The sequence below is a fragment of the Seriola dumerili genome, unplaced genomic scaffold (assembly GCF_002260705.1).
Source record: "Seriola dumerili isolate Sdu_G_001 unplaced genomic scaffold, Sdu_1.0 BDQW01000149.1, whole genome shotgun sequence".
Taxonomy (NCBI): Eukaryota; Metazoa; Chordata; class Actinopteri; order Carangiformes; family Carangidae; genus Seriola; species Seriola dumerili.
In genome coordinates this window covers 8,609,308-8,729,260 of record NW_019174404.1, presented here as the reverse complement: position 1 = coordinate 8,729,260, position 119,953 = coordinate 8,609,308, and the positions used below count along the sequence as shown (strand labels likewise).

General features: G+C 40.6%; 11 protein-coding genes across 18 annotated transcripts; 5 read left to right on the top strand and 6 right to left on the bottom strand.

Annotated features, from left to right (window-relative positions):
* Positions 1 to 8,573: 8,573 nt before the first annotated feature.
* On the bottom strand, positions 8,574 to 22,234 carry kdm1a (lysine demethylase 1A). Of its 4 annotated transcripts, none has more exons than XM_022751263.1 (22): positions 22,175 to 22,227; positions 21,407 to 21,443; positions 20,561 to 20,854; positions 20,001 to 20,169; positions 19,629 to 19,762; positions 19,447 to 19,525; positions 19,233 to 19,325; positions 18,913 to 19,019; positions 18,564 to 18,645; positions 18,098 to 18,192; positions 17,041 to 17,058; positions 16,015 to 16,157; positions 15,783 to 15,873; positions 15,244 to 15,378; positions 13,560 to 13,633; positions 13,114 to 13,225; positions 12,785 to 12,917; positions 12,486 to 12,673; positions 11,274 to 11,388; positions 10,910 to 11,037; positions 10,259 to 10,405; positions 8,574 to 9,652 (listed from the first exon to the last, which is right to left on the bottom strand). In XM_022751263.1, exons 2-22 carry the CDS (start codon positions 21,434 to 21,436, stop codon positions 9,452 to 9,454), a joined length of 2,568 nt encoding a protein of 855 aa, XP_022606984.1. In that variant the 5' UTR covers positions 21,437 to 21,443; positions 22,175 to 22,227; the 3' UTR covers positions 8,574 to 9,451. The 4 variants fall into 4 exon arrangements, with proteins under 4 accessions (XP_022606984.1, XP_022606982.1, XP_022606983.1 ...); XM_022751261.1 differs by having other exon boundaries at positions 21,392 to 21,443; positions 22,175 to 22,189; XM_022751262.1 differs by having other exon boundaries at positions 20,001 to 20,166; positions 21,392 to 21,443; positions 22,175 to 22,189.
* A 402-nt stretch (positions 22,235 to 22,636) lies between these two features.
* On the top strand, positions 22,637 to 27,096 carry LOC111225460 (cell cycle control protein 50A-like). Its single transcript, XM_022750347.1, has 8 exons — positions 22,637 to 22,723; positions 23,146 to 23,344; positions 23,617 to 23,724; positions 23,845 to 23,952; positions 24,233 to 24,320; positions 24,414 to 24,551; positions 24,817 to 25,023; positions 26,025 to 27,096. The coding sequence occupies exons 2-8, from the start codon at positions 23,156 to 23,158 to the stop codon at positions 26,201 to 26,203; spliced, it is 1,017 nt and encodes a 338-aa protein (XP_022606068.1). The 5' UTR covers positions 22,637 to 22,723; positions 23,146 to 23,155; the 3' UTR covers positions 26,204 to 27,096.
* A 799-nt stretch (positions 27,097 to 27,895) lies between these two features.
* dync1h1 (dynein cytoplasmic 1 heavy chain 1) lies at positions 27,896 to 55,851 on the top strand. Its single transcript, XM_022750346.1, has 78 exons — positions 27,896 to 28,226; positions 29,528 to 29,615; positions 29,831 to 30,004; positions 30,148 to 30,403; positions 30,545 to 30,731; positions 30,837 to 31,108; positions 31,241 to 31,468; positions 31,671 to 32,324; positions 32,500 to 32,922; positions 33,064 to 33,243; positions 33,402 to 33,551; positions 33,694 to 33,840; positions 33,970 to 34,110; positions 34,304 to 34,480; positions 34,761 to 34,871; positions 35,027 to 35,146; positions 35,254 to 35,493; positions 35,663 to 35,818; positions 35,978 to 36,091; positions 36,194 to 36,304; positions 36,399 to 36,608; positions 36,765 to 36,911; positions 37,012 to 37,178; positions 37,316 to 37,489; positions 37,600 to 37,954; positions 38,049 to 38,243; positions 38,335 to 38,617; positions 38,738 to 38,838; positions 39,003 to 39,162; positions 39,343 to 39,583; positions 39,670 to 39,853; positions 40,011 to 40,223; positions 40,364 to 40,602; positions 40,731 to 40,887; positions 40,975 to 41,199; positions 41,324 to 41,554; positions 41,680 to 41,820; positions 41,916 to 42,149; positions 42,375 to 42,581; positions 42,718 to 42,839; positions 42,966 to 43,131; positions 43,306 to 43,469; positions 43,568 to 43,697; positions 43,809 to 43,942; positions 44,059 to 44,173; positions 44,261 to 44,422; positions 44,531 to 44,745; positions 44,857 to 45,061; positions 45,168 to 45,341; positions 45,494 to 45,613; positions 45,737 to 45,857; positions 46,204 to 46,399; positions 47,172 to 47,289; positions 47,381 to 47,596; positions 47,713 to 47,925; positions 48,238 to 48,365; positions 48,471 to 48,624; positions 48,749 to 48,895; positions 49,037 to 49,187; positions 49,346 to 49,599; positions 49,693 to 49,827; positions 49,915 to 50,009; positions 50,147 to 50,321; positions 50,451 to 50,526; positions 50,647 to 50,807; positions 50,892 to 51,003; positions 51,113 to 51,173; positions 51,254 to 51,377; positions 51,527 to 51,640; positions 51,745 to 51,915; positions 52,104 to 52,321; positions 52,433 to 52,536; positions 53,597 to 53,805; positions 54,085 to 54,238; positions 54,435 to 54,577; positions 54,717 to 54,885; positions 55,175 to 55,299; positions 55,386 to 55,851. The coding sequence occupies exons 1-78, from the start codon at positions 27,977 to 27,979 to the stop codon at positions 55,512 to 55,514; spliced, it is 13,923 nt and encodes a 4,640-aa protein (XP_022606067.1). The 5' UTR covers positions 27,896 to 27,976; the 3' UTR covers positions 55,515 to 55,851.
* Positions 55,852 to 57,214: 1,363 nt separating this feature from the next.
* On the bottom strand, positions 57,215 to 59,017 carry LOC111226094. The gene is made up of 5 exons (XM_022751185.1): positions 58,926 to 59,017; positions 58,641 to 58,696; positions 58,420 to 58,494; positions 58,027 to 58,113; positions 57,215 to 57,926 (listed from the first exon to the last, which is right to left on the bottom strand). Exons 1-5 carry the CDS (start codon positions 58,960 to 58,962, stop codon positions 57,288 to 57,290), a joined length of 894 nt encoding a protein of 297 aa, XP_022606906.1. The 5' UTR covers positions 58,963 to 59,017; the 3' UTR covers positions 57,215 to 57,287.
* A 620-nt stretch (positions 59,018 to 59,637) lies between these two features.
* wdr20 (WD repeat domain 20) lies at positions 59,638 to 66,459 on the top strand. The gene is made up of 4 exons (XM_022750229.1): positions 59,638 to 59,901; positions 62,002 to 62,184; positions 62,573 to 63,913; positions 65,296 to 66,459. The coding sequence occupies exons 1-4, from the start codon at positions 59,638 to 59,640 to the stop codon at positions 65,347 to 65,349; spliced, it is 1,842 nt and encodes a 613-aa protein (XP_022605950.1). The 3' UTR covers positions 65,350 to 66,459.
* A 1,593-nt stretch (positions 66,460 to 68,052) lies between these two features.
* On the bottom strand, positions 68,053 to 72,831 carry mok (MOK protein kinase). The gene is made up of 12 exons (XM_022750228.1): positions 72,727 to 72,831; positions 71,157 to 71,271; positions 70,628 to 70,717; positions 70,464 to 70,534; positions 70,291 to 70,369; positions 70,124 to 70,172; positions 69,838 to 70,016; positions 69,494 to 69,595; positions 69,184 to 69,357; positions 68,881 to 69,040; positions 68,558 to 68,752; positions 68,053 to 68,281 (listed from the first exon to the last, which is right to left on the bottom strand). The coding sequence occupies exons 1-12, from the start codon at positions 72,755 to 72,757 to the stop codon at positions 68,204 to 68,206; spliced, it is 1,323 nt and encodes a 440-aa protein (XP_022605949.1). The 5' UTR covers positions 72,758 to 72,831; the 3' UTR covers positions 68,053 to 68,203.
* Positions 72,832 to 73,580: 749 nt separating this feature from the next.
* On the top strand, positions 73,581 to 87,182 carry nemf (nuclear export mediator factor). Of its 3 annotated transcripts, none has more exons than XM_022750073.1 (33): positions 73,581 to 73,746; positions 73,882 to 73,950; positions 74,516 to 74,618; positions 74,889 to 75,014; positions 75,099 to 75,247; positions 75,373 to 75,440; positions 75,542 to 75,631; positions 75,773 to 75,846; positions 75,936 to 76,006; positions 76,102 to 76,177; positions 76,304 to 76,444; positions 76,643 to 76,851; positions 76,942 to 77,115; positions 77,225 to 77,288; positions 77,513 to 77,601; positions 77,706 to 77,809; positions 77,898 to 77,960; positions 78,098 to 78,210; positions 78,883 to 78,940; positions 79,071 to 79,129; positions 79,213 to 79,333; positions 79,421 to 79,691; positions 79,792 to 79,834; positions 79,946 to 79,995; positions 80,505 to 80,646; positions 81,070 to 81,147; positions 81,313 to 81,531; positions 81,840 to 81,875; positions 81,998 to 82,104; positions 82,183 to 82,226; positions 82,321 to 82,400; positions 82,805 to 82,889; positions 87,102 to 87,182. In XM_022750073.1, exons 1-32 carry the CDS (start codon positions 73,688 to 73,690, stop codon positions 82,880 to 82,882), a joined length of 3,228 nt encoding a protein of 1,075 aa, XP_022605794.1. In that variant the 5' UTR covers positions 73,581 to 73,687; the 3' UTR covers positions 82,883 to 82,889; positions 87,102 to 87,182. The 3 variants fall into 3 exon arrangements, with proteins under 3 accessions (XP_022605794.1, XP_022605792.1, XP_022605791.1); XM_022750071.1 differs by lacking the exon at positions 87,102 to 87,182 and adding an exon at positions 85,413 to 85,722; XM_022750070.1 differs by lacking the exon at positions 87,102 to 87,182 and having other exon boundaries at positions 82,805 to 82,898.
* On the bottom strand, positions 84,572 to 88,800 carry klhdc2 (kelch domain containing 2). 2 transcript variants are annotated; one of them, XM_022750075.1, is made up of 14 exons: positions 88,737 to 88,800; positions 87,775 to 88,074; positions 87,596 to 87,675; positions 87,385 to 87,502; positions 87,136 to 87,248; positions 86,732 to 86,816; positions 86,393 to 86,476; positions 86,091 to 86,171; positions 85,912 to 85,970; positions 85,376 to 85,485; positions 85,220 to 85,292; positions 84,974 to 85,061; positions 84,822 to 84,874; positions 84,572 to 84,713 (listed from the first exon to the last, which is right to left on the bottom strand). In XM_022750075.1, exons 2-14 carry the CDS (start codon positions 88,054 to 88,056, stop codon positions 84,590 to 84,592), a joined length of 1,350 nt encoding a protein of 449 aa, XP_022605796.1. In that variant the 5' UTR covers positions 88,057 to 88,074; positions 88,737 to 88,800; the 3' UTR covers positions 84,572 to 84,589. The 2 variants fall into 2 exon arrangements, with proteins under 2 accessions (XP_022605796.1, XP_022605797.1); XM_022750076.1 differs by lacking the exon at positions 88,737 to 88,800 and adding an exon at positions 88,191 to 88,285.
* Positions 88,801 to 89,493: 693 nt separating this feature from the next.
* On the bottom strand, positions 89,494 to 94,779 carry pole2 (DNA polymerase epsilon 2, accessory subunit). The gene is made up of 19 exons (XM_022750074.1): positions 94,685 to 94,779; positions 93,814 to 93,914; positions 93,634 to 93,709; positions 93,174 to 93,251; positions 92,902 to 92,995; positions 92,735 to 92,809; positions 92,551 to 92,634; positions 92,324 to 92,380; positions 92,171 to 92,219; positions 91,979 to 92,051; positions 91,371 to 91,543; positions 91,190 to 91,279; positions 91,021 to 91,075; positions 90,858 to 90,917; positions 90,692 to 90,769; positions 90,412 to 90,520; positions 89,953 to 90,129; positions 89,709 to 89,776; positions 89,494 to 89,609 (listed from the first exon to the last, which is right to left on the bottom strand). Exons 1-19 carry the CDS (start codon positions 94,753 to 94,755, stop codon positions 89,591 to 89,593), a joined length of 1,587 nt encoding a protein of 528 aa, XP_022605795.1. The 5' UTR covers positions 94,756 to 94,779; the 3' UTR covers positions 89,494 to 89,590.
* Positions 94,780 to 96,944: 2,165 nt separating this feature from the next.
* On the top strand, positions 96,945 to 103,187 carry klhdc1 (kelch domain containing 1). 2 transcript variants are annotated; one of them, XM_022750649.1, is made up of 14 exons: positions 96,945 to 96,996; positions 98,361 to 98,474; positions 99,628 to 99,698; positions 99,970 to 100,087; positions 100,204 to 100,316; positions 100,623 to 100,710; positions 100,906 to 100,989; positions 101,137 to 101,217; positions 101,336 to 101,394; positions 101,621 to 101,730; positions 101,843 to 101,915; positions 102,068 to 102,152; positions 102,409 to 102,461; positions 102,787 to 103,187. In XM_022750649.1, exons 1-14 carry the CDS (start codon positions 96,994 to 96,996, stop codon positions 102,926 to 102,928), a joined length of 1,194 nt encoding a protein of 397 aa, XP_022606370.1. In that variant the 5' UTR covers positions 96,945 to 96,993; the 3' UTR covers positions 102,929 to 103,187. The 2 variants fall into 2 exon arrangements, with proteins under 2 accessions (XP_022606370.1, XP_022606371.1); XM_022750650.1 differs by lacking the exon at positions 96,945 to 96,996 and adding an exon at positions 97,903 to 98,023 and having other exon boundaries at positions 102,787 to 103,185.
* Positions 103,188 to 103,299: 112 nt separating this feature from the next.
* LOC111225648 lies at positions 103,300 to 105,911 on the bottom strand. The gene is made up of 3 exons (XM_022750651.1): positions 105,100 to 105,911; positions 104,842 to 104,909; positions 103,300 to 104,402 (listed from the first exon to the last, which is right to left on the bottom strand). The coding sequence occupies exons 1-3, from the start codon at positions 105,604 to 105,606 to the stop codon at positions 104,300 to 104,302; spliced, it is 678 nt and encodes a 225-aa protein (XP_022606372.1). The 5' UTR covers positions 105,607 to 105,911; the 3' UTR covers positions 103,300 to 104,299.
* Positions 105,912 to 119,953: the final 14,042 nt, after the last annotated feature.

Sequence of the window (119,953 nt, the reverse complement as noted above, 5' to 3'; positions counted from 1 at the left end):
GCATCTTCCTCGCATTCTCATTTCCGAAAGGGAAAGCCATGGTCCCAAACAGCGGTGACCAAGTGTTGTTGGTTCAGAGAGTTGTTTTATTGAAGGCCAGCGGCCTGTCACCAAATAGTGATGGGCAGCTCCTTGGGTAGCTGAAAGGTCAGAGGTCAGGACTGCATCTAATCCTGTCTCTACATCTTGGCTCAGGGCTTCTAAATACAGGGTAGAGGAAGACGGACAGGCTGGCAGTGATGTCCACTTTAGGGATAATTAAAACAGCCGAGGGTATCGAATGTCCAGTTCTGCCAGCGCTCATGCTGCCAGAGTTACACGTGATCATCCATCGGTGTGTACGTGTTGTCATTAATATGTCAGTGAGGGCTCTTGTTCAAAGCTGGACATGTAAACTGGTGGGTTGTAAGCTGCTGCACATCCCAGAGTAAGAGGGTGCTGAGTGACTTATGTGCGCGTGTTTGCCAGAATTGACAGCAAGGCCGGGGATTGTTTTTATTTATCTTTAAGGCTGACATCACTGCGGGTCAGGATTACTATATATAGCAACTTGGTGATGCAAATGTTAACACCAACCCTCAACCATCATCCTGCCTTATGGCCTCCATAAATTTTCTCTTGTCACTTCCTTCCCTCCACCCAATAAATGCTACTCTACCATGCAGACAATCTAACACTTTCACTTGTCCTTACTACTAAACTAAACGGTGTGACCTCTACCATTTGTGTCTGTTTCACTTTCCTTTCTTGCCTTCTCCTCTTAAACCTTTCACCCCCCCCCACCCCAACACACCCTGAAGAGAGTACTCGAGTCGGGGGTCCCAGGAAAGGCCCAGCTGTTGGAACCTATAGGTTTTATGACATGTTGGAGGGTTTTCCTCCTGGAGGCCGGCTTCAAAGAAAGCAGGGCTTTTTAAAGGGCAAAGTTGAAACTCCATCCTCCGCTACGCACGCTGCGTTTCTTCCTTATAAGGCCCTAAAGTACACTAACACCACCGCTAACCCGACTGTACATCCACTCCGTCCATTGAAACCCTAGTTGGACCCTTCAGAATAAAGACCAGTTGTGACTTTCGGGCATCATGCCACCACTCACATGTTACAGGTCTTATTGGTTGCTTCCAGTGGTGAGAGCCTGCGTAGTGTTGAAACGGTGGAATGTACTGACTGGTCATCTGGGACTCGAGTGAGGACTTTACAGGTTTCAAGACTTCTATGGCTTTTGTGGCGCTATAAAGAAACAGCTGGGTGCTGTTTCAGAGTATGTCGGTTCCTCTGATCCGTGAACGATGGCAGCTTTGCAAACCATTTTGTGGAATCAGAGAGTCAGTATGATAGCTTCTGCTAGAGCAGAATATTTTGGACATGGGTTTGGATGCAACGATTGAAAATTCCTACAAGGAAAAGAGGTGGTTAAGCAGTGGAGAGACAAGAGGCTGCTTCTGCTTTCCTGCTCAAATACCAGCTATAGACTTAACAGAAATCCTCTAAAGCTCTGCTGGTGTATGTATAAACATCCGTTATTTACAAGTCATTGTTTTTCCCTTTTATAAAGTAGACTAGAATGTACTTTGTGGAGATTGGAGTGGCAATGCAGGAATGGCTCATGGGCAGTGAGCAGGCCCTTTTCCTCAAAGGCCTTCATTGTAAAACCAGGGTCATGGTGTCATTGGGTGGCGTAGGCTGTAATCTGCACTTAACCAGCACTTAACTTTAAGACCTCAAACGACTAATGCCCCCTTTAGTCCCCTTTGTCAAAAAGTTTCCTTTTCCTTTTGTGTCCCAGAATTGTACTTTTAAGTCTGATTTCAGTAGCCGTTTGCTGAATGTACCACAGTCAGGTATGTGTTTTTTGCACCAGCCAGATTAGAGTATTTAAGAATCATGTCACCAGTTAAAGAAAGGAAATTGGCGCGCACTCAGTGAATGAATCATGTTTGAACATATTTCTCGAGGCATGGCGCCCTGTTATGCCTGCATCTCAGCCTTCTAACGTAGTGCCAAAATCATTCCACAGTATTTCCAGTTTACAGTGAGAGACAGTGCCAATTTTTCCCCAAGATTGATACCCTGTCTCTACGATACTGAAATAAAGGGGAAATAATCAATTTGAGGGGTTTTTCTTTTTTTGTTTTCTGCTTATGTATGTTTTTATTTCTTTGTTAAACAAAAGATGTCTTATTTTGGAAGCTATATCGGATAGATTTTATTTAAGGAAAATCTTGTACTTTTGTAAAGTGGGCCTTATTATTGAAATATATTAAGTATTTGTCCATCTTGATTTTAAAAATGATATTTTTTGCAAGATAATGTATCTTCCTCATTGTTATTACACTCCTGGAGAGTACTTCTTCCTGTATTTTGTGTTTGTTATTTTAATGCGAGACATTTCTCATGACCTGGAGACATGATGACACACCATGGATGAGAGAGAGAGACAGTTTAAAGGAGAGAGAGAAAGAGAGAGAGAGAGAGAAGCCAGGGTTGTGTCATAGTCATTCAAGAAAGAGAGCTATGTGCATTTTATCAGAGCTGAGCAGGTCAGCAGTGCTGAGTGGTTCACCATGTGTCGTCCCGTGTTTTTTTTTGTTTTTTTTTATCGGGGCCCATTCAGTGCTCCGGCCTCCTCGCTGCTCTGTTCTCCCTCGCTCATAAATTCAGGGTTTGTACATCTTCTGTGCTGTATGTTTGTAAGTGCTGCCAAAGAAAGAAGCATGCAGGCCCCAGACACACACGTGTATATATAAACACACACACATAATCTAATAGGCGTAATCTAATAGGAATTAAAAGACGATATGTATAACTGGATCTCATCTCTCTTACTTACATACATACATACATACATACATACACAGACACAAGAATTTCAGGCCTGTACAATCAACTGTTTTTAACGCTCTGTGTTTATAAATTCATGTGCAGAAGAAGGAGACTGACAGACAGAGGTGTCAAACACAAAAATGTGTGTAATGAAATCAGATCAAAAGGGTTTTATGATTTACCATTGCTTCTCAGTGTCAGTAATACCAGGTGGACTGTGTCGGGAGGCTGTTCCTTTTTTTTTTCTGTTTTAGACTTAATACATTGTGCATGTTTTAACCTTACTGTGGCTGGCGCACTCTGCATGTAGGTCTCTTGAAGCTGCCAACTGTACAGCAGACCATATGTATTCCAATAAAAATAAAAACCAACCTGTTTTTAACACGTCTCTGTGTTGGAACCTGTGTGTGTGTGTGTGTGTGTGTGTGTGTGTATGTGTGTATGTGTGTGTGCGCGCACGCGTGCAAACCTGATCATGTGTAAAAACCCAAACCACGTATGTTAATCTCTTTTATACATTTTGCAGAACAAGCTCAGCAAGTTTTGATTTCATAGTGGTACACCCTGTGTGTGTGTGTGTGTGTGTGTGTGTGTGTGTGTGTGTGTGTGTGTGTGTGTGTGTGTGTGTGTGTGTGTGTGTGTGTGTGTGTGTGTGTGTGTGTGTGTGTCCAATCCCCTGGTTTGTACAGAGGAAAGAGGGTGAATAGCAGCTGACGTTATGCAAAATAAGCAGGCAGACAAATGAGGCAAATTGGTCAGGTACAAAGAGGAAAACCACAAGCTGTTGTGGAATGCAAAGTCAGCACGCACAGCTTTCTCTTAAACAGCTACGCCTTGCTTTGTGAAAGCCAGCACTTCTATTCTTGCGACAGCAGGTTTCTTTAAGTAATCATCTATCTACACAATCTAGTCTTATGAACCTGACTTTTCATATGAAAATAACCAGCCCCTGGTTCTCAGTTATTTTATTAGCAGTCATTATTACTCAGTGCATCTCAGGAAGGATTTTTCTGGTGAAGCCTTTTCATTTTGCTCACTTTATCGCATGCTGCCTGGTAATTTACTACGTTTCCCAGAACAGTTTTGGGCAAATAAACAGAACAAGCCTGAACGTGTTGAATTGAGCTTCATGGCTTTTATGTGTAGATGCATAGTTGTAGAGCAAAAGATCATCATGGTCTGGTTGAGAACAAACGAGGTCCCTGCCTGCATTGCATTCAGCTGTATTGAAGCTACTATTATTGGACAATACTTACTATTGTTTGTATTATCCCAATGTTATCAAACTGTATTTTACACATTTTTATAGGCAGTTGTGTATGAAAGTAAACATTAAGACAACTATACAGATGAAAAAAAGAGTTGAATTCCCAATATATGACCCCACTGACACAGCTGAAATGTTCTGCCAACAACATGAGTACTCATTTGTCCAAAATTAACAGGGAAAATATGTTTGTATGTCTTGTAAATGTTTTTGTTCTTCTCAGTTTAACCCCTTTTACACACATTAAAAGTTAGGATTTTAAGGAGCTGCAATAATGTGTGTCACCCAAGGGTGTAGGTTTGCATATGGAAGGTAGGGACATGTCCCTACCAATATTTTGGAAGACAGAATTGTCCCTACCAATATTTGAGTGAACTCGTTCGCACTATGTTTGGAGTGTCATATTAGATTATACAAAGTTAGTTCCGACCAAGTAATTTGATTGGACGACAAGCATTCCATGAGTGCTGAAATAGAGTACAACAGCACTGGGACTTTTACTTACATGTATCACTCCGCTTTGCAGGTGTTCTAATAACCGTTAATTAGCGATACATTAACGACCGCTATCTATCTTAAATTGTAACAAACTTTGCACCCCAAAGATGAATACATTTCCAGAAATAACATTTGAATTTGAATTAAATTATGTATGGTCGTCAAAAGAGGATAAAGGGAAACGAGCCTGAATACTTCAGCGAACACCTGAGGTAAGTGTAGCCAAAGTAGCAAGCTAGTGTGCACTGTGTAGGAAAACATTTTTGTGTTGCTTAGTCCAGTACCAGTCCAGTTGCGGAACTATTTGTGTTGGCGTGGCAATATAAATTATGAAATAAACAAACAAATCTGTTGTTGCTTATTTACTAATATGGCGCTCATAGAACTGTGTAATTGTCTTCGGTATGACCGAATCACAGCCGTGCTGATGTTCAGTACATCAGTTCCTCTCGTGCGATATTGCTTAATCATTCCGATGCGGGCTCGAGTCTAGGCATGGGCACAGTATCGTTATTTATTTATTTTATTTTTTATTTTTTTTACCGACAATCGATAGAATAAATTGATTTTTAAAATGCACTACTTTGGTTCTGATGCAGCTGCCTGTCTTTGATCTGTAGTTTCTACTCTGTGGCCTGGAGCAATGTTCCACCCTCAGCACCATCTGATTGGTTTACGTCACGAGTAATAGCCAATCATGCTGAAGGCTGCTGTGTTCACAGACGGACACAGACGAGGGTTCCGGCTAACATGTTGAGCTGTGTGTCAAAGGTAAGACAGCAGACACCACTGAAGCTGTAATAAACATGACAATCCTCTAAACTTAAGTTACAACAAAACCACACTCTGACGAACAAGTTCATGTGTTGATCCAAGACACACCGAGAAAGAGAGAAAGAAGCTAGCGCTAACTGCTAAGCTAAAGTAACTAGCATCTGTATAGCATGTAAACAACTGCTGAATTAGTGAAAGTCGCTAAAAGGAGCAGAGAGCTCTGGGTGCTGGAGCAGAACTAGTTTAAGTTTAAATGTACAGTAGGTAGTTGGACACTGTGATGAAGAAAACAGCAACATTAAATGTGTTCAGACAGAGCAGCAATAAACTCTATCAGTAACAGAAACTGCAAATACTGGAGATGAGACACTACACGGACAGCAGCACATCAGTAGCTGAACGGCCACTAACTTCTGTTGCTGAAAAGACATATTACTACAGTAGAAGTAAAATTACTGTGTGAAAATGTTCTGAGATAGAAGTAAGTCAGATAAAATGTCTCTGCGTCAATGTGTTAAGTTACATTTTAAGGGGAGAGGTAAAACATGTTGCATGGTGATAATAATATGTGATGAAACTATTAAATTAAAGATCATCTTTAGGCTGCCAGGTGTATCAGTGCACGGGTGAGAACAGTACTGAAATCAACCAATGAATTCCTCTCAGGCATTTTACAGTCTGTGCATACAACTGACAGTTACTAATATACACTCAGTTGGCTATTTATTAGAAACATCCAGCTAAAACTGATGTAATCTAATACAACAGTCCTGCAGTAAATCCTCCTTCATGAAGATTATAATGTTCAGTTTTTATTAAAATTGTTTTAGACAGTTGTTGATTCAACTGTATGATCATTTTTGAGGAATTATTTTGTATGCCGGAACAGCAGCAGACCAGAGAATTAGAGGAGGCTGATGAGGAAACAGTTGCATCTTCAGGGTTTTAGGTGAGGTTTTGAAATGATAGTGTGATTAAATATACACTATTATGGATTAGTTGTAAGTTATTAAGTTATATTTAACGTAACCATAGTCCACCTATTCTGATGTTAACTTGTTAATTATTATAAACACATAATAATATCCTATAGTTTTATTTAAATATAAATACATTTGTGAATATAAATTCAGATCTGATATGCTAATAAACCATTTGGTTGACAGCATATAAAGGTCTTAGTTTTGGAGGGGCAGGGTTGTTGTGTCCCTACCAATTTTGAGACCAAACCTACGCCCTTGGTGTCACGCCAGCAATAGCCACAGCTGGAGGGGTTAGGGTTAGGGTCAGTCCATCCCATTCTCCTGAAGTCCTGAATATCTCATAATTTCTTCAAATTTGGCACAAACATTCACTTGGAATCAATGATGAACTGAATAGATTTTGGTGGTCAAAGGTCAAGGTCATGGTCACGGTGACCTCACAAAACATGTTTTTGGCCTCTTGAATGTGATATCTCAACTTCTCAAGACCACCTTAAGGGAATTTCTTTGGATTTAGCACAAACATTTACTTGGAAGATGAACTCTCTGGAATTTGGTTGTCAAAGGTCACAGATCAATGCCATTCTTACGCTATTTACGACACAATTTAAAACAAATGTCTAATAGGATGTGTCTAACATAGGCCTTTGACCTTGTCAGGGACCTTGACCATGCCTTTGTTTTTTTACATTTCAAAGTAGGAAAAGCACAGTAAATAATAATCAATATAATGAATACATGAATGTATAAATATGAACAATACAATCTATTTGCATGCTTGAATACAAGACAGCCATCGTTAATCTGATTAGTAAAACCTGTTCTTTTCCTGCTATAAGTCAAAGTGTCTGTTGTGTAAAAGGCCTATTGTGCATCATGAATACTTGCTGTCTCAAGACAGTTTTAAAGTAATTAATCAAAGGAAGAGTAAAAGGACAGTAAGAATATCACCTATTGTCAAATTCAATATCTTTCAAACTTCACAAACAGAATCGAGAGCAGGCCTTGGTTTGTTTGTGGGATGTCATGAGTCAAAATGGTTGAGAGTCATGGGTTAACACCGTCTCCTGCTTGTGTGGTTTAATCTGTCCTAAGTTCAGATGCAGGGAGGTGCTACCCTAACACACTGGTGCCTGTTTGGACCCTGGTACTCCTGAGCCTCAGCACTGATGCCTGACCTGAATTAGTGCTGTGAAGTCAACCATAGAAATGACTCAGTGGCACTCCATGCTGGAAGAGGAGGAGTAGGAGGAGTGAGAGTGAGAAAGAGGTCTCACTGCCCACATCAGGTGTCATAGGGAAAAGACTGAGGGGGATGCTGAACGTGTTAGTACATCCAGAGTTGTCGATGTCAAGCGTGCAGCTTTAAATAACTTAAGTGGCACCTGCTTGGCAATTGTACATGCACTGTGGGGTTTTATGTAATTTAGAGAACTGATTCACATTGTCAACATTGTACAATTGTGATTGTACACTGATTGTATAGTTTCTGGATTTAATGCAAATTTAATTTATACCAAAATACATGTAACAGCATGTGGGAGGTGTTTGTACCTGTGAAAGTGCACATTCCAACTCATACCCATAAATTACATGAAATGTGCTCAGGCACGCTGCCGTCTCTCATCGAAAAGACCTACAGCTCTCCCTATCTGATGTTCTATGTCTCTGCCTCTCTATCAAGTAATCAGTTAATGTGGGCTTGAGGCTATTATGAAAAATAACCTCACCAGTCAACAGTTACACACTGCTCTGAGCCTATGGTTTACCAGGGAGGTGAAAATACCCGAGTACTGCAGTCCAAAACCCCAGCTCAAATTACTGTTGTTACATCAAACATCTCCTTTGGTCACGATAATAATAACCACAGCTCTCGGGGAAAACAAGGCCTGTGACGCTCGAGAGTGCATGGAAACAGGGGTACAGAGCCCTGAAATATAACTCCCCTGAAAAACTCATAGCTCATGGTTGACCATTTTAATCTCCCCCCTCATTCATCAGATCCCCCACTATGTGGAGCTGCTGCCAGGGACCCTCATCTGCCCCCCCCCCTTCACACAGTACCACAGACCCTGGGAAGCAGCCAGACCTGCAATGAAGCAGGGTCACTGGAGGGTCAAAGCAGAAGCAACCATGTTACTTTTGTACATGCATGCATAAATATAAAAAGTACACATCTGCAGGTGATGCAGTAGCAGGGCAGGAAGTAGTTGGTTTTTTTAAAAACAAACACACTGATTTCGAGATGCAGTTTCTGTCTTTTAATAACAAAAAAATTGACAATATAAAAAAGTATGTGATGACAACCATAATAAAATACTTAAACTGCTATGGCAACAAAAACATTCACACATCTTTCGACATATCTGTCTTTTTATCTTTTAAACTATTTTCACTACACTCTGCAACCTAAATGAGAGAAATTAAGTTTACGAGGCATCGAGCTACAGTACATAGCAATGTTTTAAACCTTAAGACAACCAAAACGAGGCCTCTGGAATGACAACAGAGGGAAATGTCTTCTGCCCAGATGAGCAAAAACGGTTTTAGTGGATTGACACTGTGCTACTGAATTGGTCGTCTGCCTTGTATAATATCTGGTTTTAGGTTGTGTGTACATTTAGTAAAGAAATTTCCAGCCATTCCTTAACGTTCAGACAGGGGCACATAAATAGATATTGGGTTCTGAAAGCAAACTCCACATGGGATCAAATACACTGAATCACTCCAAGTACCAAAAGTAAATGCCATGCCTCTCTTTTAAGACTGGAGTATCACACATTTATAAAGTTTCAGATGGATTATTACATTAGTATGTAATAACAGATTTATTCCCAGCTCAGTCTTTGTAGTAGGTTCTACCTGTCTGTTAGTGAAATGTAGGTGTTCTGTATGTATATGCTAACATCCCAAACTAAAAGTCTGAGTCTGCTCCGATGAAATAATCTTAATTCCACATTATACATACAACCAGGAAATAAACTCTAAAGGTGTATTTTAGTGAAAAGGCAAAGTCTGGGATTTCCGAGATGTTTCACCGAGAGAAATATCAACAGTTTATGGGTGACGTAAGTAGTCTGACAGTCCTGGGTTGGCAGGAACCATCTCAGACGCTGGGGGTGGGCTGAGCCTGCTGAGGGTTGCTGGCGGCTGTAGGAGTGGCCTGTCGGGGAAGCGTGTACATGGCACCGAGGAACTGATCTGCGATGCGTCCGGCCTCGCGGAGCCCGCTGAGCAGGGCGCCATGAACTGTGGCTGGGTAATTCCTGATGGTATGCTCACCAGCGAAGAATAAACGAGGGACAGGCTGAGATGAATAGAAAAAAAAAACACATTTAGATCGATGTTGGATTGTCCCAGCATAATAAAGCACTAAAAGAAAATAGGGGACTGGTGAGGGAGGGAGGTTCGAGGAACGTGTGCCGAAATAGAAGGCGGAGGAGGATAGTGGGTAGACATGGATATGAGTTGGGGGGGGGGGGTTGGGGGGGGGGGGGGGGGGGGGGGGGGGGGGGGGGGGGGGGGGGGGGGGAGGGGGGGGGAGGGGATGGGGGGTGGGGGGGGGGGGGGGGGAGGGTGGGGGGGGGGGTGGGGGGGGGGGGGGGGGGGGGGGGGGGGGGGGGGGGGGGGGGGGGGGTTGGGGGGGGGTTAGTTAACTGCCAGAAGTCATCAGCCAACACATAAATATGACTTGTTCGCATCAATCAGCATGCCAACATCAAAAGAGCCAAAAAAACATCTGTGTTGGGAATAAACTGCTCTGCTTTGGTTTGGTCGAATATTGTGGGCAGGCTGGGATGCATTTTTCTTCCTCAGTTTCTCACACACATATACACTCTCATTCTCACCCAAACACAACCTTGTGTGGTGTGATCAGCATCAACACTTTTCTCCCATCTCTGTGTGTGTTTACCTGTGAGGCCCCTGGTATAGCAGGGCCAGGTGTGATGGGTTGTGCCATGAGGTCATAGTCGTTACCCGAAGAACCTGCTGCGACGTAAGAGTAGGAGCCCCGCGCCCAGGGGTCGGCACGCCAACGAGTGACCACAGTTTCTTTAGGCTGCCATGACAACAAACAACAACACATACTTTTTAGGAGTTTCCATGATGACATTAGAGGGGACCTGTAAACAGCTGGATGGCAAACAGTTCCAACGCTGGCTTTCATGCATATGATTTTATCCCATTTGAAACCATAAGCAAATGATTTATAATGACGGGTGGTTTGGATACGACTCCACTTGCGAGTGCCTTTCACATATGCTCGCTGTGTAAAGTCATGCTGGTTATGGGGGTCAATTCAGGAACGAGTTTGACATTCCACTTAAAGTACTGGAAAAACCAGAGAAAGCCCTAATGATTGAGCTTAAAAAAAATAGAAAAATATAATTCAGCAGTACTTTTCTGCAAACAAACATAATGAAGTTGTCCTTGAACAAAACTGCCAGCTTGGTCAACTTATGTCACAATCTGGTATGTGGACTGGAGGTAACTGAAAGAAGAAATCAAAAAGAAAGGTAAAGGAGGAAGGTCTTTATCATACGTGATGTACAAACATTCGTACCTGTGGTACAGAGCTGCTTCCAAATATTCCTTTGAGAATGGCCAGGCAGCGTCCGACAATAACATCATCACTGATGTTCTCCATGATGCCAGCTGCCTCACCAGCCATCAGAGCGAGTAGGATCGGGGCTGACAAGGGAAATGTCACACTTCGTTACAGACTTTTTTTTTTTTTTTTTTTTTTTTTTTAGAGAAACAAAAGGTATTTAGGGATATATATGACCAGGAAATTCATATCAATATCAGGTGATCAATAAGTCTTAAGGGAAGGTAGTGCCATGTAAGTGCACAGTTGAGAATCATGAAATATACAAATGATATCAAAACCAACAGAGTGACTGAAATAACAAGTGATCTCTTGTCACCTTTGTAGAGGTTCCAGAAGAGGAAGAGTTCGCCTCGACTTGCTGTGGTGGAGCCGACGTGACCAAACAGGTTGACACTTGGATCCCAGAACACACGGTCAAAGCACAACACCACCTTTAGGCAGGGAGGAAAACAAAGTTAAAAAACAGGCATGACAACCAAAGTACCTATTTTAGTCAAAAGCTCAATTGCCTGTGAAGTACATCTCATGTTCAGCACATTTGGTGCCAACACTAGTCGTTGCTGTGTGAATGGTAGAGCTCCCTCTGCTGGAGACAAAGCATTAGTAGCAGCTCAGATTGCATAATCATGCAGTACTCTGCTTTGTGCTGCAGCAGAATTAGGAGATAAACTACACTGCTGCAGATGATGCTCGGCAACAGAGAGGGAGAGTGAAAGAGCTGGTGGGTCAGGAGTGACGCAGAATGAGCGCGCTGATCGGATTACCGACACGCTGGCAAAAAGCATCCGTCTTTCGCACGCAACAGGCACCGACTCCCTCTCCCCGTAAACTGCCCATGTCACCCTCTCTGTCCCACCCTCCATGTTGCATCTGAGCAAAAAAGACCTAGGATGGAGGAACAAAACCTAATCTATTTATAGGACAGAGGGGAATCCTTGATCTCTGAGCTGCATTCTAACACCTAGACTGTTTTAAGGGGAAGGAGGGAATCAGTTGAATACAGAAGGGATGCTGACTTAGGGAAGCTTAAAAGAAAATGATGTGTAAACCTGCAAGAAAAAACACCCAACAAATTCTGAATACTATTTGTCTTTTGGCTGCAGGAGCCTCTGCAGAAGCTGAAGGTCAAAGTGCCAGCATTAGGACACTGCAGTAGAGACAGCAGCAGGAGATCTCCCTGAGGAACCAATCCTTAGTACTGTTGGAAACCCTCTGACAGGACATACTGGATGATTTAAAAACCTGATTCTGGTCTTGACATAATGACTCATGTCAAAACCAGGGAGTGACTAAGGAGACAGTTGGCATGTTATTATCCTGTAGTGAACATGGTTTTATGATTCAAATCTGCCCTCCAACTTGAATGTCGGACAAAGATTATAACTCAGAATAAAATTTGGACAAATATGAATGTGATCCACTAGTTTGATCTGGCTAAGGAAGGAGGAAGGAAGGGATGAATGAAGGGAGCTTGTTCTGATAAAGCTTAAGCACCATATGGCAGTGTAAGCTTATTGAAAAGTCAAACCTTGTTGAGGTTGCCAAAGCCCATCCTCTGTATGGCAGATGTTTTCCACTCAGGCAGCGGGGGAACAAACTGCACAGCAGGGGGCTGCTGCTTCAACACACCGAGGGGCAGGGTGCACAGTACAGCGTCGCACTTGTAAATGAAGGTCTGGGTTGTGGATCGAGTGTTGACTGCTATCACCTCACAGCCTGGAGATCAAATAGATAAATAACTGTTTAACACACAAAGTACATCCAAATGAAGACATCAAGTATGAAATCCACAATAGAAGACACACAAACACAGTAGTGAGCACGTACCAGATGCTGTGTATCGGACCTGCCGCACTGCTGTGTTTAGTTTGATGTCCAAGCCTTCAGCCAGGGCCACAGGAACACAAGAGTAACCGTTCCTTACTGTCAGGTGGCTGCCAGTAAACTCAAAATCATCATCCTGTGGATAAATTAACAACCCGTCATCTCAGTAGCACAATGAACTTGGTAATATATTAAAACAGAACGACAGGAGTATCTCATAGTCAAGCCAGCAGCAGCACACAGGACTGTAAGAGGCTTGAAGGTTGTTGCTATGCAAGACCATTGTCAGGACTACACAGTTATGACATTTCAAAATGGGTACATGTGTGTACCTGATCCCAGTGCTTGAGAGAAAGGGTGGAGAGGGGCGTAGCGTTGGCAAACTCCAAGTTGGCAAAGTGCCAGTCCAGGATCTGCCGATCCCTGGATGACAGGTAAACATCACTGTGGGAAAAAAGAGATGGAAAGAGACATGGTAATGTCAGCTATTTAGACATCAGAGAGACAGGTTTGCTCGTGCACAGTCAAAAAAACCAAACAAAAAAAAACCCACTACTAACACATAATAATAACACAATAACACCGATAATAACACTTAAAAATGCATACCTTTAATTGCAAACTAACAAACTGGTATTACAAAGTTGTACATATCTTTTACAGTGCCACATGCAGTGAGTTTTCATGGTGCAGTTTAACTAATATGTTACCAAATAAAAAGGGAAGGAGTAGCAGCAGTTGAAGGAGATTATTCTGAAACTTCCTAGGGATAAGTTACCTGGGAGGATTGGCCTCCAGCTCCTGCAGCTTCTCCTCCAGTTTAACCTGCATCTCCACCAACTCATCATACTCCTGCACAAAGACAAGGACCACAAGGAGATGTAGACTGCACTGTATACACATCACACATACATCCATGTAAGTGTCACTGTTTTCTTACAATGAAAAATCTGTTGTTTTTCTAGAAATGACAATCAAAAATATTGATAGTGATTACATATTAACAATTTGAAAACAAAAATATTATATTCCTGGTGAATTACCGCAACATGTTTACAATTTTTAACTACAGCTGAAATTTAAAATGGATTTCATTGTCCCAGTATTATTAATGTGCCAATACTAATGCTTTGTAATTTAAGTTAATTACCAAAAATGCTCTCAAAAAGTGAATCCGAGTCTTAAAGTGACATCTTTAACTAGGTGAGAGTGTATGGAATGTACATGCATGTGTGCGTGTGTGTACAAGGTACACACCCAGAGGGTTTCAGGTCATGTAGAAAGGACAAGCCATCTTGACAGAAAGGGCTGACTCAACCTGTTCATCAGTTCACCACAACAAAATCAACTATGACAGCAACGCAAAGTCTGGCAGCACCACCTACCATGCCAGGCCCCATGACACAGCTACTCTGAGACAAGTTTCCAACATTTAATCTATACATCTATATTAATCTATAAATCCCTGCGACAGTCATCGCTTCACCGCCCATAAAATCTTGTTATATGGTGTAGTCATGTGTATCATCTGTGCACACATCCACAAACTCTCTTAAATTTTTATTCTGCCTTGCTGAAAATATGTGTGTGAGTGTGTGTGTGTGCGCGCGCGTGTGTGTGTGTGAGTGAGTGTGTGCATCTGCAGACATAAAGACAGTCAGACCATGATTCAAGGTCTTGAAGTGGTTTCTCAGGCAGCGGATGGGTCGCAGACAAATCTAGTTCAGACACCAGCTGTGTTTAAACCAACGAAAACCTCCCTCTAAAATACACACACAGCAGTAGTGGAGGTGATTTGTCCGCACCAAAAATAAAACAGCAGTACTCACTCTAATAATACATCCCACCGGGGCATTAAACCACTTAAACATAGCCTGTCTTGTTTACTTAGATATCACGGCATTAAAATTCTGCAAGGCACCCTGACCTAGCAGTCCATAAAATATCCCTTTTACATGCTAGTACTTCTTCAGCATAGTAATACTCTTATACGTGACTTGATCTTTGCTTATGACAAATGTTATTTTTCAAAGCAAAGACAAAGACTCTGTCCTAGAAATTGTGGTGGTTGACCCTCTGACCTTTCGATTCACTTAATAATCAACCCAGGAAATCTAATACTGCTTCAAAGTAGCTCAAACTACAGTAACTGAAAACACAGACACTATGTATTACCCACAATACCACAAAACACACTTGGAAATAGTTAGCTCTAAAACTTAACTGCTGTGACTAGATTATTTTAAGTCATGCAGTCTGAGATCTGAGGAAGTAATGACAGTGTCACACAGGAATCTGTTCTGGACAACAACCAGTCTAGATAACGGCCCGCAGCTTGGAAACATCAGTAGGAAGTGTAAGGAGATGCCAGAGCTCTCTTGTAACTTTTATTCTGTGTCACTCTGTGTCAGCTTTTTGATCATCACAGTTCTTTCTTTTTCTGAAATAGTGTTTGAGCTCACTTTGCAGAGCGCGGTGAGGTCACGGTGCTTGCTCTTCACCAGGAACTCTGCTGTGATGTCTCTTGGTGGTTTGACTTCGCTGGCCTCTTTATACTGCTGATGGAGCTCCTTAACCCGTTCCTTAGAGGTTACCATCTGAACGGAAAAGAAAAGGAAAGGAGGGGTAAAGGTAGTCATGAGATGATGTTGGATGGCAGAATTTGTACATTTAACAATGGGTTTATCGTAATCAGAAAAGGGTTAATTGGTTAAAATTTAACGTGACATGTTTTTCCACTTAAAACTGCCATGTTGCAGGATTTCCTTATGCAATGTAATGTATTACATCTGACTTCATGAATATAAGACTGCATTGTTGTCAGTGGTCTCCATTCTTAGTACTTATGGTAAGTTGTGGCATTTTTTTCTTGACCACTCGGTTTGCAAGTTAAATCTTAGTTGTTGTACTCACAACTAAGTGAATTCAAAAGTGACAATTGTTAATGGTAGTCTGAAAGTTGTTTAGGGCTCCCGCTGCCACAAAGAAAACATCTTCTCACCTTGTTGAGAAGATCCCTGAGATCTTCCTGAGTCTTTACAATCTTCTTCCAGTGTTCTATCTGCTCATCTTTGACATGCTTCTCCTGCAGCCTGTGCACACACACGCACACACACACACACACAGACGCAAGATTAGAACTAGTGTTTGTGTGTATCTGTTTACATCTCTTCTTTGCTTCCACATGTGCAGGATACATCCGTCACTATCTCCTGTGTATAAGCCAGACTCACTGTATGACCACCTCCAGGGCCTGTCCCAGAGAAACAGGTTTGTTGTTGAGGAAGTTGAAGTCCAGCTGGTGGCTGAGGTAGGAGGTGGCCTCCAGCAGTCTGTTGAACTCTTGCTCCACCATTTCATCTTTTTCTTTTGGCACCTGGACACACACACAATCACAAGAAAAGGGCAGAGGGCTGTCAGTAACACTAAAGAAAGAGATTGAATCTATAGAAAATAAAATACATAGTCTGAAAAGTAAATAGTCTTAACTACAACTAAAGGCACATTTTAACTAAGTACTATCACTTGTTCAGTAAGTAGAATTTCACAAAAACATTGTCATGTTTTGTCTTGTGGAATTCATATATTAGACATAGATATTTATATTTACATCAGTCCACATTTCACCTTGTGTATACTTGCATTTACATCATTGCTTGACCTACTGTATATTATCAGAAGAAGCATAGATGATACAGTTATTGCACCTAAAAGACACTTTCCCACTATTCTATGTCTGGATAAACATGCAGGAACAGATTTAAAACATGCTTCCAAAATCAGCTGATATGGACACCATGCAACAGTTTCCACACTTGACATTCTTGGTTGATTTGAATAGAGAAATATATATTCTCCTCTCTAAAAACTATAATTTAGGCGCAGTCTAGCCAGTGGTGTAGCCAGTACAGTATTTCTATTAGTACGAGATAGGGTGTTATTTAGAATGGAAATGTCTTGTTTGTATTTTCTTAGAAGACTCACATCATTTTAAAAATGAAACCAAGTCTTCTTTTTGTGTAGATATAATGAATAATCAATAGTAAATCACATGTTATTTTAATTGTCCTACTCTTGATTTCTAGGAAGATGAAAGTTTAAGATGAACTGCTCATTTGTGTCTCTTTTTATCTCCTACATGGATGAAATGATGGGTTACATGGAGTAAGATGAAAATAAGTGGAGATGGAATGGTGCCTTTTAAAAGTGATTCAATATAAAAGGTAAGAAATGTATTATGTAAATAAACCAATACATACACTTGTGCACCGTTCACCCTTTAGTAGTTCACCGAAAGATGAACATGGAAGGGGTTGAGAGAACAGGAGGGGAAGGGGGAGAGAGAGAGAGAAATATTAAGTAAATACAACTTTAACCTCAAACAGGTTTGCACAAAAGTAAAACATGTACATTTAATCTGCCTTTTCCTGCAGAGGAGGAAACTAGTTAAACATGATGTAAATGTTTTAAGAGCCCTGCTGGTTAGTCTCTACTTCAGTGGCAGTGTCCTGAGCGTGAACCTAAACATCCTACTACTGTTGCTGCCACTTGACAGAGAGAACAAAAAAAAGAGAGGGGAAAAACACTGTTTATTTCTAACTTAATAATGACATTGGGCTATATCTGTTTTATGTTCTGCTCTGCAAGGAACAGGAGCTGTTGTTGATGACACACTATGGGAAGCAGTTAAATGCATCCACCATTCAGTGTGTTTTTGTGGCTCATGGAAAGCCAGATCCCCGCCTCAGGACAACAACAGGCTTGGAGAACAGCTATAAACCCAAACACAGAGCATTTCAGTACCAAGAAGGGTACTGTTAAAATACATAAACATCTTCTGTTGATGGACGTAAACAACACAAGTTCGTAGGTTGAGAAATGCAGTTGGGATATATCTAATGCAGATGTAGCTGTGCTGCCCTGATGCGTGTTTATTTTTGAGGTTAGCTGTTTGTTAGAGAAATTCACCTAATGTAGAGCTGAAAACATCAGTAAGACTAAAGCAAGCACTTATTTTTTCAAGCATCAGCTGGCTAGATTAAATCACATGCATGCCTCTGCAGCCATTAGCCTCTTGCCATCTTTCAAGCTGTGAAGTAATTTCTTGGCTTTACGAGAAAACCTGGGAATTAAACAAAAAACAATCAACAGAAAATGAAGCCTTTTTACAACTACGTTAAATGTTTTAATCACCCGTAAGGTATCTCAGGATTCTACTTGTTAAAACATGAGAATACACTGAGTGGCTGGGTTATGGCAGGATAATGGATGAGAGGCAATTCAGTTCACTTCAATATGATTTTTCATTATACTCACAGCCTGGCCATTGGCTTCATACAGTGGACACTTCTGTTTGATCTTGGCCAGCTCCATGTTAACCTGCTTACTGATCACTGCCATGGGATTCCCTCCTGAACAAGCAAAACACACAAAACTGACAGTGAAACAGAATCTACATGGACAATATCACCCTCTACAGGTGGATCTACATCACTGCAGAATCTCTGAGAAAAAGAGCATTATCTGACTCTGTTAAAGGAATGACCTCAAATCATGTGCTACTGAGAACAAAGTACATGTTTCTATTCCAAACTAACATAACACAGATTCATCACTGAACTTCTGAGAACAACTGATGTATTATTCATGTGGAATGAAAATGTAAAAACACTTGCTCCTCCGAAGCATGCAACTGGAGACTTCAGATTTAAATGCTGTTTTGACAGAATATTGTGATTGGCTTCAGTATTCTTTTTTTTTTTTTAAATAATCTGATTCATACCCAGGCCTGTCACCACCATGGCTCCCAGATCAGCAACATAGTTGCCCTTCCTAAATGTTGCCACTCTGCCTCCAACGCGGTCCTGTGGGGAAAAAGTACAAATTTATAATATATAATAAAAACTTGTGTTATAAAATTATACAAAGTAAGGTATGTTTAAGTCACTTGGTTGGTTATCGACTAAACTCTTAGAAAACTTATCTATGCCGTACAAATCTGTCAATTATAAAAATACATAAATGTGTTATAGTCATAAAAATATTTATGTTAACAGCTGGTTAAGAAAATGTGACAAAATACCAAATATACCTGCAATAACAAATGAATAAAAACCATGCTGGTGACCTACCCTGGCCTCTAATACTGTAACATCCATTCCAAAACTCTGCAGCTGCCTGGCTGCAGCAAGGCCAGACACACCTCCACCAATAACTATAACCTTCCCAGTCTTCTTAGCTGCAATGACAAGCAAGCATTAATTAGGTGTCATTACAAAGCATTATAGTCTCTGAATGCTTTGTCACAGTATATAGTAAATCTTAATGTACGGCAACAACTTTTGTAAACCTGTTTTTTTTTTGAGGGGAAAAAAAATCCAAGATGTTTTTGCTTTCCAACATGTGAATGACTAGTGTTATTTTATCAGTGCAATGAATGAAGTGAACTCACTGGGTAAAGGCTTGACCCTCTTGTAAATGCCAAAGTTAATGAGCCCGTGCCTTTCTAAGTAGCTGTGTATCCTGTGGACCAGCACAGCATCACCTAAAAAAGAGAACAAAAGTACCTTTAATCTCAACTTCTGTATGGCTACAATATTCTTTTAAAAATATAAACAAAGAATAGACAGTAAAAAGTAAAAATTATATTAAATTTAATGTCTCACTGTTGTATGGAGCTTCAAGTTGCTGTGCTGTGGCCTCAAAGGTCAGTTGGATCTTAGGGTTGTCCAGCCACAGTTGGAGCTGGATGAGATAAATATGAATAAAGGTACTGCGGTAGATATGCATAAAAACTATTGTCCCATAGTCATTGAACACATATTAATGTGTTTAGATTGGTACTTACTGTACGGTTGCGGATGTAGAGGAAGACCTTCTGAGTTTGCTGGGCACCACTGATGATGTCAGGGAAGCAGGCAGCCTCCTGGGATGTCATACGGTCATGAGGAAGACGACTCTGGAAAGCAGCTCCTTCTACACCTAAAAACAAATATGCACATCTCAAATCTGTTAACACTAGCATTAATGTGCAATGAAATCTGAATTAAAATTGAACATAGGATAAATTTTCAGGAACTGCCTTCATGTCAGTAGAGAACAATCTCTGTAAAGATAATTTAGAAAAAAAAATTAATTACACATTTTAAGTTTCTATTTTCAGCAAAGACATCAGTTTCATTTCAATGCTTTGACATTTTGCCTCAAGTTTCAGACTCACCAGATGGTTCCTCTGGTTCACTGTCATTCTCTTCCTCTGGTGGTGGAGCTGGAGGGGGGATGACCTGCTTCCTCTCTTTCTCTGCCTTGGCATTCCTCTCCTCCTCAGAGTAGTATTCGTCCTCCGACAGATTGGCCAGGCTCTCGTCCATCTCGCGGTACTCCACCTGCAACAGTAGGCACAATAAAAGCATCATTAAAACCAGCATTTTAGGTTCTGATAGGTTGGTGTGCTCCCCCTTCATTTAAAAGGGACAAAACCTTGCCGGGAGTAAGAAACAAACATCATGACCATCACGCTGCAAAGACAAAGAGTAATTAATTGTGTTTCTAACTTCTACTATTTTGACTCATTTCGAATGCATGCAAGTGAGAACCTGTGACTAAATATACAGTGCAATATTGCACCTAAAGTTTAAATGATGATATGTGTATTGATCCTTTAATTAATCAAATAAATTGTCCTAGAATATAGAGGATTCTGCCAGTGCCAAATGAAGCTTATTTCTTTTTTGGCAAAATCTTTTCCTCCCAAAGCGTGCAGAAACCTAAAATGTTTACTTTTGCTCGCTTTCGTCGACTCGTTCTGCGAACTTCAGCTGAGTCCTGGTCCACCCCACCAGGGCCTGCCTGGTGAGGCAAAGGGGCTCCTCCAGGTTCCCCACTAGGGGATGACCTTTCTTTCTTCTTTGCCTCCATAGCTCCTGCAGCTGAGGCTGAGGGCCCAGTCTGGGCATCAGACATCGGGGCCCTATCACCTCCTGCTGCACCAGCAGAGGATGAAGAGGAGGAGGAAGAGGAGCCAGCATCTGACTTCTTGCTAGACAGCATTATGGAAGATGTTGGAGGCCTCTCCTGAACAAATGGGAAACAGGAAAAAGGTGAAACCCTTAAAAATGAAACATACAGCAGCCCAATTTACAATTTTTTTTTTAAGTGAAATGGCTGAAAGTTCAATGTTTAAAAGGAATATTGCAAAATATTAGATGAAAATGGGTTGTGTGTGCTGAGAAAAACAAACAAAACAAAAGTGTCTACCCTTTGTGGCATTCCCAATTAAAAATACAAATTAGAATGAAAATTATAGGCCAAATCAGTTATAAAAAAAACAAAAAATCCTTGCCAGATTGTTTATTCATTTACTAGAGCTTTGATTAACAAATACAAATTAATAATTATCAGAAACTTCAGATTAAAACCCCTATGTCAACTGGTCACTTTGCTGTTGGGGGCAGTGAATGCACCTGCTACAACAGGCTAACAACCACCAAATAGTGCCCGACATTGGCATCACCCAAAAATGTCATATCTGTATCACTGAATGATTTGAATAATGTTAACTGTGCATGAATGTCATGGTTTTATGAAATGAGGGTTCCATGGTACAGTAACCTTGTCTTGTTTTACCCATTTCTCCGTGCACCTGGTAATATCCATTCAAACACTGAGAAATGAAGACAGAACCAGAAATATTGTTACGAACAGGACCAACTGAACAAAACTTTGGCCTTTTACATTGCAGCGAATGAAATTTAAAGTTTAGAAAACGAGGTAACAAATTTCCACTGAATAACATATAGGATCTGATAAATGTGCTCAATAGTTAAATAATAATTTGTTAAGTGAGGATGCTCACTTGAGAAAACCTGAAATGGCTGAATGTGTGCACTCAAAAACCTTTGTTGTGCCCTAACTGTAAGTATTCCTTTGATTGATTTGACCAAATGGACTAACGTTAGCTAGCAAATTAAATGCAAAGCTAGCAGCAGAATGCTGTAGCTATCAACGTTAGCTTGCTTTAGCTAACGGTTGCTTTGTTCTCAACAGCGACGTCCACATAGCACATCTGATAACAATAGTACTGCAATTTAAAATCGTTGCAACACAAGCTGCACTGCAAACATAGATCTGAATCCATTCTACATGTATCTCCTTTCAAATTTATGTTACGTGACCATGCTACGTTAGCTAACACCGCTAACAATAGACCATGGCTAGCACCAACAGTGGCACAGTAGCAGGTGCGACCGAGTGAAAAAGAAGGCGCAGACTTCGCTTGCAAATCGATCTGTTCTCATAAACTGACACTGGAAACCTTGGTTAAGTTTTCTACATTGAGGACAACTGCTTTGGACAATAATAGTGAGAATAAAATATTGAAAATACTAATATTACCTCTCAATCCTCCGAAGATGTCAACACAAAGATGGCACAGTAGCAGGTCCCCCCTTCTCAATGAACTCTTTTGTGATTGGTAGATCGAAAATGTTACTCAACACCATGCAACAAAACGATTGGTCAACATAACTGTCAATCCAAGAAGAAGTTGGGGATTTATTACTCACTATCATTGCAATGGGTCGATTTTTAAAAATTTCTGGTCTAGCGAGGCACAATGTTATACAAAAGCATATCTGCATTTTTTATCAATGAAAATTGGAAAATAATCTGTTTTGAATTGGCCTTTAGTGGCTGACTGGGGTTCAGCATTTCCGCCCCAATTGTCTTTCATTCGCTGTTTGAAAAACGGCAAGACTGATCCCAGATCGGGGGGTTTGTGCCCTACAGACAAACTGACGTCAGCCTGGAAGAAGAACAGGACAGGTAGGAAGGGAAGGTGGGGGTAGACAGGTATAGGTGATCTGTTCCGCCGCGCCTACGACTCAGGGAAGCATACCGATGTTTTGTTGATTCCTTAGTTTTTCCATTTTGAGACGATTTTGTGTAAGTAACGCCTTAAATTCTGATTTTTTTTTATCGAGAATATATATGTTTGTGCCTCAATTGAACAATTTCTCTCAACCAGCGAATTTAAAAGTGGGCAAAAGTCAATCATTTGATCTGTGTTTTGGTCTTGGCTAATCTGGGTGTTGCTGTTATTTAAGATTCATGATTTTTGCATGTTGCCTTTAGGGTAGTTGGGTTGTGTTTGGTTTTAAGTAAGATATAGCTGTGTTAATCACCCTACATTTAACCAAAATGAGAGGAAGGCACCAAAGAAGTCGGGAAGTCTTCAGTGTTCATCTAGGTTTTATTAGGGAGTGTTTCACATGTTTTCCATGAGTATAATAGCCTATAAAAAACTTGAAGTAAGGCACCATACATACTGCAAACAAGTTCACACTGCTTAACATTCTTTACAACAGAAACAGGAAAATGGTGAAACAAGAGCAGGGATCAACCAACCGGCCTGACAACACCGCCTTCACTCAGCAGAGGCTTCCTGCATGGCAGCCCATGCTCTCCGCTGGCATTGTCATCCCAGGGTTTGTCCTCATTGGTCTGGCATTCATCGGCATTGGCGTCGCTCTCTTTGTCACTTCACGGAGCATCCAAGTGCTGGAGGTATGAATGATGACTGGCAGTATAATTCAGTCTAGTGTCATGCAGAGAATTAAGGGTCAAATGTCACCAGCAAAAAAGAGAGGAAGGAGAGAACTTTGACTGGATGTGTGTTCAGTGTTGAGATTACATTTTTGGTCTACTCACAGACTTGTTGCTCGTAAGTGATGTGTACTTGTGAGTTTAGAGAGGTGTGGTGCCTATAACAGAGAATGGAGATGGGTGTTGTAGCCATCAATAATTAATGATAACCTTTCTTGTTCTTTGCCACACAGATAGACTACACTGGGTTTGAGAATGACTCACCATGCTTCAAGTGCTCTGACCCAGATGTAAAGAACTGTATGTGCAAAGTGGACTTCACCATTGACAGTCTCTTTAAGGTTACAGTGGAGCTTTGCACACTTTAATACATAAACAGTAATTTTATGATTTGTCAAGTTGAACTATACTCCTGCCTCTGACCCTTGGCTGTGTTTTTGTGATTCTATTTTCCTTCACAGGGGCCCTTGTTCTTTTATTATGGTTTGTCCAACTACTTCCAGAACTACAGAAGGTATGGTGTGTCTAAAGATGCTAACCAGCTGTCTGGAGACCTGAAGTACTTTAAGGTGAGTTAACAACATGGGATATTGAAAAGCACACACACATCCACCATTTTAATTTCAAAAGCGAAAGCAAAATCCATAAAGTTGAGCACAAATATGCAAAGTTGTCACCTTGGTCAAACATATGGGTGCAGTTAAAATTTTCAGTGTACATTTGTTTGGAACTGTACAGGACCTAAAGCTGCATTGGTGGTACTCCATGTCAATGTCCATCTGCGATACAAACAAAGATTTCAAACTATTTATTTGAGCAACCAAAGCGCTGTTTTCTGTCTCCTTGCAGGAACCCGGTGATACCTGTGCTCCCTATGAGTATGCCAACGGCAAACCAATTGTACCATGTGGATCCATTGCAAACAGCATGTTCAATGGTACACAAAGCCATTTAAAATGACTCCCACGAATTTGGAATTAAGTTTATTTTCTTTGTTATGGAAGTATTATTTGTGTTTGTTGTTTTAAAGACACCTTCAAGCTGTATCAGATTGTCAATGGGTCAAAGAAGCAGGTGCCCTTGGATGGAAAAGGGATTGCTTGGTGGACAGACTACAACGTCAAATACAGAAACCCCACTGTCACACCTCTGAAGGACGCCTTTAACGGTAGTAACTTGTTCACTTTACTGTAACATGTATCTGTTCTGTTGGCGCTATGATGCAGGTTAATTGTGTTTAATGAGGGGAGAGATGCGTGTGTACAAGGCATTAGTAAAGTGGAATAGGTATAGTATAGTAAATAGTGGGCTACAGAGCTGTTAAGAGGTCCTTTTGGAAACATTCCATGAAAACTTACATTGTGGTTAATAAAACAGTTAGAAATCATTAAATCATAAACCATTAATCATTAAAAAAAACGTTTGACTTTCAGGCACTGTGAAACCCATATTTTGGCCCAGGCCGGCTTATGAGTTAGACCCCTCAGACTCTGCCAACAACGGCTTCATCAACCAAGATTTCCTGGTGTGGATGAGGAGGGCAGCCCTGCCAAATTTCAGAAAGCTGTATCGACGAATCACTGAGGGTGATTTTGCACTGGGGCTGCCAGCTGGAAACTACGCCCTTGAAATTGCCTACAGTATCCTTATACATGTTACAGATGCAGTGGTGAGTTAAAGGATGGGGCTTGAGGATATGAGCAGATATGTTTCTTTAGTTTGAATCCTGTGCTTAAAGAATTTGACACACATTCTTTGATTTATGATGAAAGAAGGGGGAAACAATCCTGTTTAAAATTAATCTTATTGTATTAAGAGAGAAAGTATGCTCATGGTTGTATGCCATTAGCTATAGAGAGTGTGTGGAAGAGTACGATTTGTCTGGATAATAATCCAATCCTCAGATGATAATTTTACACAAGTAAAGTAGTGTGGTTTAATGGTTTTAATAGTTTCATCCACATGGGAAGATTTACAGACCTCCATATCAATCTAAAGGGGTCAGGCATTGAAATGACATGTTACTTTACACCCACAGCAGCTTAGTCAAACTTGTTTTACCGGTTGGGTGGGGTTCTGTTTTTACCTGACTGGAGTGAACACAATGACTCAGGAGTGACTCTTGAGGTGAGAAAAGATAGGCAAATCTTCTGACATAAGTAAATGAGTTAGGCAAATCATGTTTCGCATGACTGATTGGCGTCTACTTGGGCAAAGCCTATATAAACTCCTCAAAGGCATCTTTCATTTTACTTAAAGGACCATACAACTATGTGCCCAGGTTCCAATCTTTTAACTACACATCATGTATGTGTTTTTGATGATCTTTTCCAATGCAAGAAACACAGTTGTAGATTTTTATACAACTTGAGACTACTGATAGTCAAAAAGCACTGAGATGAATGTACATCAGTGGATACCTAGAAAAACATTAGAATTTCTTAAACAGCATGATTTGCCTCAGATGGTAAGTGTACATGAGTTATAGTAAATGTAAAAATCAGATGTGTGGCTCTTGATATTTTTTCATGTATGTAATGCTCTTAAATGAAAGTATTAGCATGAAGGTAATAATATTTTGTTTTCTATAAATCTCTGCATTTCCCCTCTTGGTGTATATCCTTAACATTTTGTCCCCCAGACTATCCTGTTCTGAGCTTTGATGGCAGAAAGACGGTGGTGTTCAGCAATGTGTCCTGGATGGGGGGCAAGAATGAGTTCCTGGGTATTGCCTATCTCGTGATGGGTTCTTTGTGTGTCTTCATGTCCATAGTCATGCTCATTGTCTATGCTAAATTCAAGTTCCCTGAGGAGGAATGATCAACTGGTCATGGAATGTAGTTGAGTGGGGGTTTATATACTCCATCAACAATTTTATTTTTCCTTTTTGCTCTGTGATGAAAGCACAGTACCGTGCACCTATAAACTGAAATCACATGTTACTCTTGACATGAATATGTCCCCTAAGGTGCGGAGGAAGCCTGGTGTCATTTTGTGAGGCAGGACTTGAGTTTTTCCATTGACTGCAAAATAGGAATTGGCTTTGTGAACGTGTCTGTATTTAGCAGAACAGCTGTATAAGAATTGTTTCTTGCTGGTATCTCAGATTCATTAGAGACAAGTCCAAAATCATGTTACCTATGGTTGTCAAGTCTATTTTAATGACATTTATACTTTCTCATCTCTACCAACATGACTGAATCCTCAGGATGAAGGCAGAATTGGTATGCACTGTGAACTAGCTCATAATAAGCTGGCAAATAGTGACATACATATGCTCATTTGTAAATAAAAGCAGCTCAGTTTATGCAACTTTAGTTTGTTATTTTGCCAAACCTGTGAATGGCAGGGTGTTTTTTCTCAGGCTTAAGGAAGTCTCATACTGTATCTTTTAAACTTCTTTCATAGCACAAAAAGAGCCGCCTCTTCATTTTAGGCCAGTAATCATATTTAAGCCATAAATCATTTGATAAGCTATTGATACTGGACAAGAAGTTACATTTTACTGTATGTGTGTGGGATGTGTAATGTAACTTGCAAATTTAATGCTCTAAAATTGAAAATATATTGCTCTCAGGGATATGGTGTACAGGCTGTCCAGCTCATGTTGTTTTTGAAATGCTTTTATCTGTTTTAAGAGTGATTATTCTTTGTAACTGAGTTTTAACTCTTCATGCTGATATTTATTTAATAAAACCACACCAAAACCATTATGTCACATTCCTCCTGGTCTCATTAGGACACTTCAATGGGCAACGGTGCCATGCTTTGTTTTGATAATTTTAATAGCCTGTGTTGGATTCAATGGAAATGCAGGCTTTCCCCTGTCGATGAGTAAAGTTTTTACCCCTCAACCACTCTATTATGGCTACAGAGGTTCAAATTTTTTAAAACATAGGATGGTATTCTAGATTGACCTTCCCCAAAAGCTAATTTCCATGCACCACATCCAATATTTATTATCAAATCCATCAAGTCCAAGCTCTAACAACACTTTTAATTTTGATGGATCTGGATGATTAGGTTTATAAATATATGTAGAAGTAATAAACATAATTTATAAGATGCATAACAAATTTATGCAATTCATTAATTCTTGACAGGATGAGTCAGCAAAAAGTGCACTTGTTATGCTAATACCAGTCAAAATGTAACAAAGGTTGTCATTGGCTTATAGCAACTGTAATTTCTTAACATTACATTATTAGTGAAACAGTAACACCGTGTATATCACTTTGTACTTTGTTGTAAAAGCAATAGTTGAGGAGGATTTATAGCCACATCATTGGAGACAACTCCCTTTCTCCCCCTGTCTGTGATACAGTGTTAAAAACAAAGAGAGAAAAAAAGATCTACTGCATTGTGGGAAGTGTAGTTTTATGCGGCTATAGTTAATTGAAATACTCCTCTTAAAAACGACAAGTACCACAATCCATTGCGCAAATAAATCAGACTTCCACGGTTGCGGCGTTTTGACAGCGACAGTCAGCGTCTGACCCACTCAGTAGATACTGCAGTCGGCCAACACAACGTCAGTCTTGTTTCTTTGATCACTTTCGCTCCGCGTTAGGTCGTCGTTGACCGCTTCAAAGAATGTCCGACGGCGGGGGGACGGAGGAGAACTCCGGCACCATGGAGGTGTCTGCCGTTCAGACGGTCGCTGATACCTCGGTGCTGCAGAAGCACATTCGGAAACTGGTACCGCTGCTCCTGGAAGATGGCGGCGAGGCCCCGGCCTCCCTGGAAACCGCCCTAGAGGAGAAGAGCGCCGTGGAGCAGATGAGGAAATTTCTGGCCGATCCCCAAATTCACACTGTCCTGGTCGAAAGAAGTGCACTTAAAGGTACATTTAGCAAGGGGTGGTTAGCTAGCTAAACTGAAGAGAATACCAGGACTTTTTATTCAGTGTTTCATTATTATGAACACAACGTGTCTGTAGCTATGAAATTCATCACCAGAATGGCTTTAAACTAAACAGTGTTTGCTAAATTAAAGGTTTATGTGGGTCAGTATTATTTGACAGCCGGGTAGATAACGATACCAATCTAGCTTGCTCCATCACATCGTTTGTAAGGTTACTACGCCACACGGGTGGGGAGCAATAACACAAAGAAGGTGCTCAGTGTTAGCTATCTAATGATATGTTTAAGGTGTGATACATACAACTAAAGCCCCAGCTGAATTAACTGCTTCAATGCTATGTTGGTGTAGAATTTTATGTAAGTTAGCATTACCAATGCGTTTATGCCCAAATCAGGTTAGTAAATGAATGGTGCTGTTCAAAAGAGAAAATGGCACAGTGCTCATGAAAGACAAAGCTCCCATTTAGAGATTAAAAAACGCCATAAGCGTCAAAATCATAGAAATTCAAAGAGAATGAATCCTTTGTCATAATTACAAGTCATGTTGTATCCACCTTCCTGGGGTGTTATCATGCGAACCAGCTTGCGTCAATGAACACATTGTCTTCAGTTTCCTCCAGGAAAATCCAGGCCCGTTTGCCCTTACTCGTGTTTTTATGAGTCCTAAACCTTGATCTCTTGATATAGCACATGACCAGGCAGCCACAGAGGCTGAGCCTGTAGGTTTTGGTTTTCCAGCCCCAGCCTATTCATGTTGTTGCACTAAGAATACTAATGCTGCAATGCAGAGAGTGCAGTATCTGCAGATATCTATCTTTTCCTGCAAGCCATGACCTCACTTGCAAAGGATGGTAGGGACATAGATGGATGGAAACAGACCAGGCAGTCTAATTGCACTTGTCATCCTGCAACAACACGGCCCAGAAATACATACAAGAACTACACCCTTGTCTAGTTTCCAATTCTAATTTTTGTTTACCATTAGCAGCAGAGTAATTTTGTTGACCTTAACTAACTAAATACATGGTGAATAAGTTAAGAACAGAGCATATCTTAGTGCTCGGCCCGAGTGATATGGTGATAATTAAATGTAAACACTGATAAAGTAGTAATAGTTTTCCATCCAATAGACAGTTTTTAATTGTAATAACTGGATATTGGAATTTTGCAAACACAAACATTCAATGATCATTATTTAATTTGACTGTGCACAGAATATGGTTTTATGAATTTTCTGTTGACTCATTCAGACATTGATTTTTTTTGTTTGTTCTTCACGCAGAGGATGTTGGAGATGAAGGAGAGGAAGAAAAAGAGTGCATCACTTATAACGTCAGCATTGACATACACTATGGGATCAAGTCCAACAGGTAAATTATGCATCCTAAGTGCTGAAGGGAGGTCTTACTTTCAGCCTTGCCATAGCATGCAATTGCATTTGTAAAATAAAAAAATGTTTATATGGAGTAAAGGAGGTTGCCTTTTCTCTATATTTAAGACATTTGTTTAATTTACCACAGGGCACTCAGCTTCCACTTCTCTTAATTCTGAACTGTGAATGTATTTATCCTCTCCTTCCCTCCAGCTTGGCTTTGATCAAGAGGACAGGAGTCATCGATGCAGACAAGCCCATATCAACCCAAGTTCGAGTTCTGACCTTGAGTGAGGATTCTCCCTACGAGACACTCCACTCTTTCATCAGCAATGCTGTCGCACCTTTCTTCAAGTCCTATATCCGCGAATCGGGCAAAGCAGACAGGTAATTGTCAGAATGTGTCTTACATTTTTGATGGTTTCAAAACCTGTGAAATGAACTTAATCACAAACTCGGCATTCAGAAGTAAAAGTGACATTGATGGAAAATTCCTCCAAAGCACTTAAATCTCTGTCATCACCCTCTAGAGATGGGGATAAGATGGCTCCCTCCGTAGAGAAAAAGATTGCTGAGCTGGAGATGGGACTTCTCCACCTGCAGCAGAACATTGAGATCCCTGAGATCAGCCTGCTCATCCACCCCATCATCACAAACATTGCCAAGCAGTGCTATGAGCGTGGGGAGAAGCCCAAGGTCACTGACTTTGGCGACAAAGTGGAGGACCCAACTTTCCTTAACCAGCTGCAGTCTGGAGTCAACCGCTGGATCAGGGAGATCCAAAAGGTGAGAGCCAATTCATATTTCTGTCTCAATTTTAAAACAAAACAGTGCTCTGGTATTTCATATAATGGGCGTATTAGAAAATATTTTTCTCTCATACTCACCACTGGGTTTATTTTTCTATGACACCCATCCTTTCATCAGGTGACAAAGCTTGATCGTGACCCAGCTTCAGGCACAGCCTTGCAGGAGATCAGTTTCTGGTTGAATCTGGAAAGAGCCCTTAATAGGATCCAAGAGAAGAGAGAGAGCCCTGAGGTTCTGCTCACACTGGACATTCTCAAACATGGCAAACGTTTCCATGCTACTGTCAGCTTTGACACTGACACTGGTGAGTAACAGCCAGTCAAAACTTACTTAGTTTTTGTAACTTTGTACTCTATTTGCTCACAGTAGTTTCAACAATGAACATGTTTGCTTCCTCTACTTCTCACAGGTCTGAAACAGGCTGTGGAGACTGTCAATGACTACAATCCTCTGATGAAGGACTTCCCTCTCAATGACCTGCTCTCTGCCTCAGAGCTTGATAAGATTCGCCAGGCTCTGATGGCCATATTCACTCACCTGAAAAAGATTAGGAACACCAAGTACCCTATCCAGAGAGCACTGCGTCTAGTTGAGGCCATCTCCAGGGACTTGAGCTCCCAGCTTCTCAAGGTGTTGGGCACCAGGAAGCTCATGCACGTTGCCTATGAGGAATTTGAAAAGGTTGGTGTGGTTTGGCCTCTATTCATAAATTACCTTTTGTGCCTTTTCCCCCCAGAAGTACACGTTTACATTTAGCTGCTCAAAACATTATACATCCTCCTAAATTACTTTTGAACTTCTGTGTGTGCACAGGTAATGGTGGCTTGCTTCGAGGTGTTCCAGACTTGGGAGGATGAGTATGAGAAACTCCAGGTGCTTCTGAGGGACATTGTAAAGAGAAAGAGAGAGGAGAACCTGAAGATGGTGTGGCGTCTGAGCCCTGCCCACAGGAAGCTCCAATCCCGCCTGGACCACATGAGACGTTTCAGAAGGCAGCACGAGCAGTTGAGGGCTGTCATTGTCCGTGTGCTGAGGCCTCAGGTAGATATACTTTATTTTTATTTATTTATTTTTTTTATAGACAAGAAAGGTTTTTACAAGCTGCAGTCAGCGGCCTCACTTTAACTGACAAACACATCTTGCCATTATTATAACATGAGCATTTAAATGTTCTATTATTGTAGAGATGTCTTATTTTATATGCGCACACACATAAAAATTGTTCCTAACTTTTTGTATTCAGGTTTCCGCTGTGCCGCAGCATGCCCCTGGAGAGACAGTTGAGCCTCAAGATATGAAGGTAGCCGGAGTTCTCTTTGATGCGGCCGATGCCAACGCCATTGAGGAAGTCAACCTTGCATACGAGAATGTCAAAGAGGTTGATGGTCTGGATGTGTCAAAGGAAGGCATGGAAGCCTGGGAAGCTGCCATGAAGCGCTACGATGAGCGCATCGACCGGGTGGAGACCCGTATCACTGCCCGCCTGCGTGATCAGCTGGGAACCGCCAAGAATGCCAATGAGATGTTCCGCATCTTCTCCCGCTTCAATGCCCTTTTTGTGCGCCCACACATCCGCGGTGCCATCCGGGAGTACCAGACACAGCTCATCCAGCGTGTGAAAGATGACATTGAGTCACTGCACGACAAGTTCAAAGTGCAGTATCCTCAGAGCCAGGCCTGTAAGATGAGCCACGTCCGGGACCTGCCACCTGTGTCTGGATCCATCATCTGGGCCAAACAGATTGACCGTCAGCTGACTGCATACATGAAGAGGGTGGAGGACGTTCTGGGAAAAGGCTGGGAGAACCATGTGGAGGGGCTTAAGCTGAAGCAGGATGGAGATAGCTTCAGGGCTAAACTCAACACTCAAGAGATATTTGATGATTGGGCCCGCAAGGTATGGAGTTGTACAAAGACATAAATATAGTACATTGTATTAATTTGCCATTTTCTCATAAATTTTAAAATTGATCTTATTTCTGCATGTTTGATACTGCATGTTTTTATTTATTTTTTTGCTAACTGTTCCTCAGTTTTTTAAACATTTGTCACCCCTCTCTGTTGTAAATCAGGTGCAGCAGCGTAACCTTGGTGTGTCTGGCCGCATCTTCACCATTGAGAGCACTCGTGCCCGCGGACGCACAGGAAACATGCTCAAGCTTAAAGTCAACTTCCTGCCAGAGATCATCACCTTATCCAAAGAGGTCCGCAACCTCAAGTGGCTGAGCTTCCGCGTTCCTTTGGCCATCGTCAACAAAGCCCACCAAGCTAACCAGCTCTACCCATTTGCCATCTCTTTGATCGAGAGTGTTCGCACCTACGAGCGCACTTGTGAGAAGGTGGAGGAGAGGATATCTATCTCCCTGCTGGTGGCTGGGCTTAAGAAAGAAGTTCAGGCTCTCATTACTGAAGGCATCACTCTAGTCTGGGAGTCCTACAAGCTCGATCCATATGTTCAGAGGTTGGCTGAGACCGTCTTCAACTTCCAAGAGAAGGTTGGTGTGGAGATGTCACCATTCAGTAGCATACATCTAGAATAAATATAGATTTGCTTCAAGCTGTCACTTTGGAGTTAAACGACAAATGTTTAATCATTCCAAACAAGTTCATTTTGTTCTTTTGTATGTTGTTCCCAGGTGGATGACCTCTTACTGATTGAGGAGAAAATAGATCTGGAGGTTCGCTCTTTGGAGACTTGCATGTTTGACCACAAGACCTTCTCTGACATCCTCAACCGAGTACAAAAGGCAGTGGATGACCTCAATCTGCACTCCTATTCCAACCTGCCCATCTGGGTCAACAAGCTTGACATTGAGGTTGGTACCGCAAATTAGCCACAAGACAAGAATTAACTTTTGTTCTCATTCAGTTACATATTGAATGTAGTGAGTCAGAATGGAAATGCACTGAATATTTGAACCATTGTTTCTACTCACATGGATGGTTTTTAAACGGCACTGTTTTGTTACCTTAGATTGAACGCATCCTGGGAGTGCGTTTGCAGGCTGGCCTCAAGGCCTGGACCCAGGTGCTCCGAGGCCAGGTGGAGGACAAGGCTGATGTGGACATGGACACAGAAGCTCCACAAGTGAGCCACAAACCTGGAGGCGAGCCTAAGATCAAGGTAAGCATTGTGAATAGTGACCTTGTATTGCTTTATGGCATGTTTTTTTTTTTTTTTTAAATGTTAATACATTACCTCTAAAACCTGAGGTACTTTTGCATACCTCGACAGAGCTGACCATTTTATTACTTTTTATCCCCAGAATGTTGTCCATGAGCTGAGGATCACTAACCAGGTCATCTACCTGAACCCACCAATTGAGGACTGTCGTTACAAGCTCTACCAGGAGATGTTTGCCTGGAAGATGGTCATCCTTTCCCTTCCCAGAATCCAGAGCCAGAGATACCAGGTAGAGACCATTTAAGTAGTAGGGATCAGATTCACACTCCACAAAACCAGTATAAAAACATATGGATGTGACGTCCTGTTGCACTTGTGCTGTTGCTTTTATTTAAAAACGATTGTTCTTCCTCACTAGGTGGGCGTCCACTACGAGTTGTCAGAGGAGGAGAAATTCTACAGAAATGCTCTGACCAGAATGCCGGATGGCCCTGCAGCCTTAGAGGAAGCCTATAATGCTGTCGAAGACATTGTCAATGAGGTGGAGCAGTACGTCAAGGTAAAAACCTCATCAGTTTAAGAGCACATGAGCAATGTGTTATTATACATTCATTACGCTGCTGATTGGACAGCTTGATGACTGTGAAACATTTTCTTTTTGTGCTTGCATTTTCTGGTTTCTTTCTATATGTGCATAAGTTTTAAAATATTCCTCTTTCAGTGATTGACTTCTCTTTGTTGGCTCTGTCCAGGTGTGGCTGCAGTACCAGTGCTTGTGGGACATGCAAGCAGAGAACATCTACAACCGTTTGGGTGAAGATCTCACCAAGTGGCAGGCTCTGCTGGTCCAGATCCGGAAAGCACGAGGAACATTTGACAACGCAGAGACACGGAAAGAGTTTGGACCTGTGGTCATTGACTATGGCAAGGTAATGATGACTTAGTTCCCGGCTTTGTATTTGAAAGCTGTTTCTCACAAGAGAATCTTTATTACAAAAATGACAGTCCCAGATAAAATCTTATATTTTTGTATTTCTAACCATTTTTAAGGGAATAGGGAAGTCTCCTCTACATAAGCCCATTGTTGATGCAAATTAATTGTATTAATTGTGTTGCAATGTAATTAAATTACAATGCAATGTTATGTTAAAAAATGTTTTTATGCACAAATGGAATTTTTACTAAATGTTTATTTGTCCCTGACAACAGGTCCAGTCCAAGGTTAACTTGAAGTACGACTCCTGGCACAAAGAAGTCCTCAGCAAGTTTGGACAGATGCTTGGCCAGAACATGCAGGACTTCCATGCCCAGATCTCCAAGGTAACACGTGATATTATTGAGAAATTACTGTGTATCTTTTAACCAGCTTTGGTAACATTAATTTCAGACACTGATTTGAAGATTATTCTGTGAACTATATATTTTTTTTTAATCAACTTTCAACAACTTAAGAACTTTTTCTGTTCCCTCACTAGTCCCGTCAAGATCTGGAGCAACACTCTGTGGACACAGCCAGCACCTCAGATGCTGTTAACTTCATAACATATGTCCAGACCTTGAAGCGCAAGATCAAACAGTTTGAGAAAAATGTGGATGTAAGTGCTCTGAAACATTCAGTATCCTTTCCTTCAGGCCTTTGTATAACGGCATGCTTTAAGGACAGTTTTGAGTTGTAATCCGATTCTCTCTCCTTTATCTCTAGTTGTTCCGTAATGGGCAGCGTTTGCTGGAGAAGCAGAGATTCCAGTTCCCTCCTTCTTGGCTCTACATTGACAACATTGAAGGTGAATGGGGGGCCTTCAGTGACATCATGAAGCGCAAGGATACTGCTATCCAGCAGCAGGTGGCCAACCTACAGATGAAGATTGTCCAGGAGGACAAAGCTGTGGAAAACCGCACCACTGACTTGCTCAATGACTGGGAGAAGACCAAACCAGTTGCTGTAAGAGAAATTGAGTCATCTTATTATATTTAGAATACAGCGTAATAAAGTCACACCTGGAGTTTTTTGGTTACTGCTCATTTTTAAAGTAGAATTAAGTGGACACATATCTTAATGTGACTTTCAATCACCTGAGATAATTCAAATCAAATGTCTTCTGGTCCATCAGGGTAGCCTGCGTCCGGAGGAGGCTCTTCAGTCTCTGACCATCTATGAAGGCAACTTTGGCCGTCTGAAGGTTGAAAGAGAGAAGTGTGCCCGTGCCAAAGAGGCTCTGGAGCTCACTGATACTGGCCTGCTCAGCGGCAGTGAAGAGAGGGTCCAGGTAATGCATGCACACATTCACATAAAAGTTTAAGTCATTATTTGAAGATCAAATTATGCATGGGTTTCTAGCTCTAACTGTTATACCTCTTCCAAGACAAGAGAGATGACTAAGTAAATACTTTTTGGGCTCCTTTTCTTTCTTTGTGGTGATTTATAGGTGGCACTGGAGGAGTTGCATGACCTGAAGGAGGTGTGGTCAGAGCTGTCTAAGGTTTGGGAGCAAATCGACCAGATGAAAGAGCAGCCATGGGTGTCCGTACAGCCTCGCAAGGTAGGAAACTACAGTAATCATTCAGATTACTCAACCTCTTTTGTATATTTGTGAAATGATCTTGTATATACCTGTCCTTGTGTTTCTGTTATGTGATTGTAGCTTCGTCAGACCCTGGATGGTCTTCTGAACCAGCTGAAGAACTTCCAAGCAAGACTGAGACAGTATGCTTCCTATGAGTATGTCCAGAAGCTGCTTAAAGGATACCTGAAGGTCAGGCATCAAGTTTTTCCCACGGAGCACAAATTTAACCTAAAAATACAATAATGGCTTATTAAATTCTTTGCCTATTCCTTTCTCTCACCAGGTCAACATGTTGGTGATTGAGCTGAAATCAGAAGCTCTCAAGGATCGCCACTGGAAGCAGCTGATGAAGCGTCTGCATGTGAACTGGGTCCTGTCGGAGCTGACTCTGGGACAGATCTGGGATGTGGATCTGCAGAAGAATGAGATGGTGGTGAAGGATGTTCTCCTGGTAGCCCAGGGAGAAATGGCTTTGGAGGAATTCTTAAAACAGGTGAAGAGGGAGGGTCCTCAAGAGATTATGCAGTGTAACTGTAATGCTTATAGGGGGCAGTTTACATTTTTTATCTACAGCTTCCAATCCAGATAATTACAAATGACTCAAATGTTTGTAGAACTTTATTATAATTCTGTGTTTGCTGGTTCTCAGATCCGTGAAGTGTGGAACTCGTATGAGCTCGACCTGGTGAACTACCAGAACAAGTGTCGTCTGATTAGAGGCTGGGATGACCTCTTCAACAAGGTCAAAGAACACATCAACAGCGTGTCTGCCATGAAGTTGTCTCCATACTACAAGGTAAACAGTTGGTGTTCTCTTCATTGACACAACAGTTTGAGACTGTACAAATATTTCATTTTTTCTGAGCTCCGTCATCACCGTACTCTTTTTCTCCCAGGTGTTTGAGGAAGACGCTCTGAGCTGGGAGGATAAGCTCAATCGCATCATGGCTCTCTTTGACGTTTGGATTGATGTCCAGCGTCGCTGGGTGTACCTGGAAGGCATCTTCACAGGCAGCGCTGACATCAAACATCTGCTGCCAGTAGAAACCCAGAGATTCCAGAGGTAAGTGAAGGACCCTTATTTAAAAAAAAAAAAAAAAAAGAGACAACCTTGAGGAAACATATTGGTACTCCCCTCCATTTACTTCTGTAAATTTTCTTCTATAAAATTAACATAATTTGTCTGTTTTTATTCCACAGTATCAGCACAGAGTTCTTGGCACTGATGAAGAAGGTGACAAAGTCTCCTTTAGTGATGGATGTGCTGAACATACAGGGAGTACAGAGGTCCCTGGAGCGTCTGGCTGACCTTCTCGGAAAAATCCAGAAAGCTCTTGGAGAATACCTGGAGAGGGAGAGATCCTCATTCCCCAGGTATGAAGATGACACTGGGGAAGAGCCAGCTGAAGGAGGGAATATGTATTGTATTCTAATTGTGCAGTATGTTGATTCATGCATTAATTTATGGTTCTTTTTGTTGACAGGTTCTACTTCGTAGGAGATGAGGACCTGCTTGAGATCATAGGTAACAGCAAGAATGTGGCCAAACTGCAGAAGCACTTCAAAAAAATGTTTGCTGGTGTCTCCAGCATCCTGCTCAACGAGGACAACACTGAGGTGTTGGGAATCTCCTCCCGGGAGGGTGAAGAAATTTTCTACAAGACACCAGTGTCCATCACAGAGCACCCCAAGATCAACGAGTGGCTGACGTTGGTGGAGAAGGAGATGAGGGTGACGCTGGCCAAGCTGCTAGCTGAGTCTGTCACAGAGGTCACAGCCTTCAACAAGGGCACAGCCATTGACTTGAGCCAATACATCAGCTGGATTGACCGTTACCAGGTCGGCATTGAGAGCATTCCCTATATATTTTATAGATATGTAAATCTGGCAACATGTTTGCAAAATTTCATATATCTGTTTCCTCCGTCCACAGGCCCAGCTGGTGGTCCTGTCCACCCAGATTGCCTGGTCTGAGAACATCGAATCTGCATTGACCACCATCGCTGGTGGTGGGGACATGTCGCCTATGCAGGGAGTGCTGTCAAATGTGGAGGCCACCCTCAATGTATTGGCTGACACTGTGCTGATGGAGCAGCCCCCACTCCGAAGGAGGAAACTGGAGCACCTGGTCAGTGGGATTTTTTGAAAAGTATCCTTTCTTTTACAATAGTATTTGTATAATGAAAACTCTCTAAAGTCAATCTTCTGTTCCCTGTTAGATCACTGAGCTGGTGCACCAACGTGATGTGACCAGGACTCTCATCAAGAACAAGATCGACAACCCCAAGTCCTTCGAGTGGCTCAGTCAGATGCGCTTCTACTTTGACCCCAAGCAGACAGATGTCCTGCAACAGCTCTCCATTCAGATGGCCAATGCCAAGTTTAACTATGGCTTTGAGTACCTGGGTGTCCAGGACAAGCTTGTCCAGACCCCTCTGACAGACCGTTGCTATCTGACAATGACTCAGGCTCTGGAGGCCCGCCTTGGAGGATCACCATTTGGTATGAAAGTTGAATGTGGCATATTTTCTTGCACACAAGAAATGGGGAATTAACTGTTAAGAAAAGTACAGTTTTACATAGAAAAACACTGAACTTCACTGAGTTTGTCTTGTCATCTAGGTCCTGCTGGCACAGGAAAGACAGAGTCTGTGAAAGCCCTTGGTCACCAGCTCGGCCGCTTTGTCCTGGTCTTTAACTGTGATGAGACATTCGACTTCCAGGTACATGACTCTTCTCAGATTCTTCATTCTTTGGCTAGTTTATTGCTAAGACACCAATAGACCACCACAAAAGATCAGTATAGCACTGTTGTTTTTACAGGATTTAGTTCTCATATTAATGATTTAACACACTTATCTCTTTTGTTGATTTCCTCTTTTTGTAGGCCATGGGTCGTATCTTCGTGGGTCTGTGTCAGGTGGGAGCTTGGGGCTGCTTCGACGAGTTCAATCGTTTGGAGGAGAGAATGCTGTCTGCCGTCTCCCAGCAGGTCCAGTACATCCAGGTGGCCTTGAGAGAGCACAGCAACCCAAACAGAGACAGGAGTAAGTATTATATGAATGGGAACTGGGATGTCATAATCAGTAAGGAGACTGTACACTACAGAGGAAAACATTTTAAAGCATAAAATTCAGATGAGAGGCAGCAAATAAGTGTCTCACCAGCAGTTATAATTCTGCATGAGAGCTACAGTGTAAATAAGATATCATCTGTCCCCCTCTCAGGTGTGCCCGTCACCACAGAACTCCTGAACAAGCAGGTGAAGGTGAGCCCAGACATGGCCATCTTCATCACCATGAACCCTGGCTACGCTGGTCGTTCCAACCTGCCTGATAATCTGAAGAAGCTGTTCCGCAGCTTGGCCATGACCAAGCCTGACCGCCAGCTGATCGCACAGGTCATGCTCTACTCTCAAGGTTTCCGCACTGCTGAGATCCTCGCTAAGAAGATTGTGCCCTTTTTCAAGTAAGTACTAACAAAAGTCAAAATACCTTTCAGAGGATATTCAGGGGTCTTGCTTCTGTGAATGAATCCCTTGCCTCTTATTTCAGGCTGTGCGACGAACAGCTGTCATCTCAGAGTCACTACGATTTCGGCCTGCGAGCTCTCAAGAGCGTGCTGATTAGTGCTGGCAATGTCAAGCGTGAGCGCATCCAGAGGATCAAAAGGGAGAAGCTTGAGCGAGGAGAGGTCGTTGATGAAAATGATATCGCTGAGAACCTTCCTGAACAGGAGGTATAAAAAATGACATATTGTTGGACCTGCAAATTAAGTTTCTGTGTTGTTTTTATTATTGAAGTTTTGCGCCTCTGACCGTTTTTCTTTTATAATCCAGCTAGAAATTTTCAGAGCATGAATGGTTATTTCACTTACTGTGTCCTGTTTGCTTTAGATTCTGATCCAGAGTGTGTGTGAGACCATGGTTCCCAAGCTGGTGGCGGAGGACATCCCTCTGCTGTTCAGCCTGCTGTCAGATGTCTTCCCTGGAGTCCAGTACCTTCGAGGAGAGATGACTGCTCTGAGAGAGGAGTTGAAGAAGGTCTGCTCGGAGATGTACCTTACCTACGGGGATGGTGATGATGTAGGCAGCATGTGGGTGGAGAAGGTATGTAGCTAAATCAACTTAATTTATGTCTATTTAGAGCTTCTAGAAATTGTTGAAGTTCCCCTATAGATTAAGGATCAAATTCCACAATGTTCAAGTGACTTTAATTTTCTGAAACTTGGTTATTCAACCTCTCCCAGGTGCTCCAGCTGTACCAGATCACACAGATCAACCACGGTCTGATGATGGTGGGACCTTCAGGTAGTGGAAAGACCATGGCATGGAGGGTGCTGCTCAAAGCCTTGGAGAGGCTGGAAGGTGTTGAGGGTGTGGCCCACATCATCGACCCCAAGGCCATCAGCAAGGATCACCTGTACGGAACCCTGGACCCCAACACTCGTGAATGGACTGATGGCTTGTTCACACACGTCCTCAGGAAGTGAGTCTGTTAACAGTTTGTTATTAAGGGTATAATTCTGCTTGGCTAGTCTTGATCTTTCAAAACAAGTTAAACAGTTGTTTTCTAACTGATAACTGAACTGAAAATGCTTTTTCTTTCAATTCCAGGATCATTGACAATGTTAGAGGTGAACTGCAGAAGCGCCAGTGGATCATCTTTGATGGTGATGTTGACCCTGAGTGGGTTGAAAATCTCAACTCGGTCCTGGATGACAACAAGCTGCTCACCCTGCCCAACGGAGAGCGTCTCAGCTTACCACCAAATGTAAAAGCACAGCACTTCAAGCACAGGTACCTAATTTTAATCTGGTCTGGTGGGAGCATGTTTATTTATTTCTCTCTCTCTTCACAGGTGCGTGTAATGTTTGAGGTACAGGACCTGAAGTACGCCACCCTGGCCACTGTGTCTCGCTGTGGTATGGTCTGGTTCAGTGAGGATGTCCTCAGCACCGACATGATCTTCAACAACTTCCTGGCTCGCATTCGTAGCATCCCACTGGATGAGGGAGAGGATGAAGCTCAGCGCAAGAGGAAGGGCACAGAGGACGAGGAGGAGACTGCATCACCAATGCTGCAGGTAAAATGAAGAAAATACAGAAAAACACTGAAAAGATATAAAAAAATAAATAAATTAAAAAAAAAACATAAGAAGAGATGTCAAACATTTCTTAACTGATGTCCTGCTGTCTGTTTTACACTAGATCCAGCGTGATGTTGCAGCTATCCTGCAGCCTTACTTCACCTCCACAGGCCTGGTGATCAAGGCCATAGAGCATGCCTCCAAGATGGAGCACATCATGGACTTCACCCGCCTGCGCTGCTTAGGTTCCCTTTTCTCAATGCTGCACCAGGCCTGCCGTAATGTGGCTCTCTACAACAACAACCATCCTGACTTCCCCATGCCCATTGATCAGCTGGAGAGATACATGCAGGTAACGTTCTGTGTTCAGCTGTCAGTGAAAGAAGCATAGATCTCTCATCATGCGTACCTGACGAACACCTTTGAACTATGTACATTTTCTTACAACTGAAATTTTGTGGCATTATCTTTCTACAGAGATATCTAATCTACGCCGTGCTGTGGTCCTTCTCCGGTGACGGACGGCTGAAAATGAGGGCGGAGCTTGGAGAATACATCCGTCGCATCACCACTGTGCCCCTCCCCTCTGCTCCCAATGTCCCCATCATCGACTACGAGGTAACTATTGATTGTTCTCTGTGAGGTAAAGAAAAACAAGCATTTTCTTGTAAATGTACTCAGAGGCAAACTAAATGTATTTCTTTTGCACTCAGGTGTGCATCTCAGGGGAATGGCAGTCCTGGCAGGGCAAGGTGCCACAGATTGAAGTGGAGACCCACAAGGTGGCATCCCCTGATGTCGTGGTTCCCACCCTGGACACTGTTCGCCACGAGGCTTTGCTTTACACATGGCTGGCAGAGCACAAACCACTGGTGCTGTGTGGACCTCCTGGCTCTGGAAAGACTATGACCCTGTTCAGCGCCCTCAGGGCCTTGCCTGATATGGAGGTGAGACACTGGACCAAAGAGTTGTAAGATTGATCATAAATCAGTAACAGTTGTTGTAACTCGTTAACTTGTTTTTTTCATGAGCATTTGAGAAATTTCAGAAATCTCTTGAACTTTTTACGTACGGCTCATTGAATACAAATGAACTGGGTAAAATTCAGGTGAAATTATATTTTGTAATTGTCAACATTTGTAAGCGCCAAATTTCCTCCTATTGTCTACCAGGTTGTAGGTCTGAACTTCTCCAGCGCCACCACCCCAGAGCTGCTGCTGAAGACCTTTGACCACTATTGTGAATACCGCCGTACCCCCAACGGTGTAGTCCTCGCTCCCGTCCAGCTGGGCAAATGGCTGGTGTTGTTCTGTGATGAAATCAATCTGCCGGACATGGACAAATACGGCACACAGAGAGTCATCTCTTTCATCAGACAGGTATGATACGTTGTTGGGAGATAGTCATAACTGTCGCTGCAGGATTATTGCAAAAATAATTTCCCAAATAACTTTGCCATATATTATGATGTGTTGTCCTTGTTTGAAATGGTTCCCTTGTTTTGTTTCTTTGCAGATGGTGGAACATGGAGGTTTCTATCGCACCTCAGACCAGACTTGGGTCAAACTGGAGAGGATCCAGTTTGTTGGAGCCTGTAATCCTCCCACTGACCCTGGCAGAAAGCCTCTTACACACAGGTACAGTGATCAGACTTAACATCTCAGTAGAAAATATAATTAAAATATATAGATATTTTAAAATGACAGTGACAAATAAACTATTTATGACAAGTCCTAAGAGTGGCCATGCGGTATTATTTCTAGGTTCCTGCGTCATGTTCCTGTGGTCTATGTGGACTATCCTGGCCCAGCCTCTCTCACCCAGATTTATGGAACCTTTAACCGTGCCATGCTGCGCCTCATCCCCTCTCTACGTACATATGCCGATCCTCTTACTGCTGCTATGGTTGAGTTCTACACCATGTCTCAGGTAATGGCAATGATGGTGTAATGAAAATATCAAGTTTACTACATACTGTCACAGAAAATGCAAATAGGAGTATGTTTTATTGGTAACTTTTCATAGTCTGAATAATTTAATTTAAAGGAAACGTAATCATAAATTGCTTGCATATATTATGTAATCCCTTTTTCCCGCCCTCAGGAGCGGTTCACCCAGGACACCCAACCCCATTACATCTACTCTCCCAGAGAGATGACCCGCTGGGTGAGGGGTATCTTTGAGGCCCTGCGGCCACTTGAGACTCTACCTGTTGAGGGGCTCATCCGCATCTGGGCCCATGAGGCCCTCCGCCTCTTCCAGGATAGGTGAGTGTTAGTTACTAGTCTGTATTTTTTTTTTTTACAAATGACATTGAAAAGTGACCAAATGTGGTGACTATGTGGTTGGCCTTGCACTTTTCCAGGCTGGTTGGTGATGAAGAGAGAAGGTGGACAGATGAAAACATCGACATGGTCGCTCTCAAACACTTCCCCAACATTGATAAGGAGAAGGCTCTCAACAGGCCTATCCTCTACAGCAACTGGCTCTCCAAGGTAAATTAGAGCTTTTTTGACTATCCTATGATTTCTGCCTTGTTAATGTTTTCTTCTAGTCATTAGCATTTTAATTTCAATTTTCACTGATTGTCCTGTATGTGGCTGCAGGACTACATCCCAGTGGAACAGGAGGAGCTGAGGGACTATGTGAAGGCCCGTCTGAAGGTCTTCTATGAAGAGGAGTTGGATGTCCCTCTGGTGCTCTTCAACGAGGTGCTGGACCATGTCCTCAGAATTGACCGGTGAGTTAAAGCCTCAGAGATTTGGTACATCAGTGCTGCTCATTGACTTCTGAGAATTTCAGAATTGGTATATTTGTTTTGAGAGCAAGTTTTTAAAAGAGTCTCTCCTTCTCTAGAATCTTCCGTCAGCCTCAGGGCCATCTGCTGCTGATTGGTGTGAGTGGTGCAGGAAAGACCACTCTGTCTCGATTCGTAGCCTGGATGAACGGACTTAGTGTCTACCAGATCAAGGTTGGTAAAACACAAATAAAAGGTATTTGAAGTCATATGTGTTCATTCACCTGTGTGTATTCATTGACTTTTGTGTGTGTGTTTTAGGTCCACAGGAAATATACTGGAGAGGACTTTGATGAGGACCTGCGTACAGTGCTGCGCCGCTCAGGCTGCAAGAATGAGAAGATCGCCTTTATCATGGATGAGTCCAATGTGCTGGATTCTGGTTTCCTTGAGAGAATGAACACACTGCTGGCCAACGGAGAGGTAACTTGCCGGCATCGTAGTCTGTTATACAGCGTCAATTGTTAGATCTTATTAGAGCTGTCTGGATTGTCAGGTTCTTGATATGTTAATGTTATCTGTTGTTTGTAGGTTCCTGGCCTGTTCGAGGGAGATGAGTATGCCACACTGATGACTCAGTGTAAGGAGGGGGCCCAGAAAGAGGGCCTGATGCTCGACACACACGAAGAGCTGTACAAGTGGTTCACAAGCCAAGTCATCAGAAACCTCCATGTGGTCTTCACCATGAACCCCTCATCAGAGGGCCTGAAGGACAGGGCTGCGACGTCTCCTGCTCTCTTCAACAGGTACAGAGACATTATAAACACTGAGAGTGAATTTATCCATTGCGTAAGAGGGAAATGCAGAGAATTATGTAGTTTCTGTTGTGTAATGAAAACCCTCCTCCTCTCTGCCAGATGTGTGCTGAACTGGTTTGGAGACTGGTCCACAGAGGCCCTTTACCAGGTGGGTAAGGAGTTCACCAGCAAGATGGATCTGGAGAAACCAAACTACAAGGTGCCAGACTACATGCCCATCGTCTATGACAAACTGCCCCAGCCACCGTCTCATCGCGAGGCTATCGTCAATGGCTGTGTGTTTGTACACCAGACACTTCACCAGGTGAGGATGCAAATTTGGAAGCACTGTTAAATAAAATGTATACTTTTAACATTTGCTAATGCATACTTCATTTGTGTACTTAATGCATGATATCTATTCTTCACAGGCCAACAACCGTCTGGCCAAGCGAGGTGGTCATACCATGGCTATCACTCCTCGCCACTACCTGGACTTTATCAACCAGTATGCCAACCTGTTCAATGAGAAACGCAGCGAGTTAGAGGAGCAGCAGATGCACCTCAACGTTGGTCTCCGCAAGATCAAGGAGACTGTGGATCAGGTAAAATCATTTTGTATTTTATTTCATTTAATGTTTAATTTTTCATACATTTAGTGCCAAGTTATTCTATATATTTCTCCAACGCTGTGAAGAGTCATTTTGTTAGCGCTTGCTCTACAATTCCCTAATTGTACTTACGCCTCCTCATCAAGGTGGAGGAGCTTCGTCGTGACCTGAGAATCAAGAGCCAAGAGCTGGAGACAAAGAATGCTGCTGCCAACGACAAGCTGAAGAAGATGGTCAAAGATCAGCAGGAGGCTGAGAAGAAAAAGGTACACAAAAAGAATTTGTTTTCTCCTGAGAAAAGAATTAAGGATGTTAACATTATCCCTTTAGCTCTGTATTGCAAAGACTTAGATTTATTAACTCATATATTGTTACTGTTGTGATTCCAGGTGATGAGCCAGGAGATCCAGGAATCTGTGTACAAGCAACAGGAGAAGATCAAGGACAAACAGCTGAGTGTCAAAGAGGACTTGGACCAGGTGGAGCCTGCTGTTATTGAGGCTCAGAATGGTACAGTGGCTTGTTTACTCACATCTGTCTTAATAGTGCATTTCATTGATTTCTTGTCATGTAAGGATGGTTTATTATACACTTTGCTTAACAGTATAACTATATAATTGTATTCTATAGCACTGTTAAGGTAGAAGATTATTTTCCCGGCTGTTTTTGTCCAATAGATTTATTAATCCTTCCATCTTCCATTCTTCAGTAGTTTTTCCCTTTTTTATTACAATGTTATCTCTTACTCAAGTCTTTTCCAAGGGATTTTTGTTAACAACTTGATCTCTGCTTACATCCTCCCATCACTGCCTCTTCCTTTTCATAATCACCATCCTTGTTCACCTGATGTTAATAGCTGTTAAGTCCATTAAGAAGCAGCACCTGGTGGAGGTGCGTTCCATGGCCAATCCACCCGCAGCTGTGAAGCTGGCTCTGGAGTCCATCTGCTTGCTCCTGGGAGAGAGCACGACTGACTGGAAGCAGATCCGATCCATCATCATGAGGGAGAACTTCATCCCCACCATTGTTAACTTCTCTGCGGAGGAGATCAGGTGAAATAAAAGAGAATGCATTGTGCAATTGTTCACTAAAGAGCTCCCTCTCCCTCTTTGTCTCTGTCTTTCCCCCTGCGTCTGTTTCAAATTCCTCCCCTCTTCTTGCCCTAAATGCTCCCCTTCTCCCCTTCCTCTTACTACTTCTTTCTTTCAAACACATTCCTCCTTCCACCTAACTAGCGGTGAGTTCTATTAAGAGGCAGCACCTAGTAGAAGTGCGGGCTATGACCAATCCCCCAGCTGCAGTCAAACTGGCCCTGGAGTCTATCTGCCTTATGCTGGGCGAGGAGACCAATGACTGGAAAAAAATCAGACAAGTTATTATCAGGGACAATTTCATCAGCAGCATAGTCAACTTTTCCTCTGAGGAAATGAGGTACCAGTGTCAAAATATGTGTTTAGTGTTTATCTAATGGAAGATCAAATGGTACTCAATCAATATATTAATCAAACGGCACCTTTGATTATTACTTGATTTTAGGTTCCTGGAACGCAGTCTCATTGGTTGATTTTTCTTGAATCAGAATTGATGGTAACTTGTTGTTGACTTATTAAAATCGATCCTGGCTAGAGGTCCTTTTCATGATTTTGCATTCCTCACAGTAAAGATGGTAGAAATTGCACTCCTTCCCCAAGCCAAACAAAATTGAAATCATCCTGTGCATTACTCTATAAAGTCATATTTAATTTCTGGTGATTTATGATCATTTTCCCACACTACACATAGAATTATTTAACTAACTTCTTGGACTGTTTCTACTTTATCCAGTGACTCCATCCGTGAGAAGATGAAGAAGAACTATCTCTCCAACCCAAGCTACAACTACGACCAAGTCAACAGGGCCTCTCTGGCCTGTGGGCCTATGGTGAAATGGGCAATTGCCCAGGTAAGAAACCCCAAACAATATAAAAATGAAGATGAAACATGGGTAAAAAGAGTACCCCAATTAATGTAACCATGTTCTTCCACAAACCTAGCTCAATTATGCTGACATGCTGAAGCGTGTGGAGCCTCTGCGTAACGAACTGCAGAAGCTTGAGGATGATGCCACAGACAACAAGACAAAGGCAGAAGAGGTGGAGCAGATGATCAGAGACCTTGAGGCTAGCATCGCTCGCTACAAGGAGGAGTATGCCGTCCTCATCTCAGAGGCCCAGGCCATTAAGGCCGACTTGGCTGCAGTCGAGGCGAAGGTAACTGGTCCTCAAATAAATGCTTTGCTCCCTCTTTATTGTTTTTTTGTTTTTTTTTTCCACTTTGAACTGAAGTGTCTTGCAGCATTTTCCTGAACTCTTGGTTTTCCTCTTAGGTGAACCGCAGCACAGCCCTACTGAAGAGTCTGTCAGCTGAAAGGGAACGCTGGGAGAAGACCAGTGAGACCTTCAAGAACCAGATGTCCACCATTGCTGGTGACTGTTTGCTCTCTGCAGCATTCATTACCTATGCTGGCTACTTTGAACAACAGATGAGACAGAACCTGTTCACTACCTGGTCTCACCACCTGCAGCAGGCCAACATTCAGGTACTTGAAGCTCTGATACACATGGCAGAAGTCACTTTTGATCATCATGGTTAATAAGCTTGTTAACACAAGACATTGAAAGGTCATCAAAGTACACCTATTTGTTGATTGCTCAGGAAGTACAAAGGCTGTTATAATCATAAGAAGATGTGCCAAAGTTTAGTTTATAGCCATATTATATTGTGACCAACCAAAGATTTTGAGCACTTTACAACCTACCACATAAACTACCATTGCACAACAACATATTTTCCATTTCCTGTAATCGAATGTCAGGTTCATTACTCAATTTGGCCTAAATTTCTCCCTCAGTTCCGTACGGATATTGCCAGAACTGAGTATCTGTCCAATGCTGACGAGAGGCTGCGCTGGCAAGCCAACTCCCTCCCAGCTGATGACCTCTGTACTGAGAATGCCATCATGCTCAACAGGTTCAACAGGTCAGTATCTGTCTTTTCTGGCATTGCAAATTTTTTTAGTTTTTATAACTTATATATAAAATACTAAGCACTAATTGATTTATTCTATACCATTGCACTTTCTAGGTACCCGCTCATCATTGATCCATCAGGCCAAGCCACAGAGTTCATAATGAATGAGTACAAAGACCGCAAGATCACCAGAACCAGTTTCCTGGATGATGCCTTCAGAAAGAACCTGGAGAGTGCTTTGCGTTTCGGTAACCCACTGCTGGTCCAGGTAAGAGCACTTGCTTATCACTGCCGTCATTTATTGTGCACTTGCTATGTGATCACTTTCCACTGCCCTTGGAGTTATCATGGATTTGTTTATTTACCTTATTTATTTATTTTTTGCCTTTAAGGATGTAGAGAGTTACGACCCCATCCTAAACCCAGTGCTGAACAGAGAGGTCCGCAGGACTGGAGGACGTGTTCTCATCACCCTTGGAGACCAAGACATCGATCTGTCACCTTCATTTGTCATCTTCCTCTCCACACGAGACCCAACGGTGAGTAGATTATCTTCCAGGTGTTTAAGTAATTTTAATAGCTATATATCTGAGTCTAGTCTCAGGCTGGAATAGAGCATTTCCTTCCTTAAAATGATTACACAAAGTTAACTTTTTATATGGTGCCTCTTGTGTTTACAGGTCGAGTTCCCACCAGACTTGTGTTCTCGTGTGACATTTGTCAACTTCACTGTGACGCGCAGCAGCCTGCAGAGCCAGTGTCTCAACGAGGTCCTAAAGGCTGAGAGGCCTGATGTGGATGAGAAACGCTCTGACCTCCTCAAACTGCAAGGTGAGACACAAAGTGACGGATGTACTAACACACTGACAGGGCACAGCTGGGGATGAACACTGACAGAGATACAAGATAATTCAGACTCAAGTCTCGGAGGTAAAAGAGTTCAGTGAAATGAGAAATCCCATCAATGACTCTCCCCCTCTCTCTTTTAGGTGAGTTCCAGCTGCGTCTGCGTCAGCTGGAAAAATCCCTGCTGCAGGCCCTCAATGAGGTCAAGGGCCGTATCCTTGATGACGACACCATCATCACCACACTGGAGAACTTGAAGAAGGAGGCAGCCGAGGTCACAAGAAAGGTGGAAGAGACGGATATCGTCATGGCTGAGGTGGAGGCTGTGTCACAGCAGTACCTGTCTCTGTCTTCTGCCTGCAGCAGCATCTACTTTACCATGGAGGCTCTCAACCAGGTCTGGATACATCTTGTTCATTCACTCAATCCTTTTAAAGCTCTCACTGTGTATCAGTAACATTGATGGATTTTTTTTTAAATCTTGTTCCAGATGCACTTCCTGTACCAGTACTCTCTTCACTTTTTCCTGGACACCTACCACACTGTGCTGTATGAGAACGCCAACCTCAAGAACATAAGTGATCATTCACAGAGACTCGCTGTCATCACCAAGGACCTCTTCCAGGTTTGAACACATTTTGAAAACAAGAGGCTTATTATCTTTGGTGATATGAACAAAACAGATATAACATATTTATTTTCTTGACTGTAGGTGGCATTCAACCGAGTAGCTAAAGGTATGCTGCACCAGGACCACATTACCTTTTCCATGCTGCTGGCTAAGATTAGTCTGAAGGGCATGACCAGGTAGGATGCCGATATTAAACCAAAACTACTGCAAAATCTGTTATCTAGTTCAAGCTGTAGTTCTACATAAAACAGTATTTCCAGTTAGCATCAACCTGTACAACCATTTGAACCATTTTGAATCTGTCTCTTTCCAGTGAGCCCTCATATGATGCGGAGTTCCAGCACTTCCTGCGTGGTAAAGAGATTGTTCTGAAGGGCATGTCACTGCCCAAGGTGAAGGGTCTGACCACTGAACAGAGTGAGGCCATGGTCCGTCTCAGCTGCCTGCCAGCATTCAAAGACCTGGTGGCCAAAGTTGAAGCTGATGAGGTGAGTACTGTTAGTTTATTAACAGGTACTCTCAGATTCTTAGAGTACTCAGATTCTGTAAGTGCTAACAGACCGTCTTTGAATATGAACTTTATCAGTGATCATTATCGCTTTGTTTTGTTGCTTCAGCAATTCTTCATGTGGATTGAGAGCAACACTCCAGATCTGGCTGTTCCTTACCTGTGGTCAGAGGAGAAGCAGTCCAGTGAGTGTATATATATACTCATCATATTTTGAAAATGATGCAGGAGGCAAGTGTGAAATGTAATATTTTAATGAATATATATATATAACTAACCAACTTCCTTCATCACTTCCTGCTCAGCTCCTATTGGCCAGGCAGTGCATCAGCTGTTGCTGATTCAGGCCTTCCGTCCCGACCGTCTGTTGGCCATGTCGCACATTTTCGTCTCAAAGGTGCTGGGAGAGAGCTTCATGAACATTGTCGAGCAGCCTCTTGACCTGGCTAATATTGTGGACAGTGAGGTAGTGTCAAATATTTCTTGGATAATTTTCACTCAAGAGGCCTTTGCTTTTGTGTTGCTGACATATTTCTCCTTGTGTTTGTAGGTGAAGCCCAGCACCCCAGTGTTGATGTGCTCTGTACCAGGTTATGATGCCAGCGGGCTGGTCAGAGATCTGGCTGCTGAGGAGAACAAACAAATCACTTCAATCTCTATTGGTAAGGAAGGAATCGTCTCATAACTCTTGACTTTTGATTTTTGTTGTTACCCAAGTCAAAGGCTTTAGTCAGGATGTTGTAACGGCGTGTTTTCTTCCACTGTCCACAGGTTCAGCTGAGGGCTTCAATAAGGCTGACAGAGATATCAACACTGCTGTCAAGTCTGGCAGGTGAGTAATGTTGTTTGTGTTTTTGTGAGAATGAAGACTTTGTGTTGTTGTACTTTATCCGGACTGTTTTCATCCTGCAGGTGGGTGATGTTGGAGAACGTCCACCTGGCCCCTGGGTGGCTGATGCAGCTGGAGAAGAAGCTCCACTCCATGCAGCCTCATGCCAGCTTCAGGCTTTTCCTGACAATGGAGATCAACCCCAAGGTAAACAACATCACTTATAAAAAAAATTAATAATCTTGAAATTGAAGAGTTCAGTGACAGCACAGCTATGAAATAATTCTCATCTCTAGTTCCCAAAGTTCCTGTTCTTTTACCCTTGTCAAAGTCTTAGTACTGTGCTTTCCTGCCAGGTGCCAGTGAATCTGCTTCGTGCTGGTCGAATCTTTGTGTTTGAGCCTCCTCCTGGTGTCAAGGCCAACATGCTCAGGACCTTCAGCAGCATCCCTGTGGCTCGCATGTGCAAGGTGACTTGAGATCAGGTTCACCAACATACACTTAAGAAGATGAATCATTAACCATCTGTATGCTTCCTCAACGTTTACATCTACTGTCTACTTACTTTCTACAGGCTCCCAACGAGCGTGCTCGTCTCTACTTCCTGCTCGCTTGGTTCCATGCAGTTATTCAGGAGCGTCTGCGCTATGCACCGCTGGGATGGTCCAAGAAATACGAGTTTGGAGAGTCTGACCTCCGCTCTGCCTGTGACACCGTTGACACCTGGCTGGACGACACTGCTAAGGTTGTAGAATATTGCAGAAATAATACACACTGCTTTTAATGTGTCAGAATAAGAATTAATAATTCATACAGTTCTCACTACCGGATCTACTAAATTTATCAGATAAATTACTGAAGTATTAGTTTTGACTATGTATTAAAAATATGACAACCTTGTCACACTTTGCTTGTCCACACACAACCACACAGGGTCGTCAAAACATTGCACCAGACAAGATCCCCTGGGCAGCTCTGAAAACCCTGATGGCCCAGTCCATCTATGGTGGCCGCATCGACAATGAGTTTGATCAGCGTCTGCTCATCACCTTCCTGGATCGCATCTTCACCAAAGGAAGCTTCGACAGCGAGTTCAAACTGGCCCTCAAGGTTGACGGACACAAGGACATCAAGATGCCTGACGGCATTCGGTCAGTAGTGGCAGGCTTTTACAATTATAACCATTCCTTCGGTGTTGAATACTGAAAGACTCCTGATGACCTCAACCAGTAAAGTTTGCTCGTAATTTTGATTTGTTACAGGCGTGAGGAGTTCATGCACTGGGTAGAGATGCTTCCCGACACTCAAACTCCATCTTGGCTCGGGTTGCCTAGCAATGCTGAGAAGGTCCTGCTCACCACTCAGGGTATGCTGCAACCGGTCGTCTTCATCATCTGTACTCTGTTGTGTTTTGTCACAGCGACGGGAACACAGCACATCCTTATTCTTCTATCTCATTCTGTCTGTTCAGATGTCATGTATTCACAGGACCAATCATTAACCATCTCTCTCTCTATTCTAGTGTCTTAACTCTTACTTTGACAGGGTGTCCCAGTGCAGTGGAGTGGTTGAGATCTCATATTTTTGCACCTGCTTTGGGCAGAATACTGTGTGTGGTGGCAAAAAATGTGTTAAGGATACGCCTGCTAATCTCTTATCTTCTCATCAGTTCACTTCAGCACTTAGTTTTCTATGGTTTCAGAAGTAGCCCCTAGTTTTAGTCTTAGTAGTAGTAGCCTAGCTGTAGTTCATAGCCATCGTACTTTAAAAGGTGCTCTGCCTAAAGGATGGGTGTGTGTCACCTCACCCTCCAGCAGCTGTATTTCACAGCCATCATGTCGCTTTGCTGAGATATTATCCCCACCCTGCCCTCAGATCAGGATTCAAAACAACCACACAGCTCCCCGATCCTTTTTGCTCCCCATGATATCCTTCCCTGTTTTGTCAGATTGCTTTCGACAACTCTACCAAACTCCCACAATCCCAGTGCCTGAAGCATCTACCCCTTGGACCACCCTCCACACTCCCTCTCCTTTTCATCCTCACTCCCATCCCTTAGTTTCTCCTAAAACCCGACACCCTACATTTGTTGCATTCATTTCTTTTACAGGTCCAGTCCGTCAAGAATGTGGTTAATTTATCCATTTTGGAACTGTGTTGAATGGCTACGTTTGATGGAAATGTTGCCTTAAGCCCTGTGTGTCTTTCGTCCTACCCAGTGTAGTCCTAATTTGTTTGTCTGTCTGCCACAAATTCCTTTGTGTTAAAACAAAGCTTTTATGAAAGCATCCTTGAGGTAAGCTATTTGTTTCTTTGTTCCACTATTAATTTCTTCTCCTCCCCACCTGCCACCATGGCCTTGTTTTCCACTTCTCCCCCACCTCCCTCCCTCCCCGCTCACTCGCTCCCTCTGCCGGGCTGCGCAGGCATTGACATGATGGGTAAGATGCTGAAAATGCAGATGTTGGAGGATGAGGATGACCTTGCCTATGAGACGGAGAAGAAGGAGCGCGCTTCATCCACATCTGATGCCCAGCCGGCCTGGATGAGGACCCTTCACACTACTGCTTGCAACTGGCTGCAGCTCATGCCTCAAACAGTCAATCCACTCAAACGCACAGTGGAGAACATCAAGGTAATGGCAGAAATAAGAGGAAAGGTGGTTGACAAGCAGACTTCAGGAGACAAACCTAAAATAATGTGTGTTCACTACAAGAAGCTGCACAACACCCTTTATGTTATGTGTAAAATTATTGTGCTTGACTCGAGAGGTAACGAGGTAAAATGAAAAGAAGTAAAAACATTTAAATTTCAGTAGATGAATACGTACTTGCTCTTCTGTGTATCACTGATGCATCTGCCAAGCTTCTGCATTTGATTTAATATCTTCTTCATCCCAACACACAACCACCAGGACCCACTGTTCAGGTTCTTTGAGCGTGAGGTGAAGATGGGCGGCAAGATGCTGCAGGAGGTCCGCCAGGATCTGTCCGATGTGGTGCAAGTGTGTGAGGGCAAGAAGAAGCAGACCAACGACCTGCGCACACTCATCAGTGACCTTGTTAAAGGTAAAATCTTTTTGTTTTTCACTCTGATTTTGTTTGTTTTGTATAGGTTTAGCTTACTTGTTTGAGGACGAATAAATTAATAGATGGAAATCACTACACACTTAATTCTTTATTGTCTGTTTTGACCAGCAAGACGTCATTGAACAGATTATACTTTGAGTGTATAAGTAACTATGGTATACATTTGTCTGTGCAGGCATCCTCCCTCGCAGCTGGTGTCGGTACACAGTCCCAGCCTCCATGACTGTGATCCAGTGGGTGGCAGACTTCAGTGAGAGGATCAAACAGCTGCAGAACATCTCCCAGGGAGCTGCCAGCGGGGGTGCAAAGGAACTGAAGGTAGTTTTGGTTAGCTGTTTGTGTACAGCATCAACCACCCTGTGCGTCTGAAATAGTGTGATGGATTCCTCAAAAATTAACCAGGGCACTCATAGTACTATTATGTCCCTCTTCTCCCTCTCTGTCTCCACTTCACAAGAACATCCACGTGTGCCTCGGCAGCCTGTTTGTACCAGAGGCTTACATCACTGCAACGCGCCAGTATGTGGCTCAGGCTAACAGCTGGTCTCTAGAAGAGCTGTGTCTGGAGGTCAATGTCACCAGTGCCCAGGGCGCCACACTGGATGCCTGCAGCTTTGGCATCAAAGGTCAGACAAGTAGAGTCCAAAAAATACAGTAAAACAGCTGTTAAAGAAGTCGCCATTGGAATACAAGAACTGAAAATTGTCCATTTTGAATACCTTTTAAATCTAAAGAAAAAAGAAAGCTCCCATTTATACTATAGCTGCTTAATCATGAGTGTGGCAGTTACTCGCTTAACAGAAAAATATAAGTCCAGTTGTTGCCAAAAGATAATTGAGTTCTAATATAATGGAATATACTGTAAAATTTAGTTTCAAGATTTCTAATGTCAAACTTGCTCACTGTTTCTCCCAGGTCTGAAACTGCAGGGAGCTACTTGTGCCAACAACAAGCTGTCTCTGTCCACCACCATCTCCACTGAGCTGCCTCTGACTCAGCTCCGCTGGATCAAGCAAGGCAACTCTGAGAAGAGACACATGGTATGAATATGGATACACAACTGTACATCCATGAAGTTTAGTTTTGGTTTTGCTGTCTTCATCTTATTTTCTTCTTCCCACTATAGGTCACTCTGCCCGTTTACCTGAACTTCACCAGGTCTGACCTCATTTTCACTGTTGACTTTGACATTGCCACCAAGGAAGATCCTCATAGCTTCTATGAGCGTGGAGTCGCTATCCTGTGCACCGAGTAAATGAAACAAGTCATTCCTTAAGACCAGAGAGTCTTGATGATTAAACCACACTTAATCTCTCACATTCATTACCTATTAACCACCATTTTAAAAAGTAGTGTGTAACCTGTTGCATTCCAGTATAAAACATAGTTAGGGACATTTGTGGAACAGTAATGTACACATTCTTAGTGTTTTTGGAAAGTGTCTTAGAAGGTTGGGGGGATGTTGTCAGATGGTAAATGAGAAAATGAAATGTGGAAAAGGAAAGTTGAAAGGAAAACATGTTTTTATGAAAGATACTGTATGTTTTTAGATTGAATAAAGCCTGTTGGAAGGATGAAGATGATGCACTGCATTAATGACTTCAGAGTGGTCTTTGTGTACTAGTAAATGTTTGATTTAAAGTCAGTATCATACATGGTATTTACTGTCCCCTTTTTAATTAACAAGAGTGGAGTTTAGGTTTGCATACCCCTCAGGTCAACCACACTAAATATCCCAATTACCTGATCCTCAGACTTTCTCCTCAGAGTTATTTCATTTTGAGACTCCTACTTTCATACTGTGTCCATGTTCTCTCAATCACTGTGTTACTACCAAAGACTTCTTGAGAATAACTTCAAAGTCAATTACAAATTTACTGACAGGATCAAAGAGGAGAGGATAATGTTAATAGTTGTTCTTATACTAAAGGAAACTGACATGATGGACAAGGAAAGTCTGTCCTAATTGAAATATGTCTGAAGCCATTTTGGTGAGAATAGATTATTTGTCACTGTTCAAGAAACTTCTGATGAGAATACCAATCTTAGCTTCTATAAATTAAATTAGGGTCAGGAAACTGATATTGAACAGTATTGCACAGAATATACCCAAATATTTTCATATACTAGATTTTCACAGACTAGATGAAGGTGTGTGTTGCTCCCACCTGCTGGTTGGAGGGATAAACCTTAAACGTAGGAGTAAATGAAACTACGTAACTGCAAGCTACTGAGGAAAAGACGAATATGAGGAAGTTTCTCAAGGCTTGTGAATGGATTTAAGGTTTAAGGTCTTGTCTACAGCAAACATGGAAAAACCATGACACCGTTGACACCAAGACTGAGGAAAATTAAGTTAGTCTATTAAGTAATGTCTTTTGAAATATAGGCACTACATTGATTTCCAAGAGGGAATTTACATGGCCTATAAATCTACAGCACTGCAGGCTATGATAACTGAAGATTTATTTTCCAGTAAGACAACCCCAATCATAAAGCCAAAGCAACAGGAATGACAAACTGGTGAATACTTATGTCTAACATTATTTTATGCTCATTTAGATTGGTTTGGTTTGTAGAAAGTACATTTGAACAGCCTGTCAATTGAACAAAATGTAGATTTTAAAAGGGGCACCTGTGACTAAAATTCAGATGTAGTTACTGAATGCCATCTTAAAAATCAGACTGAAACTTTACTATCCAGTGCAGTGCTAGATACTTATTTAACAATTTGAACCCAAAAAAAGCTGCATCATTTTTTCTTTCATATGGTTTTGCTTTTATTGGAAAAATGTATAGTTTCTTCATTGCCAGTGCATAGGTTGTACATTGTTTTACCATGGGGGCCAGGTTACTAGGGTAATTCCTCCCAACAAAACAAAAATCATTATTGCTCAAAAAGAGGCGATCAGCACAATGTGTGACACCTGTGAGACATTCAAAATTACTGGAGGTAGAAAAATAAACCAAAGTGCATAAAGTAACTATTTACAGTATTTCATTCTGTCAGTCCATGGTCATAAAGACTCTAACATGGTTCAGATGCAGAGTCCCCTGCCTCTTGTTTGTCCTCCATGTTGACGACACACTGCCTCTTTCTTTGTGCCAGTTCCACCACTTCTGCTCCAGGGAGCCCCAGCTTTCTCTTGTAAAGAGATCTGAGGTTATATGGGCTGGGGGATCTCTCAGTAGAGCTATCCAGCATCCAGGACGAGCTCCCTCCCACTGGGGTGAGAGGTCCAGATGTGTGAGGTGTAGAGGATCTTGTGGCATGCAAGCCTGAATCATCAAGCTGCAATTCGATATCCATGGTTTGGGGATGCATTGTTGAATCATTTGCCATTTCTGCTGTAAGATCTCTACAACTATCCTTGTCACTGTGGGAGGGCAGAGTGTCAAGCTCACAGACCCAGAGCTCAGAATCACTCCCGCATTTCATCGGGAGATCCAAAAGATGTTGCTGCTCTGTTACAGGATCTCTCATCCCATTTTTCATCACTTCTCTGAGAGCAACAGAAGCAGGGTTATGAAGGATGAATCTCCTGCTCCGGCCTGAAAACCGACATCCCCCTCCTCCTTGTCCCTGGTGCCTTGTTCGCCTGGAGACACCAAAATCGATGTTTGAGTCATCCGAATCTTCAGAGCTCCCATCATACGGGTCCATAAACTACAGTGAAATTGTAATTATTTATTCATTCATAAACGCCTAGAAGAACAGGATATGTTTGCACCAAAAATTGATCAATTAATGAATGCAGACTGCTTACCAAAGAATAACAACCATGCCTTGCTGCAGGCTTCAGTGACAGTGTTCGACGCAATGTCCCACGCTCTGGTGCACTGCTCACACATCCCTGTTCCATGAGGAATTCAGTGATTTTTGCTTCGACAAGACAGTAATTCATTTTTAAATTAAAAAGCTCAATGCACGCTGGAACTCAGATAATGGGTATATAGGGCAAGTTTCTGGGGAAGAAATTAAATTTGATCCCATTTCAAAACTAAATTGGTGGTGAAATACAATGGACAATGTTCTATATCTGGTATTAGGTTTAACTTCTTTTTAAGCCATTTAATATATACTTATACCATATAAATATTGTCACTCCACTTGTACTTATTGTGTCATTGTGTGTACAAAGTTTGTACAAAAGCAATACCATAGTGCTGGTGTCCGACCATCTTGGACTGATTTCTGAGTCAGTATCAGTGCTGGACTCCATTTTACACATCTCCTGACAGAAAACACCAGTCACTCAAGTCCACATTTATATGTCAAAGCAAGATAGAGATTAAATGCAAGTGATTTACAACTTTTTCAGAGAATAGAAGACCTGATCATTCTCAAATATGATGATTTAATGTGCTTAACTCATCTCACCATGTATTTGAAAGCAAGTTGGTCCACGTTGTTGGGTATATGTCTCTCACTGTGACCTAAAATGGAAAAAAAAACAAAACATTAATTTGAAGTGCAATAATTATGCATCTAATGACATTCAAAAATACACCAAAACACATACATTTGAATTTTCTGTTGCAAAACATTAGGTACAAGGTATTAAATAAAATTAGAACGTAAAGCCATGCAGTACAAAAATACCAATTAAATCAATCGTCCAGCCCATGTTACACAATGTTAAAATAAAAGAATACTGATACCTACCTGGAAGTGAGCGTTGTCGTCTTCTTCTACATGCCATGACATTTGGCGCCTGTAACTTCTCTGGACCACAAAGAAGTAAAATACTGAAATAATGTTGCTGTGTAGCGAACTTGCAGATTAATTAACAGGTAAGTAGCAGGTGGCTTTAATATGATGCGAGCAAGTGTGGTCGCAGGTAAGCAGCGTGGGCACGGTACACAGCGCTGACACGAGTTCAAAAACGCTAATAGTTTGAACATTTTAACAAAATAATACGTCCGGTGTTTGTTTTTTTCAAAATAAAACTCTTATTGTCCTGGTTGCTGCTAATTGACATCCTTGTTTGTCCAAAATGTTATTTTTGTTGCCTAATTCAGCTTTACCGTTATTTAATCAAGGACAGTAATTTTTACAAACATTTTCTTAACCCTGTAATAGAGTTTTAAAATCATAAAAAGCTGAGAAAGATTTAGTTGATATATCTAACCTATGCCACCGATGTAAAATCTAAGTTAGGGTATCCTGTTGTAATAGTTTATGTTTCCAAATAAATATCTGTTACATATAGTTAAAGTAGATAATGTTATAATAACAACTTATTCAAAAGCAGCTACAGTACGTAACCTCCTCCACCAGTTCCCCGGTAAACCGTTGGGGGGAACGGGAGAGTAGTAGCCCGCTCCATGGCCCGCTCCCCTCCGTGCGTAAGATCCGGCCTGGGGGAAAGGGATGAATGTTAATTTCAAAGATGGCGGCGGAGGGAGGAGGGAAGGAGATGAACGAAATTAAAACTCAGTTCACTACTCGGGAAGGTGTCTACAAACTCCTCACTCACTCCGAATACAGCCGTCCCAACAGGGTGCCTTTCAACTCGCAAGGCTCCAACCCCGTCAAGGTCTCCTTCGTGAACGTCAACGACCAGTCGGGCAACGGCGACAGGATCTGTTTCAATGTGGGCCGTGAGCTCTACTTCTACATCTACAAAGGCGTTAGAAAGGTAGCGTGCTAGCGGGGCTAATGTCAACGGAAATTCGTGATACGGCATGTTAAAATACATCACTGCCATTTGAGCCGTTGCTGAACATCAGGCTTACATTGGCTGTATTAAATAACTGGCAGGTGCTTGACTTTCAAATTAGCTGGCAGCTAGTTAGCTTGGAGCTATGATGAAGCTAGCCTTCTAGTTAGCTAGCCAATGCGACTGGCTAACACTAGCAAGCCAGCAGCTACACCAAGGCCAGGGGCTAAATTCCGTCCCCAGTCTGTGACACTATTTTAGTTTTATGGTATCGTCGGTTTCGTCAGGCTGGTTTTACGATCATTAGGGTTAAGTTATCCTTTTGATGTTATTTAAGTTGTCATGGTTGAAATCTTTGCTGTAACGGTGAATAGTGACAGTTCTACGTTACCACCCACAACACCTGTCGACGCCCTTTGACTGACAGGTGTGAACACATCGCAGTGATGCCGATTCAGTGTATGAACGGTCATTCGGCTAGCAAGCTAACTGCTGCCGTCATCCTTCTGTGTAATAACACTCAACTCTTGGGATTGGGATGTGTCTGGACAAAATCTATGACCTGATCAAACTAAGCTGACTTGTTCTGCTTGTAGGGAAATGCTCTGTAATTTACAGGTTATAAGCATTCATGAAGGATCTATTCCTTTAAAGTATATTTCTGTGGTCTGTGTAGATGTTGAGTCACTAACAAGTAAGCCATAACATGGATTCAGCTGACTGGACATCACAGGTTGATTGAAAGCAGCTGACTGCTAACTTGAAGTGATGTGTCATAGCCTTTTAAATATCCACACAGAATCATGTCCTTGTCATGTGTGTAATTTCAAGTGTAAATCAGCAATAGACTGGCTGGACTACCACAAATTAGAAGAATTGTAGGATTATTTGTAGTAAAAGACAAAACTAACAGGAATTCTAGGCTTGTTAATCTTCACAATTTAAGTTTAACAGGAAATGGCGAGTTATAATGGTACAAGCAAATTAGTCACATGCCTGATAAAGACATTGATATTTGTTTTCAGTGTATCAAAATCACATCACAAGATTACATTCACAATACATCATCTTATCGATTATTTGTCCCATTGATGAGTTACAGCTTAAAGAGATTGGTAATTTAATTTCTCTGGTAAAGTTTTGCTGGAGCAGATACATGGCTACAGGTTTAAAGTAAAAAATGTAGTAAGACTGTCCTGTGTATTACAGTCAGCAGTTAACAAATCTAGCTGCTCACGATGACCTTATCATTTCTTGTGTGTGTATATCCGTAACCTCGCTTCTTACTACTGTTGACATAAGCTTATTATGTACCAGTTTTGGTGGTAATGCCAATCACTAAAATAATACCTAATACAATGCATGCTATTATGATCAGTGTTTTTGACCGGACCCTTGATTTAAACTACTTTTGTGACTTGATTTGACATTTTGTGTCTGAGACGGGACATAAACAACTCAATGTCACATCTAAATGTTCTAGAGGAGCCACTGAGTCATCATCTTACACTCAAAGAATTTTCCATTCTGCCAGTAGTGTAAACTATAAATCAGTAACAATGGAACGTTTAGTATACGCTTGGGGTTTCTTGTTCACAGCTGTAAAATACTGTAAAATACTGTTTACCTGACATAAAAAAGAAACTTTTCATCATACAGTACAATGGTAAGCATCTACCCACCAAGAGTGAAAAGGTGTACATCTATACTTAAGTATACCTACTTATACTTAAGTAAGTCCTCATTTTTGCTCAGTGACAGCTATCTGATATGCAGCTAAAAATCACGCAGTGCTATTTTGAGTTCAGATGTCACTGCGTGTTCACTTTGGTTACAAGACACTTGATCTATGGAGGTCTTCATTATCAGTGGAATCAACATGACCACCTCAGCTCCTCTAAATTCAGTGGTGGTGTGTTTAGAGATAAAGTACAAGGAAAAAAAACAATATGACTGCACAGTCAGCTCCAATGGTTTATTACTGACAGTTTGAGTCATGTGACAAAGTACAAAAACTCTTTTTAGATATTGAAATATTACTGCACTCACCACATGTGTGTTCATGCTTTCTCTCATCAGGCTGCTGACCTGAGCAAGCCCATAGACAAGCGCATCTACAAGGGAACGCAGCCCACCTGTCATGACTTCAACCACCTCACAGCTACGGCAGAGAGTGTGTCCTTGCTGGTGGGTTTCTCTGCAGGACAGGTACAGCTCATTGACCCCATCAAGAAGGAGACAAGCAAGCTCTTCAATGAAGAGGTAGGTCTCTGCTGGATAGACAGTAGATTGGAAGAGTTTTGTGTGCAACATTTTCCACAAGTAGCAGGTGCTGGTTAGTAAAGGAAAAATTAGGAGAGGCAGTGAATTTTCACAATTACGTGTACTGTGCTGTTTAAGTTTAGCAGTATGAATGGCAAAAAGTTCAGTGTGTTCAAAGGATTTCCCATACCCTGTCTTGTTCTTCATGGTACTTTTTGTGTTTTCCCTGCTCAGCACCTTTGAATGAAATATTACCAAGAGCATTCTTTGTGAAATTGTAAGTGTTTTCTGATGATACTGTACTGACATTGTCCCCACCCCCTTTCTCTCTCCACTCTCTCCCTCCCTGTCTGTCTCTCAAATCTCAACCTTCCTTCTTTCCTGACAGAGACTAATAGACAAGTCCAGAGTAACATGTGTGAAATGGGTGCCAGGCTCTGAGAGCCTGTTTCTGGTCTCTCATGCCAGTGGGAATATGTACCTGTACAACGTGGAGCATACTTGTGGCACCACAGCACCACACTACCAGCTGCTCAAACAGGGGGAGAACTACTCTGTACACACATGTAAGAGTAAATCCACGAGGAACCCTCTCCTTAAATGGACAGTGGGTGAGGGGGCTCTGAATGAGTTTGCCTTCTCCCCAGATGGAAAGTTCCTAGCCTGTGTAAGCCAAGACGGTTTCCTACGGGTGTTCAACTTTGATGCTGTTGAGCTTCATGGCACCATGAAAAGCTACTTTGGTGGCTTGTTGTGTGTGTGCTGGAGCCCTGATGGAAAGTACATAGTTGCTGGTGGAGAGGACGATTTAGTGACTGTGTGGTCCTTCTTGGACTGCAGAGTCATTGCCCGAGGTCATGGGCACAAGTCATGGGTGAGTGTGGTGGCATTTGATCATTACACCACCAGCGTGGAAGAAAGTGACCCAATGGAGTTCAGTGGCAGCGACGAGGACTTCCAGGATCAGATGATCCATTTTGGACGAGACCGGGCCAACAGTACACAGTCTCGACTCTCCAAGCGCAACTCCACGGACAGCCGGCCTGTTAGTGTGACATACCGGTTTGGCTCAGTGGGCCAGGACACTCAACTGTGCCTATGGGACCTCACTGAGGATATCCTTTTCCCGCATCTTCCACTCTCACGGACACGGACGCACACTAACGTGATGAATGCTACGAGCCCCCCTGCGGGTGCTACAATAATCACTAACACCTCTAGTAACACTACTAACGGAAACAACAGTGGTGCCAATACTCCTGGCATTAACTCCCTCTCGACCACATTACCACGCTCCAACAGCCTACCGCATTCAGCCGGCACCACAACAACGGCAAACAATGCCAACAAGGCTGGCAGCGGTGGTGGAATCGGCAGTGGAATTATGGACAGTGCCATCGCCACAGGTGTGAGTAAGTTTGCCACACTGTCACTCCATGATAGGAAGGAGCGCCACCACGAGAAGGACCACAAACGCAACCACAGCATGGGTCACATCAGCAGTAAGAGCAGCGACAAGCTCAACCTGCTGACAAAAACCAAAACAGACCCTGCTAAGACTCTGGGTACTCTGCTGTGCCCGCGCATGGAGGATGTGCCCCTCCTTGAGCCCCTCATCTGTAAAAAGATAGCACACGAGAGACTGACTGTACTCATATTTTTAGAGGACTGTTTAGTGACTGCTTGTCAGGAGGGATTTATTTGCACATGGGCGAGGCCAGGCAAAGTGGTAAGTTCTTTTTAATGTAGGAAATGTGGGGGAATTATAAGTGATAATATTGTTTGTCAATCGTTAGCTGTCCTAAAATCAGTTGATGGGCTGTAACTAAAAATCAACACATGTTCTGAAAGCTTAAAATAACCTATGGACATTTGGAATAACATTTTTAGCTTTTATAGTCAGACTGTCGGTCTCTGCAGGCAGGCAAATAACATATCAGACTTTGTTTAATGTACATCTGCTTTACAGTGAAAGACCTAGTATGCTTAAGTTTCAAATATAACCAATGCTATGACAGAATTACAGTGTGGTTATATAATACATTCTGATAAGGAGGATTTCCTGTGTAGACCTGCGAGGGAAGGGGGGATTTTAATCCATATGAAGTGTTTTCATTGGTTCATCATAATCATTCCACAATGCATAGCAGCATAGCCAAGAAGTCATCTGCATACACACTCACTTCTCAGCTTTTATGCAAATGGCCACTTTGCCCAAAGAATCTCTGCAGTCTCTTACATGCTTACAGCTTAATATGTGTATACACCCTTGTATACTTTGCCTTTGTCTGTGTTTTGAGAGCTTTTGCCAGAACGAGGCACATGTAAGTCTGCATTTTGAACATAACCAGCAGTTTGAAGGCTAGTCAGTCCAATGAGACCGTTACTTTTAATCACTAACCAGTACAGACATTTGACTGTTTTTACCTTTTGTCCAATAATAATATATGGGACTACTGTCTTGTAAGGGTTACTGTGGGTGATTTGTGGGATTGTCTGACCAAAGTATTGCTTCTAATGGCTTCTCTGCAAGAAAATGGAACAAATAAGATGCAAAAGTAATTGAATACTCAGCTTGGGGCAGTGGAAAAAGTTTACCACAGCCTGTAGTGGGTATAGATTATGATTTATACAAACCACTTGATATTTAAACAAGTGGTGAAGCAGAAAATGCAGTGGTTGAGGTCAGTCTTGGGGAAGGCGTGATGAGTATTTTATAATAGGAAAGAGTTGGAACAGACCTTATTTCATAGGGTTCAGGATTAAGTGCATAATAGGAGAAAGGCAATAAAAATCTAATAATTGATTTAGTTTGCCCTTGAAAATGCTCTCAAAGGTCAGATTAAGAGGCTGAAAAATAAGTCAATGGTCTGGTCATGTACATTTGAAGTGCCTTGATCAAGCAAACCTCTCAAAGACGGCATTAGTCTCACACTGTACACTCGGCATCCACTTTGACTGCTGCGCACAGCCTTTTAATTAAGTGCAGGGGACCGGGATATGGAAAGAGGAAGCTAGAGGCTAATTTTTAATGAGCTATTTGTTGCTTGTTTTTTTTGCTACAGTATGTGAACTTTCCCAATGCAAATCTCCTTGTTTTCCTTTTTCCAGGGTTTATTGTCATCCCAAAACCAAGCCAGCTCTCCCAGTGGAACAGTAGTATAGCCACAATATTTCTGCTGCTAAAGAACCCTGCAACCCAGAGTCTGATGCTGCTCTTCACCCTGCAAGCATTGCAAGTTTTCCTTTTCTTTTATACCCCTCCTCCTTCCCAATTTTGTTTATGGCTTTTCTTTTGTTTTTGTTTATCACTCACTTGACGTAGAGGAGGAATGAAGCAAGAAAAGGTGTGGTGCATTTGTGGACTATTGCGCTAATGTGCTATTGTTCTCTGGAGTTTTAACACATTTTAGATTTTTAAAAAATCTTTCTTTCATGTCAAATCTCATCAGACTGTTGTCCCCTCTGGAATTAAGGCTTGGCTTTGTTAGATGCAAACCAGACAACTGTGGCTTGAGATTTAAGGGATAGTTCATTTAATTTTCATAATTTGTGTATACCCCTTTTTTAACCTTGTGATGTAGCCCAGTCGTGGCTCAGGGTTACTGACTAAAACATGAATTTTGAGTGAACTATTCTTTTATGACCAAGTGCGTGAGCATCTGAAAATTTTGCTTCCATCCACATTCACCCTCCACTTCTGTCTTTTCTTGAGTAGAATCTCCCCATCGACGACTTTGCACTGATTTTGTTAGTTATTTTGTTGTTTGTTTTTATAACTACTCTAATGGAACAAAAAAAGAGGGTTGAGGACTGCCTTGTTACACTCGGCTTTAACATCCTCAGTCTTGAAATCTGAATCTATAAAGCTTGATGCTGCAATCATAGTCTTTTTAAAGAAAAAATTGTTTGCACTTAAATTAGTTTATTAGAAGAAAAATGGCTTTACATTTTTGGGTGTGCTCAGAACTCACAGATGGCTAATACAGTAGGTGAAGAAAATGATAAAAAACTATTAAAACCTTTATCTATTGAGCATTTATTTTAATATTATTTCAGATTCAAATCTGCTCTGTATCATAATGTGTATATTGTAATTAATTGATCTGATGGGGGCCTAAGCAAACTACCATTACTCCAGTGGAAGTTTTGTCATTGATAGTTATATTTCTAAAGCCTAAAGTATACATATTAATAATATTAAAATAATCTTGAATACACCGTTTACTGTTCTTTTTTTGTTCACCCACATGTACTGTATTTACATAACAAAGCTGTAATGCCTCTGGCGTGAAAATTGCTTACAGTGTCATAAAAATGCAGTAGTTGCATGAAATGAGCTGTCAAGTCTGGTTTGGAAGTCTTTGAAGCTCAGGAAGTCTCACAACAGTTGAATCTCAAAAGACTCATCAACTTGGTACAGGCTCTTTTTATGCCTCAGTCACAAAAACTATTTTGAGAAGAAACCACAGAACTTGACATGCTCCTGACTTTCTCCAAAGAATTTTAACTAAAGCCACATGAAAGATTTCAGATATGGAGGTGTTTTTATGCTACTGCAGTATTAATGTACTTCTTTTCTTTGTGATAACCAATCATTGTTGATGCCAAGAATTCAGTGACCCCTTACACTAGTCAGAAAGCTGGAGAGGCAATTATATTTTGAAGTGGATAACATTTTCCCACTATAATTATTTATTAAAAGAATCTTTATCAATTTGTCCTCAACATTTTTGTTAGGAGTTTGCACAGACATGTAAAAGATTCAAGTATTTTTTATACAAATTAATGACAACAGCAAACAAATGATACTCAACAATTTTTTTACTCTTATTATTATGCATCACAAAAAACAGCACCATAAGGTGCAGATTGAGTCACAGTCCATTTTAATGAGCTCACAGCTCTGAATGAAATAGTACATTTTTAAGCCACAATGTTTTAAATGAAGGGGATATGAGGGTACTTGTCAAGCTACATTCTGAACATAGCAATAAAAAAAAAAAATCTGATTTGGGTCTTTTAAAGGCCCAGTCTGCAGTCTTTGACCATTGTTTTTACCTACATAATTGATCTAAAAGGAAAGACATTTTTTGTTATTCATTGTTCCAATTGTATGTGTTGCAGTCCATGTGGGGCTGTTTATTTTATTTACAGGTCGACCATGAAATGTGCCTTTAAATTACTTCTCCAATGGCAATTTTGTGGCATAGAGTAATTGTGAAGTGATTAATGTGAATAGTTTCGCTGTTTACTTTTGTACAGGAAGACTTCTGCCCCTCAAATGAGTTTGTGATTCACTTTCTCAATATACAGCACCAACCTCGACCTTGGAGTTTTTCGTGTTTTATTGCTTTACAACTTTGAATCACAGCTGTGTGTAGTATTTAAAAAAAAAAAAAAAAAAAAATTATAACTTCCTCTAACTTCTGATAGTATTCTGTGAATACTTATAGCTTAGCTAATCATTTGTGATTCAAAGTTGTAAAATAATACAACTGTAACAAGTCCATAGGGTGTGACAACTTTTTAAAGCCACTGTATTATTTCCCAGTTAGTTGATCATGTTCCTTGTCTAAAAAGTTACACCATCTAATTCACCTCTGGTAAACAGCCTGGTAACTTGTCAAATATCTTATTGCTTAGCTTGTGTAATAGGCTCAGATTGAAGTATATTTCTCAACAGTTGTAAACATGTAACACCTGACTAGGTCAAGTAAAACAGAGGTCATAACTAAACTACACATTCCCAATCCAACATAATATGACTGAATCTATCATTGTTTGTGTAGACACTGAATTTCATCATTACCATGAGGATTCAACAGTTTGGTGTAGAAGTCATAACTAGTAAGCTGACAGAGTCTGCGGTCTTCATTGCATTTTTTTTTTTTTATCAAATATCTTTTTGTTGTTTTACAGATTTCAACATCAGGCCTGTCAAAACATTGTCCTCTCAACAATCTGTTTATAAGTACAGTAAGAAGTGGTTTTAAATCAAAAGAAGTGTTTTTGCCTCTCAGTAGCCCCCTTGTTTCCTATCCAGAGGTGGCATGTAGTAGGTCTTGAAAGCTGCGCGGTGTGACTCATCCCGGGGCTGCAGAGAGAGGAAATGCAGGCTGAATGCCAAATCAAAGCCCTTATTGAAAGCAATACCGAGGCACTTGTTTGTCTATATAAACTTCACATTCCTCCTTTTTCCGTAAGACAACATAGTGATATACTGTATCTTCTGATATTTAAAACAAACCTGTCAGCACGTTTTACTTAATTTCCTCAGTGCCCTTGCTAGATGTGACTTCTAGGAGGCCTGAATGGCTGAATGACTCAGTAATTAAAAAGCCTGATGTCTGTGTAGCGCTCCTGTGTTTACCTTGGCCAACTGTGACTGGCACTTTTTCGATGTGATGGCTGGCAGTGTGCCTCGGTGGGTGACAGTGAATGCAGGCATAGTGGAGACTGGGAAGGAGATCTGTGGTCCTGGTACAACCATGTTGAGTTTGGGCAGCTCTGTGGGATAATGAGGGACGTTCCGTCTGACAAGGGGCTCTGCTACATGCTTCATGTGCTGTGAGAGGGAGAAAGTATTGGATGGCAGCAGCTTATTCATATTTCTTTGGACTGATGGGCCTTGGATACTTCACTTACGGTGACTTTAACATAGGGCTAAATTTGGCCAGTAGAGTTTAAACTTACGCGCATTAAAGGTGTTTGCCTTGTATATCTTCCCCTCAGCTGTTTGCCAAGTCTGGTTGAGCGCCAGATTTGCTCTAAGGAGCTGGGCGTTACACTACTCTCTACTCCATCCATAGTCCCAGAAACTCTGTGAAGAGTGTCAGCTTTCTTCTCTGCCAGCCTGGAAGAAAAAAACAAGCAAGAATCTACTAGAATAATATATTATTTAAAATTTAAGTCCTTCCACAGTTTGTATAAGAAAGTGTTTCCTATTTGAGAGGACACTAACTATCACTTCTGCACATATATATTTAACCACTTGACCTGATTTCCCTGAAGTATGTGTGCCGCAGGGCTGTTTCTGCAGTGATGCGTTCATCAGAGTCATAGGCGAGCATCTGATACAGCAGTGACAAAGCCGGGGCTGGGCAGTTTGGGATTAATCGTGAAATTCCGGTGCCTTTTTTTGGAGGAAAGTTGAACTGCATTGCTCTAGACCTGGCAGACATGAAGACACCTTGAGAATTCTTGTTTTTCCAAGTACATGAAAATGAGATATTCACATTTTATGTGTGCTGCTGCAATAACAAGATGACAAACTCTTCAAAGAACATATTTGAGGAGGAACACCTACTGCTTGAACTTTTGGAGAAGACTTTGATCTGGCGTCCCCAACACATCATGGATCTTGGCAACCTGGTCCAACTCATTTGATCCAGGGAAGAGGGGATTCAAGCTGAAACATACAGGTACACAGTGCAATAATCTGAGTGCCACAACAAAGCTATTTACATAACATTTGTTTCTCATTTGTTTATACTTGTGGTGGTGGACAAGGTTGGTCAAATTACAAAGATGGGGAAATGAATGCAGACACAGGGAAGAATGTAATGTAGTCAAGGATAACTCTGTAAAATAACATGTTTGCCTGTGTAAGTATTACAGATGAAATGATGTGCCCTTCCCCTGCAGAGGTACCTCATGATTTCAAAGAAGACACAACCAGCGCTCCAGATGTCCATCTTTAAGCTGTAATACCCATCAGTCAGGAGGCACTCTGGGGCTCTGTACCAGCGTGTGGAGATGTACTCTGTGTGCGGGGGCTTGGAGTACACACTCCGACATGAGCCAAAGTCCCCAAGCTTCAGAACATTTTGCTGTAAGTTGTACAAAATAATTAAAAAAATGTGTATAACTCAAAACCAAATTACCACTGTTAGGCTTTTTTTTTATAAAGCAGATTTATGATATTGATGCATCTCACTTTGATGAGAATGTTCTCAGGCTTCACATCTCTGTGAAAGATCCCACAGCTGTAAAAATAAATAAATAAATAAAGAGGAAGGTGAAGGGGAAAAAACATAACTTACTTGATGTTGAATTTTACTTTATAATTTCATATGAACTTATATGTTACATTTTCATAATTACCTGTGCATGTGGTCAAGTGACTTGCACAGCTGGTACATGTAATTCTTCACTGTATGGTCAGGCAGTGGAGTTTGTCTTCCTGCAAAGAATGACGAACCAATATCAGCTCATAATTCATCCAAGAACAATAATGTCTACATCTCCAAGTTACTCTGCCATACTTGTAGACCTACCTTGTATGAACTCATAGATGTTCATCTCCATCAGCTCACAAATCAAAGACACAGTTCCAGTTTCTTTGTCACTGAAACGTTGAATAAGAGTAAAGAGATGTGCCACACCACACTAGCTTAAGGCAATACAGTGAGTTACTAACAGCCAACACTCCAGTACTCACAAAATCAGTTCGTGTAGTTGGATGATATTTGCATGGGGGCTCAATCTCTTCATTGCCTGGACTTCCCGCAGATTGTTGGCCTGCTCCAGACTTAACAACAGAGCAAGTATAGCATTTGTGTACAAATACTCTGTTGTACAGTATAAGACATATATGCTTTCTTAATCTTAGATTTTGTGTGATGGGTTTGAGGGAACTGGTCTGAAGCAGTGCAATTCTGTATCACAGCTTCATTTGGCAGCAACATCATATCACTACAGTGTGTGCACAAATATCAAGATTAATGACTGCACTGATTTAAAGTGAGTGTGCACTTTAAATCAGCACTTGTAAAAAACCATTGCACTAACAACTCACATTTCAAGCACTGATATCCATTGTTTTCTCATCACTACAAGGTCAAGGCAGACTATGTTGACATCTAATAGGATACTTAAGGCAGAGAGGGTGTCAAGCTGCTGTCTCAAGTTTCAAGTCTCCAATACTGATTACTTGTGCACAGGACAACGCTGTGTTTCTAAATACATACCTGTTAATTGTCTGCTTCATTTTTTTACATGCGTAGAACTTCCCATCTTTCAGGCTCTGAGTTTTCACCACCTCTGAAAATGTGCCCTCCCCAATTTTCTTGATTATTTTGTAGCCTGTACAACAGTTACAAACAAAGACAAGGAATGAGAGAAATTGAATTTTTGCATACACACATTTCTATAATATTACCCTGAATATCAGTTGAAATTTGTGAGTAAATGAACATCAGAGAAACAAGTCTGCCTAATCTAGATGGAAATCCTGTGCTCCAGAGACAGTAAAAACTGGAACACACCCACTGGACATTAAAGCCCATGACAATTTCATTGGGATAGGGAATTAAGATTTTCTGATTGACAGCTGGAAGCCCTACATTCACACAGGGATGTAACTGAAGATTATTTTCATTATTGATGGTAAATGTCTCCCAAAAACAGTCCAAAACTTAAAATAAATTCAGTTTATCATAGGTCAAAAAAGTACTTGAAACAATTGATCGAATATCAAAATGGTCATAGATTAATTTTCTAATCGACTAATCCTTTCAGCTCTACATTCATATAAAACTCATTCTGACAAAATACTTCACAGGAAGTTGTTAGAGGGGCTGCGTAATCCAAGAAAGGAACACATTTTTTGTAATTTTTGCTTGAAAATATATTTAAAGGTAACTCAAATCAACTATCAAAATAGTTTAGGGCTGCAACCAATGATTATTTTCATTATCAACTAATTTGTAGATTCTTTATTAATTAATCATTTAGTGTAAAAACATACAAAAATGTGGAAAGAATGCCCCTCATATCCAAAGGTGACATTTTTAGTGTCTTTTTTCTTTTTTTTTCAATCCAATCAACATTTCAAAATCCAAAGATACAAAACAGTTTGCTGATATTTAAGATAGAGAAAAGCAGCAAATCCTCTTCTTTGAGAAGCAGGAATTAGAAAAATGTTTGGTTTGTATTTAATACCAAAAAAAAATAGTATCAAAGTAGTTGCATATTATTTTTCTTTCAATTGACTAATTCATAATCATTTCAGCAGTGGAATTGTTTCTAATCAGTCCTCTGTGGATTGACTGGAGATTGACTGATTGACAGGAAGACAGATGTCTGTTTTACTATTTTAACTGTCCAGAATCATGTTTACAAAAAGGTGGACAAGCAGCGTTTTAATATGGGTTTTCCCTTTTAATGGCCACAAACAGCCATGACACTACAGACTGTGACCTGTTATATTCTGGTACTTAATCTTACACGGTAATTGCCAGACTACATTTGCGTTGTGTCAATGCAACAGAAATGACTTGAGTTCAGGGGGTCACATTTTTGGTAACAATTACCATTGTGGTAGAAAAAACGTAAATGAAAAAGAGACGCTACATAGAAAACATGATTATTATGGATATTAAGGTTAAAAGAACCGTTTGCTTGCTCGACACAATGACGCACTCTTAAAGGTAAGAAAAACAGATAACAAAGATAAGAAATCTTTGGAGAGAATCGTTAACGACGTGCGACCTCCTGTCAAAAGTCTTGACACTGCTCAGCCGTTAACTTACTACTTACAATGCATTCCTTTGAGTCTTAACCGCCGCATGTAAGTCGATTATCCATAACATCTGGACAGTACATTTCAATGATAAGTTTGAAAAGACAATTCTTTTTAACGCATCGAGGTATCAAAACGGACACTAAACTCGTCTTACGGGTGCTAGCTTAGCCCCGCTAGTGAGCCCTGTTAGCTGACCGTCGCCTTGGTAACGGAGCACGCCTTCGCCCTCCGCTCTGACCTGAGGAGGAAACTGAAAACTCTGGCTGAGTCTCTCTCCCCAGCCCGGCCGCTAAACTCAAAATTTTCTGAGTTAAAAGCAGCAACGCAGCTGAATATGCTCTGCCATGTTATAAGAAAATGCCAGTGAAGCAGAATTATTTGCCACAGGCCCAGATATTTGACGCGATTGCTTATTTACAGCTTTATCATCCAGCTCCTTACCTTTTTTCCAGAGGTGGGTGGTGACCGTTAGCTCGGATGTTTTTTCATTAGGCTGCGGATTGTTGTTCTTCACGTCCACAACAATTCCCCTGTTGTTCCAGTCGGTGTTAGGTGGTGTTTTGCATGCATTTCGAAGGCTTGCCCTGTTTTTCACGCCAATAAGCCAGTTTGAGTAGTGCATCATTAGTGCACATTGACTGCTAAAGAGCCTACCATGAGCTTAATGATATCTAGAATCAGTCCCCGCAAGAGCACAGCTGCTGGTTCACTGCATTCATGTCATAGCATAACGTTACCAGGCACCAGTACATCCAATACACAATCAATGCATTCTATTCACACACAGGCAGTGTGTGTAAAAGGCGTGGACCTGATCGTTTTTGTTCCACCTCGGCTTCCGTAAAGACTTGACATTACCGCGCATGTACAGCCGTTCCTTACATGTTTTCACTGCTGATGTTGCACAAGAAATGTGAATGTTTGAATTTAGTGTTTACCTGAATTTTTGTATTTGCAGCCAGCTTTTAAGTCACCATGAAGACAAGATTCGCCACTGTGGATATCAGGGCAGTTATTGCCGAGATCGATGCCAAGTAGGTGATATATATCGCCTCCAGCCAGGTTGCTAACCTAACTTAGCCTCCTCTAGCTGTGCTAACCACCGTTAATGTGGATTTGTTTACATATGTTCATCAGCCATTCTTTCATTTTGCCTTCTTCTTTCACAGCTACATTGGCATGAGAGTAAACAACGTGTATGACATCGACAATAAGACGTATCTCATCCGGCTGCAAAAGTGAGTTCAGTTTGAAAAGTTGCCTCCAAAAGTTTCACTGTAATTGCTTTAATAGGTCATGAATCAGTAATGCCACCGCGAAAAGATACTTCCTTATAAGCAATGTAATTACAAGTAAGGATATATTATCTGTAATAAGTAACAAAGGTGAAAGTATTCATTATGCAGGAGAGGGGCTCCTGTCAGCGTTAAAATTGTTGCATTATTTAATGATTACTGATATTGATATCTAAGCTGCAGTTCAGCTCATTTTAACTGACTAATGCACATGGATAGTTTTTTTTAGTTTTTTTTTTTAGATTATTTAAACTGATCATGTGTTTTGTATGAAAAAATCCGGGTAACTAGAAACTATAGCTGTCAAATAAATGTAGCTGAGTAAAGCATAATATTTCACTGTAAAATGAAGTGAGGTAGAAGTACAATATAGAATTAAATGGAATTACTCAACTCAAGTACAAGTACCTCAAAATTGTACTTAAGTACAGCACTTGAATAAATATACTGTACTTAGTGACATTCCACAGTCAGTCAGTGTGTATAACTGAGTGTCATGTTGTCTCAGGCCTGACAGCAAAGCTGTTCTCCTCATTGAGTCCGGGACTCGTATTCACTCTACAGACTTCGAATGGCCAAAGAACATGATGCCTTCGGGCTTTGCAATGAAAGTAAGAACATCCTATTGATGTTGTTGTGAAATAGTGTGTTTTGTTTTTTGATTATGACTGGCAAACATTGTTATACAGTGGGGTCCAAAAGTCTGACACTTTCCCAATTACTCAAATTGGAAAGTGGTCCCAGACTTTTGGACCCCACTGTATGTCATTCATTTTTTCACTGTAATGACATTCTCTGTTTTTTGATTGTAATGTAATTCAGTTAATTGGGTTGGTTCTTGTGATGAAGTTGAATGTTGAAAGCAACTTTTCTCTCATTAGTGTCGAAAACACCTGAAGACACGGCGACTGACCCAGGTTAAGCAGCTCGGAATTGATAGGATTGTGGACATCCAGTTTGGTTCAGATGAGGCTGCCTACCACTTGATTATTGAACTATATGACAGGGTGAGAATAGTACATTTGAAGTTGCGTAATTTCAGATGTTATTTTGTGCATATGTTATATAGATCTGTCCATATCCATTTTCAGGGAAACATCATACTTGCAGACCATGAGTACACCATCCTGAATCTGCTGCGGTTTCGCACAGCAGAGGTAGAAGATGTTAAGATTGCTGTGAGAGAGCGGTACCCTGTGGAGAGCGCCAGACCCCCTGAACCTCTCATCAGTCTAGAGCGGTAACTGCATCTTAAATGTGCTTGATGAGTTTGTTGATAAAATTGACATCTATCAGAATTCTGTGAACATATATTATAACTGTATCAGTGAAAACTTTCTTTATGATTGCTTTTTTTCAATATAGACTCACTGAAATTATCAGCAAAGCTCCAAATGGAGAGCAAGTGAAAAGGGTCTTGAATCCCCACCTTCGTAAGTAGCCAGACAACAGACACTCATTTTAAATATATTTAAGTTCTTTTGTCATGTAAAGACTGAACCATGTTTTGTGTCTTTTCCAATCTCCTCTGCAGCTTATGGAGCCACTCTGATAGAACACAGTTTGATAGAAGCAGGGCTGCTGGGCTCTGCCAAAGTTGACAGCCAAGTTGATGCTGCCCAAGGTATAGCAAAGCAATTAAAGACAAGACTTCTGGCATGTGGTTTAGTGATGGTTTAAGTTTTAGATTTTGTTCGATGGTGGCTGTAATGTTGTGTTTCTATAAATCTGTAGTACTCACAATAATGTATGTCTGCTTTTTCAGTCGCACCTAAAATCCTGGAGGCCATGCAAATTGCAGAAACATACATGGAAAAAACAGAGAACTTCAGTGGCAAAGTAAGAGATCTTTATTTTGAGGGACAGTGCTTTGAGATCCTGTTTTTGTTCTTTGTTACATTCACAAACCCCACTTTGTTTAATTTAAGGGTTACATCATTCAAAAGAGTGAGAAGAAACCAAGCTTAACTCCTGGCAAACCGAGTGAAGAACTGCTCACGTATGTCTTTTTTTGTTTAGAATAGTATACATACTTTTTTACCTGGTCATCTATAATATGGTTATTTAATTTATGATGATGATGTCCACTCACAGATATGATGAATTCCATCCATTCCTCTTCGCCCAGCATGCAAAGAGTCCCTATTTGGAGTTTGATACTTTTGACAAGGTGAATATTAGCATGGCTGCTTATTTGGTTTATCACTTGATGCCTTGTTTGAGAAAGAATATTGATCCATCTTTCTGTTCCAATGTAAATTAACACTTTTTGCACAAATGTGATCCTCTCACTCAGGCAGTGGATGAGTTCTTTTCTAAGATGGAAAGCCAGAAGATCGACATGAAAGCCTTGCAGCAGGAGAAACAGGCTCTGAAGAAGTTGGAAAATGTGAAGAAGGACCATGAGCAGAGGCTGGAGGCCTTGCACCAAGCACAGGTTAGCAACATAGCAGCTTTGACCTTTGTCTGCCACAAATAAATGTTGCACTTAATGATTCCTGCTCTTCCTCATGTATGCATCTGTGAAGATTTTTGCATTGTTTAGAGAAGAATTAACAGAAATTTGGATACACATCAATTTAAGTTTGACTTTGCTGAAATGCATACATAAGCAACCTTAACTCATGTGTCGCAGGAGGTGGACAGAATAAAAGGTGAACTAGTGGAGATGAACCTGCCTGTGGTGGAGAGGGCATTGCAGGTGGTGCGCAGTGCACTGGCCAATCAGGTGGACTGGACTGAGATTGGCATTATCGTCAAAGACGCGCAGGCAGCTGGAGACCCTGTGGCCTGCGCCATCAAAGAGCTGAAGCTGCAGACTAACCACATCACCATGCTTTTAAAGTGAGACCATCACTGATACAGAAAACTTAGAACAATGGACCACTCTGCTCACTGTTACAACATTTGGCTTCTGTGTCTTTTCCCCTCTAGGAATCCATATATTTCTGAGGAAGACCATGAAGAGGAAGAGAAAGAAGATGTGGTCGAGGAGAAAGGGAAGAAAAATAAAAATAAAGACAAAGGACAGAGCAAGAAGCTGCAAAGAAACAAGCCCATGTTGGTGGATGTAGATCTTGGCCTGTCCGCTTATGCCAATGCCAAAAAGTAGGTTTAGATATAAGCCTTTAGACATAGAATTGAACATTATGTAGGGAGAGACACAAGTGTTGTCTTTACAGTTGATGGATCTTGTTGTTGTGCTTTTTTCCTTTAGGTACTATGACTTCAAACGCAGTGCTGAAAAGAAGGAACAGAAAACCATTGAAGCAGCAGATAAGGTGAGAAAGCTGTTAATATATAGTCAGGTTTGACAGTGGGAAAACATCTGTCAGTTGTCTTTGAGATCAAGGCAAGGCGTGTTTCCAAGAACATGGTTTATGAACTTTATAACCACTGGGAATTTTTTTTGACACAAGACAGCTTTGAAGTTGATAAGTCGTGATACTTTTGCACTTTATTAAGAATGTACTGTTAAAGGTATTCCTATTTTACACCATGCTAGGCCATGAAATCTGCAGAGAAAAAAACACAGCAAACACTGAAGGACGTCCAGACAGTGACCACTATTCAGAAGGCCAGGAAAGTCTACTGGTAAGACACACCATGTGTTATGCACATATCCAGACTTTGTTTTGTTTCAGTGTGTTTTATATGTACTTGATAAGCAGTGTCCCCCCCCTTTCCCCTTGTGGCAGGTTTGAGAAGTTCCTCTGGTTCATCAGCTCAGAGAATTATCTCATCATTGCAGGAAGGGACCAGCAGCAGAACGAGATGATCGTCAAAAGATACCTCCGGGCGGGTAATGGAACTCACACACTTTCCTTAAAAAGTAAATATCTTTAAAACTAAGTTATTTTACCTTATCATGTGTATCTTTACTTTGACAGGTGATATCTATGTTCATGCTGACCTTCACGGAGCGACTAGTTGTGTCATCAAAAACCCCTCAGGTACATCTGCATGTGTGGTTTCACTTCTCCTTTCTCTCCACTGCTTGACTTAATTTGTGACGATGGTTAATGTTACTATTAAATCATTTGTATGTGTTTCTGCCCTTCTCAACCTCTCCACCCACTCCCCACTCCAGGTGATCCCATCCCTCCTCGTACCTTAACAGAGGCCGGCACTATGTCTGTGTGCTACAGTGCTGCTTGGGACGCCAAGATCATCACCAGTGCTTGGTGGGTCCATCACCATCAGGTGAGTTGTGAATATTACGCTATCGAATTGGCTAGCTTATCTTTTTTTTGTGTGTATGATAAAAACACAACCCACTGTAATTTGACAAAACACTGAAAGTGAGAACTGGCTTAGGCAAGGCAGCGTATTTGCTTCTGGATGCTATATTTGCTGTTATCATTATATTGTTGAAGTTTGGTTTATAGTTATTCTGTAGACATAACTTACTGTGACTTTCAAAACTTAAAGGTACACTGTGAAGTTTTCTTGTTAACAGTTTTATTTACATTCAGTGTTTGTGACCAAAATGCATTGCATCAATCCCTGAGTCTAATAAGTAGGTTTACTACATTTCCTTTCTCATCACAGATTTGCAAACCTGAGTTTTAAATAAAAAAATCATCTATTGTTTACATGTCATGTTTGTGAGGTTCCAGTGTTCTTTAACTCAACTTTGGTGGCACATTGTTCCATTTCTCCACATGTTATATACAAATGAAATGGGGACCCACTTGTAAAAACATTGCTGACTAATGCTACTAGTGGCCAAAACTTGAGAAGGGTACCTTTAACTCACAGGTAGTGCGTCATTAGACATGGGGGAAATACAAAAGGCTACAAGCAGCCAAATACTTCAAATGTGACATTAAATTCATTATTAATTCGTGGTATATATGTTTTATTTTTGCTCAGGTGTCTAAGACAGCTCCCACTGGAGAGTACCTGACCACTGGAAGTTTCATGATCAGAGGTATCAAACATGAGAATTAAAAGCACATGAGTTTTGTCAGGCACCAGAACAAAATATAAGAAGTTCAACTGGTAACAGAGCTATGAGGATGTAAAACAGAGGACTGAATGTTTGTTTTATTTCTCTCCAGGAAAGAAAAATTTTCTGCCACCTTCCTACTTGATTATGGGCTTTGGATTCCTCTTCAAGGTAAATACCATCATGAGCTGTGAATAACATTTTAACTCTTTGTCATCCTCTAACAATAACGTTTCACGCTTGCCTGTGTGCAGGTAGATGAACAGAGCGTGTTTCGGCACAAAGGGGAACGAAAAGTGAAGACCGTAGAGGAAGACATGGAGGAGGTCACATCCAAAACTGCTGAGCTGTTAGAGGAGGGAGAGGAGCTGATAGGTAGGAGGACATAATAAGATTGACTTCATTTGCTATGTTTGTAACTACAACGTTCAAGTGCTGTAACAGATTCTGCTGCCTTTGCAGGTGACGACAGCAGTAACGAAGATCAGAACGAGGAAAGAACAGAAGGAGATGGACAGAACAAGGAGATGAAAAAGGAGATAAAAAAGGAAAACAAAGGGGAGGGGGATGATGGCGCAAGCCGAGGAATGCTGTCAGAGCAGAGCAACATGGAGGCCGAGGCAGAGGAAGGTGGAGAGGACAGCGGGATGGAAAAGGACTCGGAGAATGGAGAGAGTGAAGAATTCAGCTTTCCAGATACGACCATCTCCCTCAGTCATTTACAGCCCAGCAGGTAACTTTAGCACTGCTACACGCTGGAACAAACACTTTGGGAATGGAAAAGCCTGCACATGAGAATAAATAATACTTCAATTGTCTCGCTCTATTTCTAGAAGTATTCAGAACCCTGGCTTCAAAAAGGAAACAGCATCTCAGGTAATTACCCACTGTCTTTGGCCATGTACATTTAAGCAATTCCATCAAAGTCAAACGATACATTTACAACTCTGCATATACTAATGTGTTAATTCATTCATTTCTATTCAGGCTGAGGTAGACTCACAGGGGAAAAAACACATGACCGCCAAACAGAGAAGGTGAGTGAATGGAAAATTTGACATTTTCAACACAAACATGTAGAATTAGACTTAAATAATAGACTGAGTTTAACTTGAAACATAACTGTAGAATGGAAATATTAATTGCAGAGACCAATTTAAAGTATGAGACATATACTGCCAAATAGGGAAAAAAATTGGTTTGGTAGAGGAGTGGTGATCGATGGATGGAATCAGCTGAAATAATTGACATACTTGAATGTACTTTGGTGGAAGTTTGCTTTTCTTTTTAGGATTTAAGTAGTAAGATTTAGTATGTGTTCCCCATTGAGGGGAGGTAGATGTGGGTAAAAAAAACAAAACAAAAAAACAACACATACTAGAGATGAACACCATCGTCCACTTCTATTTAGCATCTGTTCTACCAGCCATAAAAAGGAGATGACTATATTTTATAATATATTTTTTATAAATCTCAGATTAGACTTAGTGTAAGGAAGCATGGTCTGTGATTGATTTAATTCTCAGTTTTCTGCCTTTACCATTAGAGAGGAGAAGAAGAAGAAGCAGAAACACGAGGGTTTTGACATTGAGGAGAAGACTGACATTTCATCCAGCGGACCAGCAGCCGATCAGGGGTCCAAAAGTGGAGGAGGCCCCTCCCAGCAGCCACTGAAGAGAGGTCAAAGGGTAAGAGTGAAGTCTGAAGATAAAACATCCTGTGTTTCTGTGTTGTGTTGAGGCAGTTTTTGAAAATCTGCGTTTACAAATCTGCTTTCTGCAAGATACATTTAAAAGAAAAGAAAACTAAACCCATACTCAATTTATGAGAAATTAGGAGGCCAATGACACTAGTGTATTTATCAGTTTACTGATAAACATTTTTGCATTATCAGTAACTGAAATAGGGCTGTAATGCTTTTTGTTAATCACAAAAATCAATGTTTATGAAATGCTGTAACAAAATGAGAATTATCCAGTATTATTTAGTTGTTTTTTTTTAAATTAACAGTATCCCTTGTGTTACATGTCATAATGTTCTTATTTGATGGATAAATCTTGAATCTAATGATACTAATGTCTGTGCTGTTCATGTGTGTGTTTCTCCTTCAGAACAAACTGAAGAAGATCAAAGAGAAGTACAAAGATCAGGATGAAGAGGACAGGGAGCTGATGATGCAGCTGCTAGGGGTAAGGATGAATGAAAACAACTATGCAACCCTCAACACATAGTTGTTGTTACTGTGTCATTGTCATGACACCATCTGCTAGATTTTGTGTTGATGTAGTTTGTGTACACAATCCTTGATACTTCCCAATACAATAAATAACATTATAACTATGTTTCTCCTTTAGTCAGCTGGTCACACGAAGGATGAGAAGGATAAGGGGAAGAAAGGAAAGAAAGGCAAAGGTAAAGATGAACCCGTCAGGAAACCACCCTCCCAGAAACCACCTCAGAAACCCCGTAATATGGAAACTGCAGCAAAGAAACCAGAGCGAACAGGAGGAGAGGAGGGTGAGGAGGACAGGCAGCCTGGAGAGGAAGGAGGCGCTGCTGAACCGGAGGACAAGGTAGATGACAACACTCCATGCTAAACTGGATAAGGATGTAATACCTAATACCAGTGTCCAAAATGTTAGTCTGGTGAAAAACTTTGAAATGTCCCTCCGTTTCTTCAGTTCAGTTTTTCTAAATAATTGGATGTAGCTTTGAATGACTCCTGTTTATAGTGTATGGTAGCTGGTAGGGATCATTTTATTTTATAAAATAAATGGATTGAAATTTGTTTTGTGTGTTTTCAACAACAGTTTGAACAACTTGTATTTTTGTATTGTATTTTGAATTCCTTTCAAGCCATCTATGCTGTCCTCTCTTTCAGGAGGATGATGTGGACCAGGACAACCCTGGAGCAGAGGTGGTTTCCTAAACCTTTACCTGTGGATAAACGGAGTTTGTACTCAAAATAAATAATTATTCTCTCCATAATAGTCTTTTCAAAAATGGTTAACTTTGAATCATTTATTTTTGTCGCCCCAGGAAGCAGAGAATCTGCTCACCTCTTTGACAGGCCAGCCTCATCCTGAGGATGTGCTGTTGTTTGCTGTGCCAGTCTGTGCGCCATACACTGCCCTTTCCAACTACAAGTATGTGGAATTAACCTTTCTGTTTATAAGAGACGAAGTAAAGAGTGCACGGGCTAATGAGTCATTTGTTATCCACAGACACAAGGTGAAACTGACACCAGGTTCTCAGAAGAAAGGAAAAGGTAAGAACAGTAATCTATTCTGATATTCATAAACCTTTCTCTTAATGTTTTATAGTGAAAAAAAATGTCTTTTTTTCTTTTTTGTTCCTACCAGCTGCACGCACGGCTGTTTTCAGCTTTATGAAAGCCAAAGAGGCCTCAACCAGAGAAAAAGACCTGTTCCGCAGTGTCAAGGTAAAGAAGTTAACTGCATTTTAGTCAAATGTTAAAAGTAACTATCAAAAAAAAGTAACTATGAAGTGTTTACAATCATTTGTTAGTCATGGATAGGTAAATCAACAAAGTTGATTTTTCATATAGAAAACAATCTGCACTCTTCCTAACCAAATGATTCAGTCATTTATCGAGGAAGAATGCCAAACATTCGGTTTCCAGCTTCTTAAATGTAAAGATTTGCTACTTCTGTTGTATACAATTGTATCGTTGGGATTTAGGTTGTTAGTCAGCCCAAACAAGCACTTTCAAGTAGTCACCTCTGGGAAGTTGTTGTTAGTTTCAGCACTAATCATATAGTAGCCTTGTTTTTCTTGATGTTACAATTCAAGCTATGTCCACTCTCTCATCATCCTGTGTTGCAGGATACTGACCTATCCAGAAACATGCCAGGGAAAGTTAAAGTGTCTGCTCCAAACCTGCTGGCTGCTAAGAAGAAATAAGAGACAGGTGAATACAGACCTGGCAAGACTTTCATCCAAACAGACTTGCACACTTTGAGTTATTTCAGAGGAACTCTGCCAACTTCATCTACGCTTCAAACATGGAGGTTACAGGTTCAGATCTGATCCTCAGTACAGTGCCCTTGTTTGAATAAGAATAATTTTATTTTTAAGATTGATTGCATTTGTTGACCAACATTAAGTTTGAAATGAAAAACTGTAAATTAACAAAGCTGAATAACAGAACACAACTCATGGTATGTTTATTCTTTGAGTACAAAGTAACACTATGCATTAAATCCTACAATAAAAAACACAAAGGGGGAACATTGTGCAAACCAGGCAAATACAAACAAAGCCCTACTGACATGAGGCATTTCAGTGCAATGTGGCTAAACATCCACTATACTTGCAGTATTTTAAGTTATTGTTTTAATAAAATTCCAAAGCTACAGGAGCCACTCCTCACGATTTATAGGCTTTTAAAGCCAGTTTCAGAACACAGAACCCATACATTTCATCCCAAATATATAAATAACTGTATATACAAATAAAAACTAAAAGTTAACGTCCAGACTCCATGGCCTTGTGTAGCATAAAGCACTAGTTTTAGGTCTGTGAGAACTTAAGCAAACTATCCAAGATCAAGCAAACACATGTATCCGAGATTGTGGCAAAAATCAGTTAAAGGAATCATTAAAGAAACAGGCTGCACTAAAGAAAAATCTGCACTGTCAAAGCAGACTGTTTCAGGCTTGCACCACCGTTTTTAGTGTTAAGACAAATGGAGACTTTTTAAGTTGGTTTATGAGGAAGACCAGTGAAAGTCACTATCTTAACATCTTACTGGTGCATGAGTTGTGCATTTCATGAATTAGAACTATCCCCTTGACTTGGGCATACTTACAGCATGCACAGTAATCTTTAGGAGAGAATGGAGGTGCTTAAACAAAAAGTCCTCAAGTACCTTTCCAAGCTATATTTCTTCCTCACTAGTTTCCATAACACAATGTATTTTCTTAGAGGGTTTCTTTCACTGGTCTTCCTGAAAACTTAAAACATTAGAGTGGTGTTTTCTGTCCATATTGAATGTATCTACTACTACACTGGCTAGTACAAAACTCCTCATATTTTAATAAACGTTCATTGTAGCTGTACAAAGGTGCTAACAGAAATAAGTTACCTTTGTAAAGCTCTCTTATCTAGAACAGTAGTAGATATACATTTATGTAATAATATGGACAGAAAACCATGCTATCATTTTCAGCTCAGAGCGGGTAAGGAAAGAAATCCTTCTGAAAAGTTACTTTGAGAAAAGAATACAGAATGAAAACGAACCCGACAGTAGCGTGAGACTTCTGCTCTCTCCTACATGCTGTGCTAACAACAGACTGAGCATCAGCAGTACTGCTTCTCCACTGATGGTTCTACTGGCTTTACAAGATACAGGATAATACACAGAAGTTGATAAACACCTTCGAGGATTCGCCTGTAAACCTTAGTGTGCCAGCTAGGACCCATTACCAACAAATCCACAGCTGTTCACTATTGCTTTAAGATTTTGTTTTATGTATGCAAGTGTCCACACACACACACTTAACTAATGCTCTATTAGCACTACCGGCTTTGAGAAAAAACAGTCATCTCTTCCATACATACATTTTATCCCTGTAATCCTCTGGACTAGATTGTTGGCCGCTTCTTCATCTAGGAGCCCAGTGTGTTGACACGTGACATTCTCTGTTTGAGGCTGTGCAGGACAGGTTTAGGCAAGCAGTCCCAGTAACTCGACAAGCGCTCCCTGTGCTGCAGAATGGCCTCCATACAGAACCTGCAGCAATGGTACAGGTACATGTGAGCACAAAACAATGAAGGGATGAACCTTTCAGTTTCAAGTATAAAATAAATCCACATTGTTTTCGCTTTTGCACGCACTCACCGAACTAGTGATTTGGGTTGAACATTGAAAACCAATAACTCGTTGCTGTGAGCCTGTCAAGTGAAAAAAATATTTTAAAAATAAATTAGTAAAATTCAGTCGAAGAAAATATAAACAAATTATGTTGTATAAAAGTAAAATGTACAGCTTACAGCTCTGTGATGAGACAACAAGTTGTTAGCACAACCTCCAAACACAAACACCTCCCCATCAGGACCAGAGCATGCTGTGTGCCAGAGCCTAAAATACACAATGTCAAAAATTGTCTTCATTCATTGTGTTCACTTAACTTTTTCACAAACACACAGTCAGATTAGTGGTCATCCCTCAAAATCATTTAGCTAAAGTTTGATCTGCGAGCACACAACCAATTGTTCACAGTAAGAGGCGATAATCACCTGGGGCTCTGTGTGTGACTGTGTTTGAAAGGCTTCCATTCGTTTTTGCTCACACAGTACAGCCAAGCATCACCTGAAACACAGATGTGAGGTCAGGCATTATTTTGTGGATGGCTATGATTATTTCCCTACTCCAGTGTCAAGTGTCAAACTCACTCAGTGTCTCTCTATCTGTGGTGAACCCTCCGAATAGGAAGATGAGGTCTGATGACACAGGAGTGAACGAGTGCCAAGACCGGCCCACAGGACACTGCTGGGGAACGCTCCTACAGGAAGGCAGGGACAGCCAGACGGGAATATTTGAGTGAGAAAAAGACAATTGAGAAAATTCTTGAAGATAGAAGAAACATGTTCATATAGAAAAGTGGAAAGAAGATTGAATACTTTTGGCACACAGTTGAGGATAACACGGCCGATGCTTGGCCTGCAGACGTGCCATGATCAACTTCGTTTTTAACTATCATTCTCACAGAGTATTAGCCAAATTATTCAAGTTTATAACATCAGGACAAACCCCTTCAAGCCATCATGTGGTTTTCAAGTGGGTCCCATTATTCTGTGATTAAAATCTGTATTGAAATTTAATTTAATTATTTACATGTTTAAGACTCACAAAATGAGAGCAGAATTCACAAGAAAACAACATGACTTTCAGCTGCCAGACACAAATCACAACATATAAAAACACTTACATTTCATGCCACTCCCATGTGTCCAAATCAATGTAGTACAGGTCATTTAGTCGGTAGTTCTGTGGACCAAAGGAAATGTGTTAGGATTGGAGGTCAAGAGGCAAAATTTATTCATGCTGTGACACCTGAACAGTTACGCAATATCATGTTTATGACTGATATTCAGAAGAGACTCTTACCTTGTATCGTCCCCCAAACACATAGCCTCTGTTACCAACTGTGGCACAGGCATGAGCTGCTCTGGGTGATGGGGTGTTCCCCTAAAATCGGGCCATACCAAACGAGAGAAGAAATATCATGTCAAGTATTTCACTCTAGTTGTCTTTATCCCAATATTCAAAAGACTTCACATATTCCTGAAAGAAAAAAAAAACTTAATCTGATGGGCTAATGACCAGAACAGTAGATTAAAAAGGTGGAGGAAATTGGCACTCAGTGTGTGTAAGCAAAGTTGTCTGTAGAGAAGTTGCCATGTGTTTACCGTGGTGACAGGCTGGCTCCATGTATATGTCTCAAGGTCCAGGATATGAATGTGATTGTTCCAGCCGCGCCCAGGGCTGTCCCACTGTAGCACACAAAAAATTAACCATTAACATTCTAAGCCATACTCCTGCAACAACTTTTACAAATCAAATGTCTCTAATATTACAAAACAGGAGACACCCAATTTTTTTGTAAAAGTGACTATAAAAAAAACATCAGATTTTTCTATTTTACTCCTTTTGTTTGAAACAAACAGAACTTCGAAATACACACCGATTAAACCATGAAAAACTTGTATTCATTGTTTATCATGTGAAGAGGATATTTGTCTACAAACCACAAGAGAAGACGATTCATCATATTCAAACGTCCCTTGATGAGGTCCTTGTGCAGCATAGCCGTAGCCCCCAAAGAATATAAGTCTATGAAAACAATTCCAGATAAAACGCACGTAAAATATCTCTCCCATTTCTTGATGACCACATTAACATGTTTTGAAGTGTGTCAGAACATTAAAAGTCACTGAACAATAAGGAAACCCAATTTTGTTTGTTTCTGACACCTTGGGACAAAAAGACATTTCACCAGGTTGTTCTATTGGTCTATTTTTAGTGGGGGTTTGTAAATTGTTATTTCTTTAGATATAATACATTTAAAATATTTTGTGTCAAATGGTTCATGTCCTAATAATGTCTAAATCATTTCAGAAAAACAAGACAGGAAAATGCAGTCTTTCCTCACCTGTTCTTCTGAACCCAGCACCCTAACTTGTCCTTGGATGATGGAGGGAGTCCTTTCAGATCGCTCATTTCCTCCCACACAAGGCTGGGAGCTCTCAGTGGCAGACGGTAGATCTATAAATCACAGCACAGAATACAGGAGTTCTGAAAGATGATCAGCAGAAACAGCAGGCTGACATGCCTCAAGGTCTGATGTGCAAACATGATGCAATCATTTGAAAATTTGCTTCATGCAACACAGAAACTGTACCCTGTTTGTGTTTCCCCTGGCATGATGACCTCCAAATAGGTAGAGGACTCCATCAACACACACCCCACAGCTGCCTGACATAGACATGTGTAGGTTACCTCCGGCTATATGCTTTGTCCTGCAAACATGAGGTTTTTTTATTTTAATTTTCTTCTTTATGTGTAAAATGACTACATGATAAAGTGCTGATGACAATGGTATCAATTCTCACCATACACCTGACTCCATGTTGTATGTCCAGATTTCAGTTCTCGGCAGATACAAGTCAAAAAATCCGTGGTTTTGAGCATTCTTGTACACAGGAAGGATAAAATATAAATAGATTAATATGGAAACGGTGGGGGGATAACACAAATGTAACGAAAGTGCAGTTTTAGGACATATACTTACTTTGTATCCACCCCACACATACATGACATTTCTGTCAACAACCGCTATATGACCACTGCGCTCAGCTGGGGTGTCCAGCTCAAACGATTCAGATGCTTCAGTGTCTAAGAGCTGCTCATCCTCCAACTCCTCCACCTCATCTTCCTCCTCGTCCTCATCCATGTCGTCATTTACCATCCAAGCAAACAGTCTGTCGTCTTCATCTCTGTCTGAGTCATTGTCATCTTCTCTGGCTGGCAGATCCCCAATGTCCTCCTCCATCTCTGCCATCCTCTCGGCCATGCAAGTCTCTTGTGTCTCCTTTCAATGCAAGAAGAGAGGGAGAGAAATCATCTAGGTTAGTGTTGATAGGATTATTTTATTAACTGATTAGTTTGTCCAATAATCCAAAAATAGGATAACAGAAAACGACCCACATTCAAAACACTGGAAATTACAAGTTTTTTTCAGCTGGTTATAAGAAAACAGGACACAGCAGCAGCGGCATATTCTCTTTGTGGAAGGTGCAGAGTTTTTCCTAGATCCAAACATTGAGCTTTTTAGTCCACTTCATTTTGTTAGCGATAATTCAGCTATTTCAGGACAACGGACCACACAACGTTAGCGTATCTTGCAGCATGATTACTGCTGACCTACTTTGCTAGCTTAACTATTTAGGTTACTGTATGAACGTCAGCAACTAGCTTAGCTTTTGCATCAAAGAGAAGACGAACTAATGACTAAAATTAAAAGGCAAAATTAAAACTGTCTTAAATTTCTTGGCTAGTCACCCCTAACAGCTGTTCCGTTAGTCAACGTTAATATGGCCATTAGCTACAGAGCTTTTGCAAACTTCAAAATCCAAAACACTCGATTCAGAGAAAGAAACGTTGTGACATCATACTTGGCACGTTAGTATCTAAGCTCGCCTACATACAAATTCGGCGCTTGGTGAAATACATTCGCACCTGTCGTTACTTTACCTTGTCAGATGTTTTGTTTTCCTGTGAATTTCAAAAGCAGTACGCCATTTATGTGAGGTCATCACAAGCATTCTGGGGGCACGACCGGAAGTTGTCGACTTCTTAAATCCGCCATCTTGATAAGGTCAGTATAAATTAGATAAACCGTCACTTTAATCATAAACAGGGTACATACGATTATTTTTTTAAATTATTTTCTACCTGATGGTTTTAAAGACCTCTCAATTTACCAGTTCTCACCCCAAACAGGCTTAAGTCATCCATACAAAAGCCCAAAATTTTTAAAAATATGTCTTTTATTATTATTATACAAAAGAAACTGGACAAGCTGGTCAAAAAGGCTGGGTCTGTGCTTCCAATAATACCAACTATTATTGTTTATTATTAACTATTAGTGTTACTATTGAGCTACTGGATGATTGAATTTCCCCTAGGGAATGAATAAAGTATCTATCTGTTCACCTGATTAACTCCTTTCATTAATAACTGTTTGCAGCAATAGCCCATTACTTAAAAAATATAAAAAATACAATAAAATCTAAATGTGTAAAATAATATAATGATGACTGCGATTTCTCTCAAAACTCTATAGTCTACCAGGTCTTCAAGGCAGACTGCTCAGTGCTGTACAAAATCAACCATTTTCAAAGTAAGGCTAACTATCGTGTAAACACAAAGAGGTCAGAATATTCAGTATACAGAATAAAATCTTTATTATTCATGAAAGAACATACATACAATCTATAAAACACTACTATGAGTTGATTACTAGTCCATTTTAAACATGAAGTATCATACAAAGGCAATGTACAAAACAAATAAAAACAGCTGCACTTGTAAATCCATGATTTTCTTTAGAGCCCTTGAAGTTTGCTGCAAGAACAAACAGATCAGTATGAACATTAGTGATTGTTGAAACTACAGTAATTTGTACTGAATGACCTGAAAAGAAATAAGTAGAGCACATCTTACCTGTCCTCAACAGTCCTGTTGGATGGGTAATACACCTTAAATGTGAAGCCACTTCTTGGGAAGGAGCCCTGTCATAATAAATAAACGACAAAATATATTAAGTGATAAATAACATGAGGTCACATTGAGGCTATAACACAGAGATATAAATTATACAACCACCAGTTGGAAAAACACATTTTATCAGGTTAGGTCCAAAGATAAAATAAATACATGTTTTAGTTAAGCTTATTTTATTTCATACTGGGTTGACACAGAGGCAGTCCGTGTTGGTGATGCTGAAGGGGTCGTATTTGTCTGCAAAGATGATGACATCAGGGACTGGGTAGACATACAGGGAGTAGTCGTAGGCCCAGAATACAGGACTGACGTACGGAGGCAGTGGAGTCAGGTGACCCTGAGACAGGATGGTCTTAACAAACTGGTAAAAAAAGAATGACAAAATCATTAAATTACAATTAAAAATTACAGAAATGTACATGTTGTGTTTAGTCAGAAATGAGACCAGTCTGGGTAAAATGTTGAGCTGAGGCTTAATCGGTTCACCATCAACTCATTACTTTGAAAGTTTTTTTAGATAATGACTAACATTTAAACACTTTGTAGCAAATAAAACCTTCAACAACACAATTATGTATGTGCGTTGAAAGAGAGAAATTTCTCTCAAGTATGAACAGGTTTGTTCAGAGAAGCTGAAACTCACATGGTTGGGAATGTCAAGATTGTTATTGGGCAACCGCACGCAGTTCCTGCACATCTTGTTGACCAGGTCTTCCCTGATAATGACGATCTCCTGGCTGCAGTACTGGATCCTGACAATGAAGGTCAGTTTTACAATGGTTTCTGTCATGAGTCTGGTCACATTTTTCTCAAAGCCTGTGTCTGTCATTTGTAAAATCACTTAATGAATATTGCTGTAAAACCCTGATCAACCCACATATCAAATATGTTCACATGTAATAGAAGCCACATATTTGTTTCACCTGCATGGGTTAGTCGTGAACACTGAAAATGGCACCTTCTGTCTGAACTCCTCTGTGATGTGGTCTGCCAGGGGAGGCCTGTGGGAAACATATTTATTCACATCTGTCCAAACGACTGAACACAAATCACATAATTATGTCAAAAATCACATCTCTGAATGTTTACCTTGGCAGGATGGTGCCTGGACCAGGGTCTTCAGGACCAGGGACAAACACAAAGCGACTACTGCAGGTTTGAGATGAACAAATTTAAATTCAAACGTATGGTAAATCTGAATAGTTAAGAATAAACCTGAGTATACCAGAGTAACAACTTTGTCAGATCCTACCTGCTGTGAATGTTAGGGTATGCACATATGGCATCAGCAAGGGCCTTCAGTGACTCTAAAGAGAGAACAATGAATCACATTCTAAAATGCAGGCATTCATCCCTTAATTACACACAGAGATCTTAAGAAGTACAATAGGTTATGAGTGATGAGGACCCAAAAGTTTCACCTTTGAGCGATTTGATCTGTGTCTTTCCATATGGGGCAGAGGAAAAGTTTCCACACAAAATGAAACAGGTGGGAGGCATCGCAGCATAGCCTGTAAGAAAAAAAATGATAAATGTGACTGGTGTCTCATAGAGTGTTCATTCTTGTCCTGTAAAGTTTAAGACTATGATGCAGTACCAGACCTGAAAACATGATGTTGAGCTTTTCCATCACTTCAACGTTGTCCAGCCACACATCAGAAACAATTACAAACATGGCGTCCTCATTCTCTTCCTCCAGCTGCTTCAGCTTGGCAGAGGCCTTCACCGAAGTGGTGGATGGACCACCAAAGAAGTTCATGTTGCCATAGTATGCCCTGGAAATGAAGCAAGGACCATGTCGTGTGGGAGCAGGAGATGGATAGTGAAAACTAAGTTGAGTAAAGGTAACTTAATGAAACCTGAACCTTAACCTGAAAACATGATATTATTTTAATTAACATACCACACTGTAATTGGAGACAGCCTCCATACTCAGCTACAGAGAAATTTTTGCCAGGTTGTGCCTGTCTGGTTGACATTGGCAATCATGTCTGACTTCAAAACTTAAAAAATATGGTATTTTCCTTCATGTTGCTTCACTGAAATTTTCAGTGCATCCCAGCAATAACAAACTAAAATGACTTCACACACAACAAGCTACAGATTCACCCCAATATCTAATGTGAAGTTGCATATATCACTACACAGACAGCTAACTACTTTAGCTTGCAATGAGTTTGTCTAAATCCTTTTCCCTCAAACCAACTGACCTTGTGCCTGATGATGGCTCTGTTGGTGGAAACCCAAACCCATTGACATGGAAAACAGAGTCCTCGTACCAACCTATAGGACAAAAGGCAAAACTTTATCTCTAATGATGTGTTGTTATTTTAATCTTAAAGCATATGTCTTTTATTCTCTCATTTTGTTAACTGCAGTTGTAGTAGTAGTCATTATCTTACCCTCTGCCAGTACAAAGCAGGATTCAGTGTACAGGCCATTATGAAACTGGTACGAATGTTGTTAAGGAATACATCCATTTTAAAAGCCAAAGCTTCTTGCACAATACAAATCATTATTTGCTGACAGACTCCCACAAACAGATTAAAGGATATTGCTTTGGACATGTCCAGTTGTACTGTTCCACTTGGGTCCTCCAGGTAGAATTTACCCTTAAAAATTGTTTAGAAATATTTTAGAAACTAAAATAATAAAAAAAAATCAACAGACAGAAAAGTCCCGAATTAAATAATTTTTAAGAAACTAGAGAAGTCAAACTTCTTCTGTGTGAACTTCTCCATATAAACTTAAATATAAAAACTAATCTGTGTCACCACCTCACCTCTTTCAGTTGTGTGATCATCCCGAGTACAATCACCTCTCCCAGTTTAGCTGTGCTACCAAGCAATGCTTCAATTGTCTTTAGCTAAAAAGGACAAATGACAACAAAACAACCTGCTAGTAAAATGCAAAACAGTAAAATGGGTTTCATTTTCAGCTCAAAATTAATAATTAAGATTTGATACCTGAAATTTGTTTTGACCCTCTTCAACAGCAGCTCCAATAGCAGGTGGGGTGAAGAGCTCGTGCCGATGTGTACGCTAGAGAAAATATGTCTTTATAAATACAACACGCACTACTACAAAAACTTTAATCAGCAGTGAGAACGGCCAATAAAGCACATCATACTGACCTGTTGTAAGATTGTGTAGCGCTCCCTGAAGAGTTCAGCTTTGTCTTTGGCCAACCCACACAGACTCGGGGCTGGATGTCTGGTCATACTGATGCTGAATGAAAATGCCAAAATATAACTTTAAAAACTGCCTACAAGCAACAGCATAACACAAGGTCTGCAGTACATGTAAGTGTATACACTAGATCTGATACCAGCAGCATGAAGAAATCTTTTTTGAAATATTTAGGAATATTTGACACAAAGGAGAAAGAAACTGTCCCTATACTCACGGTAAAAATTTCTTCCGCTCCACGCTGTAAATGTATCTGGGCACATCGAAGGCTCCAATGATGTTGAAAACATTATCTCTGGGAGAGAGTTAAACAGCTTGTATAAGATTTTCTCTACAGCACAATAAAGTAGATTACGCAACTATAACTTATTATGAGTTGATGTCTCGTTATGATTACATTATTAATATATTATATACGTGACTGTGGTCCCTGAATAACCAACATTAAACACTCATTTGTACAGATGTTTTAGGATTTGTTAAAAAAAAAAAAAAAAACCTAGATATTTGTGCATGCTGCTATTTTGTATTTTACAACATAACTTGCATCAGGATAAAATCACTACATATATAAAAACAAAAAAAACCTTAAGGAAGAAAAAAAAGGATTGATCATCACATAACCAAAAAACAAAACATTAATTAATAAAGAAAAACTTATTTGCAGCCCCACTTACATGGTTTCATCACAAGACTGAGTGCAGTCCTGCACAGCGGTTTCCACCACAGACAGCTCTATCATACTAGAGGACACTGTTGTAAAAAACACAGAATGCATTAAGTGCTGCATACAGCAGCAGATTGAACATTAAACACACTGTGTAGAAATGTGTAGAGACTGACTGTACTGTACATACATGGCTGCTTTTCAACCGCATCCAGGACCCTTTCAATAACATCATCCAGTTCAGAGGGACTTACGGACTCCAGCACCTCTACAAGGTATCTGCTGGCTTCGCTGGAGCACAAAACAGCAAAAAAGAAAAAACATATTCTTATTGTTTCTTCTTTTAACTAACAATATAAAACTACAAAAAAACAACAAAATTTCCTGAAGAAAATGTATCCGCGTGCATTGAAATGTTATTTTCCTTTTCAGACAGGGTTACAGGAGATACAGTTAAAGTTGAAGTACTAAGGGAGTTGAAGTGTCAGTTACCTGTTGCAGCTGTACACATTAACTCATCACTTATTACAATGTAGTAACTTACGTTTGACATATTTTGATGCTCACACTTATGGACTTTTGCTTATTATTTTGAATGCAACTTTGACTTTGACTTGTATATTTACACTGTGGTATTGCTAGTTTTGTTAAAGTAAACGGTCTGAAAATTTCTTCCACCACTGGTCTCTGTAAACAGTTGAACTGGTAATGTGTGTGAAATCAGTGAAAGCAGGTGGATCCTAGTTTAAAGAGTAGGGAATGAAAGCAGTTGAAATATCAGTTGACTTGTAAACGCTGAGCAATTAAACTGTCAGTTAACGTGTAAGAAGTCTTTGTTATGTTGTCTTCACTGAGGCACAAAACAATCTAAGAGCATGGAAACCTGCTTGTGTTATTGTTGTTTATTTCCTGTTGCCAATAGTATATAATTAGGCATAAAGTATCGACCATTTATCCCTGTCCTTGAGTTGACGGATATACTGTTACCTCACCACGCGTAGCACTAGCTTTAACTTTAGCAAAACATTTTAACAACGTTTAACCATGACTATAATACATACGGTCGCAGTATTAGTCCCCGCATCTTGAAGCCAGCCAACACCTTTGTCTTTATTTTGCGAGCAACATCCATGTTTGTTTCTGTCCCTCTGCCCAACTCAAGCTTTGGCGCTAAATGCGAACTTCCGCATGTATTTCATCACTTCCGCCGAAGAGTCGCGCAAAAGCAGTCAAGAGAGGAGTCTGTCCATAGCACACTGTTTGTTCACCTGCCTGTGAATTCACATGAAAAGAAAATTTTGGGATGAGAATAATTTAACACGTTCTCTTTTAAAACTGGGGGTATCAGTTTTTAAAAATCACACACAAAGACATTCAACAAATAAACAAAACCTTATTTTGCATACCACATTAAAATCAAATCACAAGATAACAAAGTGAAGTAATGTAGTAAATGTAGTTGTTGTGAAATGTCCAGAAGTTAACAGCTCATGCTGGTCTTGTACAAACGTAGAAACTTTTCATACCTGTGACAGTTTCAGAAATCAGGTGAACAGGAAATGGGGCGTGCAGGGAAGAACCAGGTGCAGCGGGGTGCAGGGTACAGCTGCCAGCCTTCATGGACTGCGCACAAAAGGGCATTGGGCACACAGCGCGACAATTTGGATTTAAATACGGAAGACAAAACACAAGAACCATGCCTGGCTCTGAGAACAGTCCGCGGTCAAAATACTCTGAAACGCCCACTAGACTGTATGTTTGCACGAAGAAATCAACTGCCCTGTACCGGAGGTATGTCAGACAGCATCAGAGGTTTTGACTTGGTGGCTTTGACTTTACTTTCTCAGCAAAGTGGTTTGAGAAAATGTACATTTCTTGATGCTTCATGTGAACAGTGCGACATCGGCTGGCCAGAATGTAAAATAGGCAAACACAAACGTTTGTAGGCTATATCACAAACAAAATATTAGTATAAGGGAAACCATTCTTGTATTGTATATTCTAAGCATGTACCTACATTTATAGTAATTACTGTAAAATAAATCTATGAGAAGCAACCTTGGCCGAAACTGAGTACTTCACTTGCACATACATGCATACTATCATGCATATACATAAATACAGCGTATTTATGTATATGCATGTGTCCGGAAAGGCACCACACTTTACCGGAAGTTGCTACCACTAAGTGACACACCAACCACCAATAAATATAAAAGAAGATGCAAAGACACATGTGGAGGCCAAATGTATTATGGCGGTCAACAATGCACCTCAGACTGAAGCTATCTCTTTGCTGCAGACTGCAGGGATCAAATATAAATTAATTTTAAAATGTGCTTCTTTGGCTCTAATGCAGCCTCTTCTCCCTGTCTGTAGTCTGGTTCTGAAAGTTCCCACACAGTGTGCGACACTGAAGTTACAAGTAGAATTTTTAACCTAATTTCATATGGTGTTATTTTTGTGCCTCATTCCTGAGCGCACATTGGGACTTTCTGAGTAGACAAATAAATTTTGCAAACTCAATTTATATTTTGAAGAAAAAATGTTTTTAAGCAAATACCTTAAATTCAGCAAACAAATTTATTCTGTGCTCAATAATTGTATTTCTCAGTTTGCTATTATCCACATAGTCGCACAAAACTAATGTCCCTCACTCAGTTTTAGTCAGTTGTTCTCAAAGATCTCTGCTCTGTGCACTGCCAGATACCTGCAAGCTTGCTCACACTGTCTCCCTTGCGCGCTCAGTATGTCTTCTCTGGCCTCACTCAACCCTGCTGCACACTCACTCAACATTTCGCAGCATTATAATGTGCCACAAAACCTGCCAATCACAGACTTGGAGAAAGTAATCCAGATTGTCTGTTTCGTCACCAATTAGGTCGCTTGTACTGTATTCCAGATGCACTGTTTAAAAACCCAGTACAGCATGTACTACAAAGGCTTAGTCCTAAACACTGCTGCATATCATCCCCTCTCTCTCTTTCCCTGACTTTGCTGTCCCAATATGCGCTCAGGATTGAGGCACAAAAATAATAATAATAATAATAATAATGATAAATAACTTTGTCTTTCACAGTGTCTTTGCTACCTCACCTCTGATAATCATTTGTTCAGTTTTACAAAGTCTTATTTTTCTTACAAAACATGAGGTTTAAGTGGGTGGTTGATAAATCTTTTATGTTCTTAAGTCCTTAGAATGCTTCAAAAACATTTCACAGTCAAAAGACCAGCTGTTTAAAATGTCTTTGTTTGCCCTGCAATGGAAAGTCATTTTATTTAATACATTTACCATTATGTGTTTTCATAGGGATGCCAGAATCAACTCAGGCCAGAACTACACCTTACAGCCCATCACAACCAGCAAGAAATGGTAAGTCATGCGTATGACTCCACCCTACACATATATGGGCTCAAATTAGGGTCGAAATGATTTTGAACTTGTAAAGTCATTATTTATTGAAATGTTTGACTTTTAATCTGAAATTTATATTTATATATATATATATGTATATAATACAGTATATATCTTATCAACATCTTAACCTAAATTAGAAATTTAAAAAATGGCACGTTTTCTTTTTGGGAGGCTTTGTGAGGCATTGTAACAAATGTGAGGATGAAATCAACTTCCTCTCCTGCCTCCCAAAAAATTCACAGCAGTACAGAGGAGGATGTTTTTCTAGAGGCCTTCAAACAAGCATTACCATTAGTTAAACATCTTAAATGCTAACAAAAAGGCATTATCATATAGATTATTGTTTACAGGAGTAGTAGCACTGTCATTTTTATTGTGAAAAATGTTTTATGGTTTGTATGTTCTTGTTTTTAATACATATTTACATATTACCCTTTTCTTCTCTATATTTCTGGTTGAAATGTAGGAAGAAAGAAGTACTGAGTGTCTTGTTATTTCTGTTACAGTCATATAGGGATCCTAAAATGCTTTGTACAGATAGAATCAGGACACTTAGAGCTTTCAAAATATATAATTCTTGTCAAAGTTGGGTGAAGGCTGAGCCCTGTACAAACCAAAACACACCTCACAACACCAAGGCCAACATGTCTCACAGGTGGGCCTATTTTAAAAGCTTACATATGTATTTAATTTTTCATGGTTGTATAAAATATTTCCTGATTTCATTTACATAGTTAATATTTACAACATTTTATTGGACACCAAACACTTTGGGTGCCATATACATTAGTGGTCAATGAGGATTTTACTTTGAAAAAGGAAGAGAACCGGAAGTTTTATTTTATTTTACAACCACTTTGACACAGCGACATTAGCAGAGAAACGACGGGTAATTGCCGTGTTTACGTTACGCGGACAAGATGTTGTGGTTTTCAAAACATGACAAACAATTGTAAGATCGACTAAAAGTGTCCCGTACTCTGTGAGTATGTTTTAAAAGTGTTATTATGCAAATATTTGCGTAAAATGTTTCTGTATTCCGTACACGGTTGCTATTTGTTTTACCGACCACTATGTAACCTTATGTTACGTATAGGCTGTAGACAACAAGTTTTGTACAAATAGTACCGTAGAATTTACTGTATTTTATCTTAAACCTATAAGAACAATATGGTTGTCTGGTGTCAGGGCTCTGCCCGCAGTCATGTGTTACCCTTGCTTCAATAGTGTAACTGAAGATGAGAACGTAGGGGACATTTTTAGACAGATTCTTATTATTTCAGGCTCAAAGGCACGCTTTCCCTTTCTATTAATAACAGCCGGTCATGGATTCCGTATTTGAGAGGCACTGCTCGGAGCTGGTGGCCCGAGAGAGGAGCGGACACACGGCTGTGGTGGAGGAGAACCTGCTGTATGTGTGGGGAGGCTACATGGTGAGAAACAAATACTCAAACGGCCTGTTTAACGTGTTTAACTGTTCGCTTAAGGGATACATTTACTGAAGTAGTGTAACACAGTAATCCCTTGGTATTTATACGAGAGTAAATGTACATTTATTGCCACATATACTAACACTGAACTACATCTCAGATAGGAATATTAAGAATATAGTTATTGTTTACCTCTCAGAAACAGTTTTTCAAAACATATAATAATAAAATATGATAAACCTACCAAAAATTATGTGAAGTTGGTAACTACACTTACTACACATATAACATTAAAGTAAAACTGCAACTAGCAATTATTTTTAAATTTTTGATTAATCTGTCAATTATTTTATTTTTCTTGAAAAATTACTTTAATTATTAATTGATTATTAAGATGGATGTAGATTCATTTTCTTTTGATTAACTAATAAATCAACCCACTAGTGCAGCTCTGTATTAAATGCTGTTCACATGTTAGTGCATCAATAATAATTCAGTATTATTATAATATATTAAGGCTGATACACACACACACACACACACATATATACATATATGTATATATATGTGTGTGTGTATATATGTATGTGTGTGTGTGTGTGTGTGTATTGACATGACAAGACAACAACATTTTGAAATGAACTGTCCTGTGTAACAATTATTTCTTTTACTCTTACTTGTCCTGAAGTAGTTTTACTATGTGGTATTTCTACTTCTGCTTATGTACAGAATTTGAATACTTTTATTGTACTGGTCATACAGTACATATCATGTCTGTGAATGTTCTCATTCGTCCAGGTCATAGTTATCTCTCTCTCAAATTAAATCGAAGGCAACTGGACTTGTATTTGTATTTGGTCTCTCTAGTCCGCACTAGTCTGACGGTCAGACTAGTGCGGACTAGAGAGACCAATACATGATGAACTGATGAAGCCGCTTGGATAAGAGGCGAAACGTCTTCCACAGACAAATACAAGTCCAGTTGCCTTCGATTTAATTTGAGAGAGAGAGTACATATCATATATAGCTAAACCTGCCTTAAAAGTTTAGATCGGTAAAATGAGCACCAAAATCTTACATTGCAATGATAGACTTAGGACACATTGCTGATGCACACATTTATTTCATTGTAATAAACACATTTTATTCTCTACAGTCAATTGCTGATGATGAAGTTTTCCTACCTAATGATGAAATCTGGGCATATGACCTGCAACAAGGTGTATGGTAAGAACATTAAATGAATTCCAAATATGCCTGCCTTTTGTCAAAACGGAGAACAAACTAAGAATAGTAATGCATCTTTACTCGTGACATTCACTGTCTTTTCTCTTTCTGGTGATTGTCACAAACACATACAATGTAACATTCAGACTATGTTTGGACTGATAAGTACTTGCTTGGAGCGTTTTATTGTCACCTCTGTTGTTGTAAAAGGCGTCATGACGTGTATCTGAGTAGAATATCCACTTTTTTTTTTTTTTTTTTTTTTTTGAAGGGAAGTGTTTCACATGACAGGGGAAGTTCCTCCCTCCATGTCTGGGACCTGTGGCTGCTCCCTGAATGGACACATGTACATATTTGGAGGTTGTGATGACAATGGACAGACCAATCAGGTGAGGCTGATAACTGGCACTCCACACAGTCCATGACACTTTAATTATGATTGAAATAGGTTCAATGAATGAATATTGCAGTTCTTAAGAAGTGATCAGTATTTGCTTTCAAACAGATCTACTGTGTCAACCTGACAGATGGAAAATACACGTGGAAGAAGATCATACATGAGATGGGTTCTCCTCCCTCACCTCGAGACAAACTGTCCTGCTGGATTTATAAAGGAAGGTAAGCTCTGTCAATTTCAAGACTGCTCTTTCCTCTAATTCTGGGAAAGTGTCAGTGTAATGTAAAGTAAAGTGAACTATTACTCCATAATTACTGCCTGTTAATGCCACACAGATTTGACATCGAGTTTGACACTGTAACCTTTTGGGTAGTTTTCCCTACAATTCTCTATTGATTATGTATGTATGTATGTATGTATACATGTTTTGGTTTATTTTCAAATGAAATATTTTACATTATTCTTTGACTTATGTATAATTGAAAACGTGACAGTAATTGTGGGTATCTTTCTTTAATACAACCCAGGATAATCTACTTTGGAGGATATGGTCACAAACTACTGACTGATGTTGACAGCAGGAACAGAAGCTTCATTGTAGATGAAGCTACATGGGTAACATTTTTTTATTGGCCTCTTTTTTTATATGAGATTTTGTTCTAAAATATGTCAGGCCTGAAAGGGAGATATTTCAGCATCTGGTCTAAAAATACCAAGGAAACTCTACAGATGTGTATTGTGATTCTTTTTGTATTAAAAACAGTAGAAATCAATTTCTTTGCCCCTTAATAGTCATGTTGTTGTTTTCAGGTGGAGGATGTCTTCTGGGGATGGAACAACGAGGTTCATATATTTGACCCCATGGAAGCCAGTTGGAATGAACCACAAACCCATGTAAGTTAGTTAAAAATGTGTATATATAGATTTAGATTAGTGACCTTTATTTATGATACAGATGAGTGAGCAGTTTTGGAAAACTGTGGAGAAAGCTAAAATGTTACAATACCCTAAAGATTATTCAGTGACGGTGCTTGTGTGCAGGGTCGTGCTCCTGCCCCCAGGGCTGCCCACGCCAGCGCCACACTTGGCTGCAGAGGATACGTGTGTGGAGGCAGAGTTATGGTGAGAACTCTACATGCTATTGAGTTCTTCTCTCATATCTACACACAGTCAATAATATACACAAACATGAGTCAAAGTCTGCCATTTGTAAGTTGTCCTCCTGTTTCTTTGAACTCAGGAATCCAGGACGAGTGACATTCACTGTCTGGACCTTGAATCATGGACGTGGTCAGAAATGTGCGTATGTGATTGTTGTGACCAAAGAGAATCTTATGTCATGAGAATTTCCTCCTTTGTTTTGCGTCTTTCCTGTTTTTTAGGGATTTTCTTTTGTTTCACATAATAGTGCGGAGACGTCGAAAAACATACTTATTCTCGTTAGGGTTAAGGTTAATGCTACTACTAGGTGTTATGTTTTTGCCAAGTTTGTCTTTGACTGTATTGTGCAATATATCTTTTACAGAATCCCAGTGACCAACAATCCAGTGGGCAGATCGTGGCACACACTCACAGCAGTATCAGACAGCACCTTGTTCCTGTTTGGAGGTCTCAGTGTAGACTGCAAACCAATGAGTAAGAAAATGCACCTACTTTTTTTTTTACATTTATTTCCTCTGTTCCCTTAATTTTTTTATGCTCCTTAACTGTTTTCTTTTCATTAAAAAAACACATTTCCCTCTATAAGGTGATGGGTGGCTGCTTGATGTTGAAACAAAGAAATGGAGAGAAGTGGAACATCCCTATAAGAACAAGCCAAGGTAGCAAATTATCAGCACTTGGTCATTGTGCATTTATGAATGACCCTACAGTTCCTGGTGTATTTATTCACTTGACAGATGGTAAGATAGTTTTCTGTAAGAATATGAGCAGATTTTAAATTGTAAGTCTTCTCTTTTTTCTCTTACTCAAGGTTGTGGCACACAGCGTGTCCAGGGAAAGACTCTGATGTTGTTGTGTTTGGTGGAAGCTGTGACTACATCCTCCTTGTCGACACTGTAAGTATCACAGACAGAAGTTGAAAAGTAGTTGAAAAAATTTCTAATTCTACAGACCTTTGAAAATCATCACGACTAAACTAAATTGGTCTTTTCCAAGAAAAAAAAAATCTGAAGCCTGCCTGAATTCACATGAACACAGGCACAACTCCAAATGTTTGTAAAAGAAAGTACTGCATGCTGCTGAATATACAGTCTTAAGAAAAATGACACAACTCAAAATTGACCTTTGCAAACCTTGCATCTTTCTCTACAGGGTCACTGCAATGATGCTCTCGTTTTCCAGATGCAACCATATCCTCTATTCAGGTAAAAAAAAAAGTGTTATATGTTTATCTTTCACATCATAGAGAATTTTTTACGAAAAAGAACCACAGAAACAAAATGCATATTTTAATGCAGCAATAGACATTTATGCAACAGACATTCTGACTTGTCAAACACAAGTGAAATGAATAACATCTAGAGCCATTGTTAATATTAGTTTCACCTGTGATTCTCCTGCTATTGCAAGTAAAAATATCTGCTGATAAAAAGGTCTATTTCTTTGTAGATCAAGTTATATTTACTTTAATTGTGCAAGCTTTTTCCCAAAATAGAAATGAGAAATGACAGACTTTTTATTTTCTGACAGGATTTGTGAGGATTACATTGCCAAGAATGTGAGGAACAATGATATGCTCAGAAATCAGCTTACTCTCCTGCCTCCTAAACTGCTCACAGCAGTACAGAGGAGGATATCTTTCTACAGGCCTTCAAAGAAGAAACAGTGTTAATTAAAAGAATGTGCTAAATGCCAAGAACAATGCAATAACATACACTTGTTTTTATTTAAGTACTGTACTCCCCTCAGTGTGATCATCTTACTCACACTGTGGGGTAGCATTTTTATTTTTAGAAAATACTGTGCAGAATATTTTATGGTGTTATATTTTATTATTTTATTGTTTTCCAGATTTAAATTTTTATTTTGTACACTCTCTCTACACAACCCTCTAACAAACTGATCCCAAGATAATGATGATTAAATGACACTGAAAAGTTGTTGCCTGATGTGGATTATTGGACAACTATTTTTATATATTTTTATATTAAGCAATTAATTATAACACACAACCTCACACACACAGTTCTCCCAGAGTATTCACGAGATCAAAAATAAAGCATAGTCCATTTTTATTTGCAGTAAAAAACAAAATTACAATTTATTATAAAATCTGTTTGAAATGCAGCTTTCCTTTTAACAGTGACTGGTGGACTGTGTTGACACATTAAGTATTTACATGAATGCCCAGTATGTATTCATGCACGAAACTACTCTGTTCCACCACTAAGTGGCAGCAGGACTTTATGTTTAAATGTGGCTGAGTCATCAGCAGAAATGGAGCTGGGTCAAAGTGAGCCTGAGTGAAAGTCTCTCTCTGTTGCCACACATTCCTTCTTCATAAGGGTGGAGAGGTGCAGGAACTGTGGTCAGGAAGGAAACCTTAAGTATACAATCCCAGCTCATACCTTTGCAGGATTGCCACTTATGAAATACTAAAGCCCTATACTGTGCGCACAAAACTACTGGTGGAAAATGTTATCTTTGCATTTAGCGAATTACAAGGCCTTAAGAATGTGCTTTTACCACTCAAATTGTGCTAAACTACTGAGTTTCAGCGATCAGAGAAATGGCTGTGTTCTCCCCTTCACCTATGAACAGACAAGTTAAAGTTAAGTAAGTAATAGGTATCAAATAAGTAGATGCGTGCTCTGTGGGAGCCCAGCAAGACTGAGAGGGTGACAGTGACACCTTAGCACAGCAGATAACAAACCAAGGAGGCCTGTGTCAGTTAACAGTGTTGGTCTCTGTGAGGAGAACCTCCTGGCATCAGTTCAAACTGGTGTTATAACTCCTCTTGTTGTTAAGTAAGACTTGGCTAAATGCAAAGTCCTGGGGTCCAGATGTTTAAGTTCAACACAAACATTCTTACATTTTATCCAGGGAACCCTGTGTGCAGTAGCCTTCCTATGTAGCAGAGAATTTGTCAAAAAACAAACAAACAAACAAACCCTGGTTCCCTTTCTCTTTTTTAAAATGTTACTCTGCAAACTGCTGCATCCCATGAAGGTTGCTCCATTGCTGCAGGATTCTCAGCTGGGGGTCAACTAAACTCTCTCTCAATAGTGTCCATCAGCTCCTCTTCTGATCCATCGTACAGGATGACTGGCATTGTAAGAGAAGAGCCATGGCAGCTGCCAAAAGTCCTGGGGAGAGTTTAGATGCTGATTTAAAAACAGGAAATCTAAGTGACATATACGAGTATTTTGATGTGTTATTTTTTCTACCAAATGTAGCATTTTTTGACAAAATCAACCCACAACATTTAATCAGTAAACTGATTAATCTCCTCTTGGTATGTTGCGTAAAAGGTCCATAATAGCGAAACGGCCAGTGGTAAGAAACATGCTGTTGTGCTTAAGGCATGCTTTGTAAATATATTCTCACACTCAACACCAACAAAGCAGCAACAACAGGCGCTTGTTTGTTTCTGTCCTGCTTGCAGACGTCTGACTAATCTGATCTGCACTGAGAACAATGGGCTGGTATTTCGATACCTTTAAGGTGAATTTGATCTGGTTCAGCTCGGCTTTTACTACTCCACTGAGCTCAGAAATCTATTATTTATTACAGTTGTCTACTTACGATTGTTTTTCTGATGTGGGAACAGCTTCCAGCGAAGCACCTCTTTTCAAAAAGCCCTGTGAGGAGGACTGACAGAAACCAGAGAGGAGAGAAAGCACATGATGTGTTTTCATTTCAGCTCTGAACAATTCTCCAGGATCATTGTTATTTTAAAATCATCCAGCTGTTGATGATTTATAATAAACTGGGTTAAAACAGAAAGATGCTTTATCCAATAATAGCTAATGATAATACAAATGGTAAAATAAAACTCCTTACATTGTGCGGACTGGGGCGCACAGGTGTGTGGTTTTTTAAGTGTGTGAAAGCATCATTGCTCCTCTTGTTTACGTCTCTTGATCCACCGTGTGAGCCACGTGGCTCCTCGGCTCTTCCAGACGCTCTGGACCGAGGAGCTGAGCTGACGTCGTCCTCGGTGTCTTCCCGGCTGAAGTGACACAGTCCGTAAGTTTTGGCTTTCATAAAAGATTTCTTGGTAATGTTCTTCTTCACAGAAAGTCTCTCTAGCTCCTCATAATCTTTAAGAACCGTGTCCAGCTCTCCATCAACATCATCGTCCTCCCCAGAGAAGTCAGAGTCGTGGCCTTCGCTGTGGCAGTCCGGTCGCGCACGATTACGCGCGTTGCGCAAAGTTGCATGGATTTTGAGAGGCTTGAATGGATGGCTGTCCTGTTTGGGTGAAGTGACACCGGCAGTTGTTTTGGTCACGTTCACCTCGCTGACACACGCAGGTGCAACTTTCTTCTTACTCGGACCGCTGCCCATGTCCGTGTGTCTGGCTGCTTTAAAAATCTAAATGCAAAGTCCCATTTCCAAAGTCTCCTCCACAGCAACAGATTCCAGAACCACAGATTCTCCCAGAGTTGAATGTTAACCAACAAAGACTTGATGCTTGGCGGTGGGCAGTAAGGTCAGTTTCCAATTAGGTTTAAGGCTGTAAAACAGTTCTTGGGCTAAAAATAAGCGCTGGTGGCCAATTCCCTTAAAATCATCCGCTCCCCATCTGCAGAAATTATCGCATATTCTATGTTCACAGACCGGACTTGAGTCAGAACCGCCGCCTGTAAACTTTCGAGTAACTCCACATCAGATGAGAAGCAGTGTATCCGTTACATAACACCAGTTTAACTCAGGGACCCCAGGGAGAAAACTCCGCCTTCTTATAGTGGGAAACACACACCCTTTATGTTTCCTTTATTTCTACTGAATAGGAGTAACTTACACTTTTATTTTAGCAGCTGCACTTCTGCCTTTAGTTAAACATTTGCCACAGAATTGAATAATTTCTGGTTAAGGAAAACTGAAAGAGACAACTTTTAGAACACATTTAATTATTTAGTCAGTCCTGGGTGCTTGACATAGAGATTACATAAGGGTTTAGACAGTATGAAGATGAAGAGGCTAATAGGGACAATTCGTCTGATTTATCTGTATCACATCAGCAACAATGACCAGCCTATTGCCCGTCTGTGTTCAGCTAATAGATTTTATTGAGCCAAGTGAGATCAAGAGTGAGTGAGTTCCTGTCCGCCCGCCGGGTCCGGGAGGCCCCCGGCTCACCAGCCCCTCCAGTGACTGATTAAGACTGAAGCACTCAGCCACAAGAGAGAAGGGGGCATTCCTTTCCAACAGCTTGGGCTTCCCAGAGATTCCTCAATAAGCTTTTGTTTGGTCCACTTGCACATACAAAAGACACAGTGGGGGCATCTCCCTGCCCAGAGCTGTCCAACAAGAACCCAGAGTCCACCCGAGTAAAGAAGCTGTTTGCCATCTTTCATTAAATGCCTCTTTCGCTCTCTTTCCTTGCTAGTGTGTGCACACACACGTGTGTGTGTGTGTGGGTGGGTGTGTGTGTGTGTGTGTGTTAGTGTGTGTGTCTGTGCGTGTCTGTGTGTGCTCCAGACAGCTGTGCAACCTGTTCTCTCTGGAGGATGACCAAGTCAAAGACACCTGCTGTTCGAGCAACTGGCATTTTTTCTAACTGTGAGTGTGAGAGGGGGGAAAAAAATCAGCCTGCAAGTTCCAGATGTCTCATTGAGGAAATTCCTGCTTTACTGCCTAATTTTTTACAGAACATGTGTAAGATGTCGAAGGTGTTCTTCAAGGGTGGAAAGACTGTGCTTCTTGACTTACATTTTACATAAGCAGAATGCTAAAGCTGAAAAATATTCATTTGCAAGCACAAAAGTTAAAGTTTTGCAGATTACTCTTAGTTGCAGTTACAGCTTCTACATGAAAAGCTCAATGAGGTATCCTGATCATAAGCATGTCAGTACGATTACCTCCTAATAACTAATCTCTCTTCAGTTCAGTGATGCTCTCCAAAGATGTGATCATCTTTTCTTTATATAAAAAAAGAACCTTCTCAGAGAATGCCTTATAGGGAGAGGAGCTTCAGAGAAAAACTGGAACATCCTCCTGACTGTGCAACCACTACATAATTGTATACTGTTGTTCTTGTCTTTCCAAAATTCCAAGTACAAAAAAGTACAAGTACAAGAACAAGCTTGCTTGTCACCCTTGCCTTTCATGAAGTCTTGTTTGTGTTGTTTTCAGGCCCCCATTTCTGTTATTCTCTGCCTGCACCAGTGTATCATTAAAAAGATCTGGCAGCCACATCTGGTGAAGAACTCAACAGCTTCCAGACGAGGGGGAGGATCTGCCGCAAGACGGAGGCCACAGCCCAGCTCACAACATAACTGTGGTTACTCTGACTTCTCCCTGCATCAACAATATTCCTTCACCATGGACTGAGACTTGAAAGACGTGAGGAAAGTTATATCTTTGTGAAACTGTGGTTCTTGATTCTGCATGGTTTTGTACACCGCATCATATCCTACAAAAGTGCGTGTCAAATCGTTTTTTGTGCAATGATAAGTCAGTGCTGTGAGTTGCTTTTGCACTGTTATGGATACTTTTGTTTCCTCCTAACAGCAGGAGAGCATGTGTGAGAAATTGCAATTGTCATGACTCAACTGCTCCATTTGCAGGGAACAAATAAAACTATTGTCATCTTTGAGCCAAAAAAACATTTCTCCCATATGTTTCAAGAGAGTGTTTAACAAGCCAGCTGCCCACTGATAGGCATTCCAGTTAAACTGTCTGGGCCCCTTTACCCCACCAGGTACACAAACATGAACACGACAGGGTCAAGAAGAAACACACGCACACACACACGCACGAGCACGCGCGTACACACACACACACACGCACACACACACACACACACACCACTATTTCAACAGGGTTTTATTTTATCATTTCTAAACTGATAAACAAGTTTATCAATTACCTACGATTAAATGTATGTATTATTGCGCCACAGAAAGGCATATATTTTCAGGTGGGGGTGGCTATAGGGAGGACACATTCATGTTTAACTAAACCTTAGATATTGCGTTCCTTTTAATAAACTTTATACAAGGTACAAAAACTTGATTATGTTTACATACTGTACTGTAAATTAAGTAAAACACCAAAATCTCCTTCTTTGTAGTCAGACAGTAGATTCATCAAGACACTGCACAGACGTAATCGACTGACGGGATGAGCAGAGCTGAGACAGAGGGATATTGTAACTCTGACACAGTGACATAAGGTTGTCAGGGCAACATTCAGTGCAGCCAAGAGGAGTTCAACTGCAGTAAAAGAACCAGGGTCAGCCCTATTTATCTTTGAGCTATCCCTCTTAATCTGCTAGATTACTAAATGTAAATTAAGGCTTTTGCCGTTGTGTTGACGTTGAATGTACGTCACAGAGATGATCTTTTGACCTCTGGAAGAAGTTTGTGGGAAACTTTTTCAGTCCTCACCACAAACCTTTTATTCCCAGTCAACTCATCAATAGTGACATGTCGTATATATATCTCATTGACAGTTTGCTGTAACAGATGAGTTTCTGACCTGCCACAGGATTTGGTTCATGGTGCCCACACAGCTCATGGTGAAAGGTGTGTTAAGGCTAACCAGCAGATGGCGCCAGTGTTCAAGAGAAGTACATTACAGTCTCTTCCCTATTGATTTTTGCAAATAAAGAGACTAAAGGGTCCTTCTACAGGACAATAGGAACACTCACTGCATTTTCAACCATAGCTTTGCTTTGCATGATAAATAGCCTATGTGAGAACAGTTCTGTTGAGATCACAGGGGAACTTGTAATTTGCTTGTGTTGTGTTATTGTAGGGGTTGTTTATGCCAAAATATTCTGTATGGATGTTTGAATTTTGAATAGAAACGTAATAACATTGCACAATATGTCAAACAAGTTGACTTGACTTGGTAAAAGGAATGAAGTAGCTAATTAAAAACAACAATGACCAAAAGGAACCACATTGTAACTATAAGAGGTCACTGGGAATCAAGACAAGGAAATAAATATGGAAATAGAGACAAAAAAAACCCCATTTAATTCATTAAGTGGGACACTGGAACTTTTGCTGGAGGGCAGCTTTTTAATTTTTTTTGTTGCTATTATATCATTTCATTTGGAGTTGTATTTCTGGCCACTAGTTGAATGCTACTCCAACGATCACGCTCTTTTAGCTCTGTTTTTGGTCTCTACCAACTCCTGAATTAAATATCTGGTCCTCAAGCTGATAAATGCTGTATTACGTTCACCAGCTGGTTGCTAACGGTGTATGTCTGCTGTTTGGTGTGAGGAGGTATAGTGTACAGCGGGTTATTAGAGCTTTTTCACTGAAAACAGCTGCCTGCTGCAGCTGAAAACAACAATATGAGAGCAGTGAGAGTGAACCAATCAGCCATTAACAGCAAAGTTATGAACTTAACAGCTAAGCGATAAGCTGAAACTTGTTATGAAACTAAACCAAGGGGAGCTGTAGGTTCATCACTACGAGCGACGCCTTTCACATTGTTGCATTGTTTTCTCATTGTCATTTGTTATTATGTAAAATTTCAAATTCAACTTCAAAATACCATCTTCATCTTAAAGCGACTATAAATGTATTTAGCACAAATACTACCCTGTGTTTGAAGATGAAGTCACAGTGTGTACATTGTAAATAAATAATCTCAGCTTTTTGGTCAGATTTCCCCTCACTTCCCCGCACATTCCCATACTTCTGTATTTGTAGTAAAACACTGTGTACTGGAAGGTCTACTCAGCCCAGTCTGTGGTCACTACTGCAGTGACCCATTTTTCTGTCAAAAGGCCATGTAATCAACAGAAAACAATTACTGCCTCTCTCAGGCACTCAGAGCGCTCAATACCAGCATCTGCTCACTTCCTAATTACCTACTAGGTAAGAGGCTTCATTTGGAGAGAAACTCACAGCAATCAATCCTTGCATTATGCTTGGCTTGTTTGTCAGCATCCTAATGTGTCAGATTGGAAGTGTCAGGTCTGTTCAATTCAATTCTCTTTGATTAACTTTTCCTTTACCTATATGCCTTTTATTTATATATAATTTTTGATTTTTTTGAATTTGTTGCAACTTTTCCACTAATTTAACCCAATGTAAACTTGTGACCTGAAAGTGTATCAGGGTTCACTCCTTAGGCTCATTTTACTAGTTTTCTCCCAGGCTAAGTGCTAACCTGGTTCTGGCTCCACAGCACACTGTTTTGAATGCCTCTCCTTTGTTTAGAGCCTTTTTTTCTATAGCTATTCCAGATACCTCCTATGGCAGACAGTGTGTCATGTTGATTAGAGCAAGTTACTGTGAAGCATAGCCTCAGTCAAGTCCTGGCACCGTAGATGATGTGGAAGAAATACACCAAGGTAAAGCCGTAGTACACCCTGTTTCTAAGAAATCCCTCCTGTTCTCATTGGCTGCATTGTGTGTCTTTGTGCACTTGTAATAGTGTGTTGGAAACAGTTTTCAAAATCAAGCCTTTAACAGTGGACATGAAGAGTCAAAGTCTGATTTGTTCACAATATTTGCTTGTTTTTAGCCATGCTAATGGCGTGATGTGAAGGATGGCTATATTAGTCTGTTGGTTTACTGCTTTGGTCCAGACTGAAATATCTCAACACCCACTTGGTTAGATTGCCATGAAAGTTTGAACAGACATTCATGTTCCCCAGAGGATGAATCCTACTGATCCCTTTACTTTTCCTGTAGCACCACCAGCCGTTTGACAGTTGTAGTTTTGATTTAAATATCTCAACAACTACTGGGTGGATTGCCATGAAATGTGGTACATACATTTATGTTCTCCTCTGGGGGAATTGTCATAATTTGGTGATCCCTTCACATTTCCTATAGCACCTTTCTATACTTAGGTATATAACAAAAAAAAACAAATGCTAACACACTAAACTAATGTGGTTAACATTATACTTGCTAAATATCAACATTTCAGCATTGTCACAGTGAGAGTGCTACCAGCCTAGGATTAGCATTCAGCTCAAACTACCACTGTGCCTAAGTGCAGGATCACAGAGATGCTAGCATACTGTAGTCTCCTAGTTTAGTTTCTTTAGCAGTATTTTACTGGACTGATGTTTGAATCCATTGGTGCTCAAAACATGTCAACTTTCACTAAACTCCTTCAATCACAATAAAATTATAAAAGTGGAATAATTTAACTGTATCCAAAGCAACCTTTTAATAACTTTAAACAATCCTGATTGTCTAGACTATAAATTAAACTGTTTAAATTAATGATAATATAGACCAAGGAATTACATGATATGGAAAAGTAAGAAGATATACTGCTATGTTTCTGTTCTCACAATGACAAAAACAGCTGCTGAACAGCACCTCAAAAAGTTTTTGTCAGTGATTTTCTATCTTTTCTCTTTTACTCCCTGTCAGAACAACACACAGAATATGAAACTTGATCTGATTCCTCTCCCTAGGTATTTCTGTTCCAAAACATTTCGAAGGAAGAGAAAAAGAACAGAAGGTCCAGAAGACGAAGCAGCACCAGTTTGATGCTGTCCATGGTGCTGACAGGCCACAGATGGCACTGAATGGACAGCTGCACTAGAAACCTTACTTTTTAATTGATAAAGTCCCGAGAGTAATCAGCTGTGGCACAGATTTCGTACCTTAGGAGAAACCCACAAACCCCCCTTAAATCTGAGAGTTCTTTAAAATTTATGTGTATTACAATAAGGTTATATATTTGACAAATTTGGGAACCTTCCGCAGCAGCTTTTCAAGTGTTGGATGCAGCAAAAGCTTTTTTAACTGATCTGTTACAAGAAAACATTCACAGGTGGCTGAACAATAAAGGAACATCCATGTTTGGTTTTGTTGCAGAGTTGTCAGAAGACAGAGCATATGGTGGGTTGCAGAAAGATCACTTTTCACTTCAGTGTATTTTTCCCTACTCAAACAAGCATAGATGCACTGTATGACATACAATAACACAGCTCAGTGTTTACAGTGTATGTGAATGCTTACGCTTGGCCTCAAGCAAGTCTGCCAGATATGGGAAAAAGTATAGTGTGCTGTTGAAAAAAAGTGCCATGCATGTGCGCCCCCCTCTTGTTATGTAATGGGGCTGTTGATGGCTGGCATCATTATCAGTCCTGTCTACGCCAGTCTAAAAATATGGTTCAGGACTCCAACAGTATGTGGCATTTATGTAACTGTAGAGAACAGGAGAGGGGTTTGGATCACAAGCTGTTTCTATGACAGTCCAGAGCCAATGTGACAGTGAGGGCGGGCGAGGAGAAAAGATCCATGCTAGAGTAAAAAGAGAGCGGGAGGGAATTGTATGTGTGCGGGGGAGTGTAGAGAGAGAGACATGGAGAGAGTAGTGGCAGAGGTGTGGAGGAGGTGGAGGTGTCTCAGCTCCATTATTGTGCACATTTTAAATGCCCCTGCAAGGGCCACCTACAAAGAAACTTTCATACATCTGCAGCACATTTCTTAAAAAACTGTGATTCATCTTCTGCTAATGCAACCGTATGTTACATAAATAGCCTTCTGCAGTTTATTTTGTAACACTTAATGGTATCGTCCCAATAAAGAATACTGCAAACTAACAGCACTCTCAACTGAACAGAAAGAAGCAATACATTCAATTTCATCTTGTAGGTAAAGTTCAACAAATTAAAGGAACAGTCCTGAATATCAGTGAGGCTGAAGAGTCAGTGGAGAATGAAAAAATAGCATCCAGTTAAATTTATATTTTGGTTTTAAAGGCCCTGAAAACATACTTTTCCTCAATCAGATTCTTACTTAAAGTGACCTATTCCTAAATAGACACATATTTTTCTGCTGATATTGAAAAGTTTTTTTTTTTTCAGATGAGAGATTTTCTGTATTTGTATTTTGTCCTCTTCAGTGGTTTGATGTGGTGAAAAAAAGGTGTCACATACTTCAATGCACCAATCATAATTTAGCAACATCTAAAATCTGACAGCTGTGGGCTTGTTTGTTCATGTTGCAAGTCCACTGTCAATCACATCTGACCAGTGGCGATTGCTCTAAGACTGCAAGGGAAGCTCAGCTTCCCCTAAAATGTCAACAAAATAAGTGGTCAAATATGTACTGTTGTGTGTACATTTCATTGACTAAATATGCGCTAGAACACGTTTATCTTTTGTTCAGAATCAGCTACTTATCACAGGTAACCGACACGACTTCCTTCTCATTCATCCTCGCAGCGCCACAGTGCTTTACACAGTGTAGACGCCGAGCGTCTACTGACTTCAATGGGGAAGCACAGAGTGGGTTGTTCCACTGCAGCGAAACTAGATGGTCATTGGATAAATGCTGGGCTTTGTCCCGCCTATTGGACGCTCAGCGTCTCTGGGGGTCTATGGGGCAGTGGGCTGGCCCGGACGCTCGGCTTCTGCATGATGATTGGATGATCTGTCTGAGGCTCAGTCCCTTTTTGATTGACAGCGAAATGAGCGAATCAGCGATCTTGAAGTATAAGCATCCACCAGAGCATTTTTCAAGTTTTTTATTCCGTTGTTCGGAGTTGATCTGGAGACGTTACTGATCCTCAGCGACTAGCGACTCAAACGACTAGCGTTGTGTTTGGCGACTCTCTTCTGTCACTCTGCGAATTTACATATAAATAAACACATTTTATGATGTAGGCCGAAAATGAGCTTCCCCTCCTCATAAGACCAGCAGCCGCCACTGCATCTGACCTAACCACACCCACACAGCTATGAAGCAGATTCGCTGAGTTTTGAAAGCAAAACTCTTAACTGACCGTTTGCTAAAACCAATGATTGCCATAGCATAGCATAGTATAACTTTGCATGGAATATTCAAGCTTCTGATTTCTCCACATGCTGAATGGTATGCATGGGGCTCCAGTGAAAACAACACACTTTGTACTTTGAGACTTTGAGAGTTGTGGCTTTTAGCCTCTTCAAAAGCTAAAACGCAAGAGCAGAATCACAAGGAATGTTGTGTTTATCTACACTAATGTAAGCAATTGTTAAAATGCATATCATTTACTAACTCCATTATTTTGTGGGATTACTGGTTATGTTGGGAAAAAATATATTACAGATGTAGCATGAGCATATCAGGTAGCAGCATCTGGATGTACTGAGGTAATTCCTTGTTTATTTATTAGAGTGACGTTCTCCTCTCTTCCCTCTGCTGCATCTTGAGCTTACAGATCAGACTCCGGGGAGAGAATCTACTCAAGTGTGATTAGAGCAGCATTATTGGCTAAACGTTTCCCTCGATTAACATGCTGTTAAAGTCAATGGTACGACCTTATTGTCATTTGCAGCATCTATAAGCCCTGATGATTTTTTCCAACATCCACGTGACAAGCTGGCTTACACGCTGCAATGTACAGTCAATGGGGATACATTACAGACATTTAGCATGTCATTTGGTTTGTGTACAGGGTATAAAAGGACTAAGCTGTTGAAGATAATGAGCTCTTGATTTACCTCCTAATTGACCTCTTTGTTAGCTCATACTGCATAGAGGACTTCAATGCTGTTCATGGTAATGGACATAGTTACATACAGTATTTCAACAGCTTTTTCTTGTTTTGAACTCAAAATGTCTTGATCTTAAGTATGTGACTGATTTCCTACTCATCTATTAATGACTGATTTATTTATTGATATATTTATTTGTAAGGAAGCTTATGTAGTATTGTCATTAAAATTAGAGTTAATTTTCATCTGCATTATTCAGATCCATTGCTTAAGTAAAAGTAGCAATATAAAAATATTTCATTAAGAAAAAATACAAAGTATTATCAACAAAATGTACTTACAGTATTAAAAGTACCCATTAGGCAAGCACCTGTCAGTGTTATATTTTATAAAAATGAACACTATAATTGTAGAATATAAATTTGCGAATGCGAAGTGCGAGTACTTCAAAATTGTAAGTGCAGTAAAGTAACTGATTAAATGTACCACTTAGTGGTTAAGCTTAAAGCATATAGACCTTGTAATGTACAGATTGGAGATTTGGATTGGTGTGTAAAATTGGAAAACATTCAATTATAATTATATTATATAATCATAATATCATAACACAAAATACTGGCATACTGTGTTGTCTGAGACACCTTCCGTTAACAACTCCGCTGTGGCCTGATGTAGTGATGCCACACTGAACACCAAACCCTGACGGCTGTAGCGATCGGCTGAAGCAGAAGGCTGCGCTCTGTGTGGAATAGAGTTACCCATTCTTGACAAATTACACCTGGTAAGCAAGTCTGAAACACGTTACCTCAGTGTTTGTAAGATTTATGAGCACAACTGCATCCACATCTAATTCACTTGGATCTGGCAGACACGGCAGAAAGTCCATGATGGGAAAAAAAAAGAGATTTTCTCAACAGTTTTTTGTGAAGACGTATGCACTTCCCCCGTCATTCAAAACAGGGTTGTAAAAGTTAACAACCTCTGCATATAATAGGGATGCAGTAAACATTCTCTGACATATGGCAGTTTATGCTGATCAAAGCCTTACGATGGGGTTTAGATAAGGGGCAACCGGAGGGGGTTTGAGATTTCAGCGTTTCTTCGCTTTATGACATTTTCTTGTCTTAAATCTGGAGGAATGTAATGTTACACTAATTTGTTGTTGTTATGTTGAGAAATTTGACAATGTATGCATGAAAATATGATGTTTGCATGGGTTGCATGTTTTATGTTAGCACAAGAGGCCTTCTTGAGTCTGAGTAACCTATAAAAATGCTCAGACATTCATGGCATTTCTTCCTTTCACATTTTCTCTGATTTAAAAAAGGGAGTGAAGCTAACTCTGACTCCTAACATGGTGTGAGGTATGGCCCATATGAACTGATTTGATTCTCCGGCTGTCTTACAGAGCTCATATGCTGCTGTTGTTCTGCTTGTGTTATCAGAGCTCAGCGGACTGGGCTGAATAATTCAATGCTCCCAGCAGCACCTCTCGCTCACTCTCTCTCTTTGCACCGACCTAGTTTACAACAGGAGTTTACAGGTTGGGCAGGGGGCTGGAGACTTGCAGCCTTGTAAGCCTTGGCTATCAACCTTGGTCAGGAAAAAAAAACCCACCTGGTCAGATTTTTGACAGCATTGGAAATTTAAGTTAGAATATGTTATTAGATGTTGTTGTCTGTGTTGCACTGAAGCTTCCTAAATGTACATTTTTAGTTTGTCCTCTTCTATCAGAGTTGATCTAGAAACCACAGTCACAGCTGTACAAGACGAGAAGCCAAACAGGTTGCAGGACCAAACTTTGAGCTCCATCCAGAGGCGCAGTGTTAGTTCAACCACCTGCCAGGCTGACAGAGGAGAAATGTTACGCCTATTAAACAGACCTCCAACATCCAAAAGCTCAGCTCAGTGACAAGCCTGATGGTGCTCATAGTGCGGCTTTGACCTGCCAAGACTGTTGAGCCCAAATGAGCTTAAAACGCGGCATGAAACACAGGCTGTCGACACTCATCTGTGAGTGGGAGTCTGTTTGCCACAAGCTCTGGATACAAGAGTTGTTGAGAGGTGACAGCATGGATCTGTCACACAAAATTCGTGTCTTAGAACACAACGTTTTTGGAATTGTAAATGTACGTATTACGTCTTTTCCCCCCATGGACTGACTAAGGGCGGTGCACTTAAATTTGTAAATAAATTGACTTTTCTTTTTTCCTCTTCTAAACTATAGGTGGAACAACAGATGCCAAGCATCGAGTAAAGAGTTAATGAAATTTCCCCTTGAGAGAGAGAGATGAAAAATCCAACAAAGAAAAATTGAATTGGGCAGCCTCAGGTTCAGGGAAGCCAAGGTTAAGGAAATGCAACAAAGCAGTGTAGGGTTTTCATAGAAAATCAATACTGTGTCTCTCATTAATGTCCTCATACTGCTGTGTAGAAGACAGGTCAGATTTTTCAACATGCAGAGAACACTGAGGGAAAGAGAGATCAAACAGAGTGTGTGTCAGTATTAGAGCTCAGAGCAGACACACAACGCTCAGGTGAGAAAAAATATTCTTGCCATAAATACACTAATAACACAAAATTTTGCCACAAAAACAAAGCAGACGGGAAGATTGTTTATCATTTCTCCCTGCAAAAAAGCTCCTTTAACTGAAAAAGTTTCCACACTGAAAAAAACTGAACCCAGTTTTCAGAGATATTTAGGCAGCCTCATTACTCTCACCTCACATGTTCACGGCACATCTCCCACTTTCTTTTGACCTCTGGCTGACCTCCCATTAGCAGCAGCTATCATAGTCTGACATGGATATCACTGCTTCAGGTCAATATTCAAATCACACCTCAGATGTGGAGTGGCCTTTCCTGCCAAGTCTCTCTTAATCCATTCTGGGCAAAAACCAAAGAATTATATCCCCATTTGCCAAAAAAACTATTTCCTAAAACACTTGCAAGAGGTTTTCTTGGAATACTGATTAGAAGTGAGAAATTAGTTAGCTCAGTGGCTCAGTATAACTACAAACGTCTCTTGTCAGACTTAAAAGATGTTTGATTTCTGGAATACTGTCAGAACGATTCATACAGCAGACATGTTTGCGAAGAAACATTTCATTTTCCTTCATTATTTTTATCATAATTTATGCCATTAACAACTGATTGCTCACCAAGTCCTGCCCCCTCTCAAGGTATTGAGAGTGATAAGATATTGGATTAACCACATGAAATTATTAGTCCTTTATGAAACAATGGTGTCTTAATTTCAGCCAGAGGTAGACAAATGCAGGCTTCTCATTTCTAGTCGGCAGTTGTTGATTTTGCTGCTGAAATGCCACCTGTTGCAAGCAGATTTTATCAGGTGTAGCTAGCCAACTAATGAAGCTAACGTTAGCTTCAAAAAGACACCAATCTCAAAACAGAGCTGCTCTTACAACAACGGTCTTTACAACATGTTGAAAAATAGCTACGGTTGTGTTGTTGGTTTCTTTTTAGGTTAATAAATCTAATGCCGTCATTTGTTATTTAACTTTTAGCAACGCCTGTTTGCAACATGATGAACAACATCCCTGCTGCTAATAAACACAGCTGAAGGTCAAGCTACCCCCCTTGTGCAGGCATCCCAAAACAAAAGACCACATATTACCTCTATAAGTGCTCCCAACTATATGTCACAGTAAATTAAATTTCCCCCTTACACAGGCTGGAGCTGCTGCTTGATCCCCTCAGACACTGACCTCTCTTTGCCGGTCAGTGCAGTCAGGCAGGAGAATGAAGTGAACGAGCCCCGGCCACAAAAGGCCATCCCTGCTTAGCTCGCAATCCGCGCTGCCAGAGCTGACATCAGAGGTGTTATTACCATATAAATGAGATAAGGTCTTTGATAATTGCTGGCTGAAATTAAAGCCAAATAGTCAATGCACTGGAGACAGTTGGTCTGCATGTGGAAGGAAATTGTGGTGTCCTACAGTAGATTGACTTGGTTTTCCTGAATTAATGTATTTGTAAATGACTTTTAGATTATACTTTTTTATTCCACAGGTATTGTCTTTGTTGAAACAAAATGTGATACACTACTCTATAAAGGCATCATGGCAGTTTATTTACTTAAACCTCTGCCTATTGCAGGATATTCCTTAATAAAAAAATAGTAGTGATGCTGTGTAATGCTCAAACATGTTTATAAGACCAAATGAAAACATTAACACTGGTAAACTGCCTTATTTAGAATCCTGTTAATCCCCTTAATGCTATCTGATTACAAAGAACACTAAAACACCAGTCACATCCAAATTAGTCCCCATATTAGCAGCGAACAAATTAGATCTTGATAAGTCCCGCTAATTACGTCTGCGGTGAGGTGCGTGTCATCCGTTGATTTTTATGAGTGTTGTGTCATATTATCTTATGGTGCTTTGGTGCTGAGAGAGGGGCAATGGCATTTATTAGTTGATGGAATAGCCCACCTGGGATAAGAGTAGCCGTGACATTTCAGCAGTGGAGCAGGGCAATTACCCCGAGTGTCAGCAGCAATAGAGCAAGCTGGCCTTCTGTTGTAGTTCAACTCATCTAGGCTTTGATTTGTACATAGATTTTTCTGGTTGGACATTAGGAGATGAAAAAAAAACATCTGTCTTTGTTCTTTAGTCCTAAATCTAATGTAGTGTCTTAAAACCAGTAGTTACAACCCAAAGATTGATTATAGGAGTGTTTTGGCAAAGTAGAATTCATGTATATATTAGTCATGTCAAGAAAAAAACAAAACACAACAAAACAAAGTAGAAGCTAATGTTATAAGGTATTTTGACTGCACCATTGATCACTAGTGTAATATTATGGGCTGGCATTATTGGAGGAATAAAACATAAAAGGTTTGTTAGTCAACTAAAGTTTCAAAGAGATAAACAAAATTTATCAGATGGAATTAACACATCCATGGGCCAGTGGATGGTCAAAAAATCCATTAAGTTTTTCCTAGCCCTGTCAGTCTCTCTATCAGTCCTCTCTGTGTACCTGTCATTAGGGGTGCACATGAGAGTGTGCTTTATCCGTGCTCTGGGATTGGGCTCACTGGCTAATCACAATATGTAATCAACCGTCACCGACATGACTGGAGTACCCTGTCTCCATACATGTAAACCTACACAACACTACAATGACTGAATAATTTGGTCTCATACTCTTCGTTTGTAACTTTCAAGAGGCTCTGTCTGTATCAGTAAAGTTGGTAATCCATTTTAAAAACACTAACTTAACTGTATCCTTACTTAACCTTACTTGAGT

Bases quoted from the DNA above. Each gene is read 5' to 3' on its own strand.
- kdm1a (XM_022751261.1), bottom strand. From the start codon at position 21,436: ATGGATATTACCAGGTGCACGGAGAAATGGGTAAAACAAGACAAG. The intron at 13,634-15,243 runs GTGAGCTCAAAC...GTCTTTGTGCAG, and splicing joins ACCTCACCGCGCTCTGCAAA to GAGTATGATGAGTTGGTGGA. The intron at 13,226-13,559 runs GTAACTTATCCC...TTTTTCCCACAG, and splicing joins CTGGAGGCCAATCCTCCCAG to TGATGTTTACCTGTCATCCA.
- LOC111225460 (XM_022750347.1), top strand. From the start codon at position 23,156: ATGGTGAAACAAGAGCAGGGATCAACCAACCGGCCTGACAACACCGCC. The intron at 23,725-23,844 runs GTTACAGTGGAG...TTTCCTTCACAG, and splicing joins CCATTGACAGTCTCTTTAAG to GGGCCCTTGTTCTTTTATTA. The intron at 23,953-24,232 runs GTGAGTTAACAA...GTCTCCTTGCAG, and splicing joins GAGACCTGAAGTACTTTAAG to GAACCCGGTGATACCTGTGC.
- dync1h1 (XM_022750346.1), top strand. From the start codon at position 27,977: ATGTCCGACGGCGGGGGGACGGAGGAGAACTCCGGCACCATGGAGGTG. The intron at 37,490-37,599 runs GTATGAAGATGA...TTTTGTTGACAG, and splicing joins GAGAGATCCTCATTCCCCAG to GTTCTACTTCGTAGGAGATG. The intron at 47,597-47,712 runs GTAACTGGTCCT...TTTTCCTCTTAG, and splicing joins TGGCTGCAGTCGAGGCGAAG to GTGAACCGCAGCACAGCCCT.
- LOC111226094 (XM_022751185.1), bottom strand. From the start codon at position 58,962: ATGGCATGTAGAAGAAGACGACAACGCTCACTTCCAG. The intron at 58,495-58,640 runs GTGAGATGAGTT...GTTTTCTGTCAG, and splicing joins AACTTGCTTTCAAATACATG to GAGATGTGTAAAATGGAGTC. The intron at 58,114-58,419 runs GTATTGCTTTTG...CTCATGGAACAG, and splicing joins GGTCGGACACCAGCACTATG to GGATGTGTGAGCAGTGCACC.
- wdr20 (XM_022750229.1), top strand. From the start codon at position 59,638: ATGTTAATTTCAAAGATGGCGGCGGAGGGAGGAGGGAAGGAGATGAAC. The intron at 59,902-62,001 runs GTAGCGTGCTAG...TTCTCTCATCAG, and splicing joins TCTACAAAGGCGTTAGAAAG to GCTGCTGACCTGAGCAAGCC. The intron at 63,914-65,295 runs GTAAGTTCTTTT...TCCTTTTTCCAG, and splicing joins GGGCGAGGCCAGGCAAAGTG to GGTTTATTGTCATCCCAAAA.
- mok (XM_022750228.1), bottom strand. From the start codon at position 72,757: ATGCGGCGGTTAAGACTCAAAGGAATGCATT. The intron at 70,173-70,290 runs GTAATTATGAAA...TTATTTTTACAG, and splicing joins TCACTTGACCACATGCACAG to CTGTGGGATCTTTCACAGAG. The intron at 69,358-69,493 runs GTAGGTGTTCCT...CATGTCTGCCAG, and splicing joins CTTCTCCAAAAGTTCAAGCA to GTCTAGAGCAATGCAGTTCA.
- nemf (XM_022750073.1), top strand. From the start codon at position 73,688: ATGAAGACAAGATTCGCCACTGTGGATATCAGGGCAGTTATTGCCGAG. The intron at 77,116-77,224 runs GTAGGTTTAGAT...TTTTTCCTTTAG, and splicing joins GCTTATGCCAATGCCAAAAA to GTACTATGACTTCAAACGCA. The intron at 77,810-77,897 runs GTAATGGAACTC...TTACTTTGACAG, and splicing joins CAAAAGATACCTCCGGGCGG to GTGATATCTATGTTCATGCT.
- klhdc2 (XM_022750075.1), bottom strand. From the start codon at position 88,056: ATGGCCGAGAGGATGGCAGAGATGGAGGAGGACATTGGGGATCTGCCA. The intron at 87,676-87,774 runs GTAAGTATATGT...CCTGTGTACAAG, and splicing joins ATGTGTGGGGTGGATACAAA to AATGCTCAAAACCACGGATT. The intron at 85,971-86,090 runs GTAAGAGTCTCT...TTTGGTCCACAG, and splicing joins TGTTTGGGGGACGATACAAG to AACTACCGACTAAATGACCT.
- pole2 (XM_022750074.1), bottom strand. From the start codon at position 94,755: ATGGATGTTGCTCGCAAAATAAAGACAAAGGTGTTGGCTGGCTTCAAG. The intron at 93,710-93,813 runs GTATGTACAGTA...TTTTTACAACAG, and splicing joins TGCGGTTGAAAAGCAGCCAT to TGTCCTCTAGTATGATAGAG. The intron at 92,052-92,170 runs GTAAGATAATGA...TTTGTCCTATAG, and splicing joins CTGCTTTGTACTGGCAGAGG to GTTGGTACGAGGACTCTGTT.
- klhdc1 (XM_022750649.1), top strand. The intron at 100,088-100,203 runs GTGAGGCTGATA...GCTTTCAAACAG, and splicing joins ACAATGGACAGACCAATCAG to ATCTACTGTGTCAACCTGAC. The intron at 100,317-100,622 runs GTAAGCTCTGTC...AATACAACCCAG, and splicing joins TGCTGGATTTATAAAGGAAG to GATAATCTACTTTGGAGGAT.
- LOC111225648 (XM_022750651.1), bottom strand. From the start codon at position 105,606: ATGGGCAGCGGTCCGAGTAAGAAGAAAGTTGCACCTGCGTGTGTCAGC. The intron at 104,910-105,099 runs GTAAGGAGTTTT...GGTTTCTGTCAG, and splicing joins TGCGCCCCAGTCCGCACAAT to TCCTCCTCACAGGGCTTTTT. The intron at 104,403-104,841 runs GTAAGTAGACAA...AACTCTCCCCAG, and splicing joins CCCACATCAGAAAAACAATC to GACTTTTGGCAGCTGCCATG.